Consider the following 144,179-nt stretch of genomic DNA (forward strand, 5'->3'; position numbering starts at 1 on the left):
CACCCTGCCCCCTTCTTTCTTTCTCTCTCCATGCCCCCTTTCTTTCTCTATGTCTGTTTCTCTCTCTTTCTCTCTCCGTGCCCCATTTCTTTTTTCTTTCTTTCACCCTGTCCCCTTCTTTCTTTCTCTCTCCATGCCCCCTTTCTTTCTCTATGTCTGTCTCTCTCTCTCTCCGTTTAGCCATAAGAAGCTACTGATATCTAACAGAAACACCGGCACTGACAAGAAATATAAGATAAGTGCTGGGCTTTCAGTTTAAGTTTATATTATAAGATTAGCACTTTATATTTATACTAATCTTTTGCACAAAGCATTAGCACTTTAAAAGAGTTTTGAATGCCACTCGGAGCTCGATGAAAGATACCATATACCTGCATACACTGTTTCAAAACAACTGTGATTTGAACAGAGCAGGTCTCTGAGAACTTGAGAGTACATTCATTAAGAGATTTGAGAACAATTATTCATACAAGTCCTAGTCACACGTTTTGTCTTTGGAGTACAGAGGACTTAGTCCATTGTGATACATTCAGTCTAGTATTTGAGAAGCCAGCATTTAATTTCCACTGCTGTTGCTTGTAAGCTTAGGCAAGCCACTGAACTCTCAATTTTCTCAGATGTAAACTTAGGCCCCCCCCCTTTTATCAAGCTGCATTAGGGTGTTTTTTTTATTGTGGGTTGCTGTGGTAAAAGCTCCAACGCTCATAGGAATTCTATGAGTGTTGGAGCTTTTACCACAGCTACCTGCGATTAAAATAAAAAAACAAAAAACATCTGTGGCTTGATAAAAGGGGGCCTTTGATTGTTAAGTTCTCTGATGTGTGAACTACAGTAAATCCCAATTCCTAAGCACTGGTAACTTGCCATCTTCCCTCTATAACTTAGGTACAAATTTCCTAAGAATGGGAATAACAATGGTTATTTTGACCTTCCCTCCTTTCCACTAATACTTTATCTGACATGCTGACATGTTAATCTGCTATCCCAACCTCATGGTGTATGGGCAATTTTTGTTTTGGTTCTGCTGTTTCTCCTCTTTCTCTTTGGGGCTTCCAACTTAACTGGAACTGGCCCATATTGAGGCAAGGGCACCATGACCCTCCATTCTCAGCTACCTTAGATATTCATTGCCTCCATTTTTAATCTTACTTCCCCCCACCCTTGTAGAGAAGACTAGTTGGCTGTAGTTTATCTTCTGACCCTGGCAAAGGTAGGTGCTACTTTGGCATTGTGGTTGGGTTCACACATTCTGTCTGACACAGAGCAACATATTGTATAATTGGTAGCCCTATAATTCCAGATTCGTAGTGTGTAGGTTTCATCTAGCTCCAAAGATGAGTATGTATCATTGTACTAGGAAAATAGTCTTTAACATCTTTTCCCAAGAAACAGAAAACATTTGTGAGAACATAGCTGAGAGAGAAATGCGAAGACTGTGAGAGGACTGAGGTCTCCCAGCTATTCTTAGGCTCCTTAGTCATATTGTCCTCTGGCATTCACGTGCTGTCTTCAACCTCCTTAATGTCACTGGTCATGTCAATGAGTTCTCCATTAACCAAGGTCTGCGTGACGATCTTTACAATTTTTCTAGTTTTGACATCAGATACTGTGGAATAATATGAAAACTGAATGAGAACGGAACATAGAAAGAGCTAGACACATACATATATTAGCAGTGTCCTGAGTTGTAATTGCATCCTATATAACACACCCCTTAGCCCCTCTGTTCCGCCCATTGTGCCGTGGCCGCAGGAAAAACAGTGGACAGGAAGCAATATTTAGGCCCCTTTCTTGCTTATACACAGTGCAGATGTACTGCTTGCATAGCCCTTGGTGCGGTCCTGAATATTGGGAGGATAATAATGAAACCCAGAGGGCAGCTTGCAGGTCTCTACTACTTTGTGCTTTTATCCATGTGAATTTTGAAAGGGAAACGAATCTACTAATCACGACCCCAGACTACAAAACTTTCGTGATGATTAACTAACACCGAATGAAACATTTCAATCCTCTGAAGCAATCCGCTCTACTCTGTAACACTTCTGGACATGTCCAGAAATCCTCTTCTGTAATCCACCTTGAACCGCAAAGTAATGGCAAATAAAAATCACTAATATAATGTAATGAAACTCCTATTTTTAAATGGATAAGTCTGCATTTTCAACAGTCTATTTTGCCTTCAATCTTTCTTTTTAGCCGACATATCCTTGCTTTAACACACCAGTCAGATAACTGCAAATCAATCTATATTGGTATTCCACACTAGTCTGTATAAGTTTATTTTATACCGCTTATCAACACAGCCATCTGAGCGGTTCATATTCCATTGAGATACTCTTATGTATTTTGCCTATCTGTCCAAGTGGGCTCACAGTCTAATTATGGTATCTGGGGCAACAGAGGTATAAGTGACCTGCCCAGGGTCACAAGCAGCCTCAGCTGTGATATCTGTTTGCTGGGCCTGTGAAGTAAGGGAGCATTTTAGAGAGACTGTGTTGAGTGGTAGGAATTACATGGTGACTGTTTCCTAGGGTTGTGCCAGATGCGTGAGACCCAGTCTGCATTCTGGGTTTGCACAGAAATTGGATTTCTGCACTTTGCTTCTTTACAGAGAGTGGTGGCTTGGGATATAATCAGAGGAGTTTCTGTCCCTTGCCTCTGGTCAGCTGCCCTCTTCAATTAGAACCAGAGAGAGCAGTTTAATGATAGAAAAGAAGCCCTACCATTGCAATATGACATTATTAGTCTGCCCATGGAAAAAGCATTTAGAACTTATGCCCAAGAGGTATCATCTCATTGACGATGATGACCCAGATTTGGTTCCTTCAGAGGTTCTTCCACTGTGTGTTACCAAGTTATTAATAAAAAAAATTAAAAGAAAGGGATCACTTACCCACAGGCTGGGCAGCAACTAATTTCTTCCTACAAAAAAACGAAAGTATGTCTTATTATAATATATTCTTCATTCAGAGCAAACTCCAGTGAAACAGAACCCAGCAGCGAGAAGCTCTGATATACATGAATGAAGGATGCAGAAAACAAATTTTGATGTTAGCTGCATGACAACTTGTTTTTGCCTGGGAGTTTTGGAAGGCTATAGGTGTAGCTGTATTAGTGGCTCAGTGGGTAGAGTAAGGAGCTTAAAGCCAAGGAATCCAGTGTTCAAATCTTGCTTCCCTCATTGATGTTCCCTGTGACCTTGAGCAAGTCACTTCAACCTCAAGTACAACTCCAATTGTAAATCCTTGTAGGCAGTACCTGAGATTGAATTTGTAAATGATGAGTAATTAAATCTAAAGTGCAAATCAGATGCTTGTACTATAGCATAAAGACAGAACTTCAGGCAGAAGAGCAGAAATTTTCATTCAGAGAAAAAATGGTCTGCTAGTTTTAATATATAGGGCCTTATTCTATATGCGGCACCTACCATATGTCATTCAAAGTTAGGTGCCGTTTTTAGAATTGCGCCTAGCAGTGCCTAAACCAAGTTAAGACACTGGTAGGTGTCTACAAATTAAGTGCTGGTTTATTAGCCTAAAATACAGGTCTCTAACTCAGTCCATGTCCAAACTCTGAGTAGGCACCTACCAGCTAATTAATTTTTAAATTGTTTTTTAAATCAGTTTTTAATGGCGCTTTCAATTATCAGTGCCAATTTACCAATTAAAAAAAATTAAGTTAGGCACTTACTTCATTATGCGCCATTTATTGAATTAAACCCTAGAGCCCGATTCTCAAAACAGCGTCTCAATTGTAGGCCACATGTTAAAAAAAAAATTGATGTGATGAATGAAGCCTACAATGTAGGCACCTATCTCATATCTACAGAAGCACCTAGGCATTCTTACAGACACCCAAGGCCAGCATAGGTGTGGCTTACACCGGAAGAGGCTTTAGGCATCCGTAGGCACGAGTCAGACACCTTAAATGTAGGCCTGTAAAATACTGGCCTATATTTAAGGCATCTGTACAAAAAATAGAAGCTATTCTGGACATTGTGCCTACCAGTGATTGATACATGGTAGGTACCTGTTTTGTAGGCGCTTACCATGGCAGGTGTCATTTCCTGAATCAGGCCCAAAGTATCCACTGTGGTGCCAGAAAAAGCACCTCTAATGGAATTATGAAGCTTTGAAACTGACATCAAAGGATATCAGGAAGATAATTTTTAAAAAGAAGTTATAAAATCAACTGAAGATCCAAATATAATTTTAACTGAATGCATAAAAAAGAGGGCAAGATCACCATATATAGATATGTGACAAGCATACATGAACATTATTCATTTAGGCAGGAATAATGAATTTGTGGATAATTTCTTTAAGTTAGGACTGATATTTGTGTAACATAGTAAATGACAGCAGATAAAAATCTGAATCGTCCAATTTCATGATTAAATTAAAATGCCTTAATTCTGGATCATAGACCTTATAAGTCTACCTGGTACTGTCCTTAGATTCCAACTACTGGAGCTGACGTTGAAGCTCACTCCAACCTATCCAAAACATCTCTTTTACGGGATTCAGACCATGAAAGTTAGCCCATTCATATTCTAATTAGTAACCCTCTGTATTCATCCCATGCTTTTTTGAATTTCATCACAGTTTTCTTCTCCACCACCTCTCTTGGGAGGCCATTCCAGGCATCCACCACCCTCTCCGTGAAAAATAATTTCCTAACATTACTCCTAAGCCTACCACCCCCTAAGCCTCAGTTTATGTCCTCTGGTTATACCAATTTCCCTTCTCTGGAAAAGATTTGGTCCTATATTAATACTTTTCAAATATTTAAATGTCTGTATCATATCTCCCCATCCTTCCTCTCTTCCAGGGTATAGAGGTCTATATAATACTGAGTGGAGTGGAATGAGTAGATGTGAATTGCTTATTTACCCTTTCCAAAAAGAACTAGGGGGCATGTGATGAAGCTACTAAGTAGTAGATTTAAAATAAACCAGAGAAAATATTTATTCACTCAACGTGTTTTTAAACTCTGGAATTTGTTGCGGGAGAATATGGTGAAAGCAGTCAACTTAACAGGGTTTAAAAAAGGATTGGGTAATTTCCTAAAGCAAAGCCATTATTAGAATAGTTTGGGGAAATCCACAGCTTATTCTTAGGATAAGCAGCATAAAATCTGTTTTATTTCTCGGGATCTTACCAGGTACTTGTGACCTGGGTTGGCCACTATTGGAAACAGGTTACTGAGCTTGATGGACCTATGGTATGTCCCAATAAAGCAACTCTTATGTTCTTAAGGTTCACTTAGGGCACCAAATACATTTGCTGCAAATAGTACAAAAATAATTTTACTATGCATAGTTGAAACAGTACTGTCTATTTGTGAACATTCTGAGAACCCCCAACAAAGAAATATTATTCAACATTTGATATACTGTCATTTGGAAGTACTATCATGGTGGTTTACAATATTAAAAGCACAAATATATTGGGCACTTGAATATATCTTTTTAAGGCCAAAAAATCTAAGAAGCATCAAAAACTAAGCCTCAATTAGAGTTAATATATTCGTTTATGACCTCAGCAGTACAAACTGTGAGAAAGACTTCATTCACATATAACTTGCACTAAAGTCTTCATCGGTCAGATTTTTTATCTCAAATCTTATTAGTTTATTTATTTTTATTTAATTTTCAAAATAACTTAAGAGATAATACTCATCTCATTATCAGAGCATAGCAGGGGTTCTTCACCGACATAGGCTATGTTTCGCCATACAAGGCTTTGTCAAGGTAATCCCCTGATAGAGAAGAGAAATATATCATAATTACTAGAAATATTTTTACCAACACCTCATAGGGTAACATTTCTAACCCATATAAAGTAAAGGAAGATAAAAACTAGGTTATATCTTACAGCAATAGCTTATTAAATACCTTTCTTATGCCGATTCCACATTCGCTGCCATCATTGTAGTTTAGTTCAAGCAGAGCAACATGGCCGCGGCGTTTTTTATACAAAGTAAAAGCGTAATGATCTCATAGCTACGCAACCTATCAGCATCCAGAATAAGCCCCGAGGCTAATTAAACTAATGTCATCCATTCTACTTCTGCGTTTAGACCATTAGGTTTGACAGTATTTAGTGTGTAAATCGTTCTTTGTTCCTTAAAGTTCAAACGTTCAATATAATTTCCTCCCTCCCATCCCATATCAATATGGTCAATAATTCTCCATTTTAAATCAGTAATTTTGTGTTTCTGAGTTAACCAATGTTGTACAAGGGGTGCTTCAAGACTACCGGTATTTATTTTGGATTTGTGTTCGGTGAGTCTTATCATAATTTTCCGACTTGTTCTTCCCACATATACCAGATCGCACGGGCATTGGATCACATAGATTACATGAGTACTAATACAAGAAGTATTTTTCTTAGATTTAAACGTTTTATTAGTACCTGGGTGAGTCCATTCAGGGCCCACTATCGCTTGAGCACACCATTGGCATTGTCCACAGATGTCATGAGTGAACTGTTGTTCAGCTTCAATAGCTTTATTTTCAAATTTATATATGGACAAAAATTCTCCAATAGTTTGTCCTCTTTTATAAGAAACAATGAGATGTTCATCAAAACAAGGGTGGAGTTGAATTATTGGCCAATGTATTTTTAGACTTTGAAAAAATCTATTGCTAATATCATTGAAAGGAAGCACACATATCAGAGTTTCATCTATCTCATGCGTTGTTTTTTCTTTAATCAAAAGAGATCTCTGAGCATATTTAGCATGGAGGTATGCTTTTCTAACAGATTTTTTAGGGTAGTGTCTTTCATAAAACCTCTGAGATAATATGTGGGCTTGTTTGTTAAATTCTCCATAATCTGAGCAGATCCGTCTGATCCGCAGGAACTGACTCACAGGTATGTTGAATTTCAAAAAGTATGGATGATAGCTATCAAAATGCAAAAAGTTATTCCGTTCAACATCCTTTCTATATAGAGTAGTTCTAATAAGTTGGTCTTTTATTATCATCAGATCTAAGTATGCAATTCTGTCAGGGTGGGATGTCATAGTGAAAGTAAGGTATGGATCTACAGTATTAATCCAACTAAGGAAATTTTCTAAGTCTTCATACGATCCGCCCCAAAAGAACAGAATGTCATCCAAGTATCGCTTCCATAGTTTAACATTCTGGAAATATATTGATGAGTAAATATGATCTATTTCAAACTTGGAGACATATAAATTAGCTACGGAGGGGGCCATAGTCGCCCCCATCGCAACTCCTTGGGTTTGATAGTAATAATCCCCATGATACCAGAAGTAATTAGATTTAACTACAAGAGTAGCAAGTTTCATAAGCCATTCCTTTTTAAATCTACCTAAATCCTTGTTCTTTAGAATTTCTTCTACTATTCGTAGTGCAGCAGTTTGAGGAATTTGAGTATACAGAGAATTAATATCAAGTGTCACTAGATACGTGACATCAGAAACATTATTAAAAGTATCAAGAATTCTCAATAGGTGAGCTGAGTCTTTTAAATAAGAGGGAGCTTTCTGTACCTCTGACCAAAAAGAAGTAATCTACGAATTTAGAGAGTGGCTCTATGTTGCTCTGCTTGAACTAAACTACAATGATGGCAGCGAATGTGGAATCGGCATAAGAAAGGTATTTAATAAGCTATTGCTGTAAGATATAACCTAGTTTTTATCTTCCTTTACTTTATATGGGTTAGAAATGTTACCCTATGAGGTGTTGGTAAAAATATTTCTAGTAATTATGATATATTTCTCTTCTCTATCAGGGGATTACCTTGACAAAGCCTTGTATGGCGAAACATAGCCTATGTCGGTGAAGAACCCCTGCTATGCTCTGATAATGAGATGAGTATTATCTCTTAAGTTATTTTGAAAATTAAATAAAAATAAATAAACTAATAAGATTTGAGATAAAAAATCTGACCGATGAAGACTTTAGTGCAAGTTATACTGTGAATGAAGTCTTTCTCACAGTTTGTACTGCTGAGGTCATAAACAAATATATTAACTCTAATTGAGGCTTAGTTTTTGATGCTTCTTACAATATTAAAACCACAAAGTAGGAGAGAAATACAATTTACAGTTTGAGAAAGCAACTGCTGTGTACCTCATGCTTTTGTTGAATCTCACTATCCCCTCTACCACTCTGCTTCAATTTGTTGGTCTTTCTGAAAGATTTAAAGGTATCTCTTCATTCCTTCAGTTCTCAAACCCCTACAACTTTCCTGAATGCCAGACAAGCTGACTCAAGTCTTAGAAAACGAGCAGATTATTCCACAGAGATGGAGATGCTATAGGAAAATGCAAGAACTTCTATACATGAGTTGTATCTTTCCATGGCGATACTTACTGAAAGTCACCTTCAAGCAGACGCCGGTAAACCTCAATCTCAGCCTCTAGCGTTTCTTTAATGCGGAATAAGGCTTCATACTCATGTTTCTGACTCTGCATGTTGTATTTCATCTCAGCAAGTTCCTTTTCCAGATTGGCAATCATCTTCTGAAGCTCATGCAACTTTGTGCTGTAGCAGAACTCAGTTTCCTGTAGAGATCCATCCAGGGCATTCACCTGGGAAAGGACAAATGAAAATGCAGCCCTGATTGCTGTGATTTTACACTGTTTCCTATTATCCCATCTAATGAAGAACTGATTTTTCATGAAGCCTGGTGGCTCAGTGGCAGTGCAGTGCATTTACTATATGAAAGATTCCTGGTTTCATTCTCAAGTCAGGTCTTCTGCACCCCTGGTTATTTTTCCTGGGGATGCTAAGGAGACAGAATTTAGGCTGGATGAGGGAATGAGATAGTCATAGTTAACTGTAAGGGTGCCACCTGGTGGTCAGATTTAAAGCCTATGATACAGAGGCATAGGATTATCGGTACAATGACCAGATCAAAGAATAGATCCCATACTGGGCAAGACCAATGATCCATCTAGTTCAGTATCCTGCTTCCACAGTGGCCAATCCAGGTTACAAGTACCTGACAGATACCCAAATAGTAGCCACTTATATGTCCTGCTGTCTCTTTCACAGGTAAGTGAACGTATTTTGTACAGTTACATGCTCAAGCAGCTCAATTGTGGGCATCCTGTTATGCAATTGCCCTTCACACATATACATCATACTTTTGATTCAGACAGATAATTGGAGCTGTCTGAGCCTAATGTCTGATTTATACATGAAGAGATATTTCTATAAAGAAGTTGCTGATATTTACTCATGTGCCAAACGCATGTACAAATGACTACTACTACTATTATTTCTATAGCGCTACCAGACGCACGCAGCGCTGTACAGAGTCAGAAAGAGTAAGAAAACAGTCCATGATTGAAAGAGCTTACAATCTAAACAGGCAAGACAGACAAACAAGATGTCATGGATACAGTTAAGAGGAACGGTTAATTAGCTGGCTGGGTTGGAGGGCAGAGGCGTAGGGTTAAGGATTGAAAGCTATATCAAAAAGCTGGGTTTTCAGTCTGCATAGGCATAGGGGGCAGCTAAATGAAAGGAATGAAATCTGGAATTGGCAGTGGAGGAGAAGGGTAACGTTAAGAGTGACTTATCTGAGGAACGGAATTCTCTGGGAGGTGTATGAGGAGAGAGAAGCGAGGAGAGATATTGAGGGGCAGAAGAATGAATACACTTGTAGGTCAGCAATAAGATCTTGAACTATATATGATGGCAGATAGGGAGCCAATGAAGTGACTTAAGGAGAGAGGTGACATGAACGTAGCGAGGTTGGTAGAAGATGAGTCGCACAGCAGAGTTTTGCACAGATTGCAAGGGGGAGAGGTGACACTGAGGGATACCAGTTAGGAGTAGATTACAGTAATCTAAGCATGAGGTTACGAGAGCTTGGACAAGGGTCCGGGTAGTGTGCTCAGAGAGGAAGGGGCAAATTTTGGTGATATTGAAGAGATAGAAGCGACAGGTCTTAGCAGCATGTTGGATATACGTAGAAAATGAGAGGTCAGAATCGAAGATGACTCCAAGGTTGTGAGCAGGGGAGACTGGAACAATGACAGCATTATTTACAGAGATGGAGAAAGGAGGAGGAGGAGCAGAGGGTTTAGGAGGAAAGAGGAGCAGCTCAGTCAGACATATGACAAAGACTAAAACAAAAATCTGGTTAGACACTATTTTATAAAAAGGCATCTAAATGTAATAGCAGGTGGGTGTACACATGACTGACCTGTGGGTGGAGTGTGTGCAGGGCAGAGTGGAATAGAATGCAGTGTGGGTGGGACTCCCAGTTATGTGTGTACATTATAGAATACTATAATTTATGTGTATATTTTAGTACCTTAGGCAAGATCATTTACTCCAGCTCTGTGACTGGCATAAGTGCTCACACCTAAATTAGAGACCTGTAATTTATCTGTTATGTATTCTATAAAGGAAAGAGGTGTCTAGAACAGGCACTAAATTTGCTAAGTTTCCAAGTTTATTTTGGACTTAATATACCGTTTTGGAGAAGACTATCAAAGCAGTTTACAACGTAGTGAATACAAGTTTCAAGTTTATTATTTCTCTTGATTAATCGCTTAATCAAATTCTAAGCGATGAACAATTTAAAATACATTCAATGAGAGACAAACAATACAAACTTTAAATAATAACATCGGGTAAATATTTTCATAACACAAGGTAAGATAGGGTTTTGAAATACAATTGATTAAAGGAAAGCAAAACAAAGGAAAAGTACAATAGGGAAACAAATAACGATAAAGCATGAAGTATTAATATCACTGGCCTTAAAATTATTGAATTAAATACTAAAAGCATCATTAAAAAGAAATATAATCTGCAAAGGAAAAGGATAGAAAGAGGAAAAACAAACAGCATGCAAAGTTAGTTAGAAAACTGGCATTTTCTGGAGAAGGAGCCACATGCATCTGGACCACAAAACGCCACTATAGAACATATGCGTTATTGAAAGAATATGTTTAAACATAGTCTTGAAGGTTGAGAAAGAATTTTCCAGACATTTGCCTAATGGAAGCAAATTCCACAATACAGGGTCTTTGACACTGAATATTTTCCCCTTGGTAGGGGAAAGGTGAAGGACGTGACAAGAAAGGATCTGTTATAGAACTACCAAGCATTTCCTCTCAGTCCCCCCTCTCCCCCCACTGCCACTGTTGCTGCTGTTGCCGCACTCCCACAATCATATATTTGCTGGTGGAGTTCCCAAGCCCTGCCAGCCTATGAGTTTCCCTGCCGAAACCCACACTGTGTGAGCAGCAGAAGTTGGCAGGCTCTTCTGGCCTCTGACATTAACATTTCTGCACATGCTCAGAGCACCCTGCTGACTGCCTGCTGCTCAGGTAATATGGGTTGGACTTTGGCAAGGAAACTCTTTGGCTGGTGGAGCTTGAGTACCTATGCTAGCCATGTACTGGCTGCCACTGTGTTGGAGAAGGCCTGCGCCCAAAGTGTATGGAAGGGATGGCCCAGGCCTCCGTGGTTGCCCTATGGTCACTGATCCACTGATAGATCTTCATAAATAATCAGCTGTATACCGACATGAAACAGAAAGCAATTGCCACTTCAGAAATGTACCTGCTTCTTCAAGGACTCAAGCATTATCTGAAGGGATTTCAAGTTCCTTTTCTTCTCGCTCAGCTCTGTTTTAGCACCCTGCAAGGCTTCATTCTCTTTCCAGGACTGAACAGGGAGTGTGCTAACCTACGTAAAGATGAAGATCAAATTATTGAGTGCGAGCCCTAATTTGATCGTTCTTCCAGGAAATGGCATCTTGTCCTGAAGCTAACCATTTCTGAGAAAGGACATGGAACCTGGTGCAACAACAGCTGTGCTAAAATTTTTATGTTTAAATATATTTATTGATTTTCAAATCATATAATCAAGAATACCTTGTACAGAAAGCAAATTAGCAATTCTAAATAAAGCAAGAAACATTCCAATAACATTAAATCATATATTAACTAAAATGCTCAAGTCCTCTAAATTGGATCCAAGATTTCTTATAAAATAAAGCCAAAATTAAAGAATTGAACTAAATGTACACTCTTTCATAAAGTTAGCTGGAAGGCTGATTGCTGGGATTAACCTATAGTCATAGAGCTTATGATTTTTCTACCTCCAATCGGGAGAGCGCTAAAAAAGAAGTCAACTGATTAGGCTCAAAGAAAACATATTTAACTGATCGGTGATGGACTATACATTTACAAGGGTGTCGCAAATAAAAAGTAGCACCCAAAGATATAACACCTGGCTTCAACAAAAGAAATTCACGACGACGCCTTTGCGTCTCTCGTGATAAATCAGGAAATACCTGGACTTTACAACCCATAAATTCTTTCTGTCTATTTTTAAAGAACAGTTTTAACAACCATGCTTTATCAATAGAGAGAGCTACTGTTATAATCAAAGTACTCGGTTCTACAACCTCTTTATCTGATTTTTCCAATAACTCTGATACATCCAATAGTCCTTGATCCGACGGCTTTTTTGGTAATTTAGTCTTATTAGGTAAATAATAGACTCGTGATAAAGGAGGTAATGAATCTTCTGAGGCCCCCAAAACTTCAAGAAAATATCTTTTAAACATTTCTCTAGGAGGTGTCAGTGGAAGCTTAGGAAAATTAATGATTCTTAAGTTATTGTATCTAGAGTTATTTTCTAAGTTCTCCATTTTTCTTCTAAGATTGATATTGTCTTTCATTAAAGCTTCCTGTAATTGTTTGGATGATTTAATGTCCTGTTCAAGCTTTTGAACCGAGAAATTAGAGGCAGTCATATCCTTTTTCAAATCTTTAAGTTCAGTAGAATGTTGAGATAATTTCCCCTCAATTAACTGAAGTTTGGGACTTATGGTCTTCACTAGTCCGGCCATAAGATCCCATAGTGAGTCCAGAGTTACTTCTGAGGGTTTTTCCAAAGAAAATACAGGTAAAGAAATGTCATAGTGCTCACCGTCCAGTTGAATAAGTTTACGCTGTCCCTGAAGGTTAACTCGCCTCTCAGATGATTCCCCCTCAGCTTCTTCAAAGGAGCTCATATCCATAGGAGCTCCTGTCAGCAGGCTCTGTGATGGACTACTTGCCTCAGGGGAAGACAAGACCCCGACCTCCGGGGTTTCCTTACCCCTTGGAGAGCTGCTTAGCTGAGGTTGCGGGGGCGGCGCCCTAACGTCGGGGCTCAACGATGTCTCCAATCCCGGAGGAATCTCCACGGCCTCACTGACGCCGCTACTCCTCTGCGGGCCTCCCTCCGACGCCGAAAAAATACCCTGCATCCGCCTGATGAGTTCCCCGATGTCTCCAGCCGCGGGGGTGGCCGTGGGCCGCGAGGCACCAGCGGTGCTACGGCCCCTCCGTTTAGGCATCGGGTAAGTAAAAGAGCCACTTGCAAATAATTGAAAAATTGTTTAAGAAAAATCTTCAGAGCGGCGTCTCAGCGCGTCCAGCCAGACGCCATCTTGGATCTCTCAGTATTTTTTAAAAATTTCACTCTAAAATTTTTAATGCATTGCATGTTTAGCACATCTACTAAAATATTGCTTCTAGAGCATATATGTGCAATCAGCATGCATGCTAACCTATTAAAAAGGCAATTCTATTAGCTGCCACCTAAAATTAGTATGTATGGTACAGAAGTCTACATTACATGTCATTGGTACCAATATTTGAAAGTTGCACATGTAAGGGCTAAGCACTTTTCTGTAAACAGTGTACATAAGCCACTTACTGTCAATAGCATAGAAAGGAGGGGGGAGGGTGTGGACCGCCCTGGGCACCATCTTGGTGAGGGTGCCGGCACCTGTACTCTTCTCTGCCCCTCCCTCAGACCTCTTTGGCTCTTTGCTGGTGTGAGCAGCCTCTCCAACCTGTTGCTCAAGCAGGCTTTGGCTCTCCCTCTGACCCACTTCCTGGTCGTAGGTCCAGGAGTTACGTCGGAGGGAGAGCCAAGGCCAGCATGGGCAGCAGATTGAAGATGCTGCTCGTTCTGGCATAGGGTTAAAGAGGTATGGAGGAAGGGGTGCGTGCATGGTGCCCCCTGGCTCTGGTGCCTCTTATCCTCACTGCGCTATTGCTTACCATTCAACTTCTAGGGGCTGTACATGTAGGCAGATTATGGGCATCAGAGGTATGTTACCAAACAACCTGTGCAACTTATAGCATATGATCAGTTGTGTGTGTTGCATGATGCAATATGTGCGCCAGCTTAAACCAGCCACTGACATGACATAAGTTAGTGTACCACACTTTCAGTTTGTTGCAGTGGCATTGCAATAGTATTCTATAATTCTATTCAGAAGCACTTATAGAATCGGCACTAAGTGTACCCCATTGTGGCACCTACATCTTGGTGCCAATTTATAGAATTGGCCTGAAAGTCTACATTCTACTTCAAGATGAGCACGATGCACACTGAGCATGTGCAGCCCTCTATTCTTTGTGGCTCAGCCTCACTGGTGTTGTCTGCTAGGTCATGCCAAGTCATCACTAATCTGGAACCTTTTTGAACTTGCTTCTAGAGAATGACACGGTGACAAAATTCATCACCGTTCCTGCGGATAACCGCGGGAAATAATCCCATGTCATTTTTTAGTGTCTATTTCAGCCTCAGTCCTTCTACACCAGCATTCTTCAAAGCAAAGCTTGCGGGTCAGTGGTTGTGGCCATTCATACTCTGATTCTTCCCTCTCTCCTTAAAGAATGACTTGAAGATTGTTTACCGCGGTTATCCGCGGGGACGGGAACGGTGATGAATTTTGTCACCGTGTCATTCTCTACTTGCTTCCTTCTACCCATTGCAGTGGGAGTAGAAAGTGGCCCCTAACTTGGTACTGTTTTAAAAGAAAATGACCAATGCTCAATTCCTAGGCTGCAAGCTTCTATTCAGGGTTGGCTGCACAGGTCCCCATGCTCCTAAGGCACTTGCGCTTAACTGAGTCAACTTCGCAATTGGTGACTGATCAAAAGTTAAAGACTGAGGCCCACAAAAATGAAGTTTGATATTGATTTGTTCTTTCATTCCTGCTGCTCATAAGCAGCAAGCTCTGAATGGCTTATAGGGCTGCCATATAAAAGTGTGATGGTTTCAATGACAGGCCTTAAATGGGATGAGTTTTTCCAGTACCATCCTGGCCATTCCAAGGCATATTGAGGTTAAGTGGCTTGCTCAAGTCCACAAGGAGCCACTGTGGGAGGTAACCTGGACTTTTGGCTCTCAGCTCACTGCTCTAAATATTAGGCTATTCCTCTGCTCTAAATTAGTCTCCCAGTGCAGGAAACAATGCTGAACTCCTACTCTGATTCCCCAACCTCTATCCTTTCCCTTTTCAGAAACCTAAATGTAGTTGCTCAGATATGGTTAATTTTAGCTTAAAAAACTCTATGCTTAAACGCTTTGAAAATGACCCTCTTAGACAGTAGTATGCTGGAGCCAGCTTGCACCAGCTCATGAGAGCCGTTTGCTAATTTTTGAAGAATTTGGGGAGCCGGTTGTTAATAAAGCTATGGGGGCCTTAGCAGCCTGAGCCCCCACAATTCCCTTTTACCTTTTCTGGTGGGGATGCTGAGCCCCGCCAGCTAAATAAATTGAATGCCACTTCCTGCTGCTTGTTCCAGCTCTGAGCAGTATGCCAGGACTACTTGCACATGCGCTGAACATGCTCAGCCAGAAACAAGCAACAGGGAGCAGCGGCAGGCCATATATTTGACTGGCAGGACTCAGCATCCCTGCCAGCCATGGATGTTGTTGCAGCCATATGAGCTGAAAGAGCAACTGGTGTCTGTGTTTCAGAACTGCTGGATCTGGCTACCCAAGTTCCTGTCACAGGGCCACCATCAGGGCAGTACTACCGGTCCTGCATTCAGGGGCCCGGAGCTGACAGGGGGCCCGGGCTCCCCCAGGGTCCTAGGCAGTGTTCTAAGGCAGGGGCGCCAGTAGTTCGCCAAGGCAAAGTGAGTCGATCATCCAGGACTCACTTTGCCTTGGCGATCTATCGGGCCAATCAGCCTTCCTCTTCCCGACGTCAATTCTGCATTCGGAGAGGAAGTTCGGGCCAGCCAATCGCTGCCTGGCTGGGCGGAACTTCCTCTCCTACAGCAGAATTAACGTCGGGGAGAGGAAGACTGATCGGCCCGAAGCAGGGAGAGCATGCGTCGGCGTCGGCTTTGGGGCCTGTTATCCATTTGTAGGTCCTGTTTCCCGATGGCAGCGGCAGTGGCTTGGGGAACGGCAGGGAGAAAGAAAGAAAGGGGGCAGGCAGGGAGACAGAAGGAAAGAAGAGAAACAGAAAAAAAGAAAGGGGGCATGAAGAGAGGAAGAAAAAGTTTGGGGAGGGAATGAGGTGTGGAGGAGAGGAAGCATACAGGCTGAAAGAAGGGAAGAAAGATTGGATGCACAGTCAGAAGAAGAAAGTGCAACCAGAGACTCATGAAATCACTAAAGGTAGGAAAAATGATTTTATTTTAAATTTAGCAAAGTGGAGGCAGTATTACCACAGTTTTCAAAGGAATTTGCCCAAATAACTTAATAGTTAACTGGGTAAATTCCCAGAGATGAAAACTTCCCTTCACTTACTATGCACAGTTCTGAATTTATATCTGCTGTCTATATTTTACAATATGGTCCCCTTTTACTAAACCGCAATAGTGGTTTTTAGCGCAGGGAGCCTATGAGCGTCAAGAGCAGCGCTGGGCATTCAGCGCAGCTCCCTGCGCTAAAAACTGCTATTGTGGTTTAATAAAAAGGATGGAGGGTATATTTGTCTATTTTTGTATGGTTGTTACTGAGGTGACAATGCATAGAGTCATCTGCCTTGACCTCTTTGAAAAAAATCCGGAATAGGAATGATAATTAACATTTTCTCAGCGTATAGTGTGCTTTGTGTTTTTTAATTTTATTGTTGGTAGATCATTTTGACTTGGTCATTTTAAAGTAGCTCACAAGCTCAAAAAGTTTGGGCACCTCTGAGCTAGAGCATTGAAACTGTGTATTTCTATTTTATCCCCCCTTTTACAAAACTGTGGAGCGTTTTTTAGCGCCAGCTGTGGTGGTAGCAGCTCTGATGCTCAAAATTCTATGAGTGTCAGAGCTGTTACCACCGTGGCTAAAATCCACACTACAGTTTTGTAAAAGGGTGAGGGGTTAGTTTGTGATGACATATTCCATACTAGGCGAAGGTGTTTTCTGTGTTCTGTTTGTTCAAAAGACATGGTTTTCTGTTAGGATTGACGGTGTAGGATTGATCTGTGCTGGTCTGGCTTGTTTAGTTTTACAATGGGTGTATTGATGTACTGCTCACTGCAATATGTAAGATGCTGCCTTTTCCTAGGTACTCATGTGTGACGTGTGGTTTGTTACTAAAAATCATGTTTTTCTTACAGATGGGGGAGGGGGGGTGGTGCCAAAAATGATGGGCCCCGGGTGTTACATATGCTACATACGCCACTGTATGTAAAGATACCAGAAAGCTGGCGTAGCAAAAACTTTAAGTAAATTGTTATTCTTCTAAGTTTTGAGTATTTAACCCTCCCACAATCTCACGGGCGCTCGTTTCAAGTTTCAAGTTTATTGAGATTTTGATTTAAACGCAATATCAAATATTTTCAATGCGTATAACAAAAATAAATTTGGGGAAATAAATAAAACCATTTGAACAATAAACATACAAACATATCCATAGATGATTAAAATTACATAAGGAGTACAAGGATAAACTACATTTGTTTAAAAATGCGTTCTCCGTGCCTGCTCATAAATTTGTTGACTGGAAGGATCCAGCAATGTGGCCAGATGTCATCCAGGACAAAGACAGAGAAAGAATTGTGCAATTTGGATTAATGATGGAAGATGATTTAAAGCAAATGGCACAGTCTATGAGTAAAGATCTTGACGGACGTTCTTTTTATGAATATCTCCTCTATGCCAAATCACCCAATGGACGTGAGAAGATTTTACGGGACTGGCTTAGGTGGAGCATTAGCAGAAAAGTATGTGTGAATTCGGCCCATGGAAGAAGGGGGGAAGTCGGAAGGGGTGCGTGGGGGGCCCAATAGGATTGCTCAGTAAGGGGCCCAGAAATTTCTGATGGCGGCCCTGTCCTGTCAATCCAGCACCAACCCACAGTGCTTTGAGGTTAATTGAATTACAAATTTTATCCCTTGCTGTTTTGAAGGTGAACTGTACTGCTGTGTATAAATTATCAGGTATGCAAATTATTTCATTTCTCTGTCTAACAGAGATGGGCTGAGAGGAGGCATGCATGCCCTAGATTTTCTGGTTGATAACATGGATAATTTACTGTGCTCTTTTAGAAGGAGTTAACAGCAAACTATGGTAACAAAAACAAATCCTTGCTTGCACTTCTCTGTTAGCAGATTGAGAATCACCCATAACTAACTTTGTTGACCTTTAGGTATAACGTGTCAGCAAAGGTATGCCTAGTGTTCCTGCACCTGGGGGGTGGGGGGTGGTATTGGGCACAGGGGGGAGGGGAAGAGAGAGGAATGCATGACCTTCCAGCCAACCCTGGCTCCCTTCAAATTGCAGGGCTGGCTATGCCTGTGTGCACTTGTATGCTTGGAGAGAGAGAGAGAGAGAGAGAGAGAGAGAGAGAGAGAGAGAGAGAGAGAGAGAGAGAGGGAGAGAGAGCCTGTTGCTAAAAGTTTACCAGTACACCATTGCTCTTAGGGGGAAATTATACAAAAAGGGCACCACCTTTCAGGCACCCAGATGCTGTGCGGTGAGAAGCGAGAGAGATTAGATTCTATAATGGAATCTGGGTTCTGTGAGGGAGTAAGGGGTCCTCTCTCACCATGGCTGCAAGTGTACCATTGGGGAGCAAGGGGCCTCTGCAGCTCAGCGCTGAAGCACATTGGCAGAGTGATGCAATCCTGCTGAGGCAGAAGGGGTGAAGCTCAGCCAAGAAGAAGGATAAATGCTCTATACAGGTGTCAAAATCGGTCCTCGAGGGCTGCAATCCAGTCGGGTTTTCAGGATTTCCTCAAAGAATATGCATGCGATCTATTAGCATACAATGAAAGGAGTGCATGCAAATAGATCTTATGCATATTCATTGGGGAAATCCTGAAATCCCAACTGGATTGCGGCCCTCGAGGACCGACTTTGACACCCTTGCACGGTAGGATTAACAGATTTTACTACAAAAGAAAAAGAAAAAAAAGGGGGAGGGGATGTGTGGCCCCGCTCCATTCCCCACCCCATTTTGCCCACAGCCCCTCTCTGTTCCACCCACAGCCCGACCCCATTCTGCCCCCAACCCCAGCCCCACACAAACCTTGTCTCTTTGGGGCCACGTCTAGAGGGCATCTGCATATGTGCAGGTGCGATGTGATGACATCACATCCACTCATGCGCAGATGCCCTCCAGATGCGGCCCCGAGCTCAACGGTTTTCAAAACCTGGACAAACTGCCAGGTTTTCTTTTCTTTTTTTAAAAAAAAATTCTTTATTCATTTTCAAAATTACATTAAGTGTTAAATATATTCATTCACATTAACAATAAATACATCACTTACAAACAATCATTGGTACATTACATAAATTCTTATCCCTTTCCCATCCCTCCCATCCATATATTCCATTATCATATAAAAAACATGTGATAATAAAATTCCCCCCACCCTACACCTTAAATTGATAAATATAAGGGAAACAATTTCAATTCATCTTTACAATGTTTTGTTAATGGTTTCCACACATCCTGAAACTTCTTAAAGTATCCCCGTTGCAATGCAATAAACCTTTCCATTTTATAAATATGGCATAACGAGTTCCACCAGAAGTTGTAATTTAATCTCCTCCAGTCCTTCCAATTATATGTAATTTGCTGAATGGCAACACCAGTCATTATAAGTAATAATTTATTGTTATTCGCAGAAATCTGACTTTTTGTTCTCATTTCCATACCAAATATCGTAGTATCATAGGAAAATGCCACTGGGTTATCTAATAAATTATTAATTTGGTCCCAAATTGATTTCCAAAAATTCATAATACATGGGCAATGAAACAGTAAATGATCTAAAGTTCCTGCTTCTAAAATGACAATGCCAACATCTATTAGACAAAGAACTATCTAATTTTTGCAACCTAACAGGGGTCCACAACGCTCTGTGCAACAGAAAAAAACCAAGTTTGTCTCATAGATGCTGACACCGTAACCTGCCGGGTTTTCAAAACCCATCAGGAAGCCTGGACAGTCCTCTAAACAGAGGATATATCCGGGTAAATCCAGACATCTGGCAACCCTACCTAGCAGGGAGTTAATCAGAGAGGTCTCAGGGGGAGAGGCCCCGAGGCAAGATGTCTTTCGGAGAGAGCCTGGAAGGAGGAAGTGGCTCTCGAGTTTGAGTTTCCCTTGCTTGTGTGTATGGAAGTCATGAGAAGTCAGCTAAGTTTAGGGTTAGCAGATATCGCGTTGGGAGGGGGCATCCGTGCATGCGTTGATGCAATGCAGTGACTTCACACGCACGTACACATGCCTTCCTGCCCGACGAACAGGCGGGGGGGGGGAGGGCAGGACTGGGGGTGGAGCTAAGGGCGGAACTGGTCGAGCCTGGGGGACGGATTTTACAAACGTAAAATCTGGTAACCCTCGCTAAGGTAGGACAAGCTGTACTTTGGATATAAAAATCCTGTTTAAAAGGTCTGGAGGAAGTCAGACTTGTTATGAAACCTGCAAGAAGCTATATATATTGAGAGTCTGGAAGGCTGAAGGAAGCCAGGCCTGTGTTGGAGAATCCTGCAAGTAGATATGTATTGAAGGTTTGAAGACTGGAAAGTTTGCCCCTCAACTCAAGAGACACTGTTCTTTGTTTCTGTGCCAGAGAAGTGATAAGCCTCACTATTTGGTTAATAAAGGTTTTTGGTGCACCTTGTATCATTTGTCTGACTGTGATTTATGAAGGCCTTGCTCCCACACCGCTCACGCATACTGTCATAGGTTCCCAGATTCAATTATAGAATACTAGCATAACCCGGCCTTGGCACTTCTTAAGTTTATGCACCCTCAGTTACACAGCCATAAAACTGGCATAACTGTGATCATGTAAATGTGGTGAGCAACGAAAATGGTAAAGGGTTTGAACCAAAAAGAAGTACGAGAAGAGACTGGAAGACCTAAATATGTGTACTCTGGAGGAGAGGAGGGACAGGGGAGATATGATACAGACATTTAAATACTTGAAAGGTATTAATATCTTTTCCAGAGAAGAGAAAATGGTAAAACTGGAGGACATAATTTGAGGTTGCAGGGAGGAAGACTCAGGAGTAATGTTAGGAAACCCTTTTTCATGGAGAGAGTGGTAGATGCCTGAAATGCCCTCCCGCGGGAAGTGGTGGAGAGGAAAACAGTGACGGAATTCAAAAAAGAGTGGGATAAACATAAAGGATCTCTAATTAGAAAACAAAGTATGTAAATTAAACAAATCAGTACTATGAGGACCACAATTTTTTCTGTTAATGCTCCTTTTCTTTGGAACAGCATACCCAACTACTTGCGGAAAAATACAACACTGATCAAATTTAAGGTAATGCTAAAGACATTCCTTTTCCGCGATGCCTTTGTAACCTAAACTGTCCTTTTCAGGACGACTTAGTTTTAAGTAATATTTCCATTTTTATTTCCCCAACCTTTTGTTTCTTCTTTTCTTTCTATCAATTGTAGCTCTAATCCCTTCTACCCTTCGTTTCCTATTCGTCTGTGTCCTTAAATTGTTTTTCCCCTTGGTTTGTTTTAGACTAAATTATATTTTAATTGGTATATTGTTAAGGTATTTTTGTACACTGCCTAGAAGGTTTGAGTGGGTGGTATGGTAAATTTGAAATAAACTTGAAACGAACTAAGGCCGATACTGGACAGACTTGCACTGTCTGTGTCCCATATGTGGTGAATTGGGTGTAGAATGGGCTGGGGAGGGCATCAATGGGAACTCCACTAACTTGGAACATGAGGATGTTACTGGCCACACTTATGGTAGATATCCTGCAAATAGGATGGTTGGAAAGGCTGGAGTGAGTTTGGACGGCAACTTCAGCATTTGGAACCTAGGACAATACCAGGTGGACTTTACAGTCTATTTTCCAGAAATATCAAAGAAGAGACAAGTTTATTTAATCATTAATTTTTAATGGGTATAACTAATGGGCAGACTGGATGGACTGTTCAGGTCTTCATCTGCTGTCATTTACTATGCTACTATGTGAGTATCGTCACAAAAGAAATCTACTGTAGAGGTGTTTAATTTTCAAAAGGGCGACAATGATAAAATGAGGAAAATGGTTAAAATGAAGTTAAAAGGATCAGATGCAAAGGTTAGGACTATAAACCAGGCATGGATGTTATTTAAAAATACAGTCGTGGAAGCTCAGACCAGATGTATTCCACGTATTAGCAAAGGTGGAAAGAAGAGGAAATGAAAGCCAGCATGGTGGTTAAAAGGTGACGTGAAAGAGGCTATTAGAGCCAAAAAAACATCCTTTAAAGAATGGAAAAAAAGATCCAAATGAAGAAAATAAGAAGAAACACAAGCACTGGCAAGTTAGATGCAAAGCACTGATAAAGACAGCTAAGAAAGAATATGAAGAGAAACTTGCAAAAGAGGCAAAAATTCATAGCAATTTGTTTAGGTACATCAGAAGTAGAAAACCTGTGAGGGAATCTGTGGAACCGTTGGATGATCAAGGAGCGAAAGGGGTGCTCGGAAGATAAGGCCATAGCGGAAAGACTGAATTCATTCTTTGCTTTGGTCTTTATGGAAGATGTAAGAGATCTACCTTAACCGGAAATGGTTTTCAAGGGTGATGATGTGGAGGAACTGAAAGAAATCTCGGTGAATCTGGAAGATGTACTGAGCCAAATCAACAAGTTAAAAAGTGATAAATCGCCGGTATCGGATGGTATACATCCCAGGGTAACCTGGCACTAAAAATCGTCTGTAGTACCTGAAGACTGGAGGGTGGCCAATGTTACACCAATTTTTTAAAAAGGCTCCTTGGGAGATCCGGGAAATTACAGATTGGTAAGCCTCACTTCAGTTCCGGGCAAAATGGTAGAAATGATTATAAAAAATAAAATTGTGGAACACGTAGACAAGCATGATTTAATGAGACAGATTCAGCATGGGTTCAGCCGAGGGAGATCTTGCCTCACAAAGTTGCTTGACTTCTTTGAAGGTGTGAATAAACATGTGGATAAAGGTGAGCCAGTTGATATAGTATATCTAGATTTTCAGAAAGCTTTTGATAAAGTTCCTCACAAGAGGCTCCTGATAAAATTAAAGTGTCATGGGATAGGTGGCAAAGTTCAGTTGTGGATTAGGAATTGGTTATCAGATAGAAAACAGAGGGTAGGGTTAAATGGTCATTCTTCTCAATGGAGGAGAGTAAACAGTGGAGTGCTGCAGGAATCTGTACTGGGACCGGTGCTATTTAACTTATTTATAAATAATCTGGAAATTGGAAAGGAGTGAGATGATTAAATTTGCAGATGACACTAAACTGTTCAAAGTTGTTAAAACGCCTGCAGATTGTAAAAAATTGCAGGCGTACCCTAGGAAATTGGAAGACTGGGTGTCCAAATGGCAGATGAAATTTAATGTGGACAAATGCAAAGTGATGCACATTGGGAAGAATAACCTGAATCACAGTTACCGGATGCTAGGGTCCACCTTGGGGATTAGCGCCCAAGAAAAGGATCTGGGTGTCATCGTAGACAATACGATGAAATCTTCCGCCCAATGTGCGGTGGTGGACAAAAAAGCAAATAGGATGCTAGGAATGATTAAAAAAGGGATGGTTAACAAGACTATGAATGTTATAATGCCCCTGTATCGCTCCATAGTGCAACCTCATCTGGAGTATTGCGTTCAATTCTGGTCTCCTTATCTCAAGAGAGATATAGTGGTGCTAGAAAAGGTTCAAAGAAGAGCGATCTAGTTGGTAAAGGAGATGGAACTCCTCATGTATGAGGAAAGACTAAAACGGTTAGGGCTCTTCAGCTTGGAAAAGAGATGGCTGAGGGGAAATATGATTGAAGTCTAGAAAATCCTGAGTGGATCAATTTTTTACTCTGTCAAAAATTACAAAGACTAGGGGACACTTGATGAAGTTACAGGGAAATACTTTTAAAACCCATTGGAGGAAATTTTTTTCACTCAGAGAATAGTTAAGCTCTGGAACGCATTGCCAGAGGATGTGGTAAGAGCGGATAACATAGCTGGTTTTAAGAAAGGTTTGTACAAGTTCCTGGAGGAAAAGTCCATAGTCTGTTATTGAGAAAGACATGGGGGAAGCCACTGCTTGCCCTGTATCGGTAGCATGGAATATTGCTACATCTTGGGTTTTGGCCAGGTACTAGTGGCCTGGATTGGCCACTGTGAGAATGGGCTACTGGGCTTGATGACCATTGGTCTGACCGAGTAAGGCTATTCTTATGTTGTTGTGAGAGAGAGCATAACTTAACTGTATTCTATAAGTTATCGTATATACTTGAATATAAACTGACCCAAATATAAACTGAGATAACCTCTTTTCCCCCATAGAAGGAGGGAAAAAGGTTGACCTGAATATAAACCGGGTTGGGGGTGGTGATGGTGGTGGTTAATATTCAAATGCAGTGCCTTACCTTGCTCTGACAAGCTCTGCACCCTGATCCCCTTCTCTCACTGCTCTGCCAGACTCTGCATCCAGCCCCCTCACTCCCTCCCTCCCCATCTATGTACCCAGATCCCCCTCCCTCTCTGCCAGGTTCTGTACCCTGTCCCTCCTTCCTCCCAAAGCCTTGCAGGCCTCTACCAGGCATGCCGTAAGTACTGGTGGTCCAGCGGTGGGCTGAGACAGCAGGGACCTATCCCCTCTCCTGTCCCAGCTGATTCTAACCTGGCTAACTTTTACCTCTCTCCTGCCTCTCCCGCATACCTTTAGAATCGTTGGTGGTCCAGCGGTGAACTGCGGCATGAGAGACCTTCCTTTAATCCTGCTGCGGTTCACTGCTGGGCCACCAGGGATTCTAAAAGGTACGCGGGGGCGGTGGGAGGGAGGTAAAGTTTCTTAGAATTGGCTGGGACAGGAGACAGGAGGGATTCCTGCTGTCCCGGCCCACCACTAGACCACCAGGGATTTAAAAGGTACACCCAGGAGGGGAAGGGAGGTAAAAGTTATTAGAGTCGGCTGGGATAGGAGACGGAAGGGATCCCTCCTTTCCTGACCCACTGCTGGATCACCAGGTCTCATGGCAGGCCCAGCAAAACCCTGCAACAGGTTTGGGAGGGGGCGGGTCATGTTGAACTGAATATAAAACGAGACCTCCATTTTTGGGCCATTTATTTGGCCCAAAAATCTCAGTTTATATTCAAGTATATACGGTATGCATGTAAATGGGAGCTTTGCCCGTGCTCCACCTATGTGAATGCCTTCTTGCAATTATGCATTGTGACCTAAATTTTCTACATGGTGCCGGAAACATCAGCATGGAATAAAAACTGGCTTAGTGCCATTCTATAAACCATGCCTAAATAAATCCCAATATAATAATAATAATAATAGTAGGCCTCCTTTTATGAAGCCGTGTTAGGCTTTTAAATCACCGGCTTTGGAAGTATAAGCTCCAACGCTCCTAGGAATTCTATGAGTATCAGAGCTTTTACCACCGCAGCCAGCAATAAAAAATCCTAACGCGGCTTCATAAAAGGGGAGGGGGTCAGGTGTGGTTTAAAGACTGCACATAGTTGCTGGCCGCATGATTATAATTTAGATGTGACCATTTGTGCCAACTAAAACCTGGTGTAAATTCCTTTGCCTAAATTCTGCGCAGATCGGGCGTATGAGATATTGCGTGTAATTTTTAGGAATGTCCATGACTACACCCTCTTCTGAGATTCACACATTAGAATTTACAAACACTATGTTACGCACTATATGTTATAGAACATGCTTAGAAAGTTGTTTGTGTAAATTTTAATTAATGACAATTAGCACCAAGAATTGTTTATTAGTGGCCAATTAATGTTGATTGGATTGTTAAAAAATTAAGTTGTGTGCATAACTTTAGTTGCCACATCTGACTCACGGTATAGCGGTATATAAGAAATAAAATAAAATAAAATATATAGAATCCAGAGTATGCCACTTATGCACCCTACTAGCATTTACATGTGTAAGTTGTTCTATAGACTTGCCCTTCATATGTTTATTATTCTATTCCACATTAACACTACTCCATAAGGGTGCTAGTATAATCAGAATGACTCTTATGTAGTGGCAACAGATTCATGTGTACACAAAAAGAAGATGAAATCTTCATGATACATGAGTTCAATTCCCTTTTTCCATGGTTATAGGAGCTCTAATTCTTAAATTACTGCATCTCAATGGACACCTATTTGGGCTTGGAGGATGAGATGTACAGTGTCTGCATCTATGAGACAAACTTGGTTTTTTCTGTTACATAGAGCATTTTGGACCCCAGTTCATTTACAGAAGTTAGATAGCTCTAAATCTAATAGATGCTGGCACTGTCATCTTGAAGCTAGAACATTAGATCATATGTTATTCTATTGTCCATTAATACATGCTTATTGGAAATCAATATGGGGGTCAAATAAATAATTTGTTAGATAATCTGGTGGCATTATCCTATGATACCGTATTGTTTGGCATGTCAATGAGGGCAAAAAACCAAATATCCTCTAATAACAATAAGCTTCTACTCATTATGACAGGGATTGCCATACAACAGATTACGAATAATTGGAAAAATTGGGATAGGCTGAATTATAGCTTTTGGTGGAACTCTTTATATCACATATTCAAAATGGAAAGGATAATTGCAATGCAGCAGGGGAAATTTTAAGAAATATCAGGTTGTTTGGGAGCCATTAACAAGATACTGTAAAGATTGAAATTACTGCATAGAAGAAATATTAATTTTTTCCCTTTTGTTCATACACATCCAGGGTGGGGGGAATATTTCATGATTTCTTTTCCTTATGAATAGTTGTTGGGTATAAGGGAGGGGGAATATTTGATAAGAGTTCAAATTTGATGATATATTAAGTGATGTTAAAATATAAAAGGATTGTATTTCATGTTACACTTATTGTGGGTTTTACAAATGAATAAAGATTTATTTAAAAAAAAACCCAAACAAACCAGATGCTTTGTATTGCCTTTTCTCATCTCACAGTAAGACTGTTTCTTATAGATAAGGAGATGCCAACTGTGTCCAAAACCAACATTTATAAAGAGAGCGTGAGAAAAAATAAGGTTGATTACTTAATAATGGTGTTAATTGATGCCAACTGGCACTAATTTTTAGTTATGCACTCAACTGCCCTTAGGCATTATTTTATTATCTTATTGCCTGATATTCAGTGCTATTTAGCTGGCCAGGAACAGCTCCTGGCCAGTTAAATAGTGCTAACCTGGCTAACCACTAATATTCAGTTGGAGGCAGTCAGCTATTTCCAGTTGAATAGCCTGGTCAGTGGCAAGCCTGGTCACCGGCTATGTCGCATGACATAGATGGTTAGTTCAAGTTTTAAGTTTATTTAGAATTTGATTGATCACCTAATCATGTATTCAAGGCGATGCACAATTCTAAAAATAATTTATGACAGTATACAGGGAAACAAAAATTTATATAGCAAATACATGACTTTCAGGACAGACAGGACCAGTAAGGGATAAGGGATGGAAATACAATAATCAAAAGCAGATGAAACATTCAAGGTATTAGTGTCAATATTCCATAGCTGACTAGTTAAGTTTAATGGCCAAACCAAATCAAACACTGAGACAAGTGTATTGAAACCAGGTAACCTGATATCACAGATGAGTTAGATAGTTAACTTCAAACACCCCCGAACCAAATGATGCATACTGGGGTATGAACATCATCACTAGTTCACTTTAAAACCTATGGTGGGCTGTTTTAATAAAATGCTCAAAGCTGGGTTTTTTTTTTCCAGACTGTAATATAACAGAAATACTTATGTCACACCCATCTTCAAGAAGGGATCAAGGGGTGACCCGGGAAACTACAGGCCAGTGAGTTTGACCTCGGTCCCGGGTAAGATGATGGAAGCACTGATTAAGGACACCATCTGCGATCACATAGAAATCAATGGGCAGCTGAAGGCAAGCCAGCACGGCTTCTGCAAGGGAAGGTCATGCCTCACGAACTTGCTATATTTCTTTGAGGGAATAAACAGCCAGATGGATAAAGGGGAATCCATAGACATCATTTACCTGGACTTCCAAAAAGCCTTCGACAAGGTACCCCACGAACGGCTGCTAAAGAAACTTTGAAACCATGGGGTACAAGGGGATATCCACCGATGGATCAAACACTGGCTGGCAGGCAGGAAACAATGAGATGGAGTAAAGGGCCATTACTCAGAATAGCGATGGGTCACGAGTGGAGTCCCACAGGGGTCGGTTCTGGGACCACTCCTGTTCAATATATTTATAAATGACTTGGAGACAGGGACGAACTGTGAGGTTATTAAATTTGCAGACGACACCAAACTCTACAGCAAGGTTAGAACCAAGGAAGACTGTGAAGACCTGCAAAGGGACTTAACGAGATTGGAAGACTGGGCAAGGAAATGGCAAATGAGTTTTAACACTGAGAAATGCAAAGTCATGCATCTAGGGAAAAAGAACCTGATGTTCAACTATAAAATGGGGGGATCATTGCTGGGGGTGAGCAACCTTGAAAGAGACCTGGGGGTGATGGTGGACACAACACTGAAAGCATTAGCATAGTGTGCGACAGCCTCAAGGAAAGCGAACAGAATGTTGGGTATCATCAAAAAGGGTATCACGACCCGGATGAAGGAAGTCATTTTGCCGCTGTATCGGGCAATGGTGCGCCCACATCTGGAGTACTGTGTCCAGTACTGGTCGCCGTACCTCAAAAAGGACATGGCGGTACTCGAGGGAGTCCAGAGAAGAGCAACAAAACTGATAAAGGGTATGGAAAACTTCTCATACGCTGACAGATTGGAAATGCTGGGGCTGTTCTCACTGGAAAAACGGAGACTTAGAGGAGACATGATAGAAACCTTCAAAATCATGAAGGGCATAGAGAAGGTGGACAGGGACAGATTCTTCAGGCTGTGGGGAGCCACAAGTACAAGGGGGCATTCGGAGAAATTGAAAAAGGACAGGTTTAAAACAAATGCTAGTAAGTTCTTTTTCACTCAGAGGGTGGTGGACACATGGAACGCGCTCCCGGAGGCTGTGATAGGCCAGAGCACGCTACAGGGGTTCAAGGAGGGTCTGGATAGGTTCCTGAAAGAAAAGTGGATTGAGGGGTACAGATAAAAGTGGAGGTAGGTTACAGAAATAGTCAGAAACCACTTCACAGGTCGTGGACTTGATGGGCCGCCGCGGGAGCGGACCGCTGGGCACGATGGACCTCTGGTCTGACCCAGTGGAGGCAACTTCTTATGTTCTTAGCTTTCACCCAATGGAAGCTTTGAAAAATATAGCAGTCTGTTGCTAGGTCTGAGTGAATGAGGCTGTCCAAATAGTTACAACAGACTGTTAAAATCTTCAACCCCTGACGAAGTATGAATTAGCAAAATGGCTGAGCTCCCATGGGGTGAAAGCTAAGTATTTCTGTTATATTACATAGAAAATATGTCAAGCTGTGTTAACCCAATGACTGCCCTGTATTAGACTGAAAATGTAATTCTATGGAAATGGCCAGATATTTCTTATTGTAATCCACCTAGAACTGAAGGTTAAGGCAGAATAGAAGTCATAAATGTAATGTAATAATTAGCTTAAATTAAAATTAATTGTTTGGTAGGCACCTAGTCCAAAGTGCCTATCAGAAAGCAGGCGTTGTTAGGGCTGGATTGTGGGTGGTGTTTTGCATGTAAGTGTCCAAAGTGGACTTAGGCGCTGGTATTTAGACCAAGAAAACCCTGGCGTAATTAGGGAGCACCTAAGATTCAGGTGACTACTGGCACCTAAGTCCACTTTAGATACCGCTAGGGGCGATTCTATAAATGGCACCTAACTTAAAATTGACAAGCGCTAAGCGCAGTGTTTCTAAGTGCCTATAATTTAGGGTGCCGTCTATAGAATTGGGCTCTTAGCGCCCACATTTCTTGAATTTACCCCTCTATGTGTAAATATTCAGTGTACTAGCATTTATATATATATGTGTGCACTTATGCATGTAAATGATAGCATGATGCCTATTTGGTATTCTGCAACTATCTACTTAAATTATACAGGGTGTGTTTACAAAGGGGCGGAGCATAGGCGGGGCTTTGACATACTTAAATTATGTGCTTCCCTGCTATACTTAGGTCACACACTTACACCAGCCTTAATCCCCCTCCCACCGACATTTAAAGCTATTTAACTAGCCAGAAACAGCTGCTGACCTGTTAAATAGTATTTTGGTGCCTAACCATGAATATTCAGCACAAGGTAACCAATTAATGTATCTCTGCTGAATATTTGCAGTCAGTGCCAAAAAGTCTATATCATATGATAACTGGCAATATAAGGTGCTGACTGGCCAAATTTGCTGGGCAAATCAGGCTGTGTAAAGAGTAGGCCTGTCTTTGCCTGCTTTTAACTTAACTGACCAGTGCTGAATATTTGTTTAGCCAGGGCCAGAACCAACCGCAGTATTTATCCGGGCCGCCTCCTGCCAGCTGAATATTGGCCCTTAAGTGCATTGATAGTCACTGATAGAATTCTATAATGGAACCTAGGTGCCTATGTTTTGGTTTAAGATAAGCTATAACTGCAAACACCCTAACACCTAATTGATCCCCATGGGCCCAATATTTAAAATAATTTATCTGGGTTGTTCCAACTGCTGCCTAGATAAAAGTCTTGCTCATTGGGACTATGAATGTATTTTCAGCATAATTGGCATAATCCTTCTGAAAATTTGCACAGATTGCCCTGGTACTATTTGGATATTGCCAGAGTGATTTGAGGTGGAGTTGGCATTGTCTAGCAATATTACAGGTCTCCAGATAACTAACTGGATAACTTAGGACAGCAAAATATTTAATCCTATGCTGTTCTATTAGTTATCCAGAGACTGATGCTGAATATTGCCAGCAACTGAATATGATGGTTGTTGGCGTATACTTGATGGATATTATTTGGTGGTTGCTGATATTAAGATATTGGCTGACGCTGGCTATAACTTCAAATGCCATGTATGGCATTTAAATGAAATGCCAGTTGTGTTTGAATATTGACGTACCACCCAAAGATTGGGGCAGCATCCCAAGCAGAACTGGGCAGAAACAGTAAAGTGAAAACCAATGTCTGGAAAGCTCTGTATCTGACCTTGAACTTGAACCAAGTTTCTGCATCCTCCTTATTCTTCTGGACAATAGCTTCATACTTTGTGCGGATTTCAGCTAAGATAAGAGCCAAATCTGGACCATGAACAGCATCAATCTCAACATCCACTTGGGGACTGACCAAAGAAGCTTTTAGTGCAGCCAACTCCTGGAAACAAATAATTATGGATGGAACACTGTTAATTTTCTAGTACACACCTCTGCTCCAGTCCAGTCCTGAGGGATTCTCTGAGGAACTGTGCATGCACTGACAGTGACTATCCAGTGATAAGATACAAAAAACTCAACATGGTACACTTCTCCCTCCATATCCACGGGGGTTAGGGGCAGAGCTGCCCGCAAATATTAAAATACCACGAATAATATTTGGGTCGGTTCTGCCCCTATCCCCCCGCTTCCATCCCGGCTATTTTAAGCCCTATAAGTCCCCCCTTAAGCCTAACCTGGGGTTTTCGGGGCAGGAGCGATCTTCCCACGCTCCTGCCCTGTGCAGATCACTCATAAGAAATGGCTGCCTTGCTCCCGTCGTAGTCTCGAGAGACTACGGGAGCTCATGGCAGCCATTTCCTATGAGCGATCTGCACAGGGCAGAAGCGTGGGAAGATCGCTCCTGCCCCAAAAACCCACTAGACCACCAGGTAAGGCTTAAGGGGGGGTTTACAGGGCTTAAAATAGCCCGAAAAATGAAAATGGGTGTTTTGTTTTAAAATCGTGAATAACCAAATCCGCGGATGCTGAAACCGCGGATTCAGAGGGGGAAGTGTACAATATTTCAGCCAAAAATTGCCTGCTTCAGAAGTCGTCATCTCTGACCAATGCTTGATTGAATTCATAATCACGCTTTGTGGCTGTCATCATGTGACCGGGCAGAGCGGTATTACTATATACTGCATTTTGAATTTATGAGGTACATTGACATGAACTGCTGTGAAATCTTAAGGAGGCATATTTAGTGAATTATGAATCAAGACTGGCAAAATTTTGTCATGAAGCCATCAATGAAATGCTATTACAGCCACAAAATTTCACAGAAAACAACCACTAAGGCAGGACAGATACTGCAATAGATTATAAACCAGCTTTTCCATAGTTTTTGGTTGTGATGGTCCACAGCCAATTTTATGGAACTAGAGACTCTACTGTACACTACAAGCTATGAAGAAAGTTCTATCAGCTTCTGAGCAATATGATTGGTTGGAGCAAAAGGAGTTATTTCTGCAAAAATGCCCTGCGAAACAGACTCAGCATTTGATAATGTTCACACCAGTGATGTATTTTCATTCTTTAATGACCTTTAAAGTGCCCAGGCCCCCAAATAAATTACTTTATAATAGCAATAATGCTGTCCAGACAGTTAACAGTGATTAACTGCCACAAATACCCTTTCAATCGGGAATAGCATTATCACTTAAGTGAAAATGTCAAGGCATTTTTGATGTTACCTCTTGGTGAGTCTTCTTTAGGGACAGCAGCTCATCCTCTAAACTCTCCAGCTGGACTCCTAGAAGATCACACCTGGCCTCATGTTCTTTCTTGTCTTTCTGTAGCATCTGGAGATCTTTTTTGTAGGTCTCACACTCGGCAAATGCAAATTCCCATCTAGATTTAAATGCATACTGCTACTTATTTGCAAATGTGTTCTCATAAATTAAACATTTTTTGCTATGCAATTTTGTTAAAAAGAACCTCTCTTACATTTCCCATCACTGAGGAATTACAATATAACTCCCTTACTGTGTGTCCTTGAAATATAATTTTTTAATTTTCCAATCAGCAATATCATTGATCCATTTTTACTTATGAAAGTGGCAAACACATTGCTCATCTCTCTGCTCCTCAGTTTCCTCTATCCCCACACATTTAGGGTATAATTTTATAACAGGGTTAATAGGACAGCAAGGCAACTATTTTAAGACTATTTTATAATGACATATAAATGCTCATGTGGCTTTATAGAATGCTGACAGAGATGGTAACTAAACCTATGAGATACTCCAGGAGCAAGACAAAAGAAAAGAGTAGGGGTGAGTTGGCAGGTTCTAACAGTGGGGCAACGATTGCTGGGAATCAAATTGTAGGTAAAATTTAGATTTTATTTGATCCAGTGATACAACAGATACAACAGAATCAACATGTTACAGTATTTCAGCCAAAAATTGCCTGCTTCAGGAGTCGTCATCTTTGACCAATGCTTGATTGCATTCACACTTTGTGGCTGTCATCATGTGACCGGGCTGAGCAGTATTACCTGTCACATATCCACACTCTACAGATACTCTCTGGTCTTCCAGTCTGCAGCTTTTCTATTAAGACAAATATAACAGGGTTAAACATACTTTTCCAATACTCCTAAACCTATGTCTAAGGCCTTCCCGACACCTCTTGGTCTTCCCGAGGTCCTCCCTGGACTCCTCATTCTCCTGGATCCTCTCTGGACTCCATCTCTCCAGGTCTCTTGAGTCCTTCCTCCGACCCTGTATTGGCCCTCTTCATCTTCAGCAGCCTCCGATGCCACTACTGGTCACTCTGCCAGTTGCTATCGTCCCAGCTAGTCTCTCAGAAAGATGCTCCTTAGATCTTGGCCAATGCTCCCAGAGTCTCTCAGGCTGCTTCACCTAGGTCAGGGGCGGGCAACGAGGGTTTCAATTCAGTCAGGTGTTCAAGATTTCCCCAATGAATATGCATGAGATATTTTTGCATGCACTGCCTCCATTGTATGCAAATAGATCTCGTGCATATTCATTGGGGAAATCCTGAAAAACCGACTGGATTGCGACCCTCGTTGCCCATGCCTGACCTAGATCCTCTCTGACGGCTCTCGGTACCATCACCACCACTTGCCACCAGCCCCGGTGGTCCTACCACCAATCAGCCGCCTGACCCCCTCAGCTGGGAACTCTGCCAGCTCTTCTAGCTGCCTCTTGTGGGGCCATCACCAATCCTTCACTCCCTGGCATCATGGGTAACCATCTTCTGGATCTTTCTTCACTGGTCCCTCCGCCAGTTGTCAAGCCTGAACCACTTCCTCAACTCCAGGGTCTACTGGGTCCTCTGGATACTTCTTAGCTCTTTTCTGCTGGTGTATAGATACCCATGGACCCTCCCACCACTGGCCTTCACTCCAGGGCCAGATCTCTCCACTGGTGTATAGGTCCCCATGGATCCTCCCACCACCGGGTTCCCAGCAGCACTTGCAGCTCTATGCAGATTAGCTCTTCTCTCAGGCTCAATGAGCTTCACTGCTCGGGCTCCCTCTGACCAGTGACAAGTACTCCACTCTGTCACAGTGGCTCAAAAAGATTAATACTGCTTCACCACAATTGAAGTAACACCTTAGTGTCATCCAGCTATAGCTACATTTTGATTCCTAGCAATTATTGCCTCATGGTTGGAGCCCATCAACTCACCCCTACTCCCCTTCTCTTTTCTTTTCTTTTGCTCCTTTATAAAGAAATCCTGCAAAAATTGTGCCTAGATTGATGGTATGGACATTATGCCCTGGATTCTGCATATGGTGCCCAAAATTAGGGGCAGATTTCCACATGTAACTTAATTGGCTCTTAATTGGTACTAAGGATCAATCAATTGACCAACATGCATCAGGGCTAGTGAAACATGCTGAGCATGGTAAGCACAGCAGGGGGGGGGGGTGCTGTTTGGGGTGCACCAAAAGATGCTGTGATTATCTGTTGCACCAACCTTGTTATACACCAGAATTCTCTGCAGCTGCCTTTTCTCACCTGCCCTGCCCTCTACCCCTTTCAGCCCCCTTCTCTCATTAGTATTGCATTTAAAAAATTAAATTACAGAGTGAAGAGAATGTCTCTTTGCTACTGCTCTACTTACCTTCCATCAGGTCTGGCCACCAGCAGGATGATGATAGTGATTAACTACTTCCAGAAAAGGGAGGGGGGGGGGAGAAAGAGGGAAAAGGCTATTGGGGATGGAGCTAGGGGCTGAAAATGAGGAGCCAGGTGGGAGATGGGGTCTGGGGCTGGAGCTTTGGGCTGAAAACAAGGGTAGGTGGGAGAACAGACCAGGGCTGGGCTGGAGCTGAAGGCTGAAAAGGGGAGTGGGTAGGAGAAAAGGGCTTGGACATGGAAATGGCCTTCATTTAAGGGCTAGGAGAAAGTGGAAGGATAGCAAAAGGGGCTGATCCTGTTAGATGGTAGGGTGACAAAAAAAAAAAGAAATTTTCTTATGCTGGGGCCAGATGCAAGAAGATGATGAGGTTGGTACAGAAGGAATTGGGGGGCTTGACTATAAGACTGGGATCTAATACTAGGTATGAGTAAAGAGGTCTGGGGTCTGACTAGGGGTAGATGGGGTATAAGGGTTTGGGACAGATGCAGGAGCATGAAGAAGAGGACAAATATGTTTGGAGTGGGAAGAAGCAAAGGTATATGCAAAGGACACTAAAGATGGAGGGGCAGAGGGATAGGTACCGGGTTAAGGTAGAGGAAAGATAGGATAAAAACTGGAGAAGGAGATAGGTGAATGGATGGTAGAGAAAGGGAGAAGGAAGTATGGGAGAAGAGGCAGAAGCAAAGGATGATGGGGGGGAAAGGAAAAAGGGAGGGAGGGCTGTGAAGAGAGTGAGGGAGAAAGAAAAGGAAAAGATCTTTAAAGCAGCTGTGAAAGGGAGCATATAGGGAAGATAAAAGGGAAAATGGAAGCCTGGATAAGGAGATAAGATGAAAGACATGGAAGGAGCTAGGCTTGATAAGGGATGAGAGGCAAGACAAATAAGCTGGGAAGGGAATGAATACAGAGGGTAGAAATGAGAGGCTACAAAGTAGGTGAAAGACAGGAAAAAGGAGATGGGAAAGAGTAAAAGACGAAAATGTGAGAACTAGGGAATAACTGCAGGAAATAAAAAACTGGCAAATTGATGAAGACTGAAGATTGCATATGTGATCAAGGCCAGATGTTCTGGTAGGAATGAATGATGCAAAACGTTATTGGTGTCATGGCCCAAAGTAGGAACATATTTGTCGGCTCTCCTTCACCCCTTTTGGGCTCAAAACGGTCCTCACTTTAGGGAAGCGGGGAGGAGAGAGGGGACAGAAGCGGGCTTTTTTATTACCAACCGCAGCGATATTATCTCCGATGCTCATAGGAATTCTATGAGCTTCAAAGCTGTAATACTGTGGCCAGTGCTATAAACCACGCTACAATTTTGTAAAAATAGTGGTGGTGGTGGGGTTTAGTAGTTTGTGATTACATATTCCATACTGGATGAAGGTGTTTTCTGTGTTCTGTGTGTACGAAAGACATGGTTCTCTGTTAGCATTAACTGTGCAGGATCAATCTGTACTAGTCTGGCTTGTTTAGTTTTACAGTGGGTGAGTATATAAGATGCTCACTTTTCCTAGGTACATTCTTGTGTGATATGCGAATTGTTACTATAAATCATGTTTTTCATACAGATGAGGGGGGTGTCAAAAATGATGGGCTCCGGGTGTCACAAATGCTAGGTACGCCACTATAGCATACTATAAGTTATGTGCTTATCTTTGGTATTTAAGCATCTTGAGCACTTACACTAGGTTTATGCTTAAATGATCAGTGCATATTCTACTTGTTACACTAATACATCTACTTTCCATTATGAAACAGGCACTTCATACGCAGCCTCTGGGCACCTATATATAGACACACTTAAAGAACTACTCCTACTGGGGACAGAGCAGAATAAAATATTGCTTGGTAGGTATCTTGCTGTATTATTCATATGATACAATGATCACCAACTTCTGTTTGAAATCGTCCTTAGCTAGTTGGTTGTTGCCAATTTGCAGCTGTAGTTGGAAGTTGTTTTTCACTGCCTCAGCAATCTAAAGTAAGAAAAATAGAGAATTGAAAAGACTAGTCTGTTATCCCACGAACACCCAATAAATGAGTAAAGCACAACATTCACCCCCTGTTTTATGAAGCCGCGTGGCAATGGCCCCGAAGCCCTTTAAATTTCTATGGGCTTCGGGGCCTTTACTGCAGCGCAGCCGCTAGCATGGCTTCGTAAAGCAGGCCCTCAATATCCAATAGGGGGAGAGAGGGGCTGATATGGTGTTTTTATGGCTTTAACTTTATATATGTTTTGTAAATCATCTTGAGACTCGTATTTGGATATTCAATGCTGGTGCCCAGACATGGCCTGACATTTAATAACTGGGCATATTGCTGGCAGCAGCCAAAAATATGCTGACCTCCACTGGCTGAATATTTACCCCCAAGCTTACACCTGAGATAATGGAAGGTTCAGTAACTTGTTCAAGGTCAAAAGGGATTTCAGCTCTGGCTTCCCTGATTTACAGCCTACTGCTTTAACCACTAGGCTGCTCCTCCACTAGGTACAAATATTATCTTAACCATTCAGAACTATGGAGTCACTATATGAACAGGTAGTTGGGTTAATGTTATTAAAATATTTGAGTTTAGTCTAGAACTTCCTGGCTCTCACCTTGATGTGTTACTGTTACTGTTCCTTCTGCTTTAGAACAAAATACATTGAAACTAGTGTTAGAAAACCAAAACCGGTTTGCTATTTCCTTAGCAAAGAAGAGTTAATTGTGGAAGAGCACTGATATTTCTTACCTCATTCCTCAGAGCTATAATCTGAGCAAATAGAGGGCCATGGTCCTTCCTGACTGGGGACACCTTTGCAAGTTTTTCTTTAATTTGGCTTTCTAACTTTTCATTAGCTTTTTCCAGAGTGCGAACCTTGTCCATATAGCTGGCTAAACGATTATTCAGATTCTGCATAGTCTCTTTTTGGTTAGGTTTAAAGATTCCGAGGGTGAAAACAGACAAATCAAAATCTGTTTTATCAGGGGAGACCCCATGAAATTTCAGAGCAGGCGCTGAAGAAAATTTGAGCCAGGAAGTTCTAGTGGTAGAATATGGAGTTTGGTGGCTGCAGGAAAGACTTCGGAGAGCCTGAAGTGATGCCATGTATCTGCTGGAGTAAAAAGAGATTCATTTGTCAGACTTGGGTCCTTGGATTTACACAGAGCTGGCTTAACCATTAACCATGACCAGGTGGTTTCTTAGGGTGGCATGTTTTAGGAGTCGACAAACAGCAGCTGCAGCCCAAGCAAAGAAATAGGTCCTGATGCCGTAGGAACTCAAAGAATCATTAATTTTTTAATTAGCCATTTACACAAAGTTATGGAAACTGCTCTCATGTATATATTTATTCATTCAATTTTTTATACTGTTCTCCCAGGGGAGCCCAGAATGGTTTACATGAATTTATTCAGATACTCGAGCGTGTTTCCCTTTCTGTCCCAGAGGTCGCACAATCTATCTAATGTACCTGGGGCAATTTGGGGGATAAGTGACTTGCCCAGGGTCATGAGGAGCAGTGTCGGTTTGAACCCACAACCTCAGTGCTGAGGCTGTAGCTTTAATCACTGCACCACACTCTCCCCACTGTATATATACAGTATCTACAGCACAAAGTGTAATATTTAAAAGTATGATGTCCAGTTATGCATATTTACGGGATCATTCTGGAAGAAGTAGTGTCAGAGTGATCATAAAGATTGAATTTAATAATAAAAAATATCAGGAGGGGACCATAAAGGCCTGGAAGATAATTGAAGGGGATGCGAGACTTAGTTTGTCTAGGGTAGCTAGTACCGTACTCGCATCAGCTCTGGATTTACAATAGCGCTGATCACAGTTATGCTAGAGTCCTGGGTTTAGGTCTTCTGTTAGACAATGCTGGAAGGGTTAAGACAGCACAAGGATATTAGCTAGAACAGTGTTTTTCAACCGCTGTTCCGCGGCACACTAGTGTGCCGCGAGATGTTGCCTGGTGTGCCGTACGGTGCAGATACTGATTAGGCCTCAGGCCGGGTCCCGCACGCGCTCCCATGAGACTCCCCCGGTCCCCGCTGCTGTTCAGTTTCGATCTTCTGCTCTGACGCAACCGGAAACAGGAAGTTGCAGCAGAGCAGAAGATTGAACACTGAGCAGCCGCGCATAAATTTTTAATGCATAAATTTTTTACGCATAAATTTTTATTCATAAATTTTACCCTACCTTTCGTTCTTTCCTGGTTTTTTTGTTTTTTTCTTCTCCCACATTGTAACTTTACCCTCCTTCCCTATCTTTCATGTGAGTCTTAATTGATTTTGTAATTTGGTTAAAGTTTCTATATTATATTATTATGTACATCGCCTAGAATTTCGAAATAGGCGATCCATCAAATGTGAAATAAAACTTGAAACTTGAAACTTGAAACTTTGGGAAAGCGTGCATGTCGCCGAAAAACAAAACCTACAAACTAAGGTGAGGCGAAGGGAGAGAGCTGGCTAAACAGTAGGATCCATTGGGCAGGCGGGTGGTGGCTGCGGGGACCGTGCGATCGCTTGTGTTCCTGGCTCAAATTGGAAGGAGGGAGTGAAAGGGAAAAGGATTCTGGGCCAAGGGGATGAAGACGGAAAGAAAAACCCACAGCAGGAAAGAAAGGGAAGGACAGGCAGGTGAGCCAGATGCTAGAAGCAGGGGGGGGGGAAGAAAGAGGGAAAAAAGCTAGATGGGGTTGAAAAGAAGAGACACACTGGTATGGAAGAGGAAGATAGGGGAAATCTGGACACAGGAAGGTAACAGAAAGAGGGGAAATTATGTGCATGGGGCATAGGGACAGAGACATAAAGGGGACATGCCATGGGGATGGTATATGGACACAGGGGGGGGGGCAATGACAGATACATAGGGGAGATATTAGAAATGGAGAAAATAGGAGCACAGAAGCGAGATGGTTTGTGGGGATGGGACAGGGACCGAGCTCGCAGGCTCCAGTGGCTTGCACAAATTACATTGTAACGTGCCATGAAAATAAGAGGGAGGAAGGTAGATAGATAAGCCACGTGAGAGGAGCTGAAGGGTAGTAGAAAGGAACAGATGGTAAAGGAGGGAGGGAAGGGTGGTGGTGGAAAGGAATAGGACAGACATTGAAGGAGGGTAGAGAGGAACAGACCCCGAAGGGAAATGTGGAAGACAGAGTGGGAAGAAGACAGATGACAGACTATGGGGGAGCGGAGGGAAGAAGATGGGTGCTAGACCAATTGGGGGGGGGGGGGGTGAAGGGAGAGGCACAGTAACAGCAAATGGAAGACGTAGAGAGAAGACACACAGTGGATGGAAGGAATTGAATGAGAAGATGTGGAAAGCAGAAACCAGACAACAAAGGTAGAAAAAAAAATTATATTTATTTATTTATTTTTTGCGTTAGGATAAAGTAGTATATTAGTTGTGTTGATAAAAATTTATAAACAAAGCCCTGCCAGCTGAACATCTCTTTCTCTAGTTCAGCAGCAGGAACTTTGATTTATAAGAAAGGAATAAGCTAAATATTACAGTCCTAAGGCTTATATGGATGCAGCGGGGACGGTGACGGGGCGGTGAATGGGATGGCAGTGGCGGTGATGGGACGGTGAAAGGGATGGCGGTGACGGTGACGGGGCGGTGAAGGGAACGGCTGTTGACGAAGAGCTACGTGTGTGTCTTTCTTCGATTCCAGCCAGAATATCAGCTTTGTGTTCAGCCAAACAGGCCCAGGTTTCGCACTGCATAAAGTATTTTATAATTTTTCACTATTCTGTTTACTTAATATTTCATAATAAAGTAATTATAAAATACTTTCTTTGTGTTTATTTGATTCCTATTCAAGAGAATTACTATATATATAGTCAATATAGGCACAGAGTTAAATTTTTTTAACATTTTCTAATGGTGGTGTGCCTCGTGATTTTTTTCATGAAACAAGTGTGCCTTTGTCCAAAAAAGGTTGAAAAACACTGAGCTAGAAGGGTGATGTGGATAATGAGACCTGTACTGAGGGAGGGGGGGGGGGGGTATACACAAAGATCCCTTCTAATATTAACCTAGCAATGGATTATTACTTTCCCAGATGAAAGGGAGTGCATAAAAGAGCAAAATAAAATGATTTATTTTATATCACACAGGGAAAACAAATTAATGAGTGACATCCTAATACCACCAAGATTCAAACCAATCACTAATGACACCAGGTCAGTCCTTCTAGCACAAGCACTGAGTGTTGTGTTTTGTATGTGTGTATGGTGGGGGGGGGGGGGGGAATACCTGATTATACCCAAATTTTCTCTGACAACTACTCTGTTTACTTTTTATCAAGGACATTTTTATTAGGAAAAACAGCAGAAATACAGCATAGGCAAACAATAAAGCTGAGCTTGAGGCTCCCACATGGGCCATAAATAAAATGAACAAATAAAGAATATAAATGTGATACTTTTCCACTGAACTAACTTAACATATTGTTTGACCTGCTTCTGGAGGATGAAACTTCCTTTCTCAAGTCATAACAGTACGAGGGGCCGCTGAAAAGTTCTCCCAACCATGAAGGGAATGACATGGAACCATGAAACTTACATGCTATTCCACACTTTTTTTTTGGACTCTTTTCATTTCAATGATATGAAATGAAAAGTGTGGAATAACTTGTAAGTTTCATGGTTCCACATCATTCTCTTCTCGGTTGAGTTGAGAACTTTCCAGCGGCCCCCTCGTACATAAGTGCATTTCAATGATAATTTATAGGGGAAAATTTATTGAATCAGCCTAATAAACAGGTATCAACTTATTTATTTATTGGGTTGTTTTTTTTTGGGGGGGTGTCTTTAGTAACTTTTAAGTAGATTAACATGGTAAGCACACTACATACTTTATTCACTGATGTCAGCATCATCTCCTCAGCATACCCATTGACAGTGTACACACTCTTGCCACTCTGTGACTAAATCCTGTAAATCTGTGCTTGCGTTTAAGAATTTACGATCTTTTACCGATTTCTCCCTGGTGTTCTTTAACTTCACGATCATAATGTATAGCAAGCTGAATCCGTTCCCCTTGTGCCTTAACTGAAACTAGTTTCAAACCAAATTGAATGCATTCCCCAATGAATGGGGGCTATTCCAACTGAACTTTAAAAATGGTTTGAAGTCATCTTGAACGCTTAGGTGGTAGGAGAGTTACAGAAAGCTTGTTTTAGGATTTGTTCTAAATGCAGCTTAAGGATGAGGCACCAGAACAACTTGGGGACAGAAAGAAATTTGACACTGCATGTGTAAGCACAGTTTTTGTGTTCTTACTATCTAAAAAGTATGTATTGTGAATTCACTGACATACACTGGGAACAGTGCTAGGATCAAAAATAAAGGTACCTATAAGAAAGCTTTACATACCATACCAATTCTTGTATCCCGCAAATGTCAGCTAGGAATCATTGCGGCTTACACAATATTATAATTGCTAAAGAGACATAGATATTACAGAGAAATTGCATGGAAGATATCACGCAGGTTACTGCATGGGAATGGGTCAATGCACTGAGGAAAAAAGGTGAGTTTTCAGTGCTTTCCTGAACTGGAAGTATGTGGGTGTTTGTCAAAGGCTGCATGGGAGGTTGTTCCAGATTCTGGGCCCCTGAAACTCAAAGGTGGTCTCATAGAGAGCCTTCCTTCAAACATAGCGAGCGGAAGGGGTGGGGGGTGGTAGTTTCCATTGTTGGATTGTCCTTGAATTGTGGAAGGATTGCGTGATTTGGATGTGAGGAGATGTGTGGCGCAGTGGTTAAAGCTACAGCCTCAGCACCCTGGGGTTGTGGGTTCAAACCCATGCTGCTCCTTGTGACCCTGGGCAAGTCACTTAATCCCCCCCGTTGTCCCAGATACATTAGGTAGATTGTAAGCCCGCCAGAACAGACAGGGAAAAATGCTTTGAGTACCTGAATAAATTAATGTAAACTTTTCTAAGCTCCCTTGGGAGAACGATATAGAAAACTAAATTTTAAAAAAAAGTGAGTCCAGCTGAGTTTTCACTGAATATGGCCTTATGTACCATGCATGTTAACTTGAAATGGACCTTGCTTCTGATTGGCAACCAATGTAATTCCTTAAGGATGTTAATGATTCAGATAAAACATGCTCTTCGCAAAGACATTATGCCTGTATAATAAACAGATTAGACATTTTGCCAGGTGAAATGCTTGAAAACAGGCTGTAAAACTAAATCCTACCAATATATAAAACCAGAAACACTTACAGTCTGAGCAGGAAAAGAGGGGGAGACGTGGGCAGGTGTTATTGCTCTTGCAGTGTTCCTGGAATGCAGGGACCAGCTGCAACCTGAGTCTTCTAGCGTTCAGACATCCTCTGGTAGGGCGTGCAGGGAGGGGCTTAACAATCACTCCAGTCAGACTGGTTTCAGTAACTCACCACGGCCTTTTGAAACTTTATTGGGTCACAAGATGTGGTTTCAATTCTACTGGAGACAAACAATAGTTGTCTGTAACTGAATAAAAAAAGAATGGATGATAAATGGTAATTAGATTGGTAAATCCTGATTTCAATAGCCTAAAGGCTTTCTCAGGGCAGGATGCACAGAGCTCCAGTAAACCCGTGGAAAACACCTGGTTGGGAGTGATTTCCATTTGCTGGGCGAAGCTCAGTACAAATAGAATGCAAATGATATGTACACTATATGTGTTAAGTACCATGGTGAAAGGGGAAGGAATTCTGCCTGGCGCCAGTGCACAAGAGCAAAATGGAAGGCACAGCTCTTGTGCACAGACCCAGAGAGTCTGTTGGGCTAACTCAGAAAATGCAGTGGTGGGCATTTTTGTAATTGATGGGTATTTTTTAAAAATGATCTGTTGACTACAAGGACAATTTTATATGGATTACTTTTAAGATCATGTTCTTTCTTTCCACTGGAGGACATAGGGTTTCATTCCCCAATCCAAGCATATCTGTTGCTCATCACAAGTCCCTGGTTTTTTAAAAAAGGGATGGGCATGCCCAGTTAATGGTATTTTATAGACATTAACTACAAACTAAACATGAGCTACCCCTTCCCATGCTTTTTTGAGATGATATCATAAGAACTGTTTGTTTGTTTTTTTTAATCATCGATGCATCAAATGTGTGATGACCACTAAGTGCCAGATTCTAGAAATGGCGCCTAACTCAGTAGGCGCCTATGAAAACAGCACCTACCACACATCAGTCAAAGTTAGGCACCATTTGTAGCATTGTGCCTAGTGGTGCCTAAATCAACTTAAGTGCTGGTAGGCATGAATCACTTAGATGCCGGTATATTAAGCCAAGGTCTTCTTGGCCTAATATACTGGCACCTAAGGCGTCTACCTCAATCCACGTCTAAACTCTGCCCCCTAACCATGCCTACTTGCAGGTAGGCACTGTTAGATGCCTAATTCATAATAATGTAGATGCCTAATTCATTTTTTAAATCATTTTTTTCATGACACTTTCAATTGTCAGCTTCAATTAAGCCAATTAGAAACAAATTAAGCTAAGGGCTTAGATTGGTAGACATTCCAATCTAGGCGTCTTAACTACTACTACTACAACTGATACTAATCATTTCTATAGCTGAACGTGTCTTTTATAGAATCAGGGTCTAAGGGCCAGATTCTATAAATGGTGCTTAACTCAGTAGGCAGTAGTACCTATGGCATGGCAATCGAAATTAGGTGCTGTTTGTAGAATTGTGGCTACTGGCGCCTAAATCAACTTAGGCGCCAGTAAGCGTACGCAGCTTAGGCACCAGTATATTAAACCAGGGTTTTCTTGGCCTACCAGTGCTTAACTCAATCTATACCCAAACTCCAACTCAAATCTGCCCCAAACCATGCCTTCTTGCTGGTAGGCAACTTGGTAGAAATGCCTACATCAAAGTGGCATCTCAGGCTAATTAATTGTTTTTGTTGTTTTTTTTTTAATAGTTTTTTAAAATAGTTTTTATTAGCGCTTTCAATTACAAGCATTAATTAAACCAATTACAAAAAAATTAAGTTAGGCACCTAGATCCGATAGGCGCCCAATCTAGGCGCTTACCTCTAGGCACCTTTTATAGAATCAGGACCTAAGGTTCTTGTTTATGTTCACAGGAATGTACCTGAGATAAAATTGGATCATTTGGCCTCCTGAAGCAGCTATCGTGAAACACGGTCCACATTGGGGCCTCATACTTTATAAAAATGTTCTATATAGATGGTATTTGGTGATTAGTTTCACAAAACTGCAATACTTTATAAGTGTGCAGTTATTAAAGTACTAATATTGAGATCGATAGTTTTTAAACTTGTAGTCATTCTTATGTTTTATGAGCACACTATACAAATATTTTTTGCCACTTACACAAATTTATGGGTTGCTAACACAACTTTATCTACTAATGTCTGTGGGATACTGAGGGGTCAGATTGTGTTACATTTTTCTTCAGAGTTAATTATTTTTCGGGTTCTCCCTTTTTTTGTCCAGAGATAATCTGTAAGGCCATATCTGTAGGTCCTGAAGATGAGAGTTAATAGTCTGTATTTTATCTGTCGTTCCATGTGAAACCAATGGTGCATTTGGAACACAGGAGACACGGTCAAATCTTTGTGAGAGAAAAGCATGATGGCTGTGTTTTGTAGCACTTGCAATTTTTTTTAGAATAGAAGGTGTTCATACAATCTAAGTGAATCTCATTACAATAATCCAATCTGGAGATAAGTAGAGCTAAGAAAATGTCATGGTCAAAATATCTCCTGAGAGTAAATGCCAAAGAATGACATAGTGAGGGGAAAAAGTGCCAAAGAATGCCATTGTGAGGGGAAAAAGTATATCGGGAATCAAAGGTGACTCCTGATTAGCAAAAGGAATCAACTGGGATAATAAAGTTTCTGAGAAGGTCGAGAGGAATAGAAGGAGGGGGTAAACTACAGTGAATAAGCAGGCTACTTTTTCTGCCTGTTTAAAACTAGTCTATGTTCAGTGAGCCAGTTGAAGACAAGCTTCAAGCAATCTTGAAGGGGGCTGTTGGACAGAGAGTAGGGGCTAGTAGAAAAAAGCAAAAGGACATCATCTGCATAAAAATGGAATGAAACATTAAAGCTTTGAATAATTGTAGCAAGAGGACTAATGAATATGTAAATTAAAAAGAGAGGTGCTAGAACTGAATCCTGAGGAACCCCACATGTCAAAGTGCATGGGGAAGCTTTAGAGCAGTGGTTCTTAACCTGGGTTCGACCGAACCCCAGGGGTTCGGTGAGTCAGTCTCGCGGGTTCGGCGGAGGTCAAAATACACCTCCGACTCATATAGCGCTTCGGTCATGTTCAATCATCTATCAGTTATTCAGTGATTTTGATCAAGACTGATCGTGTACTCGGTTTCTTGATCTATCAATCAACAGCAGAAGTCACACTGATTTGCAGTAAATTTCATTATTATGTTATTATTATTCGAAATATAGGAGAACTTTTTTGTTTTCAAAATTGATATTATTTTTTCCCTCACTGTATACCTATGTTTTGAATTTGTAAAAATCATATTTTATTTTTCCAATAAAGAAGGGTTCGGTGAACACGCATATGAAACTGGTGGGGTTCAGTACCTCCAAGGTTAAGAACCACTGCTTTAGAGGATGTAGTGACTACTTTGTAACAATGGTGTGAGAGAAATGAAGAAAACCATGTACACAAAGTACTGGATAGTCCAAGTGACCTAAGATAGGATAGGAGAAGACTGTGATCAATGAGGTCAAAGGCCACAGAGAGGTAAAGTGAGACCGCAAGAAGAACATTGTATTTGCCAAGATGAGAATAAGTCTCGCTAAGAACAGCAGCAAGCACCGTTTATGTACTATGGTGTGCTCTAAAACCAGACTGGGGTGAAGGGACAAAAAATGACATCTGGGTAAAAGCTACTTTTTCAAGTAGTTTAGAGAGAAAGTATAGGCTAGATACTGGGTGACAGCGCACTGGGATTAGAGAATCTAGCAAAGGTTTTTAAAGAATGAGATGTACAGGATGATGGAACCTGACCCAAAAGAAAGGTTATTATTTATTATTGGTAAGATTTTTGGGAGCAATTGTAATTTGGGGATTTTCAACAAGGGAGTGAGAAAGGGATCTAAGGGACAAAATGTAGGCCTAATTTCTAAGAGCGTTTTGGAGAGCAAGTGGAGGGTCCGTGGTTGTAAAAAAGACCATGTAGTGCAGCTGGCAGAAGGTGGTGATGTAAATGGCTTAGATTAGGAGGGGCTGAAGTAGGAAGTATTGGTAAAGACATGGAATGAGTTACTAGGAGAGGAAGCTAGATTACAAAAAACAAAACAAAACAGAAAAAAAAAGCTATTTGGAGCCTTTTGATACAGTTCATAAAATAGCTTATCTTTGCTTTCCCAAGATAAAAACTATAATCTCTAAGGGCTAGATTCACTAACATGCCCGATTCGGAACAATCCGTTTCTGATTCAGGCAGGTCTGAAGAATTCACTAACCTAAAATATGCAGATGGGGGCAATCGGAGGAACGCCCCCATCTGCCTGTACGGATCGCGCATGTACAGACCCATCTGAGCCGTGACATTTTTTAAAAAAAACTTTAAACTCTTGCGAGCCCATGGGTTTAACCCGCTTCGGGTAAAAACCACGGGCTTGCACAAGCCGTTGCGGCAGGCATGTTTGGGGCCCGTCTTTCCTGTTCCTATGCGGCAGCAGCGGCAGCCTCGTCCTTCCTTCCCTTCAGTGCGAGCCCGCGGGTTTAAAGCTGGCGCTGCACTGTGGCGTGCAGCCCCGCTTTAAAACCACGGGCTTGCACTGCGGGGAAGGGCGGCAGAGAGCAGGAGAGGAGGCAGGAGTGATCAGGTCAGGCAGGCAGGGGGTTTGGGTTCGGGGCAGGCAGGTGTGTTCAGGGTTGCAGGAGATGGGGCTGACAGGTTAGAAAGCAGGGCAGTCGCAAAGGGCTTCAGTGATTGCTCCTCAGCAGTTGCTTTTTGCGAGCCCAGTCAGATCGAAAAAAAGTTTAGTGAATCGCATCCATTCCTACTTTGCATGCAGTTCTCCTCATTTGCATGCGCGCACCGGAATTGGATCGCTACACAGGTTAGCGAATACTGCAGTAGGGAAATCTGGTCGCAATGGGCTCACAAACTGATCGGTACACGATCGGTTTGCTTAGTGAACCTAGCCCTAAGTCTGGATTTAAACAATATAGGTTAATCTCTGACTTTGATTTCTTCCATTTAAGTTCAGTTCTGCAGAGCTGTCTTTTTAGCAGCTGATAACTACTATGGCTTGTCCAGGCAGTGTATGTTACAAAATAAAAATCAGAGGAAAGCATGCAAATAGATTAATAAGATGAGCAGCAAGATAGATAATAAATCTCCTTAACCAAGGTGGGAATAGGAAGGTTAGTTCAAAAACCAGGGGTTCCCTAGAAAACTTTATGGCAACCATGTGGAGATGGAGACAGAAGAGTTCTATTATCTGGGAAAGCTTTGAGAACAGGTGATGTGCACCTTTCAAGAGAGGTGATTTGCACACATCTGGACATAAACAGTTGGATGTATACAGTATATGGAATCTTTATGAATCTCAAACTTTTCAGAACAGATCAATGTTTGTCATAAATGTGTTTCTTTTAGATATAAACCTCTTATTGTTCCTGTGTTTGTTATTTATCAGCTGTGTGCACTTGGTATTTATCAGCTAATAACTCAGAAGTATATGTGGTTTAAGAACTGAATGCATTCCAAATGCTCAAGGCTATTAATCTTGGTATTGTGCTGTAGCACAATATATGCCAAAATCATACTTAAAAATATGATAATAATAACAATATAAATAATGTGAATAATGACAATCCATCTTATAATTACTATATATGCAGCCACCATTGAGGTAAGAAATCTCTCTGCTGATTTTGGTGTATGATCTCATGACAGCTTTTAAAGGGGAATGGAAATGTATATAAATGTAATAGTAATATTTTGTATAAATATATGTAGCCTCAGTGCAATAGTCAAAGCTATGGTGCACTGGTGAACTAGTGCTCCAGGCTTAACAGATTGTAGGCAGGGGAGCTTGTTTCTGACCTGGAGGGATATCGGAGGAGAGTTATTGGCTGCCCCCAAGTCTCCTGCAGCAGCGGTTCATTTTTCTCCTTGACCTAGCTGGCAGGCATTGTCAGAGACGGACCCCTGACGTCATCGGGTCCGTCTCCAACTGATTAAAGAGCAGCCGCTGCCGCGGCTATCTTGGGAGCTTGTTTCTGACCTGGAGGGATATCGGAGGAGAGTTATTGGCTGCCCCCAAGTCTCCTGCAGCAGCGGTTTGTTTTTCTCCTCGACCTAGCTGGCAGGCATTGTCAGAGACGGACCCCTGACGTCATCGGGTCCGTCTCCAACTGATTAAAGAGCAGCCGCTACCGCGGCTATCTTGGGAGCTTGTTTCTGACCTGGAGGGATATCAGAGGAGAGTTATTGGCTGCCCCCAAGTCTCTTGCAGCAGCGGTTCATTTTTCTCCTCGACCCAGCTGGCAGGCATTGTCAGAGATTGATCCCTGACGTCATCGGGTCCGTCTCCAACTGATTAAAGAGCAGCCGCTGCTGCGGTTGCGGCTGCAGGGGGTGGCCGAAGGGGCGTGCCCTAAGGGGCACGCAAGGCCCCTTGGGAGCCCCTTGGAGCCATGAGGAGCCAGGGAGTTTGAATCCAAGTTGATATTATTTATTTACTTTTATAAGTCTCTTACTTTAGATTTAAATATGGGGAAAAGGAAAATCAAACCAAAAAGTTCAACACCAGCTGTATCTGGTCCCATGGACAGGCATTTAACATTATTAACTGAAATTCCATCAGTAGTACTACCGAATATTGATTCCTCCTTCTCAGGAGCTTCAATGAGTCCCCTCGAATGGACTCCTCCCCTTCACCCAGTATCTAGTGATAGTAGGAATATAAATCCTACTATATCCAAAGGACAAGTGGTATCCTCCGCTCATATTAATAAGTTAGTCTATACTGAAATACCTAAACCACTGATTTTTTCAGGTGGAGTGGAGGAAAATCCACTAACAGAGGAAACACAGGATATTACCCTTAAAGATGTATGGTTAGGTATTTCTAGAGTTGAAGGGTTTCTCAAGACAACGATGAAACAAATGGGGGACTTTTCTCAGTTAGTCTCTCATAAATTAGAAAATGTGGACTCCAATTTAAATTCTTTGGATAAACGATTAAATGTTATGGAAACTCAATGTAATACACTTCAAGCTGTCTCGGTATCTGCTGTTAAAGATTCCACAGTGATACATTCTAAAATAGAATCTATGGAAAATATGAATAGAGCGAAAAATCTCTGCTTAGTCAATTTCCCAGTAACTCATTTATTGTCACCTGAAATTTTATTAAGGAAGTTTTTTAAAGAAATACTGGGATTGGCAAATGCGGAAAATTTTCCAATAAATAACTATAGAGCGATCCAGGCAGGCAGATGGGGGCGTTCCTACGATCGCCTCCATCTGCATATTGGCTTTTTGAGAATTCATCAGACCTGCCCGGATCGGTACACAATCGGTTTGCTTAGTGAATTTGGGCCTTAGTGCGGATCATTTCGATGCCTATGTGGGTGCAATTTACAGAATCTAGCCGTAAATGAATTAACCAGTGTTAACTTTGAGGCTGGTTCACTGGTCTCAGTGCAGAAAACAGGTAGAATGATCTCTATAGACTCTCCTCTCCTGCTGATATCATTTTAAGATTATAAAGATAAAAACTTCTCCAGTTTCTTTAAATTTAGATTTGGCAGTATTAGAAATTATTTTCCCAAGTATAAAGACTGACCAGCAGATGGCATCAACGAACAGGACATATGAAAACTAGACAGAGCTGCTAGAGTTTGCCCAACTCTTCCATTTCAACCTAGAACAGCAGTTTTCAAAGCCATTTATGCAGGTGACTAGTGACATTAACATGCAAATTGACTGTCCAAAAACTGTTTTCTCAATCCAGTGTACATACTTTCTGCTGCATTCATATTAAACATTCCTGGGGGCATGTTCGGTTTGTGGGAAGGACAATAACATAGATAGATTGCATTTATTTTCCATAAGGAGAGGTAATTCTATAAATAAGACACCAGGAGCATGTGTAAATGATTAGAATACCGGTATATATGGATGTATGTATACTCAAGCCAACTGAATGTCACTTAGATCCTTAGATGCACCACTCTGCGTTCAAACAATTTCATCATGCTAAGCTTTATGTGTAAAATCTTCCCCCAATTTTTTTCATCTTAGTTCGAAAGAGGGTCTAGCTTTCCTTGAGACCCAGGCTTGAAAAAGCGTATGTCACGAAACATGTCGGCTTAAAGCAGTCCCTAACAGTGACCACAAAAATAAACTAAGTATTCATAATATAGAAGAAGTTAATTAAGAAATAAATATTCAAATATAAAGATTTGATAAGTTCTTAATAAGTTAATTGATCCGGGGAAGATTTTGCACATAAAGCTTAGCGTGATGAAATTGTTTGAACACAGAGTGGTGCATCTAAGTGACATTCAGTTGGCTTGATTCTAAAAGGGGTCTGGCCCATACTATGGTTCTATAGAGTGAATGTTCATTAAGTGATATTTGAAGAAAATGTGGTGTGATTGATTGTATGTATACTCATACATACATATATGCAATATATGTCAATATTCCAGTTACATGCTCTTCTATAAAATGGCACCTAGGTTGAAGGTGGGTGTATCTGTGGAGGACCATTTTTGGAAAATGATATCTAAGTCTGATTTGGACATTTCCCACTAAACATCCAAAGTTGGAAGTACATAAATGTCCATTTTTGAAAGCTACACCACTAGACGACCACAAATATTTTTTTTGAAAATCGCCTACTTGAATGTCTTGGCCACCAAAACGTCTAGATTGCCAGGACTAACTTTATTCACCATTTTCAACCACAAAAACATCCAGGTTAGAAACGTTCACATCAGCACCATTTAGATGCAGGAGAAGCCACCATTCAGAACAGGCACTTTTGTCATCAAGTACATCTGTTCTGTCATCAAGTACATCTGTTCTGCAGTTTTATTTTTTGGTTAAAATGGCTTATGGGCCTGGGTCCTCTTCTCTATGATTCACTAGCCCATCCACCAGGTTACTTATGACACCTGTATGATGCTCTACTAGTTTTCCCCATACCAAGTGCTGCTGTTCTAGAGCAGTGTTTTTCAACCTTTTTTGGGCAAAGGCACACTTGTTTCATGAAAAAAATCACGAGGCACACCACCATTAGAAAATGTTAAAAAATTTAACTCTGTGCCTATATTGACTATATATAAAGTAATTCTCTTGAATAGGAATCAAATAAACACAAAGAAAGTATTTTATAATTACTTTATTATGAAATATTAAGTAAACAGAATAGTGAAAAATTATAAAATACTTTATTCAGTGCGAAACCTGGGCCTGTTTGGCTGAACACAAAGCTGATATTCTGGCTGGAATCTAAGAAAGACACACACGTAGCTCTTCGTCAACAGCTCTCAGTCTCTCTCTGTATTTGGTTTTTATAGCATACAAAAATAGACAAATATACCCTCCATCCTTTTTATTAAACCACAATAGCAGTTTTTAGCGCAGGGAGCTGCGCTGAATGCCCAGCGCTGCTCTTGACGCTCATAGGCTCCCTGCGCTAAAAACCACTATTGCGGTTTAGTAAAAGGTGACCATATTGTAAAATATAGACAGCAGATATAAATTCAGAACTGTGCATAGTAAGTGAAGGGAAGTTTTCATCTCTGGGAATTTACCCAGTTAACTATTAAGTTATTTGGGCAAATTCCTTTGAAAACTGTGGTAATACTGCCTCCACTTTGCTAAATTTAAAATAAAATCATTTTTCCTACCTTGTCTGGTGATTTCTGGTTGCACTTTCTTCTTCTGACTGTGCATCCAATCTTTCTTCCCTTCTATCAGCCTGTATGCTTTCTCTCCTCCACACCTCATTCCCTCCCCCAACTTTTTCTTCCTCTCTCCCTGACCTTTCTTTCTTTTTTTCAGTTTCTCTTCTTTCCTTCTGTTTCCCTGCCTGCCCCCTTTCTTTCTTTCTCCCTGCCGTTCCCCAAGCCACTGCCACTGCCATCGGGGAACAGGACCCACCAATGGATAACAGGCCCCAAAGCCGACGCCGACGCATGCTCTCCCTGACGTCAATTCTGCAATCGGAGAGGAAGTTCCACTCAGCCAGGCAGCGATTGGCTGGCCCGAACTTCCTCTCCGACTGCAGAATTGACGTCGGGGAGAAGAAGACTTATCGGCTCGATAGATTAGATCGCCAAGACAAAGTGAGTCCTGGGTGATCAACTCACTTTGTCTTGGCGAGCTACTGGCGCCCCTGCCTCGGGCCCCCTGTCAGCTCCGGGCCCCTGAATGCAGGACTGGTAGTACTGCCCTGATGGCGGCCCTGCGGCACACCAGGCAACATCTCGCGGCACACTAGTGTGCCGCGGAACAGCGGTTGAAAAACACTGTTCTAGAGACAGGTATGTATTCCTTTATTCAGATTTTTAGGGGTGGGAGGGGGCTAGTGAGAAGTAGAGAAGTGTGGAGGGGTCATACCTTAATGTATCCAGTGATCACCTGGTCAGTTTGGGTACCTTTTGGGCACTTAGATGCTTCTAAAACAGGTCTAGCTCTGAACGTCTAAGTTCCGTCCAGGACTTCTTGGAAAATGTTTGATCATCGCCACACGATGTCCAAGTTAAGCCCACCCAAAACACATTCATAACACACCTTCCACACCTTCCAACTCTGGATGCACAGAGGGTGAAATGTCTTGCTAGACAACCAGGAAAACGGTTTTGATTATCAGCACTTGGGACACCCTGGTGATTAGAACATCTAAGTGCCAACTTAGGCAGGTTTTTTTTTGACATTTTAGCTTTTTGATTATGCCCCTAATAGGCACAGTCTGGATGGAGTGGGGACAGTGCACAGATAAATGATAGAATTCTATAATTTTATATACTTTTTTTTTTACATTGTGTGAAACCAAATACTGTATAAAGTTAGTGCTTCTCAATCTTTTTTGTGGCTGTGAGCCCATGATTGTGGCCAAATAAAATTGTGAGACCCCCAGAAATTCCACATTACTCACCTTCATACTGGAGACTTTTTGGCCAGTCCTGGTTTTGAACTCACATCACAAAGCAGTATACCTAACCTTGCCACTGAAATCACTGTTGCCAGTCCATAATGAACCAGGATGGGGGTGATCATAAAATCTCAAGCTGTCTCATAAAATCTCAAGGACTGTCTCAAAATCTCAAGCTGGAAATGAGTAACTTGGCATCTCTGGACCCCCTGGATGTTCCGAGTAATGATGTTCCTATGGAGAACCCACCTAGGTTGTGACTCCAAAGGCAGGTTTTTTTTTGAATGCCCAACCCATAGTGTTGGAAGCTCTGGTATAAGTGTTTCCAATAAAGGGACCTTAGTTGTTCCCAAAGCTTTTAAAGTTAAATATTTCAATACTCAGTCATGAGCCAATTAAAGATATCATCTTTGAGTACCTGATTACCTCCACTGCTTGCAAATCCCTCTCATGAATATTTATTGTGGATATTCTGAAAACCTGACTGGCTGGGGTGCCTCCAAGATCAGGTTTGGGAACTACTGCCATAGTACATATTACTGTAGAAGCAGAAAAACAACTAAAGTGCCCACTGAAAACAGTACTAGAAAATTATGAATCACTTGCTTTATCTTTTACAGTTCCCCTAAACACAAACAATAGAAAAAAAAAAAAAAGAGAAAAATGATTTGCTGTCATGATTTTATGAGTCTCGAAGTGACCAATTTGTGGTTAGTTATTGGAAAGTATTTGCTGCTAGAATGCATTTGCTGGTGCGCTGTTCTACATGCCCTTGGCTGAACACTGAATTCAGTGTATTTAGCTGATTGATTCTTTTTTTTTTTTTTTTTTTTTTTAAACACTATAACACTGTCCTCCCATATCAAGTAGCCAAGAACTTGATTATTTTAGCCATGGGTCATGTTAACACTATGTTTGGAGTTTTTAATGCATTTATTTTTTCATCTAATGATGATAAAAAAACAGACACCAGACTACCATAAAAACAGGTTATGCCAACCTCCTGCGAGTGTCTATTGATTAATTGTTGAGCAGTAGTACAAAAAACATTCTTTTCCTCAGCTACAAAGCCTCCTGCGCTTTGAGTCACTGAGATCGGGAAAGTTGGATGCCAGGCAAGTTTCAGGGCAGAGTGGACTGGCGCCATGCAACAGTAACCAACTGGGCTACAAAACTTTGGATAATAAAGGGAATTACACATTGTACATTAAACTCATCCTTCATTGCACATAATTAATGCAAATAATTCAGAACCAGTCAGAGCCAGTATCTGTCTGTGGAGACAAATACATTGTAGAAGACATTCCTTGTACTCCAACTTAATTTCCTGCAATATTGTTTGATTTTCTTTTTTTCATCACAAATGGTCATATATTCCTCAAATGCCGTAAAGTTCTATTTGGATTCCACAATAAGAAGACAAGTAATCTCTGGGAGAAACATCACATGAATAAAAAATCAATGTCAATGCCTTACATCTAAATATTTCTTTAAAAAGAAAGATTTTCAATGCCTTTCAAAATAGTAGATACTATTTTAACATTCTAATGTGAAGGGGTAGTGAATTTCAGATAACGGGACAGACATGCAAAAATGCTTTGAGTACCTGAATAAATTCATGTAAACCGTTCTGAGCTCACCTGGGAGAACGGTATAGAAAATTGAATAAATAAACAAACAGATTTCTAATTGGGAAAGTCAGATTAAAAAGGAATAGCCTAATGGTTAATGTAGCAGCTTGATAACTTGGGGGTTTGATTCCCAATGCAGCTCATTGTGACTCTGGGCAATTAACCCTCCATTGTCCCACGTACAAAATAAATACCTGCATACATAGTAACATAGTAACATAGTAGATGACGGCAGATAAAGACCCGAATGGTCCATCCAGTCTGCCTAACCTGATTCAATTTAAATTATAATTTATTTATTATTTTTTTTTAATTTTTATTTTTTTTTCTTCTTAGCTATTTCTGGGCGAGAATCCAAAGCTTTACCCGGTACTGTGCTTGGGTTCCAACTGCCGAAATACAATATGTACACTGCTTTGACTGTAATCACAAAGAGGCAGTATCTCAAATCTCATCGCTTTCCCTCATAGAACATAATAGCGAAGGTCTTATTGTTGTCTGAAAGCACAAGTCTCGCCTGTACAATTTGCTAAATAGGAGATAGATAGATATTTCAGTACAGTACTCCCCCCCCAAATTCACGGGGGGGTTCCGTTCCAGGAACCCCCGCGAATTTTGAAAAAAAATACAAATGCAGTTTTTCACCTGTCAAAAGGCAAGGGAGGCAGGAGAGGCCAGCGGGTGAAGAAAATCACTCGCGGTCTGCTCCAACCGCCTCTTCCTGTAGTAAAGTCGGGCTTGCAGCTCCTGATTGGTGTAGCCTGACTTTACTACAGGAAGAGTCAGTCGGAGCAGACCGTGAATGAGCGAGTCCGCGATTCGCGAACCGTGAATTCAAGAGAACACTGTACACTGTTTGGATGCCAAACTCTTGTTTTGATACTTTACTACAGTCCTGTTAAAAAAAACCCCAACATTTGATATATTATTGGTAATTTATAAAAAGCTCATTAAACTTCAATTCTCGTATTCTTTGTTTTGTATCAGGCACTCATGCAGCACTTTTTTCTCCTAATTCCATAATCTTACATGCCCATTTTTGTGCTTAGCACACAAGTGTGCTTACAGGTTAAAGAATACTGTCAGTTACATATGTAACTTAGGGCTCCTTATACTAAACAATGGTAGAGCTTTTTATCATGGGCCAGTGATGTAAATGCTCTGACGCTCATTTAATTCCTATGAGTGCTGGAGCATTTACCTCGCCAGCCCATGGTAAAAAGCTCTACCGTGGTTTTGTAAAAGCCAGCATTAATTGTTAACTTCCCCTTTTACAAAACCATAGCGTGGCTTTTAGTTCTGGCTTTGGCGGTAACAACTTTGAAGCTCATAGAGTGGACTGGCGCCATGCAACATTAACCTACCGTGCTAAAAAAAGCCGTGCTTGGAGTTAATTGGTGCTAATTGGCACTACACTAATGGGTCGATGCTCAGAACTTTGGCACTGTAAAGAACAGTGTTAGAAAATATTGCAGAACTAGGGGACACTCGACAAAGTTAAAGGGAGAAACTTTTAAAACCAATAGGAGGAAATATTTTTTCACTCCGAGAATAGTTAAGCGCTGGAATGCATTTCCAAAGGACGCAGTAAGAGCGGTTAACGTAGCTGGTCTTAAAAAGGGTTTGGACAAGTTCCTGGAGGAAAAGTCCACAGTCTGCTATTGAGGTAGACATGGGGGAAGCTACTGTTTGCCCTGGATTGGTAGTATGTAATGTTGCTACTTTTTGGGTTTTTACCAGGTACTAGTGACCTGGATTGGCTACTGTGAGGATGGGCTACTGGGATAAAGGGACCATTGGTCTGACTCAGTAAAACTATTCTTATGTTCTTTGGAATGGATTGGATTTATTGAATTTGATATACTGCTTGAACATAGGTATTAAGCGATTTACAATACAGTGGTACCTCAGTTTACGAGTGCACCGGTTTGTGAGTGTTTTGCAAGCTGAGCAAAACATTCGCAAACTTGGTGCCTCGTAAACCGAGCTTGCCTCGCTGTATGAGCGCCCCCCCCCCCACGATCCGGCACCCCCCCAGCGATCCGGCATCCCCCCCCGCGATCCTACATCCCCCCCCCCGAGCACGGCAATGACATCCCTTACCCCGACTGGGCACCAGTGCCCGAAGATCCTCCCTCTTCTGGCGCGGCCTGGGCTGGGCGGTGCGTCGGAGATCCTCCCTCTTCTGGGCTGGGCTGGGCTGGACTGGCTTTGAGCATTTGCGCATGCTGAAAGCCTTCTGGTCTCGCTCTCTCCGAGATTCTCAGATTCTGTACTAAATATAGGCATTGAGCTATTTGAATATGAAGACAAACTTGCCAAAGAGGCAAAAATTCATAGTAACAATCTTTTTAGGTACATCAGAAGCAGAAAACCTGTGAAGTTCTTAATACCTCTTAATTATTAATTATGTTCTTAATACCTGGGAAAGGAATGCTCTCTAATTTTTCCTGGCCCCATGTGTGCATGAAAAACATTTTGGCTGAGATTCTATAAATGATGCCTAAAGTTAGGCACTTAGGGCAGGATTCACTAAAGTCCCGAAATCTATCCTATTTGTGTCCTATCTGTTTAATCTAGCTGGGGGAGGGATAGCTGGCCCTTAAAATTTATATTTGATTTAGGATTTTTTTTTTTTTTGTTATTTGGCATTGCTATTTGAAATGTACAATACGCAAGGAGAGCACGGGGTTAATCCGCAATTTTCTCGCCATGCGCATTAAAAAGCCGAGATTCACACCCGCGCTCGCCAGGCGCATTCCAAAAAAATAAAAAAAAATTTCTAACGCTTATGTACATGAAAGTTTACATATATTTAAAAATTTAGAGATATTTTGGATTTTTGTAGGGGAAGATATATATTTTTAATGGCGTTCTTAGCATGTTGCTAGGCAGAAATAGCTGGCGAGGATGTAAACAACTGGTCCTCAGCAGTTGTAACTTTTTGGACAGGAAAGGCCAGTCAGTTTGGACAAAATGGTTTCATGAATCGACGCATTAAGAAATTTACATGCCTATTTACTCATTTGCATGAGCAGATCGGGTGGGGTGCGGATGGGGTCTGGAGGAAGGTTAGTGAATTGAGCCGGAGTTGGAAAGTGAGCGCAAACCGAGCGGTACACGATCGGTTTGCTTAGTGAATCTAGCCCCTAGTTCAGTGTGCCTAGCCAATCTAGGTACCTAACTTAATTATTAAAAAAACTGAATTTGCACCAATAATTGGCAATTAACAACTCATAATTGACATTAATTGGATGGTAGGTGCCTAACTTAGTAAGCACCTAGTCCAAGGTACCTACCCGAAAGTAGGTGTTGACGCCTCCATCAAGATGGCGCCCGGGGCAGTCCGCTCCCCTCTTACTACGCTACTGGGTGCACCTAAGCTTAGAACACCAATTGATACTTAAACCCACTTTAGGCTCCACTAGGTGTGATACTAGGAGATCAAAAAATATAAAAAATTTTGAATTCCAAAAAAACAGAATAATCAATATCAAAATCCAAAGAAAATACTCCAATTGTAAAATGAAATTAAAAACTATAATATATCAAGCATCATAACACTAATGAAGTAAATGCTTAGTTTAGAACACCAAACCAGAAAGCAGCGTCATGCTGGGTTATGCTACCTGTGTGGTAATCTGAAGATCCCTGTACCTAACTTACATGATCTGTGTTGCTACAAGTGAGTGAAACTTTTATAGAATCATACTTAACGCCACACTACTTTTCACCTAACTTTTTGGTACTTTTTATAGAATCGGATTCTATAAACAGCGCCTATGAATGCCTACATTGTAGGTGCCACTCTGCATGGTTGTCAATCAATCGCTAGGCACCGCTTATAGAATCATGCCTAGCAGCACCTAAGTGGACTTAGGCATCACTAGGCATCCTTGAGGTAGACTATGCCTATGCTCTGCCCTTAACCACTCCTACTTTTCAGCTAAGCTCATCTTTGGACAACAAAAGTATGATCATGTTTCCCCTCTGTTGAGAAAGCTTCACTGGCTCCCAGTTCGCTATAGGATCCAGTTTAAATGCGCATGCATAATCTTCAAGCTTCTCTATGAAAGTTTTGATCCTTTAATCCCCTTATGTTGGAATACCCTTAGACTTTGCCATTTGAGAAATACACAAAGATATAAGCTATCCTTACCTTCCTTTAAGGGAATTAAATCTGCTGGGAAGTTTAGGCGATCTTTTGTTTTCAAGTTTGTAGAGATCTGGAATGAAATCCCTGACTCTATTAGGCTTATAGGCCAGCTGCAATTATTTCGTAAATCCCTGAAAACTTTGTTGTTCTCGCAAGTTTTAAACGGTTTAACTACAGTCTCAACGAAAAGATAATACTATAGTTCTTACTCCTCTCATGCTTCTTTTTCTATGTACTCTAGACTTAATCATATGTGAACCAAGTCGAGTTCCATTGGGAGATGACCCGGTATAGAAACCGAAGATTAGATTAATTGGTAATTAAAATTTTTTTTTTTTGGATTGGCTAAAAATTGGTACGGTCAATTACCACGCCAATGAAGCCAATTAAAAACAAAACAAAACAAAACATTGCATGTGGATTCTGAAGTTAGTTGTCGCCTAGCAGCACCTAATGTAGGCAGCCTATACAGAATCTGGCCCTTTGTGTGCAAGTTTATAGCCTTTGAATCAATATGTGCAGAATAGCCTATGTTCACAATAAAGAAAGCCAGGAAAAAAATTTGTGTGTTCGGGAAGGGGTAGCGCAATGGTTGGAGCTAGATCCTCAGTACCCTGAGGTTGAGGCTCAAACCCTGTGCTGCTCCTTGTGACCCTGGTCACAAGTCACTCAGTCCTCCATTGCCCCAGGTATGTTAGATAGATTGTGAGCCCACTGGGACAGATAGGGACAATGCTTGAGTACCTGATTGTAAACCGCTTAAATAACCTAAATAGGCGGTATATAAATACCTAAATAAATAAAATAAATAAATAAATTGCTAGCCATGCGAGCTCCCTTTCTGACCTATGTGCATGCCCTCATATGCCGAACTCTGCTGGGAAGCACTCTTAGATCAGAACTCTCAATTTAAATGCACTTATAGTAATTTCACATTCATCATTATGACCTTATACTGAAAATAAGAACATAAGAATTGCCATCTCCAGATCAGACCCTGGGTCCATCAAGTCCGGTGATCCGCACACGCGGAGGCCCCGCCAGGTGTACCCTGGCATAGTTTTAGTCCCCATATCACTGTATGCTTCTCAAGGGAGATGTGCTTCTAGTTTACCCTTAAATCCTAGAACGGTGGATTCTGCAATTACTTCCTCTGGGAGAGATTCCAGGTGTCCACCATTCGCTGCGTGAAACAGAACTTCCTGATATTCGGCCTGGACCTGTCCGCCCCCCCTCAGCTTCAGTCTATGTCCTCTTGTTCATGTCACATTGGACATTGTAAATAACTGCTTTCCCTGCTCCATTTTGTATTGCACATTTAGCCAAGGAGGCACTATTCTGATCATGCAGGGCTTCAAACAGAACTGGTTTGCAGGTTATTATTTCTCAATGTATCTTCAATGGGTCTAAGTGCCAGAATAATTTGCAGATTTTAGTAGGCTAAGAAGCCACACCTATTTGCAAGTCTAAGGGCTGGAGAAATGCAGTCCAGATGCAGGGTAAGGATGCATATAGGCAGTGGCGTACCTAGGGGGGGGGGGGGGGGGGCGGGCCGCCCCGGGTACCAGCCCTAAGGGGGTGTTCCCGGCCTTGCCGTTCAGTCCCCCGCCACCCCCGAAGGACCGCTCGCCCCCCTGGCCTCCCCGCACCACCTATGAACAGCCGCAGCAGGATCGCGAAGTCAGCGTCAGCATCCCTGCGCTGCTTCCTACGACGCGATCCCGCCCCTCCTCTGACGTCAGAGGAGGGGCGGGACCGTGGCGCAGGAAGCAGCAGGGATCGCTGACGCTGACTTCGCGATCCTGCTGCGGCTGTTCATAGGTGGTGCGGGGAGGCCAGGGGGGCGAGCGGTCCTTCGGGGGTGGCGGGGGACTGAACGGCAAGGCCGGGAACACCCCCTTAGGGCTGGTACCCGACGCTGACTTCGCGATCCTGCTGCGGCTGTTAATAGGTGGTGCGGGGAGGCCAGGGGGGCGAGCGGTCCTTCGGGGTGGGTCGGGGCATCAGGCCTTCAGGGTGGGGCGGGCGGGCAGGCAAGCAGGCTTTCAAGGGGGAGGGGGGTGACAGGCAGGCAGGCAGGCCTTCAAGGGGGGACAGGCCTTCGGGGGGGGGGGTGCAGACATTCAAGGGGTGCAGGCCTTCAAGGGGGGCAGGCAGGCCTTCAGGGGGGTGCAGACCTTCGGGGGGGGGGGTGTAGGCCTTTGGGGGGGTGCAGACCTTCAAGGGGGTGCAGGCCTTCAAGGGGGGAAAGGCAGGCAGGCCTTCAAGGGGGGGACAGGCCTACAAGGGGGGGGGGACAGGCCTACAAGGGGGGGACAGGCCTACAAGGGGGGGGACAGGCCTTCAAGGGGGGGGTGCAGGCCTTCAAGGGGGGGTGCAGGCCTTCAAGGGGGGTGCAGGCCTTCAAGGGGGGTGCAGGCCTTCAAGGGGGGAAAGGCAGGCAGGCCTTCAAGGGGGGGACAGGCCTACAAGGGGGGGGACAGGCCTGCAAGGGGGGGGACAGGCCTACAAGGGGGGGGACAGGCCTTCAAGGGGGGGGGCAGGCCTTCAAGGGGGGTGCAGGCCTTCAAGGGGGAGACAGGCCTTCAAGGGGGGGAAAGGCAGGCAGGCAGGCCTTAAAGGGGGGACAGGCCTACAAGGGGGTGGGACAGGCCTTCAAGGGGGGGACAGGCCTTCGGGGGGGTGCAGACCTTCAAGGGAGTGCAGGCCTTCGGGGGGGGGGTGCAGTCCTTCAGGGGTGGGGTTTAGGCCTTCAGAGGGGGACAGACCTTCGGGTGGGAGGTAAAGTCCTTCGGGGGGTGCAGGTCTTCAGGGGTGGGGTGTAGCCCTTCGGAGGGGGGACAGACCTTCGGGGGAGGGGGGGTCCTGGTGTAAAAGTACACAGAGGGAGAGAGGGAAGGGGGGGTTCAAAGATACATGCATATGCCAGACTTTGGGGGTTAGAAATAATGGGTCTAAAAACAGAGGAGTGGGAGAGAGATGGTGCATAATGGGATTTAGGGAGGGAAGGAACAGAAAGGGAGAGAACTTGGAAACAGGGGATGGTGTGGAGGGGGGATAGAGATACTGGATAGGAGGATAGTTGGGAACAGAAAGGGAGAGATGGTGGATCCTGGGGTGGTGGGGAGTTGAGAAAAGGTGAATCTGTGGATGGAGACAAAAAAAAGGAAAGATGCCAGATCTCCGGGAGAGGGAAGGGAAACGGAAGGGGAGAACAGAGATGGCAGACGGATGGTTAGCACGGAGAAAGGAGACCCTGGCAAGCAAGACAACAAGAGCCTGGGACCAACAAGATTTGAATATTGATCAGAGAACAAAAGGTAGAAAAAATAATTTTATTTTCTGTTTTGTGATTACAATATGTTAGATTTGAAAAGTGTACATGAGACAGCTTGAAATGGGAACTTTTCTATTTTTGTGAATGGCAAGGCTGAGTTCAGTTAAAATATATGCTTTATAAGAAAATATAATAATGTGTTTTATAAAGTTTATAAGCATTGCTGGCATACTCGGTGAGGTGTTCCTAGTGTTGGTGGTGGTGGTAGCATGTCAGTGTGTTGAGAGGAAGAGGTAGTCTGGGAAATTCTGCTGAGCAAACTCTGGGCCCATTTCCACCCCCAGTTAGTCCACTCCACTCAACTGGTTCACACACTGAGTGGGTCTTTGGGTGTTATTTCTGGGTAGTTGTTTTAGAATCTCTTCCAGTGGTTTGTCAGTATCTCCTTCTGGTCCAAGGAAGGAAACTTTGTCAACCTTAGCATTGACCTTCAGAATATGTTTGTAACAGCGCTGCTTGTGTGGCATTAGGCTATGTAGTGATCGAAAGAAAAAAACAGACCTTTGCACATTTTTGCACTATATGGTGGGTGTATGAGGAGATTCATTTCCTGCACAGTTAAGTCCATTTTTTCTACTGAATAATAGTATAGGTACAATGAAAGTAAATAGCAAAAATGTTTGAGTAGATAATTAAGGAAATCTTTTTCATATTGCTTGCTTATGGACTGGGAAAAAAGACTGTTCAAGCAAATGTCTCCAGAACTGCTTTAATGGAAAAATGTGATTTTTTTTTTTTAAGTACTTTGTGAAATTTATTGTTGTTGTGAAATTTATTGTTATACTTTGTTTAAACTTAAAAAGCGGTGTCATTAACAGTGAATCTAATCGAAAAATCGATTCAACAGGGTGAATCGAATCGAATGAAATATTTTTCTCTGAATCGGGCAGCACTATTGGCTACCATGAGAATGGGCTACTGGGCATGATGGACCATTGGTGTGACCCAGTTAGGCTATTCTTATGTTATGTTCTCATCTGTAGGGGCCTTTGTTTTCACTTCTTATTTTAATGTATTTTTTTCCTGGGAACTTATCAGTGTTTTTTTATAATGGGAACAAAAATGGAAGAGAATTAATGTGTGTGGAATGGGGGGGGGTAACTAATTTCTTCAGCTAAATAATTCAATCCACTTCAAACAGACATAGGAGAACTCACGCACCATTCACACACCCTCCAACCAAAAACGTCAAAAGAAAAAAACTGTTCGACAACCTCCTAGCCATTCGAGCTGCAACACTTGACCCCCAACTCTACAACCTATTGACCTCGACCACAAACTACAAAACCTTAAAAAAAGAAATAAAAACCCTTCTATTAAAAAAACACATAAAACCAAACTAACATAATCAGAACTGTCCCAAGCATCACCTGCAACTACTCCATATGTACTTCTGATGTCATGACAATTCAGACATAATTTATGTTATGTTATGTTTGGAATAATGGTTACATAAATGAGGTTCAATAAAAGAAAATTTTCTGTGGGAGCATTTGTTGGAACTTCTGTTATCCTGATTTCTTCTATCTGTGGGCTTTCTTTAGCTAACCTACTTATCTGGGGCTTTCCACTTCTGCAGCTGCCCTTTTCACGGTCCACTTTGCGCTTGCACTCTCTGGGGAGGGGGGGTTGGGTCTGGGCTTGGTGGGGTAGGTGTGTCTGGTAGTTTTGTCTGGGTGGTGGCTGGGTGTTTCTTGGGTGCTTGTTGTGCGGATTGGTGTGTCTGGTGAGCGGTCTGGGTGTTGTTGCTTGTGGGGGTTTTTTTCATTATAAAATATGGCTGAGGGTCTAGTCCGGCTTATTATTCTTGTGGGTTCTGGGGTGGGATTTGTTTGCTTGCCCCAAGTTTTGGCCTTTTGTTGTGTATTGCTATGCCTCTCATTGGCAATTTTCTCTTGGGAGAGGCTTGTTCATGCTTGTTGTTGCTGTTACTCTCATTCTGTGTTCTTTTTGATAATGTATAAGTTTCTGTACAGACCATGGTTGCTTGTCTGGACCTTTTGCCATTCTCAATAAAAATACTTTGGAAAAAAAAAAAAAAAAAAAAAAAAGAAAATTTTCACTGCCTGTTTCTATTCTGACCATTTATTCCATTTCATGGTTATTGCAAAAAAAAAAAAAAAAAAAATTTTACATGAGGGGGGGGGGGGGGGGTGTCAAAAAATGATGGGCCCCGGGTGCCACATACCCTAGGTACGCCACTGCATATAGGATAATCATATTATTTTACCTCATCATAAGAATAGGGTTTTGATGTACAGTATTGTGAAACCTGAAGGCCACAAACTGTATCCATTGGAAACAGGATGTTGGGCTTGATGGACCTTTGCTCTGACCCAGTAAGGCAATTTTCATGTACTTATATTTATCCTGTAAGGGTAACCCTTCAGCTGTGACTATAGAAACCAAGACCCTTAATTTTAAAAAGTAGCATAGCGAGGGTGGGAGATCCTGGGGCAGTAGTGACCCTGCCTTCATCTCTGTCCCCCCCCCCCCTCGCGCATGCACCTCTTCCCTTCCCCGTATCTTTTTAACTTCCCCTGCAGAACCTCATGAGCAGCGTCTCCAGGACCAGGAAGTGATGTCGGAGGGAAAGGTGAGGCTAGTGCGAGTAGAGAATGACACGGACAGATTTTTTTTCCCCCGTCCCTGCAGGAGCTAATTTTTCTGTCCCATCTCCGCAAGTTTTTTCCCTGCCCCTGCCCCATTCCTGCACGCTCCGTCCTCATCTGCACAAGCCTCAAACACTTTAAAATCCTAAGTGATTGTGGCTTGTGCGGTTAAGGCAGAGCTTACAGGAACTTGGCAGGGGCAGGTACAGCGACAAAACTCACGGGGACGGGATGGGGAAATTGAGTTCCTGCGGGGATAGGGCCAAATTTGTCCCCGTATCATTCTCTAAGCACAAGTAGCAGGTTTCAGCAGCTACACGCACTGGCAAAGAGCTAGAGGTAAGGGGGGGGGGAGTGAATACACGCGTGCAGAGGGGCAGGCAGAGGGGAGAGGGGCAGAGGGGAGGAGAGGTGCCGGCGCCCTACCAAGATAGCACCTGGGGCGGTCTTTCCCCCCCCACTCCCCTTTACTATGCCACTGATTTTAAGGATACAAGTTTCAAGTTTATTAGGATTTTATATACCGCCTATCAAGGTTATCTAAGCGGTTTTTACAATCAGGTACTCAAGCATTTTCCCTCTCTGTCCCAGAGGGCTCACAATCTATCTAACGTACCTGGGGCAATGGAGGATTAAGTGACTTGCCCAGGGTCACAAGGAGCAGCACGGGGTTTGAACCCACAACCCCAGGGTGCTGAGGCTGTAGATCCAACCACTGCGCCACACACTCCTCCACAGCAGCAGGGAGGCAGGATGCGTGATGCAAAATGATATTTTTATGAACACGAGATGCCCACTGCTCTTTCCGTGAATATATATCACATGTGTTGAGGCTAATATTCAGACTGTGGAAGGCAGCCTGGCTATCTCTCTCGGTCAATGGCAAAAGCCAGAAATTCAATGCTGGGCTGTATTCATTGAATTTCCATTTTTTTGGGCCACTATAAACATAGCCAGTTAAGGCGATAGTTCTTAGCTGGCCAACTACGTTATAGCAGCCATATTGGCGCTAACCAGCTATATCACGCGACATAGCTGGTGACTGGGCTAGCCGCTAAGTACTAATATTCAGCAGCCATCTTGCCTGAATATTAGCACTCAGCCAGCTATTTAACTGGCCAGGATTAACATTAAAACATAACAAGGCTGAACATTGCAGTATTTTCAAGGTTGTCAGGATGGATGGCATTAAAGTTTGCATTGTTTCCTTCATGCTTAAGTCTCAGCTAAGATGTGATTATGATAGATTGAGTGTTGCACTGGAGGCGAATAGGCATCCTACATCATTCCAATTGTAGATGTGGGAATATTGGATACACACAGTGCTAATGACTATTGAACCAGTAGACAAGCATTTTGTTTGCTACAGAGTGATGTCTACTGCTTCCCAATGCATCAAATTGTATCATCTTCTAGTGGTCATAGAACTAGTCAGTAGTTCTGAATTCAAAATGATTGGGAGCATCTGTCCAGCCTGATATGGGGAGTTCTTTATAACATGACTGGAACTGAGAAACAGATTACAGTATATTGAAAGCGCTGAGACAGATGTTCAGGTCCAAATTCTTTTGCAACTGACATTGCTTAATCTGCTCTTCACTTGAGTCTTGGTGCGAATTAACAAAATATATTTTTTTTACCTTACCCTTGTTGCCACTGGATGCTTGTTGTAAGATTTCAAGTTAGGAAACTTTGCTAGGGCGTCTAACTGTTCTTTTAATCTTTAAAAAATTCTTATAATTATAATGAAGAAATCAAGTGATAATCACATTCAGATGGTCTTCTGTTTGTTCAGGTTACTTGACTTAACTGTACTATACACAAGGTTGTAGGCCAAGTATCCATCAAACCAAGTTTTTTTAAAATTATCTTTTAACCCTCTAAAGTCATCAATTGGTAATTTGGCTGATGAGAAGGAAAGAGAAACTAGATCATGCAAGGAATCCCAGCACTAATTCCTACTCTGCCATGAATAAGTACAGATGATAAATATAAGGCAACTAGTGCTGCCCGATTCAGGAAAAAAAAATTTTGATTCGATTCGATTCAGCCTATTGAATTGGTTTTTCGATTTGATTTGATTTTCCTGCCCAATTGGGTGTTTTTTTTCAAACATCCTGGTGGGTTTATTTTATAACTTCTTCACCCTTTTATAGTCTCTTCACCCCCTTTGCCTTCTCCTAACCACACTGGCGCTGTGGTGTAAACAAACAAAAAAGACTTTTCCTCTCTCTGTTAAATCCTAGCTCACGTTTGCAGTCTAACACCAGCTCTGGCAGGATACATGTTTCAAATCTGACATATTGTAATCACAAAACAGAAAATAAAATTATTTTTTCTACCTTTTGTTGTCTGGTCAATATTCAAATCTTGTTGGTCCCAGGCTCTGGTTGTCTTCTGATAACTTGCTTGCCAGGGTCTCCTACTTTCTTCTTTCTCTGTGCTAACCATCCATCTGCATCTCTGTCCTTCCCTTCAATCCCCCGGAGGTCTGGCATCTTTCTTTTTTTTCATCTCCATCCACAGATTCACCTTTTCTCAACTACCCTTTCATCCAGCATCTCTCCCTCCTTCCCCACCACCCCAGGGTCCAACATCTCTCCCTTTCTCTTCCCAACTACCCTCCTATCCAGTATCTCTATCCCCCCTCCACACCATCCCTTGTGTCATCTCTCTCTCTCTCTCCTCTATTTTTAGACCCATTATTTCTTACCCCCCTAAAGTCCGGCATATGCATGTCTCTTTGAACCCCCTTCCCTCCCTCCCTCCGTGTAATTCTACACCAGGGTCCCCCTCCCCTGAAGGTCTGTCCCTCCTGAAGGCCTGTGCCACCATCCCTGAAGGCCTGTCCCCCTCCCTTGAAGGCTTGTCCCTTCTCTTGAAGGCCTGCATCCCACCCCTGAAGGCCTGTCTCCCCCCCCTTAAAGGCCTGTCTCCCCCCCCTTAAAGGCCTGTCTCCCCCCCTTAAAGGCCTGTCTCCCCCCCTTAAAGGCCTGTCTCCCCCCCTTAAAGGCCTGTCTCCCCCCCCTTAAAGACCTGCATCCCACCTTGGAAGGCCTGCCTGCCTGTTCCCCCTGAAGGCCTGTCCCACCCCGCACCCTGAAGGACTGCTCACCCCCCCGGAAGGCCTGCATGTTCCCTCTGGCCTCTCACTGGTGGCTGGCTTCCCCCTTGGCCTCCCTGCACCGTTTACCGTTGAGGAACAGTCTGCTGACAAGATCGCAATGCTAGCGATCTTTGCACTGCTTCGGAGCTGTTTTCTCTGCCACGGTCCCGCCCCTCCTCTGATGTCAGAGGCAGGATCATGGAGGAAACAGCTCCAAAGCAGTGGAAAGATCGCTAGCATCGCGATCTTATCTGCAGGTTGTTCCTCAATGGTAAATGGTGCGGGGAGGCCTGGGGGGAAGTGGGAGGCCAGGAGTGGGAAGCCGAATGCCAGGGGAGGGAAACGGACACCAGGGGAGGGAAACAGATGCCAGGGGGGGAACCTGGATAGCAGCACTTCCTGACTGACCTTCCCCCCTCGCCCTCTAAAGCGGGTGAGGCAGTGGCCGTCCAGCAAAAACAGTGCTGCCACTCCTGCTTTAGGGGGCGAGGGGGGAGGGTCAGCCGAATCGGGAAGCTGATTTTTTGTTGTGTTAAATTGATTCGAATCGATTCACCCGAAGTGAATCGGTGAACCGATTCGAATCATGAATCGAGCAGCACTAATGCCAACTGGAAGGGTCTCTCAAAAAATGTTGGGTGGCTATGCTCATCTCTATTATGCTATGCCATAGTGTCTCCAAGACCATCCACCACCAAACTGATCTCACTCTTGCCATGGAATGCCACTGTCTGCTGGGGTCCATCATGACAAAGCTAAACATCCTCATGCTCCATAGGGAGATCAGTGGTGAAATTACTTCTACCCCCATGGCTGCTTGAAACCTATAGAACTCACATCTGTAGAATTGGCTTGTGCCCATCTCCATTTACTGGCACATGCCAACCTACCCTTCCCCTAATGCTGTCTACTGCATTATTCCCAAATATTCAATTCCAGGACATTTCCTGTGACTGGAATTGAATAACTGGGTTTTAAAAAAACTGCTAAAAAGTGAAACTGCGGGAATTTTCACAGCTGCAACAATCATTTGGCATTTTAAAATCTCAACAGTATCAGTGGTTGCAGTTGAAGCAGGCCATTCGGAGTGGGTTCCCTGAATGGAAAAATTAAAAAAATTATTTTAGTCTGCAAATCCTTTCCTTCCAGACAGATTTAGTAGGACATCAGGCTGCCCAGTGGTATAAATTAATTTCCGAATTTATGAATAAAAAACCAAAAAATAGTCTTAGAGACATTTGGAGCATTGAGATTAAACAGTATATTTCTGTATCTCGATGGCCACGAATTTGGAATTGAGATTAAAATGTACAGCTTCAGCATCTATGAGACAAACTTGGTTATTTTTATTGCATAGAATTTTTTGGACCCCAGTTCGGTTGCAAAAACTTGATAGTTCTAAGTCAAATAGATGCTGGCACTGTCATACTGACATAGGGACTTTGGATCATCTGTTATTTTTTTGTCCGCTGATATTTGGTTTTTGGAAGTCAATTTGGGGACAAATAAATCTAGTCTTAGATTCGGATATTCCATTAACTTATGAAGCAATAATTTGTGGTACCATTTTACATATCAAACCTCCCTTTGATAAGTATAAAAGCCGTCTTTTCTTGATTTTAACTGGTATTGCGGTCCAAATAATCACAAAAAATTGGAAAAATCATGATAGGTTAAATTACACATTTTGGTGGACAACTGTATGTACTACATATAGATTTGAAAGGGTAAACACAGAGTGCTCAGGAAGTAATGTTTTATTTAATAAAATTTGGAATCCATTGACGTTATTTGCAAATTTAAAGTATAAATAACATATTGCCTTCTGAGTTTTTTCATTGCACATCTGGGATGGGATGGGATGGGAGGGAGGGTTGGGTAGGGATAGATTTTGATTAGCGTAGATGTTGAATCTTAATATTAAGACATTTAATATTGTTAATATTAATAATTGATGGAAGGGAGGGGTTATAGTTATGGTTCTATACTTTCTGCTTGTAATAGTGGGGTTTATTTTGTCATATTTCATGTTATTATTCTAATGTATTACACTATTGTATTTTAATAAAATAATAAAAAAATAAAATAAAATAAACTGCTAAAAAGTTAACCAGTTATGCTGATATTCAGTGCTACATGGTTAATATTTTAGCAGTTAAAAATAGGACAGCTATTTATGTGGTTTTATTTGAACGCTACACTTATCTGGTTAGTTGCTGAATATTGGTACACTTCTCCATCCGTATTCGCGGTTTCAGCATTTGCGGTTTCGATTATTCATGTTTTTTAGCTTGCTGGCTCTTCCCTCCCAATTATATTAGCTTGCATAGAGAAATCGTTGATTCCAAGCTTTCACAGAGAAAATCGCTGATTCCCAGCACTTTCTTCACCATGTTTTGCCTCTCCTTCAGGAACAGGCCAGATCTCCTACCATGTTATTTGCGGTTTGACCATATTCACGATGGTTTATAATAGAAAACAGCGAATAACATTGAAAAAGTTATTCACGGTTTTTCTGTATTTGCGGTTCTGTTAATCCCCTATCACAGTGAATATGGAGAGAGAAGTGTATATAACCAGATAAGTCATGCAATGTAGCCGATTATGTGCTAGGTGTTAACCAGCAATATTCAGTGGAGATAACTAGTTGAATAGCTTTGAATATCAGGAAGGATAATGTCTATCACCAGTTTTTCTGATCTAATTGTCTCTAATTACAAGCTTGAGAACAAGTAACAGAAATGAAATGGTTAAGGATGAAATTCTAAGTAGAATTTGTATTATACTTTTTCCAGGGGTTAATTTTGCGTATTCCATAACAGTAATGAACCTCAGCCCTAAGACAGGTACTTTTCCCTGGCAATTTTTCAAAATGAAACTATGTGCATACTTAAATTTTTGTAGGACAGAGATAAATATCTCCCAAATTGGTCTGAACATCTTTTTTTGCAGCAAGAATTACAAAATGCAGTGGCTTGAATACTTCTACACAGCTGATCATATATACATGTTGAGCCCTTTGGAATACAAATACCTTCAACATCTCAAGATTTTCCTGTAAACTAGTCCTTCAACCTAACAGAAATAAAAACAAACAAACAAACAAAAAAACAAACAGGACAAAAATAAAAGCGAAGAAACCTAACTTTAATGTGAGCAAGTGCAAAGCAGTGGCGTACCTAGAATATGTGACACCCGGGGCCCATCATTTTTTGGCACCCCCCTCCCCATCTGTATGAAAAACATGATTTTTAGTAACAAGCCACACATCACACATGAGTACCTAGGAAAAGGCAGCATCTTACATATGCAGTGAGCAGTACAACATCAATACACCCATTGTAAAACTAATCAATCCTAACAGAAAACCATGTCTTTCAAACACACAGAACACAGAAAATACCTTCGCCTAGTATGGAATGTCATCACAAACTAACCCCTCCCTCTTTTAGAAAACTGTAGTGTGGATTTTAGCCACGGTGGTAACAGCTCTGACGCTCATGGAATTCTGAGCATCAGAGCTGCTACCACCACGGCTGGCGCTAAAAAACGCTCCACAGTTTTGTAAAAGGGGGGATAAAATAGAAATACATAGACAAAGGTTAAATTGAACCTGCAAGAAGCTGGGCACTGCATACAATGCAACACCACAGAAACAGTGACACATGTCTCCTAAAGCAACAAATAAATAGAAAATTTTTGTTCTACCTTTGTCTTCTCTGGTTTCTGCTTTCCTCATCTTCTTGTTACTCTCTTCCTTCCATCCACTGTCTGCCATCTCTCTGCCCCTATATGGCATCTTCTCTCCTTCTATGCCCCCTTTCAGAAACTGTATGCCTCCCCCTTCCATCTCTCCTTTCTCCTCCATTGGTCTGGCATCTCTCTCCTCTCCTTCCCTCTCCCATACCTCTCTTCTGCAATCCCTTTCTTCCCTCATTTTCCTTTTCAATTTATTTTCTGCATCCATCTAGATTATGTTCTTACTACCCTCTCATCAATTTCCTTTTTTACTATCTACCTACAGCTCGCCACCTCTTTCCCTCACCCCCTCCAATATTTCCCTAACTCAATCCTTTTCCCCCCCATCATGTGCCCTCCTTTTATTTATCCCCTCCTTCCATTCTCTGTCCTCTTCTCTCTCTCCCTTCTCTCCACTTCCATCATCTGCCCCTTCTCTCTTTCCCCCACTTCCATCATCTGCCCTCTTCTCTCTCCCCACTTCCATCATCTGCCCCTTCTCTCTCTTTCCCCCCACTTCCATCATCTGCCCCCTTCTCTCTCCCCCTTCTCTCCACTTCCATCATCTGCCCCTTCTCTCTCTTTCCCCCCACTTCCATCATCTGCCCTCTTCTCTCTCCCCTTTATCATCTGCCCCTTCTCTCGCTTTCCCTCCTCTTTCCATCATCTGTCCTCTTCTCTCTTCCCACTTCCATCATCTGCCCCTTCTCTCTCTTCCCCCCACTTCCATCATCTGCCCTCTTCTCTCTCTTTCCCCTCACTTCATCATCTGCCCTCTTCTCTCTCCCCCTTCATCATCTGCCCCTTCTCTCGCTTTCCTTCCTCATTCCATCATCTGCCCTCTTCTCTCTCCCCACTTCCATCATCTGCCCCCTCACCCCACTTCCATCATCTGCCCCTTCTCTCTCTTTCCCCCACTTCCATCATCTGCCCTCTTCTCTCTCCCCCTTCTCTCCACTTCCATCATCTGTCCCCCTTCTCTCAATCTCTCCATCCACCACAGGCCCATCTTTCTCCCTCACCTTTCTGATTTTGGTAACAAGATCGGCAAGGACCCCCCTCCCCTGCGACGGCACTGAGTGGCATCGGCGCCCCGCCCTGCCCCATGACAGCACTCAAGTTCGGCCTCCTTCTCCCGGCATCAGCAGAACCTCAGATCGGCAACAGGTGCTCAGTCAAAAGCTTCCCCTGACTGAACTACCTGGGCGGAAACAGGAAGCTGAGTCAGGGGAAGCTTTTGACTGAGCACCTGTTGCCGATCTGAAGTTCTGCTGATGCCGGGAGAAGGAGGCCGAACTTGAGTGCTGTCGTGGGGCAGGGGGGGCGCCGATACTGCTGAGTGCCATTGCGGGGGGGGGGGAGCGCCGATGCCTCTGAGTGCTGTCGCAGCCCAGGATTTTTCCGGACCTGTCTGGCTGTGCACCCCCCTAATGCTGCACCCGGGGCGGATCTCCCCCCGCCCCCCTTTGGTACGCCACTGGTGCAAAGTAATCCATGTAGGAAAGAGAAGCCTAAACCATAGCTACATGATGCAAGATTTCACATTAGGAGTCACCGCCCAGGAAAAGGGTTGAAGGATGGTGTCATAGTTGATGATACAATGAAATTCTCTGCTCAGTGTGCAGCAGCTATAAAAGTAAATATAATGTTAGGAATTATTAGGAATGGAATGGAAAACAAAAATGAGAATGTTATGATGTCTTTGTATCTCTCCATGGTGTGACCACACCTCAAATGTGAATTTGTGCCTGCAGAGATAACATGCTTCTTCATAGCAAAAAAAGTTATAAAATATACAGAGCTGAGAAAAAAGACCTTAGCCCCATTGTTCCTTTGCAAATCGATGTACACAGAATTAACCCCTTACCACTTAAGTGCTAACCCCCTCTTTTACAAAGGTGTGCTAAGCTTTTTAGCGCACGCCAAATGCTAACGCTTGCATGTTATCCTATGGACGCGTTAGTGGTTAGTGCATGCGTTGATTTAGTGCCACTATATTTGTGCTAAAACGCGTGGAGGTGCATAATAATAAAAAAAAACGTCTAAGTCCCCTTTTGGCCTAAAGGTCTTAAACTTTGAAAGTAGAAGCAGGGAAAATGTCCATTATCAAAAAAAACGTCCAAAAGGAGATTTTTTTTGATAATGGCCTGCCTCTACGTTCAGCTGTTTAAACGTCCAGACCACCACTACGTCTACACTAACAACCTAAAAAAAGCCTAACTCCCAAACGCCCAAAACAAGAGCTTTTAGGCGAAGGAGGAGCCAGTCCTTTGCCTAAAAGCTGGATTCTGTAACCAGTGTCTGTCAAAAACAACACCGGTTACAAAATCCCCCCCCCCACAACGATCCGGGTAGGAGGGAGCCCAAGCCATCCTGGCCCGCGGCACCCCGACTACATTCGGGGCAAGAGGGAGCCCAAGCCCTCTTGCCCCTGCGGCACCCCGACTCCCCGATTATGTTCGGGGCAAGAGGGAGCCCAAGCCCTCTTGCCTCACGATCCCCAGACCTCCCCCCGCCGACTCCGATGGAGCCAGGAGGGAACCCATGCCCTCCTGGCCCTGCAATCTCCAACCCCCTTCCCCCCCCACGATCTGGCCAGGAGGGAGCTCAAGCCCTCCTGGCCCAGCGTCATCCCCTAACCCAACCGGCCCATGTGCCTAAGGCCCCACCCACAGGAGGGGCCTAAGACAACTGGGCCGATTCCGGTTGGCCCAGGCGCCTCAAGCCCTACCTGTGGGCGGGGTTTGAGCCACCTGGGCTAATCAGGCCCTAAGGCCAGCCATTCCGGAGATGGCTGGCCTGTCGGACGGGCTTGGCACCTGTCCGTCTGACCAATTTTAAGGTACGGGGAGGGGGGGTGGGGGGTCGTGGGGTCGGCGGGGGGGGGGCGGTCATGGGGAGGTTGCGTCGAGGGCAGGAGGGCTTGGGATCCCTCCTGCCTGTATTTTAGTGGGGGGTGAGGGGTTGGAGATCGCAGGGCCAGGAGGGCTTGGGCTCCCTCCTGGCCCCATTGGTGTGGAGAGGGGGGGGGGGGATTGGGGATTGCGGGGAAAGAGGGCTTGGGCTCCCTCTTGCCCCGAACGTAATCGGGAAGTTGGGGTGCCGCAGGGGCAAGAGGGAGAAAATGATTGTTTAATGTAATAATTGTATAGTTAATAGTGTGTTTTTATGCAGTTTGTATGATTTACCATTTGTATTGCACTATCAAAGTTTAAAAATCAATAAGATTTACAAAAAAAAAAAAAAGAGACTCTAACCAATGTGGGTTGAATATTGACCAATTTGTCTTTAAGTAGTATGGATTCAATATTCAGCTGGTGGCGGTCATTGATAAAGCACAATGCCTGATTCAATCTGAGCACCAGCATTAAATATGCACGTCTTGCCTACTTCTCACCAACATGCAGCACTGGTCTCTGGCTATCTATCCAGGCAAGTTAGGACAGCTATTTCTGTGCCCTGACTCTTTCTCTGGACTACTCTGGCATTAACTGGAGAGTGCAGTGGCTGTCAGCATAGATATTCCAGGACACTCTCCAGTTTGGTAAAGTGCCACTGAATATCTACTCTAGGACTGGTTAACATGATTTAACCAGGCAGGAAAACCCCCCAAAAAACTCTGTGGAGCCATGGTTTACTCATTCATATAGGTCAGGTACTGTAACAACTGAACAGTTATAACATTCAGATTTCCTTATAAGTGCCCTCTATAATGGACCAGTATTTAATGTCACAAAAGCGGCACTTGATCAAGCTAGCTTTGCCTTTTGACCAAGGGCTCTGAGTGCTACTTAAGTTCTTAAGGCATGATGACCTATATAGGAAATTAAATCAAAGTTGCTGGATCCCCAGGATGTGCCCTTTTCTACAGTACAACAAAAAAATATTGCATTTAGTTAATGATTTCAGTGACAACAGTGATTCACATAATAAAAGTCCACAAATTCCATCACTTGTGACAAGGTCTGCAGCTTTGGCTTTCCTGTTTCTGAAAGGACAGTCTGCTGGAGTCACCCAACAAGACATTCCGGGATTAGCTGTTCTCAGCAAGCTGTTCCACATCCACATCTAAGATATGTGGATGATGCATCACTGCCCTCTGGAGGGCAGCATTGAACTTAGAACAGCAGGGGCTTCTCTATAGGACCATAACATTCTGCAAGTATCATTGCACTTTTAAGGTCTGTTTAGTGTGCACCAACCAGGCAAAAATTCCGAGACCCTGTCCCTGCCCGTTGTAGCCTTAGCAAAAGGTTCTGGCAGAATAGTTTTAAAGAGTTAGAAGGATCAGTGTAAACTGCCTAAGCATTACACTGAAAGGTTATTGAATTAGCACTCAACCATGTACTGCCCATCAGGGCAGGATTAATTCGTCGAGGGCCCCTAGGCACACAAGTACACTGGGCCCCCTGCCCCGCCCCACCCCACCCCACCATGCACCCAGGCTGAAACAGGAAGCTGCGTCAGAGGGAAGCTTTGGGCAAGTAGCACCGCTTGCACAATTACAGTTCCTGTTGCCTTTCTTACCCACGTTGCTTGCTTGTTTTACTTTCCATCGATGGGGGGGGGGGGAGGGGGGGAAGGTTGCTGATTGGTGTGGGGCCTGCGTTGCCAATCGATGCTGAAGGAGCCCATCGCCATTTGGAAAAAAACAATGTTGATGCCTTCCTTCATCGGGCACCCCTGACTATTTCAGGCCCTAGGCACGTGCCTACTTGGCCTATTGGTTAATCCTGCCCTGCTGCCCATTTGTACTTGGCTAACAAGCACTTGGTCTCACAGGCAGCTGACAGGATAGATCCAGTCAGGCCATACCCCCTGGATTCTATATGTAGTGCCCAGATTTGTGCGCCGAAATCTGGGCACAGAGCCTAGATGAGCATACAAATTACTTGAATAACGAGCTCTGAACCTTCAATAATTGGGTACCGACAACTAATGATTTAAGTTACTTGACACTTCTTAGAAGGTGCATGCATGGCTGGCTATACGCTATTCTATAAGGCTGGGCACCTAATTCCCATAGTACGCTCTCAGAAAAGAGGCTATGGCCGTGGGAGGGGTATGGGTGTGTCAGCGCATTCCAAAACATTGCATGCCAGGTTTCAGCAAGCATAATACTGGCACCAAAAGTTTGGGCGCAGGAATCAGCACTAAGCACAATTCGATAAAGGGTGTGTGCCTTTTATAGAATCATGCTTAGCGCTGACCTTTTTGGTGCCCATCTTTGAGCGCCATTTATAGAGTCTAGCCCATAGTGGCTAGTGCAGTTATTTACAGTGACTTAGAAAACATCAGTGCTGGGTTTTTTGTTTTTTTTTTTACTTTGTTTGGATTGCTAGTGGTACACTGTGAGCATTTTCGAACCCAGTGGGCTGGAGCTTCCTGATCTACAGATTTTGTGGCTCAAGAAATCACAATCAGAATGTCACATGCCACAATCAGAATGTCACAAGGGTTCATAGTCCTGGTATGGTTGCATACGAATATTTTGGAAGGCATAGGAGAGGTATTATTGTCTCAGATATTCCAGGTGCCGGTGCTTAATTGGCTTCCCCTCTTCCCCTCCCCCTCCCATTGCTAATATAGCCTGGAGGAGTAGCCCTCACTGCTGCTCTTTGTGATGTTGGGAAAGTCATTTAACCCCCTAGTACCTTCGGTATAAACTTAGATTGACAGGCCTACAGGGACAGGAAAATACTTAATGTAGCTCATCTTGAACTACTACTGAAAAAGGGTAAGCAAAGCCAGTGAACGAAAAGCTGCTATGGATGGAGAAACGGGATAGAGACAGGAGACTACTGAAATACTAGTGGGTCAATAGCTGTAGGATGGGCCCCTGATGCTGGGGACAAATACTGGTGAGGGAGTGAAGGGGGCAAGTAGTGGGGGAGGGGTACCATGGTCTTCTAAGCAGAGAGAGGCACTGCACCTCATCTCTCTTGCCCCATCCTACCTATCCTTCAGAAAATCTCTCAAAGCTTACCTCTTTGATAAATTTCTCTAACCCCATCCTTCCTTCCTTTCCTCTCCTTCCTCACCTATATACCTCTTCTTCCCCGGATCTTACTATCCTCATCCTGCACTCTCTTGTAACTGTATATATTCCTTTCTCTCCTCTCTTCATCCTTCCAAAGTATTTTAGATCAATGTAGTCTTGTTAGAATGTTTATTTCTTATTTTTCCTCTATCTCTATTTTTCACTTCTTTGTTATTCTCCAGGTACTTTAGTTAGATTGTGAGCCTTCGGGACAGTAAGGGAATTTCTAAGTACCTATCTTACTTTTTAATTTTAATTGTTATTGTTACTGGTTACTTTACTCTGGTTAATCTGACTCTGCATCTTCGCTGTAAATGTACAGTCTCTTCTCCTGTGAACCGCTCTGAACTGTGGTATACAAAAATAAAGTTATTATTATTATTATTATTACTAAATGAAAAAAAAAAGTAAAACAGAAATTGAAAGCAAAATGAAAGGGAGACCAAAAGAAGATGATTTTCTCTGCACACTGTGGCGATAGCATGGCATCATTTGCTTGGGTGAAAGACAGGAACAGCAGTCCATTACTCACAGCCTACTTCTGATTAGCTTGTTCTCAGCAAGCGTTTGTCTGTGATGATCTGGAATAATTTCAGTTAATTATATTCCACAGGAAAAACAAATTACTTCTTAGCCCCCAGATATATGATAAGTCACAATGCTACCTGGTCTGGACTAGTTATTTTAACACTCAACAGTCTGTGCAGTCCTGTAGCTTAAATAAATGTGTGAATGGAACAGAGTGGGAGATACAGTATACTATTGAATATAAAGGGTCCATTATGCATTCATCAATTATACAAATAAACCACAGTGGATTGGAGTAGCCTAGTGGTTAAAGCACTGTGCTGACAAGCAGGGAACCTGGCTAAATCTCACTGTTGCTCTTTTTGATCAGTCAATCCTCCATTGCCTCAGATATAGATGAACCCTCTAGGGCAGGGGTGTCAAAGTCCCTCCTCGAGGGCCGCAATCCAGTCAGGTTTTCAGGATTTCCCCAATGAATATGCATGAGATCTATTAGTATACAATGAAAGCAGTGCATGCAAATAGATCTCATGCATATTCATTGGGGAAATCCTGAAAACCCGACTGGATTGCGGCACTTGAGGAGGGACTTTGACACCCCTGCTCTAGGGACTAGGAAATGCCTAATGTACCTGAATATAACTGAATATCACTTTGAGCTACATCTAAATTAAATAAACTAGAATGTGAACTAGTGATATTAAAAGTTATGCTCAGAGAGTTACTGGAGGTTCATCCATTCTTATAAAAATGCATGAGATATACAACTACCACAGGGCTCAAGTTCAAATCTCACAGTGGCTCTTTGTGGCCTTGGGCAAGCCACTTAACTCTTCATTGCCATTGAAACCGTCATGCTTGTGGCATCTTCATAAGCCGTTCATGGCTTGTTTCTTGTGGGCAGTAAGGACTCAAGAGAGAAAATGCACTACAATATTGGCAGCTAGGACTCAATCTTCATTTGAAGTCCACTTCATCTGATCACTCATTCCACTCTTCTGGGTAGCTGTTGTTTATTGACCCCCCCTAAGTCCCTCTTTTACTTTCTCACGGAATATGACTCCTGGTTTTCCATCTTTCTCGGACTATCCTCCCCTTCCCTCATTCTTGGGTACTTTAAAATTTATGCTAATGACCCCTCAGACTCTTATGCCTCTTACGTTTCTTGCTTTAACAACTTCATTCAATCTCCAGATATGCTCTATTACCTCTATTCACAAACTAAGCATGAGCACCTACCAAAATATTTCCTTCACCTGTTCACTCTATAATTCTTCCACTTCAGTTCTTCCCCTCTCTGATCATCATCTGAAAACTTTCATGCTTAATCATCCTCCCCTTCAGTCTCATCCAATCTTCACCAACACATTTAGGAATCTTCAGGCTATTAACCCTTGTACTCTCTCCGCTGCTTCTCCTCTCCTCTCATCCACTATGTTATTCAAGTTGGTCAATGATGCCGTCTCTTCCTAGGGTTACCAAAATTTACAATCGTAAAATCTGGACTCACTCCTAGGCCCTCCCAGTTCTGCCCCAGCCCCACCCCCAACCTCTTCTTGAAGCAGTGTTGGGAGGGCATCTGCGCATGTACGGATGTGACGCGATGATGTCATATGCATGTGCGCACGCGTGTGATGTCAGCGCATTGCATCCACTCATGAGCAGAATCCCTCCCGACGCAGTTGCGAACTGGAAGCTTTTCAAAACTCGGACAAAGTGCTGGGTTTTGAAAAGCCATCCAGATGCTCGGACAGTCCTCTAAAAAGAGGACATGTCCGGGTGCGCGGGCGCAGTGTTCCCTCTAAGCTGAGCAGGAGTCCTCCACCCACAGTCTCACCAATAGAGGGTGCTGTTTTACTGTCACATTTTTCAATTGTGAGGGACAGGCAAGTTCTGCAGGACTCCAGGGAACATACCTGTCCTTAGCGACTGAAAATATTCCACCCCCTAGTGGTAGCAATGCAGCTGGAGGACACCTGCTCAGCTTAGAGGGAACAGTGCTAACCCTATCTCTTCCTATAATACCACTCTTTTTTGTGCTCTGGACATTGTTGCCCCTCATTCTCCAAGGTGTACCAAACCCTAGCCTTGACTACCTCCATTCCTGTGAGCACTCTGCTGAGCGCCTATGGCTAAAATCTCAAGCCCATGCTGACTTCATACATTTCCAATTCTTGTTGATCTTCTTCCAATCTGCTCTTGCACTTGCCAAACAAGACTACTACATACTTAAATGTTTCAATCATGTCTCCCCTCTTTCTATGTTCTTCGAGCGAGTATAGCTGCAATCTGTTCAGCCTTTCCTCATACAGGAGATTTTTGAGCCCCGAATGGCCACCAGAATGGTCTCGGGGCTCAAAGATCTCCCGTATGAGGAAAGGCTGAACAGATTGCAGCTATACTCACTCGAGGAATGTAGAGAGAGGGGAGTCACGATTGAAACATTTAAGTATATCAAGGGCCGCATCAAGGTGGAAGATGATATCTTCTTTCTTAAAGGTCCCTCGGCCACAAGAAGGCACCCGCTGAAAATCAGGGGTGGGAAATTTCATGGTGACACCAGGAAGTTCTTCTTCACCGAAAGGGTGGTTGATCATTTGAATGAACTTCCACCTCAGGTGATTGAGGCCAGCAGCGTGCCAGACTTCAAAAGGAAATGGGATACACATGTGGGATCTCTAGGGGGGTAAAATCAAGGGGGATGGGTCATTAGAGTGGGCAGACTTGATGGGCTATGGCCCTTTTCTGCCGTCATCTTCTATGTTTCTATCCATTTGACAAAATCTCTTGTCTTCAACCATCACTGTCTCTTTATACAATGAACTTTCTCCTCAAAGCACCTCCACTTCCAGCCTCCAGTTCACTTTCTCCCTGGACTAAGACTAAGTACTTCCATGCGAGGTTCATAACCTTAACTTCTCTACCAGGTCATCTCCATCTCCCCTTCCTCCACTTGGAGGAGAGTGTGGCATAGTGGTTAGAGCTAAAGCCTCAACACTCTGAGGCTGTGGGATCAAACCCTATGCTGCTTCTTGTGACCCTGGGCAACTCACTTAATCCACCACTGCCCCAGGCACATTAGATAGACTGTGACCCACCAGGACAGATAGGAAAAATGTTTGAAGTACCTGTATGTAAACCACTTTGAATGTGGTTGTAGGTGACTGTAAATCTACAAAAAATGGCAGAATACAAGTCCCAATCCCTTTCCCTTTCATTCTCACAAACCTTTTTCCATGCCTGCCACCCTTTCTTCCTTTTCTAAAATCACTACAGAGGAAACTGCATCTTTCCTCCACATTTTATAGAAAACTAGGCATAGAAAAGGAACAGAAAAAAAAGATGAAGAAAAGCAGAAAAAGAAAAAAAAAAAAAAGAGGAAAAAATAAAAAAAATAAAAATGTATGAATAAAACTTTTCACCTTTCCAACACTTGTATTACGCTGCTATGAAAGAAACAATCAGACACATAGAACATGTGTGAAGAACATATAATGCAAAATGAGAGCAGCATTAAAAACTATTTTATCAAAACTCGTTTGTAAAAAATGATGTCATTTAAAACTAATAAAAAGTTGTGTGAAAATTAATGTGAATATGAACCATACACAGATGGAAATAATGATTTCATAAGGAAGAATGCATAAATGTAATGAATCATACCCCAAGATAAACAAGGGGCCTAACTTTCTTGGGGCTATAAATATCATATCCATTAGACAAAATAAATTGATGAGTCACCAAATGTTTTTAGTAGATGTTCATCGATGTCAAACATTTAGCTATAAATATAAATGAATTACCATAAACATTACAATTATGATGGCTCGAAAAGCATTACAGGACGTACTTGCAAATAAATGACATCCTTGTGAATTAACAAGAAAAGAAGAGGCACATCAAAACGAAACCACTCTCTAAAAAGACAAAACTCTATCTAACAACCAAAGTATATAAGACAACCTACATGAGCATGTAATTACCAACTTATTTCTTGCTGGCTAATATGTGCGAAAATAATAAGTAAATAAATAAATAATTCATTTAGCAGAGTCATGTCTACAAAATAAATAAATAAATAAATGGAATCAGGCCTGGATTCTCTAATTGGCGCTATTGTCGACAACTGCCTTAAAAGTGGCCGCAGATCGAATGTTAATCATGTGATGGCACCAGTTAGAGAACTGCGCTAGATGTTTTACATTGCCTAATGCCACTTCTGGCATTAGCCACTCCTACAGTGGTGTTAGGCACCGTAAAGCGCCTATGGAGGTGCGATTCCAGTGCTGATTTTTTAGGCTCTGGTAGGCACCTTGAAAATCAGTGAAAACGTTATTTAAACATTTTTCACTGAGCTTGGGTGCTTACCGGCACCTAAAAAAAATGGTGCCATTTAGAGAATCCGGGCTTCATTGCCTACCGATGCAATTTTATAAATGGTGCCTACTGGATGATTGACAATTCTTCTCAATGGTGCCTAACATTTAGGCATCATTTATAGAAACAGGTCCTGAGTGAAAAAAAACAGTTTCTCTTTTTGGGGTTTCGTTCTTTAATTGGTGCCACCTCTGTGCATATTTTTATGAAATGGGGTCGCCATATAACAGGTACCATGATCATCAGAATAGGTGGTATATATTATGATTTAAAAAAAAAAAAAATTAAACCGCTTAGATTCTAAGCAGGGATTAAAAAAAAAAATAAACAAACCAAGCTAAACTTACATATGGAGATGTCAAAAATCCACACATGTAATGACATCCACATGTGGAAGATGCCAAGTGATGGGAGAATGTGGTGTAATGGTTAAAGCTACAACCTCAGCACCCTGAGGTTGTGGGTTCAAACCCACGCTGCTCCTTGTGACCCTGGGCAAGTCACTTAATCCCACAATACGAAGAAACCTTCACTCATAGGGTTGAATCTTGAATCTGTATAATTCTTGATCAGTCTGTTGGGAAATTCTTCAAAAGATACAAAAAAAGACCAACACTGGTGCAAATTAATAACTTATCCTTTATTGTAGTCAAGTTGCTTGCCCCAATACTTGTGTGCCCGACGGGACCCATTTCGCCTAAACAGGCTTTCTCAAGGGTTCCAACAGGGAGCACTTATTTTGGCATCCTCATGATTCCGGGGCAGGAGCTATTCCTGAGGATGCCAAAATAAGTGCTCCCTGTTGGAACCCTTGAGAAAGCCTGTTTAGGCGAAACGGGTCCCGTCGGGCACACAAGTATTGGGGCAAGCAACTTGACTACAATAAAGGATAAGTTATTAATTTGCACCAGTGTTGGTCTTTTTTTGTATCCTTTGAAGAATTTCCCAACAGACTGATCAAGAATTATACAGATTCAAGATTCAACCCTATGAGTGAAGGTTTCTTCGTATTGTGGAGTTATCCTATTACCTCACTCTCTGTCTTCTACTTTCGTCGGTTTTAGTATTAACAAGTCACTTAATCCCCCCATTGCCCCAGGTACATTAGATGGACTGTGAGCCTGCCGGGACAGACAGGGGAAAATGCTTGAGTTCCTGAATAAATTTCATATAAACCGTTCTGAACTCTCCTGGGAGAATGGTATAGAAAATTGAATAAATAAATAAGTTTGTAAAATGGCTGACTCTATTGTAGATTACAGCAAATACAGTATATGCTTATTTACCAGCATCATTCTATATATATTACAAAACACTGGACGATATTCAAAGTGAGTTATCCGACTGGGGGCAATATTCAAAGTGAGTTAACTCACTGGGATTGTCCACGGACCAGTTAACTCGCTTATCAGTGGCTATCTGGTCATTTTCAATTAAGTGCTGCTGAAAATGACTGGTTAACATTGCAGTGCAAGCCGGCTATGTCACGGGCATTCCAGGGTCGTTTGGGGGCAGATTCCAGTTAGCTCCCGATATTCAGAGCTAGTCTGTCAGTTTTAGCACATAAATAAGACCGTATAAATAGCCGTCCTATTTTTATGTGTTAAAACATGGCTGGTTAGCTCTGAATATTCAGTGCCGACAACTGGATATGACCAGGGTTCAATGCTAGAGGTGGAAATCAACAGTGCGGCTCTCTGCCAGCTGAATACCAGGGGGTATATGTTTGGCAGAGCTTTTTGTAAAATCTAGGGAAAAATTGTCAAAGTCCTGCTCTGGATGTTTCAATTCCTACCTCGATGTGCTATGAAAAACAGGGCTTAGTGTGTCAGAATTAAAGAATTTACTAATTGTCACAAAGTACATATGTATAGGAGCTAATTTTATAGTACTGTCATAACTGTGTGAAATCTTTCTTTGTGTCTCTATTTCTGTTATTTTTTGAAATCTGAATGTAATAAAAGAACCATTTTGTTCCATGGGTGCTATAAAGTCTCTCTTTGACTCCCTGTCTGACATTACAAGTGGTTATTTTTAACTCCTGCTGGGAAGCGAGGAATGTTTTCATTTCTTCTTAATTTAAAAGTTTTCATCCCCAGAGATAGATGAAGTTGTAAGAACAGTCATCGTCGTCTATTTCTTTCCAACATGCTCTGTATCCCTGTCATATTATATTTTCCCTGAAGCAGTGGCATGGGATTGGCTGGGGGAAGAATTGAGGGATAGTATGCCTCATGAGAAACTGTCTGAGAAACAAAAAGACAATTGACTTATCTCTCCCTATAAATTCCCAATTACGTTTCAAGGTTGCTATGTTATTTTTCAATTTTTAAAATTATTTATATACCACTTATATCCGTGGTTTACATTCAGGTACTTTATCATATTCCGTATCTGTCCCGGCGGGCTCAAACTCTATCTAGTGTACCTGGGGCAATGGTGGGATTAAGTGACTTGCCCAGGGTCACAAGGAGCAGCGAGGGATTTGAACCCACAACCTCAGGGTGCTGAGGCTGTAGCTCTAACCCCTGCACTCATGTTAAAGTTGGCATGGTCTCATGTTAATTTATAGTGCATGTAATACTTCCCGATTCCTCTAATGAAAGTTTTCATGCAAGTAGACTCTTGCCTTTAGCCATGACTCTTACTGTACCCAAGGAAGTCATCTTGCAAAAGGTGAAAGTTCATAGAATTCACCAGTATACATAATGTGCTCTACCAGTAACGGTCACATGCCATTCCCTGAGAAGGGGAACGAATGAGTTACAAAGTGGTAAAGTCCCAGTCATACGAGGGGCCACTGAAAAGTTCTTAGCTCAACCAAGAAGAGAATGATGTGGAGCCATGAAACCTACGAGTTATCCCATGCTTTTCTTGACACTTTTTGTTTCAATAATATGAAATGAAATGAAAAGTATCAAGAAAAGTATGGAATAACTTGTAAGTTTCATAGTTCCACATCATTCTCTTGGTTGGGTTGAGAATTTTTCAGTGGCCCTTCGTATGTTTTCACCAATTCATCTAGAATCATGCTCATCTTACTAGGCCCGATATTGACTAAGATTCCATATGCCAGAGGACTGAAGGCAACATTTCACAAGGAGTAAAAATCCAATTAATCACCTTTTAACCTTACCTATTATATTTTATGCTAAAACAAAGCCTGACCATCTCAGTAAGGCAGGGGTGTCAAAGTCCCTCCTCGAGGGCTGCAATCCAGTCGGATTTTCAGGATTTCCCCAATGAATATGCATGAGATCTATTAGCATACAATGAAAGCAGTGCATGCAAATAGATCTCATCCATATTCATTGGGGAAATCCTGAAAACCCGACTAGATTATGGCCCTCGAGGACCGACTTTGACACCCTTTTGAGTAGAGCATAGTTGGGTGGAGGAGGTGCTTGGAAATATAGAAGAAAAATACATTGTAGAGTGGAATACTTTAAGGACTTTAGATGTAAACTCATGTCTTACTTTCTCTCTTGATGTCTGCCTAACAGCCTAAGAAATAGGATAACATTTGTTCTCTCAGGGTTTCTGCAGCTGGCATTATGCTTGTTGCAGGTTTTCAGGTCTTGCTGCGTCTTGTCAGGTAGAAACTGACATCTCAGTCACCATGGTGAGATTTTCTTCATGGTATGCTGTGAGGTCTGCAGCTTGTCTTTGTAAATAGTGGGTCTAGTGACCTGATCTCTCCTCGCTTCTCTCTCCTAATACACCTTCCAGAGAACTCTGTTCCTCAGATAAGCACTCTTAACGTCACCCTTCTCCTCCACTGCCAATTCCAGACTTCGTTCCTTTCATCTAGCTGCCCCCTATGCTTGGAATAAATTACCCGCATTTGTCCATCAAGCCCCTTCCCTTGTTTAAAAGCAGACTGAAAACCCATCTTTTTGATATAGCTTTCAATCCTTAACCCTACGCCTCTGCCCTCCAACCCAGCCAGCCGATTAACCGTTCCTATTAACTGTATCTATGACATCTTATTTGTCTGTCTTGCCTGTTTAGATTGTAAGCTCTTTTGAGCAGGGACTGGTTTTTTTTACTCTTTGTGACTCTGTACAGCACTGCGTGCGTCTGGTAGCGCTATAGAAATAATTAATAGAAAAAATTGGTCACCAATTTGAATTTTGGTGGGAAAATCAATTGGATTTTTTTGGTCTGAAGAAAGCCACAGCATGGTGGCTAAAACGTTGGTTTCTACCTGAAAAGATGCAACAAGCACAATGACAGCTGCGGAAACCCTGAGAGAACATATAACCCAATCTCACAGGGAGAACATCTTAAACTCACCAAAGACTTTTCCATTCTATGGGAAAGAAAAAAAAATATAAAAAAGAGAGCAACTGATTTTCCCACCAAAATTCAAATTGGTGACCAACGGACTGCTGGGCTCCCAAACAGGTCAGTGGACCCACTATTTACAAAGACAAACTGCAGACCTCAGAGCATACCTTGAACAAATCTACGGCATGGTGGCTGAAACAATCGGTTTCTACCTGACAAGATGCAGCAAGACCTGGAAAACTGCAACAAGCAGGATAATATTTGTTAGACCTTTTTCTATGAATGTTTTGGAGATTATAGTGTACCTAGGTAAAAGTGTTAAGCAATGCTAAAGTAATATAAATAAAGCTTTAAGAAAATCCAATTAGTCAAATCCATTTACAGTGTTTGTAAGCTTTGATGTTAAGCCTAACCATATTCTCAAACTGAGAAAACCAAAATGACATTTCAGCCTCACAACTAATAAATTACAGCCACATCCTTTACCCTGAGCTTCCATTTTATTTTTTAAAGAAAAATTTCCAAAGATATATTCTTTATTTTTGGTTAAGTCTTTAATTATCCTTATCTTCATCCCCCCTTGGATTTTCATCTTGGATTCAAGCAATTTGGTAAAACAAGTGTAAGAATCCCTTGAGGCCTTGAAGGCAAGGAAATGAGACTGCTTTGCATTTAGCTAAGTATATTGATTAGATTCTTTTAAGAACATAAGAATAGCCTTACTGGGTCAGACCAATGGTCCATCAAGCCTAGTAGCCCGTTCCCACGGTGGCCAATCCAGGTCACTAGTACTTGGCCAAAACCCAAGGTGTAGCATTATTCTACGCTACCGATACAGGGTAAGCAGTGAGATATTTAAATTGCAAGCAGTGAGATATTTAATTAAATTGCACTACGTCTACTTTCATTAGTGCAAAATCGGCTGTTCCTTGCTTGCCATATACAAAGTGCCACCGCCACCAAAGCAATCCTTTCTGAGATGTTCTATCTTCTTGTTTTTTGTCTCTCTATCTCTTTTCTGTTCTTTTGCAAATTCTTCTTTCAGTTTTGTCCAAAACATAAAGGGGTTTCTTCCATTCTTTATCTAGGGGAAAAAGCGCCTTGATAAATCAGACCTTCAAAAAGCAATTGTATAAATGTATAGCGACTGCATATTGAGATTGGAACCAGCATAATGAAGAGCAACTAGAGATTGCTCCTGCTTATACCAGTTCCAATTTCAATATGGCTGCCAGGACATCCTGCAGCAATCTCATGAGACTAATGCTGGAAATCCCAGAACTCATTTTGAAGGAGGAGCGGCATGAGGCAAGAGCTAGCGGGCTTCATTCCTGCCCCTGAAGAGGTCACTTGACCACCAGGGAAGGTAGGCCTAGGGAAGGGCCTATGAGTGGTCAGGTGGCTCAGAGGAAGCAGAAAGTGATTACAGGGCAGGGGAGGTGCACTGGAGAGTGATTTTGGAAGGGAGAGGATTTTCAGTTTTAGCCACAAATGCACTGGCATTTTTGGCAGAAACCCAAGCCCAGATTTCAGGCTAATTTCTCTGCCAAATCTGAAACTGAAATTTGGTAAGCCTTTATGTTTAATTGCATATGCATTGCCTGTTGACCCTTTAGAATGTAGTGGCAAGCTTTCTTCAGGCCCTCCAAAAATATTTGGTAGCATCCCTAAAAGTTACTGAGTGTTTGTACCTAATGCATGATAGATGTAAAACCTTATTTCACTTTAGCAAATACAGCCAGCATTTTCTAAACTGGGGGTCATGACCCCAACCAGGGTCATGCATATAAATATTTTGGGTTGCAATCTACGTGCACTATACAGGCACGTCAGGCACTATACAGGCTGTGGGCATTACTGCAGCTGTGCTAATGGGGTCTCCGCCATTACCTTGCGCCTTGAACCGCAAGGTAATGGCGGAATAGAAATCACTAATGTAATGTAATGTAAAAACGTAGAACAGTACCGTCTCACAGAACAATTTTATAACAGGGTACCTAATATAAGAGGGTATAAAGGGGTCTTCTTAGGTGCCATTTCACAAAGAAAAGCAAGTACCTTCTTACCTTTATAAAATTATTAGTGTAAGTGGCATCAGCTGTGGGTAGGTATAAATCTCTGCACCAATATTTTTAAAAAATACTATCGTTACATATATACATGACAATCTATGGTGTATATTTGTGCAATCTGCCCACATTTTGCTCTACCTCTATGCATGTCTACCAGCAAAGTACATGCCATCATGTTATGTTACGTTAATCAGGTTTTCTATTCCGCCTTTACCTCTTCAGTTCAAGGTCGGATTATATTACGAGAGGTTGGGTCAGTTACCCCAGGAAGTTAAAATTGACAGTTTGACATGGACATTCAATAGAGTTGCTAGTACTGGTAGATCAGTACAATTATTAATACACTTAGGCCATAGTTACAAATACATAGTTACAAAGTTCAGGTAGGTCATCGTTGGCTCATTGTTATGTCCCAGGAGTTGCATTAGACAGTTTAGAAATGGGCTTTTACAATTGCCATTTCAGTTACTTCAGGGTTGGCTCCCTGTCTTGGTATAGAAATACTTTTTAAAATTCTGAACCTGAGTTAGTGGTCACAAGATCGTAGTATAAGTGGTAGTTGGTTCCAGCATTTTGTTAATTGATATTGGATGGATAAGGTAATTTGCCTGGTAGACTTTATATTGTTGCATGCTGGGAATTTTAAGTGGAAAAGATTTCTGGTGGAATATCTGTTGGAGGCATCATGTTGACATTCAGATTTTTATGCTGGTTAATATTTTAGTGTCTGATTGCATAGGGCTAATTTCTATATATGGCACTCAAAAATGGCTTTGAAAAATGGCTATTCAATACGAGCTTAAAGTTGGCACTGTTTATAGCATAGCACTTATGCCAGGAAAATGCAACTAAATTTCTGCATGGATACCCTTAATATTTATACACGTACTTAAAGTAATGTCCCGACCCACCCATTTCGGCATCATTTTTTGAGATTTGCAACTCAATTTACGCATGTGCTAACAAGCTTGTTATTTAAATAAATTGCATGCACAATTTTTAGTACATTGTATTGAATTTGGGGGATAATGTCCATTAATAACTAAACCCCCATTGTGCGAAGCCCCTTTAGGTTTTTTTAAAAAAAATCGTTGGCTATGGCAGTATTATCTCCGGTGCTCATAGGAATTCTATGAGCATCAGAGGTAATACAGCTGTGGCTGGTGATAAACAAAGCCTAACACGGCTTTGTAAAAGGGGAGGGGATAAATTACTGCCAAACGAGTGCATGCTTTATCACTTAAAAAATGGCTTAGATTATTGGTCATTATTACCCGATTGTTGTATACATTAAATTGTTAAACTGTCAATAAAGATAATTGAACTAAAAAAAGTATAGTTTGCCTTATGAAACTTCCTCCCAAGGGTCCTCGTCACCCTCTACCAGAACACAATAAAACATTCCCCTTGTATTAAATTAGAACCACCAAATAATCCTTCCCCGTTTACTAAACTGCGATAGCAGTTATTAGTGCAGGGAACCGCGCTGATTGCTCTGCACTGCTCCCGACGCTCATAGGAAAAACATCCTAGTACAGCGTTTCCCTGAAAATAAGCCCTAATGCGTTTTTTGGACCCAAAATTATTATTATAAGAAACTGTCTTTTGGGGATGTCTTATTTTTTTATGTACAGCAATCATCTCTCCCTTCCTCTCCTCCACCCCATTTCTTCCTCTTTCTTTCTCCCCCCCATGTGCAACATCTTTCCTCCCCTCTCACCTATTCCCTTGTGCATCATCTTTCTATCCCATCCCCCTGCGCAGCAGAACCCCACCGACCCTCCCACCGTGAGACTGACATACCCCTGCTCCGAGGCCTCCTAAAGCAGCAGGGGTGGAGGTTGCTGAATCGATGAATCCAATTTTTTTCAGCAAATCAGGCAGCACTAGTGTCAGGGATAGAGTCAGGGAGTATTGGGGACATTCGGGGGGAGGGGGGCCCTTCAGGGGTTAATATTAACTAGGGCTTATTTTGGGGGTAGGGCTTATATTAGCATCTTTAAAAATCATGCTAGGGCTTATTTTCGGGGAAACAGGGTAGGTCAATTTCTAAAGAACTACTGCTAATCTGGGAGGGGATTCCAAGCCCTCCCTTCCCATTTTCACCGGGGACATGTTGAAAGGATGGGAAAGGAGAAGCAAGATAGGTCTTAGGCACTAATTTAGATTTACGCACATATCTGCCTATTAGCACCCAATTGACTAGTTTGTGTGTGCATCTGGGCTGCATGCCTCAACTTTTGGCACCCAATGTTTGGTGACCTATATGCAGTCGGGGGTAAATATTCATTTTATTTGTTATTCTTTGATTTACGTGGAAACTGTGCTTCCTTCAGAACTGTAGATGATACAAGTCAGAAATTCTTTAAGATAGATGAAATAAAGTGAGGTGAGCCATTGCTTGATTAGATCAAAGAGAGTGACATATTTGGGTTAGATATGAGTGGTGGTATGAGCAGGGTTGAGAGGTTGGATGAGAGATATTAGTAGGGAGAACTTGAGTTAGTTTAGCTCAGAGGTGAAGAACCTTTTTGGGAGCATAATACAATGTTCAATATCATGAGCTCGAGGGAGGGGGGACACATTGGTAGTTTATATGTCAGGATCCTCTCAAAGATTTCATGAGCAAGAAAACCCCCTTCAAAGATTTTATGAGCCATCCCCTCTCTCTGCCCCCTCCCAGCCCTATTATCCCATTGTTCCCTCACTTGGCCTCCGCCCTGCATGTCTATCTCTCTTACTTTCTGCTCCTACCCCATCATTCTTCTTCTCTTAACTATACAGCTTCCTCCTAAGATTTGTCCTGTAATAAAAGCTACATGCAGCCATATCAATAGAGGCTTTCAGGCCTGGGTGTTCAGCAGATAGAAAACTGATGCAGAAAAATTCCCTTATATAGCAGATTGGCCCCCACCTGGTACATTCCAGGATGCACTGCGAGAGGCAGGATACCACCATTTTTCAAGATGGTGATACTGGATGCAGGAAGGAGTGGACATCACTCCTACCTCTTAAGGTATGAAAAGGAAGGTCAGGGATACCTGGGGAATCGGTTGGGTTGGTAGAAGGGATAATGTTTTTGAGTTTGGAGAGGGAAAATGGTGTCACTATACACCAGCCCAGGTGTTCAGTTCAGGGAGGAAGGGAGGGGGCTGATGCCGATGTTTTAAAATGTCATACTTCCTGTCTGCGCCTGAGCCAATCACCACTTAGGCACTGACAGGAAGGGAAAATTTTACAATGAGCTGTTGATTACTGCCATGCATGATTTTAATACGGTAGTAATTTGCATGCTTGTGCTTATAGTATACTGTAGCATTTTTGTAGCACTACTTTCACTGCAGAGCTGTGGCTCAATTGCAAGGCTTTCTGCATTGGCCTCAGGCTAGCCAAATTGATCTTTTTCTCCTTGTTCTGGCCATGCTGTGTGCATGAATAACTTTCATATTCCCAAAAGAGTTTCTAATGCAGCTACAACATTGGAAATGATGGCAAGGTGATTGTTTAAAAGGTGTAAAGCCAGATCTGGAGAAATCTGACCTGTGCTGCGGTGCAGAAGATACAACCCAGAGGGATTAGAGTTACCATATGAGGACATCCAAGCTGGAACAGAATCACGTCCTGTCACTGATGGAGAAAATACAGTGCTACGCTGCAACTTCGTATCCTCCAATTTTTCATTGAAGCACAATCTCTATGGAAGACTACATAGTTCAAGAACGGGCCTGTGTTGACATAGAAAAGAAGCATTACTCAGGAGGATATGTCGATTGATAGCTCAGCCCATGGAAGTATTTTCGTCTATGAAAGTAACAACCAGAACAGTTTTTACAAATGCTGGTTTGCCAACCTGGAAAAAGATTTGATGAATGCATTCTAGTTCAATTTAGCTACTGTTGACTTCTTAATTACAATTAATAAATATATTACAAATAAATGCACAGTACACATTTTGTTTTGCCACAGGCTTCGAAAACTAAAATCAGACAAAGCAAAGTCTTCTGAAAGATCTCTGCAAAATCATGTGAACTATTTCTCTTGGGAGCACACACACAAAGTGCTAAGTGAGGCTTTGATTGTGAAAGAAAATATCATAAATCTCACATTTCACTAGGTAGTTTTATACCTGGTGTGAGGGAGTTAGTAAAACAAACATGCCTCCACTTAAGAGCACTTTTTTTTTTTTTTTTTACCAGTCACCTTAAAAGAATGCAAGCTAGATTCCCGAACCAGGATGGTAGGTTCAGTTATTTATTTATTAGGTTCGTTTTATAGCCTGTCCTCCCCAATGAGTTTAGAATGGTGACGGGACAAAAGCTTACTCTATAATGGAGGGTTCCCAACCCCACCCCCCCAATGGCAGCGCGAAGAGTATGAATTAAACCTCACATCCCGCATTGGAGCTCTTTAAAAGTAACTTTTAAGGCGGCACGCTGGGGTCTTGCGCCGAATTGTCTGCGTTGCAATGTCGGCGCGCCGAAGTCCCACGCACGAATGACTATGAACTGTTTAGAACGGGTTACAAAGTTGACATACATAATACATAGACAAATGGGTTATAAATTTACATGTGCACAGCATAGTTTGACTGTCATAGGTTAACATGTACAGAGTCAAGTTTAGTATACAATTTGGTCATCTTAAGTTCAGTTAGAGGGAGTGCAAACACCAGATCCAGCACAGAATGGGGGTAACACAATACACCAGACTGGGTGTTCAGTTTAGGGAGGGAGAGGCCCAGAACAAGGAGAAAAAGTCTGAGAGTTTCCCAGTCTAAAGATGGCACAAGGGATAGAAGAAGGGGTTTTTCAGGAGAATTCCTAGTCTGTGGCTGCAGTGTTTGAAGATGGGCCAAGGTGGGAAGGCTATAGTGAACAAGTGTACGCACTGTAGTTGGACCTGCTAAGAGAGGTCACTGTGACCTGGACTCTATAAACGGTGCTGTTGTTATTATCTGCCTAAAAAACGGCTGCCAAGGCGCCATTTATAGAATCATGGCTTCGTGAAAGGAAGGCAACAGAAATGTAGGCCAGGGTTTTCAAGGCCTACTTTTACCAGAAATGTAGGCTAGGGTTTTCAAGGCCTACTTTTACGGCGCTTACCTATCATGCGAATTGTGGCTACAGAGGCATTTTACAACACCTAAAGTCACTTTAGGCATTAGCCATGCCTGCAGTAGCTTTAGGTATCATAAAGTGCACTTGTAGCCACAATGCAGGCATCTTTTATTTAGGCACCGATAGGCGCCTACATTTTTTTGGTTTTAATGCTTTTTTTTTTTTTTTTTTTAAACGGCGTTTTCCACTTAAGTAAGGCACCGATAGAATATGGACCTGTGCATGTGAGTTTAGTGAAGCTGGATTTTAGGGAATCCAAGAATGTAAAGTTCCATTTTGCGTAAGACATGAGTTTCATTTCATTTCTACGTTTAACTCACCATAGTTGTGACAACAACAGAGCTTTTATATCTTTTGGCTCATAATAAAAGCTTTTGATTTCATTGACTGTATCTGTGAAGACACCTTGCCTGACCACCACCCATGCTACCTGAAAATTATCCAGCTTGTACACTGGTAAAATGTATGCACAGGGATCAACAATGTATGCACAGAAAAAGTAGACCGGATCAGAGGGAGGCCACAATGTATATGGTTTTGCATTTTTGAAGGTGTGTGCTTTCAGGAAAAAAGGTCACAGCAAAAGCAGGCAGAGATTTCTGTTGGTACTTTTCTCTAGGCAACAGGGGTGTATATAGGGAAAACATTTATTTTTGGATCAATTTCACATTTTTTCAACAAATTTTCAACAAACTTTGGTTCAGTGTGGAAATGTATGCATACAAAAGGTCAACTTCACTAAAGTGCAGTACGGTTTTACATTTGATGTGCATTAGGACAAGATAATTGGGGATATCTAGCATTCCTCAGGCAGCTACTAGACAGACAAGTTCTCTACTATGTGTTTAATAGGGTTACCGTATAGCTCCAGAAAAAGGAGGACGGATTGAGACATCCGGGTTCTACTTTCACTGAAAGCAATGGAAGTAAGGAGGACAAATAGAGACAGCTGGGTTTTATTTCCAGCAATGGAAGTAAAACCCTGATCTCTCAATCTGTCCTCCTTTTTCTGGACACACCACCAAAAAGTATTCCAATAAATGCTCACTACTATGGAGAAGTACAGTCTAGAGATAAGAAAATGTAGTTATTTGGAGAAAAGACCTCAGTTTCCTCATCAAGAGGTCTCTATGTCTGCCGTACACAACTTAAAGCAGCATAGGAGAAAACATCCCGGGTCAGAAAAACTCCACTACATACTACTAGTAAAACGACTATTAGTTAGAATCAAAAGGACTAGTAGTAAGAAAAAAAACTTATCTCTTAAAGTCACGATTCTCCAGATGAGACAAGAATCCAGTTAGATAACATAGGATTATCATATTAATTTTCATCCATTAAGACTCCCGACAGGCCCTGTTTCGCTATCGCTGCATCAGGGGAAGTCTCTAGAAATGTAACATAAGCTACCGCTCTACAGATTCTGTACAGAATCTACAGAATTCTCTACAGATTCTACAGAGCGGTAGCTTATGTTACATTTCTAGAGACTTCCCCTGATGCAGCGATAGCGAAACAGGGCCTGTCGGGAGTCTTAATGGATGAAAATTAATATGATAATCCTATGTTATCTAACTGGATTCTTGTCTCACCTGGAGAATTGTGACGTTAAGAGATAAGTTTTTTTTCTTACTACTAGTCCTTTTGATTCTAACTAATAGTCGTTTTACTAGTAGTATGTAGTGGAGTTTTTCTGACCCGGGATGTTTTCTCCTATGCTGCTTTAAGTTGTGTACGGCAGACATAGAGACCTCTTGATGAGGAAACTGAGGTCTTTTCTCCAAATAACTACATTTTCTTATCTCTAGACTGTACTTCTCCATAGTAGTGAGCATTTATTGGAATACTTTTTGGTGGTGTGTCTTATTAATATTCCACTTGCTATTATATACTCCTTTTTCTGGAGCCATATGGTAACCCTACACTAAATATCAAGCGCAAATAAAACATGCATGTCAGTGCATGTTAATTACCAGGCACGAACTGCAATATACAGTCTACACTCAGCTCCTCTCATGCCCCACCCAGTTGCCATCCTATCCTGCATTGGCTTTTAACTGTACCGATTGTTTCCATGTGCAGTACTGGTTAGCGCAGGCTTGCGGTAACTGCTTAGTGCCTGCAGTAAAAAGAACCCCCTTTAAAAAAAAAAAAAAATATATATGCTTAGTTCAACTTTATTATCCGCCCTTGCAAATCGACTGAATATCACCTTAGTGCTTGTATTCATACGATTTATAGAGAAAACGCCTCAGCCCCACCACTCCACCGCAAAAACTTACGTTTAAATCGCGGGAAGCAACGTGTGGTGCTTCATCATTGGCCGTCTTCACTATTTTGCTGTACGTGGGTAATTTTTGGACTGGATAAAGATTGAACTTTATAAGTGGCCATTATTATTGGCTTTAATAGTTCAACTTTATTGACATCTGCATGTAAGCTGTATATTTTGAAATTTTATGTATATTATGTCACGTTAATCTGCATACATGATACGAGAGATCTTCAAAAAGTTTTCACACTTTTATTTTTTTTTAAACACTATTTATTAAAGATCTCAAAAGCAAATTATAAAGCTACCTGCGAGGTGAGCCGGCTTGCCTGACTGACTGGTCACATGACATCTTATGACGACACTCCCTCCCCAATCATTTCCTGGTAAAATATGAAAGTGCAGAAACTTTTTGAAGAACCCTGGTACATATACTGGTCTATATTCAGCTGGTGGTGGTCAGCAATTTTTTTTTAAATGCTGACTGCAGCTGGCCAAGTTAGCCCTGAATATTCAATGCTGGGCCATGTCCAGCCATTGGCACTGAATATTCATGTCTCATCAGGCTTCTCTTGGCTTCTGGGATTTATGTGGGTTTCCAGCTGATATTCAGTCGAGAACCGCATAAGATACTTATGCAGATCTTGGCTGGGACCTGTATAAGGGGATATCAGATCTTCTCATCTCAATCACTGATTTTAATCCCCTGTCCAGGCCTACCTCCTACTGCACTAATAGAAGGCCCCCCTGTAATGACCAGCTCTTGCACATTTGCAACATGGCCAGTCAGTGTCAATACTTAGCAGCTCTGCCCACTTACATGCCACTGAACATCAGCCAATAGCTAGCTACAAGTGATTTAACTGGACAGGAACCTTTCCTGCCTGGTTACATTGCTTTGAATATTGACTGGATAAAATATTTCGGAACCAAATGCAAACTGAATGCTCACTCTTCCTAAGCAATCTCCAAAGAGAAATTGCAATAATATTTCCTTTTTAGAACTGGTGTAAAGTCCATGAGCTAATGCACTCATAAGGCTTTAAAAATTGTTCCCTTAAGAGCAACTATAGGGATTCTTTCATAGATAAGGAAGGCAAAAAGACCTTAAAAAGAGGATTCATGTTGGAAGCAAAAACATATAATGAAAACTTTTTTAGGTATTTTAAAAGCAAGAAGCCAGCAAAAGAATCATTTGGACCGCTAGATGACTGAGAGGTAAAAAGGGGCACTCAGGGAAAACAAGGCCATTGTAGAGAGATTAGGGGCTCCTTTTACAAAGCTGCAGTAGTGGATGCTGCTGTGGTAATCGCTCCGACATCCATAGGGATTTAATGGGCATCGGAGTGTTTGTTGCATGGCAGCTGCTACCGCAGATTTGAAAAAAAAAAAAAAAAAAAAAAAAAAAAAAGGGGGGGGGGGGGAATAACAGAATTCTTTGCTTCAGTTTTCAGCAAGTAAGATGTGGGGGAGAAACTGGTACCAGAAATGGTATTCAATGCTGATGAGTAGGAGAAACTGAAACAAATCTCTAACACTGGAAGATGTAATGGGGCAATTTGACAAATTGAAGAATAGCAAATCCCCTGGACTGGATAGTACACATCCCAGAGTACTTATAGAATTAAAAATGAACTTGCAGTGCTATTGTTAGTAATTTATCTTTAAAAGGAGCCCATTGTTTTTTTAAATATGATTTTGATTATGAAATATAGTATTTGATTCATATGCTCAGCTTGATAGCCTCTTTTTAAATGTGTTTTGACATACATATGTTTATGTTTCTTTCTTTCTTTGTTTTTTTAAGTTCTTGTATCCCGCACTTTCTTCAAATCTAGATGGCTAATAAAGAACATACATAAGACAGAAAAAAACATACTACTTTCAAAATACAAAACAAATAATGAATGTAAACATAATAAACGGAAGATCATGCGCTACTCAGTTACTAGTAGCAGTGCAATGTCTTTTATTAGCGCTCTGCTTTGAAATAAATTGCCTGATCATTTGCACCAGGGGTGTCCAACCTGCGGCCCCATGAAGTATTTTGTGCGGCCCTGGTCGAGGGCGATGTAGTGTTTTCCTCTGCTGCCCCTGGGTGTTTACCGTCTTGCTGGCTCCCTCCTCTGTCTTTCTGCAGCATTTGTGCGGCCCCAGAAACATTTTTTTTGGCCAGTGCGGCCCAGGGAAGCCAAAAGGTTGGACACCCCTGCTTTACACCTTTTGTCATCTTCTGTTGATTTTAATAAAAGGTTGAAAACTCACTTGTTTGTTAAGGCGTGTACCCAATGAATGAGCTATTTGATGAGAGATGGATAGAAAGGTTTTCTGGTTTGTGGTATTGTTTCATGTTGATTATGCATTTTTTATGTTACCCACTTAGTTGTAATCAGACTATAAACAAATAAAATAAATTGTGTAAAATAGATAGATAGATATAAAAACGTTTTTCAGAACACTTGTTGAAAAAGATACTCACATGCTCGTAACTGTTTTCTTAACGAGAAAATTTTAGATATGGAACGAACATGATCAGATAAAGTATTTCAGAGAACTGGTCCTGTAATCATAAACAACGAGTCATGACACATAGGCCTTATATATCTAAAACAAAGTACCTTCAAGTAAACCCCTATCAGCTGTGGAAATGCAAGCTGCGGAGATATCATGGAGTGTTTGAAAAACGAAAGTAAGAATTTTAAAATTGATTCTCTACCCCATAACCACACCTACTTTTCAAGTAGGTGTCAGGCATTGGAGGGTGTCTCAACTTAGGCATTGCTAGGCACCGTGCGGATAGCCACATGTAACTCTAATTATCAACTAAAATAATTTTTAAATTGGATTTTAAAAGCATGATCAATTACCACGCAAATTAGAAAAAATTAAGGCCTCCTTTTATCAAGCCGCGCTAGCGGGGTTAACGCGCGCAACTTTTCATCACGCATTAACTCCCGCACTGGCCAAAAACTACCGCCTGCTCAAGAGGAGGCGGTAGCAGCTAGCGCTGTTACGCACGTTAAACCGCTAGCGCGGCTTGATAAAAGGAGCCCTAATTTATGCATGGATTTAGGTTAGGTGTTGCTAGGCATCGGGATTAGGGCGCCATTTATGGGATCTGGCCCAATATATTTAAAATGAGAAACTATATAGTAAGTCTGCGGTAATATTTTGTGCAACTCGTAAGCACAAAGATAATTTCATAAAATACCAAGTAAAAGTACATTGCAATAAACAGAGAAGCAAAAGTCTGGATAACTGTTTAAAGTTACCAGGATTACTTGTTTGCTGATTTTATTATGAATTATTTGTTTGTACATCTTCTTTGTCAGTTTGCTGGAAAAGTGACTAAGAAATGCATTTTAGATCTATTCAGTTTATCTCACATACATTCATAGACATGTCCATGTTATTTGTGATAATCGGAGGTAAATAAGATTTTATGTATGTGTTTTGGAAACCGCATAGTTCTATGCGGTATATACATTTTTAAATAAATAATCTTGAAAATCTGGGGTTACCTACACATGAATGGAATTTATATTTATGTTTATTAAAATTTAATATTCCGTTCAAGCTTAGAACAGATCCAAGCGGTTACAAAAACTAAAAAGATAAAAGGAAAGGAACTTCACAAAATAATAGGACAGCTCTAACAACATACATACTGCTCAGTCATACAAGACACATAGGGCTCCTTTTATGAAAGTGCGCTAGCAGTTTTAGTGCACGCGCTAGATGCCAACGCCTTCATAGAGCTGGCGTTAGCATTTTCCGTGTAGCGCAGCATTTGTGCGCGCGGCATTGTAGCACGCGCTAAAAACGCTAGCGCACCTTCGTAAAAGGAGTCCATAGAGGGGCAAAATCAAAACATACATCCAAGTCCGATTTGGGCATATGGTGCTAGGCGCCTAAAGTTGTCAGTGGAAAAATGCCTATTTCAAAAAAAATACATGTAGAATATTTTTTTTTGAAAATCATCTGTTTAAATGTCCAGGCTGTTGTTTGTCCAGACCGCCAGGACGTCTATCTTTATACCACATTTTCGACCAAATTTCATCCAAGTCCCAAATGCCTAGAACAAGAACATTTGGATGTAGGAGGGGCCAATCTTGTAATGGATTGGCCACCCAGATATGGCAACAGAGTAGTGGGGCACCTTACAGGGCACTGCTGTGAACTTCACAAAAAGGGTGCCAGATAAACATCTCACCAGAACTCCCTCTGGTGAGCCTCCCAAAGCACCCCAAAACCCACTTTACTTATCTGTCTACAACCCCAGTAGCCCTTATGACTGCAGGTGGCACCAATATGGCAGTAGAGTAAGGTTTTGGGGTTTTTGGTGGATGCACATGTTCCACCATAAATGTAGTAGTTAAAGTGGCTTATGGGCTTGGGTACTTCTCTCTATGGTTCACTAGCCCACCCTCCATACTATTTAAGACACTTGTGTGCAGCTTTACTAGGCTTTCCTATACCAGATGCTTATGTTCCGGAGACAGGTATGTACTTTTTATTCTGATCTTTGTAGGGATGTGAGGAGGTAAGTGAACACTGGGGGGAGTGTGTGTATATCTTTTCTTTGTCTCTGCAGTGGTTATCTGGTCACTTTGGATACCTTTTTGGCACTTATATCTGTTTTACATTGTCCAGTTTATAACATTTAAGTTTCATCCAGGATTTCTAGTAAAACATTCAATTATCCCTGCAGGATGTCTAAGTCTAGGTTGGCCCCCATTCTACCCACATACTGCCCTAACCACTTCTCCAGATACACTCCTTTTAGCTCTGGGTGGACAGTGGCATAAAAAGTCCCGCGGTATATCCAGAAATTGGTTTGATTATCGGTACTTAGACGACCTGTCTTATAGGTCATCCAGGATTTTAAACGTGTTTAAGTTTTTATTATGAGCCCCATAATACCAGTTGTATTAGGCTCCTAGGGACAGCCTGTACTATCAACCAGTTGTGACCTGGTAAGACCTGGATTGAATTAACCCGATTCCTGACCTGGGTCATCCAAGCCTTGGCCGAGTGGTTGAGCGAGGCATAGAGGGTAGAGGGGTGTCTGCATAAAATAAAAAATGTCCAATAAAAAGTGTTTCAGTGTGAATTATTATTTCTTTATTTTCTGGTTTATACTTTGGTGAAATGAAAAACAAAACACAAACTTGCTCTGGTGACTAAACAGCCTGTTAGCCAAACTAGGTTTCAACAGTTGTACAGTTCCACAATCTGGCAATTTTCCACAAGAACATGTGCTTCCAGTCAGCTTTGCTCTGCCAGTCTTTATATCATAAAGCAAAAACCAAACTTTCAATATCAAAGTCCTGGAACTGGCTGGGACTGGTCAGCCTGGTTCTTTCACAGTACTCTTGTGCTTGGTACAATATCAGAAGTAGTACTTCCCACTCTTCAGTCTCTCTAATGTAATTAGAAACAATGATTCTTCACCCTTCTATTATCAGGGTTTGTGAGGCAATTCAACCATATCAAAACAGCATATGGCTTTTCCCTAACTTTTACTCATTAAGCATGTCTTCAGGCAAACAGGAATTCTTAGGTTCCATTTCACAATCAATTGTACACATTTCTTCTGGCATTTCTACATCACAAGTATTGTTACCTTCAGAAGAGTGCTTACAAGTTTCAGTCCTGTGATTTTCTCCCTGGTTCCTGTGGGAAATGCTGCTTTCTAGTTTCTGTACCCTGGTCTGCAATGATCTGCCTCTTGCCAAGAGTTCAAGCAGATTAAAGGATTGCAGCTGCCTCCATTGCCTAGAGACCACACCCTTTTCTCTAACCCAGTGCTGATTGTCCCTAGGTTCACCTGTGGTTTTCTGGTTCTTTGCTAATGAGCCTGGATAGCTTCCCTGCTGATTAGCCCTGCCCCCAGCAGAGCTGATTGCAGGAGCTAATCCCTTTGTGGGTTTTGTTATCCCTGGCTTAGTGCCTGCTGGTACTTGTAGTTCTTTGCTTTTAGCATTACATACACTAGAACTAGGCAAGTATAGAGTCAATTTAGGGCTGCCTTTCACTTGGGATAAATTCTGCAGGGCAGTTTCTCTAACCTGCCTGCTTCTAGGAGAAGGTTTAGGGGTAGTTTTACAGCACTGCAGGGTTTCTTCTAGAATTACAGGGCTCTCCTTGTCACACAGTTCAATATACATGTCTACCCTGAGGGATGTCATCACCAAAAGCCTGCTGTTTTCAGAAGACTCTTGAAAGTTCTGAAATTTTCTTCTAAGCATGTTTGAAGTTGACTCTCTTTATTTCTTTGCAGAGAAGAATTTTTTTTAATATATATATTTTTTATTGTAGAAGCATATTAAAAAAAGAATTCTTAGTGCTTATAAAAGACTTTTTCATGCTCTTCAAGGATGAAATGATATACGAACTTGTCTCACAGATTAATCAGAACAATAGATGATTGCCAATTAGTTTAATCGGATGGAATTTCGTATTTATTGGTTGCATTTATAACATTGATATAGATGGGGCTGGATTGTAGAAATGGCTTTATCTCTCCTTGAGTACAGTGACTGGACTCAAGTTATGATGGGCCCTATGATGGGCCCTATGCTGTGCTTTTCTGCCTGATGGTCAAACAGCTCTTTTGAAGGGGATCTGAAGGAATGTATTAAAAACATATACATAAGCGCGGATTAAAGAGAGAAAGCCAACATGGATTTAGTCAAGAGAAATCTTGCCTCATCAATCTACTGCATTTCTTTGAAGGGGTGAATGAACATGTGGATAAAGGTAATCCGGATGATTTTGTGCATTTGGATTTTCAAAAGTCATTTGACAAAGTACCTCATGAAATACTTCTGAGGAAATTAGAAAGTCATGGGATAGTAGGTAATATCTCATTATGGATTAAGAACTGGTTGAAAGACAGATAACAGAGAGTAGGTTTAAATGGTCAATATTCTCAATGAAGAGGATAGCCCAGGAGTCTGTGCTGGGACCGCTGCTTTTTAACATATTTATCAATGATCTAGAGATGGGAATAACTAATGAGATAATTAAGGGGGTCTTTTACTAAGGTGCGCTAGCTGATTTAGCGCGCACTATATGCCAATGCAGCCATTGTACTCTAAGGACGCATTAGCATTTAGCGTGCTCTAAATCGGCTAACGCGCCTCAGTAAAAGGACCCTTAAATTTTCTGTTTACACAAAGTTGTTAAATTGCAAGCGGATTGTGAAAAATTGCAAGAGGATCTTGCGAGACTAGGAGACTGAGCATCAAATGGCAGATAATGTTTAATGTGAACAAGTGCAAAGTGATGCATGTGGGAAAAAGCAATCCGAACTATAGCTATGTGATACAGGGTTCCACGTTAGGAGTCATGGCCCAGGAAAAGGATCTGGGTGTCATCATCAAGGATACATTGAAACCCTCAGCTCAATATGTGGCTGCGGCTAAGAAAGCAAAGAGAATGTTAGGAATTTATCAGGAAAGGAATGGAAAACAAAGATGAAAATGTTATAATGCTCTTGTATTGCTCTATGGTATGGCTGCACCTCAAATACTGTGTATAATTCTGGTCACCTATCTCATAAAAGTTGTAGCGGAATTAGAAAAGGTACAGAGAAGGGCGACAAAAATGATAAAAGGTCTATAAAATACTGAGAGAAGTGGAGAGGATAGATAAATACTAAGACTAGGGGGGCATGCGATGAAGCTACTAAGTAGTAGATTTAAAACAGACGGGGGAAAATATTTCTTCACAAACATGTAAACTTTGGAATTTGTGGCTGGAGAATGTGGTAAAATCAGTTATCGTAGTGGGGTTTAAAAAAAGTTGGGATAATTTCCTAAAAGAGAAGTCCATAGGTTATTATTGAGATGGCCTGGGGAAATCCATTGCATATTCCTAGGATAAGCAGCATAAAATCTGTTGTACTATTTGAGATCTAGCTAGGTACTTGGGACCTGGATTGGCCACTGTTGGAAACAGGATGCTGGACTTGATGGACCTTTGGTCTTTCCTAGAATGGCAATTCTTATGTTCTTAAAAATGGCAGTCTGGATTTTACACAGTTATTGGACATGGTCCATTCGGTGTCCATTTATTGGAGCTCCAGAAAATGAAGCATTTCCACCAGGATATTGGTATCACACAGTTTAGTTCTGGCAAATTGTTTAGGCTGCTTCTTTTGTACAAGGACGTGATAGGACAGAGTACAGTATTGGGGTTCAAGAAGGGATTGGACAATTTTCTGAAGGAAAAGGGGATAGAGGGGTATAGATATAGGATTACTACACAGGTCCTGGACCTGTTGGGCCACCGCGTGAGCGGACTGCTGGGCATGATGGACCTCTGGTCTGACCCAGCAGAGGCACTGCTTATGTTCTTATGTTTACTCCAGGCTATTGTGCAGTGATGTAATGTATATATACTGTATACAGTATGTTAATCCACTTGTTGCTGGACAGTAGTTTGGGTTTATAAAATTTGGACAAATTTCTAGAAGACATGTATTCTATGCAGCTATTTATAATCTGCCTAGTTTCATGAAAAGATTCAAGGTGGAGTACAGATTAAGAAATCTTCTATACTGTATACCAAAAAGATGTAACAAAAGTCAACATTTCTAATTATTAACCCAGTCAGATAAAAGTAGGTTTTTAATGCCTTTTGAAAACTTAAATAAAATTGAATTTGTCTAATTTGAATAGGAATACTATTTACAGTGAACACTTTCCCCTCCATATTCGTGGGTGTAGGATTCGCAAATTTGGTTATACGCAAGTCTCTGCCACCCTGTCTCCCGGACCCTACCACAGCTTACCTTTAAAGCTGTGGTGGTCTAGTGGTGAAGCGGGGCAGGGACGATCTTCCTACACTCCTGCCCCGTGCAGATCTACTATAAAAAATGGCTGTTTCAAGTTCCTGTGTCAGTCTCTTGAGTCTTGCAAGACTGATGCGGGAACTTGAGGCAGCCATTTTGGATAGCAGATCTGCATGGGCAGGAGCATAGAAAGATTGCTCCTGCCCCGCTTCACCACTAGACCGTTAGGGCTTTAAAAGTAAGCTGTGGAGGGGTCCAGGTAGTAGTAGGGAGTTGGGGAGGGGCCCCTAAAGTTATTTGCAAATTTTTAATATTCGCGAGGAAGCTGTGCTATGAATATGAAAGGAGACCTATAGTTATTAGCCAAGTAGATGGAGTTGCCAACTGTTACTTCTGGGAATGGCTATCAGGGAATTAGCTTTCCTATTAGGATCTGCTAAGTATTTATAAGTGATCTGAACAGACCACTGTTGGAGACAGGTTGCTTAGCTTGATGGATCATAGGACTGATCCAACATGACGTCTTTTTCAACAATACCTTTGTAGATTTTTACATTGCCCTCTAACTGTGCAGGGTTTTGAGGGGGGGGGGTTCATTTGTATGGATCTGTCAAACTGGATAGAAGCAATAAGGCTTTGCAATACTGAATGTTTTGTATGCATTGTGATATTTTACTTTATCAGTGACTTTCGTGAAAATGAATTGCAGAACACAGAAATTTTTTGTGCAAAAAGATTCCGTTTCAGTGTTGGCACATATAAAGACCATATAAACTAGCCAAAACTAGCCTTCCATTTTATAGATGTATGTAACGCACACTGCATTTAAATAACCAGCTCTGCTTTCTGTGTCATGGTTTTCAATCTAAATTGGAAAATATATTATCATACATTTCCAACATACTTTTTTTTTTTTTATAGGAAGAAACTTTTTCCACCTCCTTCATCCCCCCCTTTCATATGCTTCTAGCAATCATGAGGCAAGCAGGTGGTACAGATTCATAGCCATCGAACAATGCCATTTAGTTTTTAACCTGTGACTAAATTTGGTGTTAGCTTTAATTTCAGAGAGTCTGCTTTGGGTCTCGCTTGTTAATTTCTATGCAAAGTAGATGAAATGAATATGCAGGCATTTTTTGATGTAATTGTATGGCTTCGGTGCAGCACTGTAATTTCACAAACAGGGATCTTGCAATCAAGCTTCTATTCATTAGCGCGCGAACAGTCTTGTTTCTGGGCTCTTCAGTCTGCCAATCATTTCATTATCTTGAGCATCTGTGACAAAAAAAAAAGGAGGAAAAGTTTGCTTTGTGTTGGATGGGCAGGAGTTACAGGGGAACTTCCTGATACTTTTTAAAGATACATATGGACTGTTTTGAAACCAAGCCATTGGCTGTCAAGAATTGATCTACAAAACTAAAGTATGGCTACTTAAAACCACAGAAGACCATGTCTAAAAATGCTTAGATAAATGCTAACCCTAGGAGTTAGCTCTTTGGGGGGCAGTGGATGCTGAGCATGCCCAGTACTAAGCACATTCCTTCACGGTGTCTAGGAAGGGGTAGCATGTATTATGTTTGTCACCCCAATCATTTTGAAATGGTGCCTATGATGTCGACAGAACCCATTTATGTGTTTTCATTTCAACTGGATATACTCTACTATGTACTATAGCATGCCAGATGGTCACTGTTAATACATTTTATATATAACCCCTGAATAGATTTGTTGAAAAAGTTTGCTGTTAATTTCAAGTCAAATCCTTGTGCTTTCATGACACACAGGATTTGAAGTCAGGCAACATGTGGTGGTATGCCCTATCACCCAGGGCTGGTGCAAGGGTATTGGGCACCTAGGCCAACTTTCAGTTTTACACCCCCCTCACCCATTAACTTCTTCCCTAAGACATTATTGTGTGCGTTTATATCGTACATATGAATAATGAGAGTAATTTCCAAAAGTCATTTTCCCAGGTTAATGGGCTATTTTACCATTTCCCACCCTTCCTGTAGGTGAAAGTATGTATTGATGATTCTCGGCATCTGTTATTTTGCTTTGACTGTAGTTGGCCTTTGCTGCCTCCCAGAATCTGATGTCCTAGGCCACCACCTAGTCATGCCTAATGGTTGGGCTGACCCTGCTATCCACCATCTCTGTGCACACTGGGAAGCTGAGAAGCAGCGATTTTGAGGGTGAAAGATTGGAAGCAGCGATTTTGTGGGTGAAAGAATGGAAGCAATGATTTTCTGAGTGAAAGCTGGTAACCGCCAAACTTTTTTATTGTTACAGAACAGGTACTTTACTCATGACGTAATTTGGGGGGGAGGAGTCAGCATGCGAAAAATCACGAATGCGAAACCCACATGCCTATCCCAGGCTTTCTTGAATTCAGACAAATCTCTATCTCCACCACCTCTTCCAGGAGATTGTTCCATGCATCTAGCACCTTTTCTGTAAAAAAAAGTATTTACTTAGAGTACTCCTGAGCCTATCAACTCTTAACTCCATCCTATGCCCTCTAATTCCAGAGCTTCCTTTCAAATGAAAGAGACTCGACTCATGGCACCCTTTTTGTGAAGTTCACAGCAGTGCCCTCCAAGGCTCTTTTGCCATTTCTGGGTGGCCAGTTCATTACAGGACTGGCCCCTCCCACGTCCAAATAGTCTTGTTCTGGGCGCTTGGAACTTTGACAACATTTTGTTAGAAAATGTGGTATAAAGATAGACATCCTGACAGTGTGGGCATCCCAATGGCCTGGACATCCAGTTAGAGGATTAAAAAAAAAAATAAAATTATTTCTAGACGTATGGTGGTTTGCCTTTCGAAAATAGGCATTTTTTTTACTGCTGACTTTGGACATCTAGCACCATATGTCCAAATTGGACTTAGACGTTTGTTTTGAAAATGCCCCTCTATGTATTTTGGTAAAACAGCCTCCAAATGAGTCCTTATTTGACTTACCTACTTGGTGACCTGTTATAAATTCACCCTTCACATAATTTACCATAACTATTATTTTCCACAGTCCCATATTCTAAATGAGCTCAAAGTGAGTTATTATATATTTAGGTACTTGTTATTTCCCTTCCTTTACTGGTTTATAATCTAGTTGTTATTATCTCCATATTACCTGAGATTTCCTCTTCATTCTCTAGATCACTTCCCCTACACATGTTCTCCATTCCCCTCCATAGAGCTGTAACTGGTCATTTTACTGCCTGGGGCAAGTACGGTAAGTGTATTTGCCTCCCCTGTCCCATCCTGACTGCTGTCCTTTCTCCCTCTGTTTTGATCCTCAGATGTCTTTTCCATTTTCCTTGCAGCCCTCTCTCAATAACCCAGAATGCAGGAGACCTCTTTCTGCCTTTTTATCCTCTGCTACATGAATTTACATGCAAATATTTGCAAATTTGACATTCAATTACTAGAAAATTTTGAAAATTCTGCCATTGAATTAGCATATTCTTGCTGCAAAATCTAGTAAAATCTGCCACAGGAACCTAGAGGCCATGGGTGAAAGGCTAACATGTCTGATATGAATACATTCAATGCTGTAGGGCAGGGAGATGAAATAAACAATATTTACATTTACATCAGCCTCCTCATACTTTGTGGTGATTTTTGGCAAATTTCCCTCATTTCATGTAATATGTCTGGAGGAAAACAGAACTCTGTCTTTTATGATGCAGGTCCAAGTTAGATTGTAAGCTCTTCTGAGCAGGAACTGTCTATTAAATGTCAAATGTACAGCGCTGTGTTTGCCTTTCAGCGCTATAGAAGTGATAAATAGTAGTACACTTCCCCCTCCCCATTCGCGGTTTCAGTAATCGCGATTTCACATATTCGCGATTTTTTGGGGAGGGGGAAAAAAGAAAAAAAAACCCATCTTAAGTCTTTCCCCCGGCATCCCGGCCTTACCTGGTGGTCTAGCGGGCTTTAGGGGCAGGAGTGATTTCCTATGCTCCTGCCCCGTGCAGATCGCCATTAGGAAATAGCTGTAGGGAGTTCCCGTCGTAGTTTCGAGAGACTACGGGAACTCACAGCAGCCATTTCCTAATGGCGATCTGCAGGGGGCAGGAGCGTAGGAAGATCGCTCCTGCCCCAAAAGCCCGCTAGACCACCAGGTAAGGCCGGGAAGGCGGGAGGGAGGCGGGGGTGGGTCAGAGCCAGATATTCGTGGTTTTTCGCCATTCACGGTCCGGCTCTGCCCCTATCCCCCGCGAATCCGGAGGGAGAAGTGTAGTCTGTAGCCACCACTAGAACCTCTAAGCAGGTTTCAACAGTGCCCCTAGTGGCTAGAGCAAAAATCAATATGAGTGTGTGACTCAAAAAGGAGTCAATCCGGGGGAGAAATAAGAGAAGGCTTTTTGTGTTCCCTGGTCTCCTGCATCAGCGGTTTGGCGTTTCTTTGCACCCACCCGCAGGCATCGACAGAGACGGACCCCTGACGTCACCTGTCTCCAACACTTTAAAGTTCAGCCGCTGCTGCGGTTGCGGCCACAGCCGCGTGGCCACAGGGCGTGGCCGAAGGGGCGTGCCCAAAGGGGCACGCCAGGCCCCTTGGGAGCCCCTTGGAGCCATGAGGAGCCAGGGAGCTGGAATCCAAGTTGGTTATTTACTTTTATAATTATTGTACTTTTGATTTTCTGATCTGGATATGGGGAAAAGAAAAATTAAACCAAAAAGTTCAACACCTGCTTTATCTGGCACCATGGACAGGCATTTGCTATTGCTATCTGAAAATCCTTCAGTAACACCATTAAATATTGATTCCTCTTTGTCAGGAGCTTCAATGAGTCCCCTCGAACGGACTCCTCCCCTTTACCCAGTATCTAGTGATAGTAGGAATATAAATCCTACTAATTCCAACGGACATGTGGTATCCTCCACCCACATTAATAAATTAGTTTATATTGAAATACCTAAACCACTGATTTTTTTAGTTGGAGTGGAGGAAAATCCACTAACGGAGGAAACACAAGATATTACCCTTAAAGACTTATGGTTAGGAATTTCTAAAGTTGAAGGGTTTCTCAGGACAATGATGAGACAAATGGGGGACTTTTCTCAGTCAGTTTCTCATAAATTAAAAAATGATTCCAATTTAATTTGTTTGGATAAATGATTAAATGTTATGGAGACTCAATGTAATACACTTCAAGCTGTTTCGGTATCTGCTGTTAAAGATTCTACGGTGATACATGCTAAAATAGAATCTATGGAAAATATGAATAGAGGGAAAAATCTACGCTTAGTCAATTTCCCAATAACTCATTTATTGTCACCTGAAATTCTATTAAGGAAGTTTTTTAAAGAAGTATTAGGATCGGCTAATGCTGAAAATTTTCCAATAAATAATTACTATTATATTCCTCCAAAAAGAATAGAATCTGCCCAGGAGGTTGACCATCTAGTCACTACTGAAGTAAATTTGACTGAGTTTTTGGAGGATACTCAGGATGTGATTCAGAGCCGGTCCACCCTGGTGATAACATGCATGAGTGAATAGATAAGATGTTATTAATGAAACTTTACTTTAAAAATAGGTTAATGAAATTTTGTTGCAATTTGGTTAAGGTTTTTCCGGATGTCTCTAGAACAACTCAAATGAGAAGAAAATAATTTTTGAAGTTAAAAGCTAGAGTTTTGGCTCTAGAGGCATCTTTTTACCTGAAATTTCCTTGTAAATGTTTGGTTAAGTTGCAAGATATTGGGTATGTTTTTTGGGACCCCATACAATTACAGCAAGTTTTAGTAGCGAGAGAACAGAAATGATTTTGTTTCATCTATAGAGAATAAGAGGAGAAATTAGAATCCCTATTAGTAAGGAATGATTCAAGGTTCGCTAGGACGAACTGAGAATTTTTGTCCTTAATCTTTTCCTTTAAACTTGTTTGTTTAGAAATTGTAACATGTTTCCCCATAATGTGGGTTTAAAAAGAATTTTGTATGAATGAATGATTATGAATTGTTTTGAGAGATTTTTCTTTTTTTCCTTGAATTATTGGATATTGTAAATGTATTCAAAAGCATAAATTAAAAAAAAAGGAGTCAACCCTGCAGGGACTGAAATACTATATATAACCCCCCCCCCAAACCTCCAACAGCAATAGTTCTAAAAATAATAATAATAGTTTTAATAGTCAGAATGTGCCCAGTCAAAATGAAATGTGATTTCCAAAAACAAAACAAAAAAAAACTTTAGGGGAAAATCCTGTGTAGTGCTCAGGATTTCTCCTCACAGTTCACTCAACTCCAAAACTGTATTTTCCCACTCAAACAGTTTATTTTCCAAAGTTGTTTCCCCAGCCTGCTCAATGCAGGTCCCAGGTAAGTCCAGCTCCTTAGCTGTAGCAGTCCCAGCATTCAAACAGCCCAAGCACGAGAGCCTCCAGCCAACACAGCACTGCTGGGGCCAGGAGAATTGCCTCAAGTTTGCATTATGTAAAGCACAAAAAACAGCTTTCAAAATTCCCTCCCAGATAATGGCAAACCTCTCCCACAAGACAATCTCAGCTTCCTACAAGCATGGGCTGAGAACCAAATACAGCAATTTAAAACCCCACAGTTCTGTCAGTCCATGGGAAAGGCAAAAAAACAATATCCTCAGCAAAAACAAAAGTTTCATTCCAATGTCCAAACACAGAAACCCCCCCCCCAAAAAAAAACAACAAAAAACCTCACAGCTCTGCATTCAGTTCTATTAAAGGTTCCCTTATGCCACTTGCTTCCTCCAACAGCACTCCCTGGCCTGGGGCTGCAAACGGTGGTGTGGACCCATCTTCTTCCACACCCAGGTCTAAGGCATTACCCTGGCTTGAGCCTGAAACTTTCTCTTTGGGAAGAGGCCCATGTCTTCCCCCTCACCTAGTGCAAACAACTGGCTTTTCATGAGGGGAGCCACGCCCTGCTCTGACTGAGCCTGCTCTCACCTGGGCCCTCTTGGGCTCCCCCCAGTGGACACTAGAGAAACAACAGGGACCAAGGCAGGCACTGAGCCTGACTGGTCACAAGTCGTAGGTCCTAAACTGAATTGCCAGTTTTTTAAGAAGGCTAAAGGAGTTTTAAAACAATTTTATTTCAGCAGGTGAGAGTTTGATGAGAGTTTAAATGAATCTGCTTAGATCTATTGATGTACGAAGGGTCTTCACACTTTTATATTTTTGCAGGAAATGATTGGGGTGGGAGAATTGATTAGAGGGCAAGTCATAGAATGTCATGTGACTATGTGATTATGTGAAAAAGGTGACTATGTGAAAAGGGCAAAAAAGTGACTTGTAATTTGCTTTTGAGATTTTTAATAAATTGTGTTAAAAAATATTTGACGATCCCTCATATAAATTATCTCCTGATGTAATGCTTGAAGATTGGATAAGTAGGTGTATGATATTGTCTGGATTGTAATAGTTTAAATAGCTTTTTTCTGCATACTTTCAAAAAAGTCGCCTCAGCCCCACCACTCCACCGCCTATAGTATTTTACACAGCGGGAAGCATATTGTGGCGCTTCATCATTGGCTGTCGATTTTTTGAATGTTATTTTCTCCTTTTAGTTTTTAGTTTATGATTTTATCTTTAATAAATATTCTTAAGAGATAAATATTTCAAAAACACCTTGCTTCTCAGTGTCATGATATAAGTTTTAAAAGTAGATAGTACTTATCTCAGCCAAAACCAAGGGAGTCAGACCCGACATGTTTCACACAACCGAGTGTTTTATCAAGGGTCTCCCTGTAAAATATAGAGCAGAAGCTGTCACATACAATTGTGTCCTGCCCCTCTCCTATCTCATTTCTGCTTCAAAATTAAAGATAATGTTGAATGGTATGCTCACCAAGGCTGCCGCTGTCATCCGATAAGATTGGATAAAGCAGGGTTAGTGTAATTATTTCTATTTGCATTGTTTTATTGTTTGTTTCATCATTGTTATGTATGTTAGTCTGCAATCTGACATGATTTTTATGAATGTGAGTAATCTTCTTAAAATCTGTAGATAGTATGGAATATAAATTTTAAAATTAAATAAATAAATTGGTATTGTTCAAAACTACCTAAGCAAGGTAGTGATACTTTTCTTTATACCTCCAAGATATGCAGTAACTGAAGGGCTAGATAATATGATTTTGATTCATCTTACTGTGTAGTATGGACAGAACCATACTGAGTTATAATTCCTTTCTGTATGACTCACCTACTGATACCCCCATGCCCTGTCTCTTTGCCAACACCAATGAGAGAAATGGCAGGCAGGGAACAATTTTGTGTCCCTCCATATTTGCACCTTGTGCAGCTGCACTCAGTGGCATAGAGAGGGTAGGAGGCATCCCCCATCATCTTTTCCACCCTTCTGGTGCGCGTTTGCCTCTTTCCTTCCCCCCCTACTTCTTGAACTTCACTGGCTCGAGCAGCATCTCCAACCTGCTGCCCGCGCTGGTCTCGGCTCTTCCTCTGATGTCACTAGTTGATCTACTGCTTTTCCTTGCAAAACAGATCAAAGTGGTTAACATAAAAGTTAATCTCAAAAGTTAGAAAGGAATGCCAGAAAAGTGATAGTAAAGATATAGCAATCACACATCTAATAGTCAAAGAACAAAGGAACACACAGATAGCAAAGTGAGAGATTGCTCAAATATAATCAAGACTCAAAGACTACCACAGTCACATAGTTGTCAATCCATAGGCTAAATTAAAAGACTATGTTTTCAGCTTCAACTTGAATTTCTTAAAGAATGATTCTAATTTACCCTCTCCTTTACAAAGCCACGCTAGCGTTTTTAGCGCCGGCCGCAGTGGTAACAGTGCCAACACTCATAGAATTCATATGAATATCGGAGCTGTTACCACCGTGGCTAGCGCTAAAAGCCACGCTACACTTTATAAAAGGGGAGGGGTTAAAAAAATATATGGTGATAATTTATTCCAGAATTTAGGAGCCAGGAAGAAGAAAGCTGGTATCTGTTGGCCAGAATGAGGCAAATAACCTATAAAGTTTAATCTGTTATACATGTTGCAGAGATTCCTTTGCGACTCATAACACTGGACAATCCTGCACTAACACAGCCTCTTTCTGCTGTCAGTCAAACCTGGGTCATGCCTATAGACAACAATAGGGAAAATACAACAACTAGACGTGTTAAGTTGATGAGGGCCACATACTACTTCAAACAGGAAGTCTTCCTCTCTTGACAGATGTTTGGATGTCCCCTCTTTATCTTGCCACAGTGCAAATAATTGGGATCCCAAGATAATGCATGGTCATGTAGACTTCTACTGTTGAAATAAGTGCAGTCATAGTGGGGAGACGCACTCAAGAATTTCCCACTGGCTTTACTGGAAACTATATATCACAAATGTTCTTCATTGCTGTCTGCTTACTTCAAACTGGACAAGAGAATGGAAAGTACAGTATTTTGAATTCAGAGATGATTAACAAATTACTTTTGAGCCATGATTGGACAGCTAGCTGTGAAACTTGGAAAACCAGCAAAAGCTAGCCAGAGAGTGGGTCACTCTGGATATCCTCTTAAATATCCAAAACAAAATTGAAACAACTTAAGGAATCATCTCACATACACTGATAAAACAAATGTATTCAGCATACATGGTGGATATGGTCATTGTTTTATAATTAATACTGATGCTGTAATTACAGGTTCCAGCTAACAGGACTAAGTTCTTCATTGAAATAATTTTTATTAACTTTCCAAGTCTGTGCTATTCATGGAACTCGGCAAGACATTCCCCAGACGGCAGACAGAGGCAGGCAGGCAAATAACCCCCAGCAATGCTAATTGCTTCCTGATTGTGTGGACCACCCACTGGGCCTGATAGTACATACTGAACGTGGTGCATACCTAAGTAGGCATTCTGAAGAAATCTGGAATTAAATAAATAATCACATTCTGCCCTAATCAGAATCAGAATAATTAATAGGATTATTCATATAATACATATTCATTAAGCTTTGCACAGGGCAGAAGAGCACACATGAACAGGCATCTACGGAACGAAGCACAGATTCTCTTGCTATCCAGTTGTCTTGGACTGTGTAAATTACTCCCAGGTCATACACTGCATGTTCTTTCCTAAAATAAAGATGCTGAGCAGAATTGCAGAAACCCAAAGGGCAGGTTCTTTAGTCCATGCATCACTAAAAAACTAATTTAGTCCATTGCTAGCTGCAAATTAAATGTCACGGAGCCCTGATAATACAGTTTAATGTGAAACAATACAAGGTTTGACTATTTCTAGAGTAAGTCTGATCTTTGTCTTATAGTATAGACATATCAAAACAAGCACTTTCCTACCTCCACATACGTACCTTAAAAAGTCATGAAGGCGTTGCTTTCTCTTTGAACAGTTAGATCTAAGAGTCCTTTTACTAAAGCATGGTAACATTTTGCACTTAGAGGTCAGTTCTGTAAAAGGGGCTCCTATATTTAGGTGCCTAGAGTGCACCTATTTGGAGGTACCAGGGCAAAATAGCTCCAACAACAAAGCCCCTGACAATATAGCTTCCAATATAGCTCCCAGGACTAAAGATTTGGTCCTTAGTGGAATGCAAGACATAGTACAGGAGTTAACTGTGTTGGGTCCGCTGGGAAACTGATCATTATGTGATCATATTTGAGCTGATACTTGGAGTAATGTCGCAATATAAATCTACTGTAGGGGCGTTTAATTTTCGAAAGGGCGACTATGATAAAATGAGGAAAATGGTTAAAAAGAAGCTAAAAGGATCAGTTGCAAAGGTGGAAGCCAGTTACCATCATGGAAGCCCAGACCAGATGTATTCCATGTATCAGCAAAGCTGGAAAGAAGAGGAAATGAGAGCCGGCGTGGTTAAAAGGTGAAGTGAAAGAGGCTATTAGAGCCAAAAAAACATCTTTAAAGAATGGAAAAAGAATCCAAATGGAGAAAATAGAAAGAAACACAAGCACTGGCAAGTTAGATGCAAAGCATTGATAAAGACAGCTAAGAAAGAATATGAAGAGAAACTTATAAAAGAGGCAAAAACTCATAGCAATTTTTTTAGATACATCAGAAGCAGAAAACCTGTGAGGGAATCTGTGAGACCGTTGGATGATCAAGGAGCAAAAGGGGCACTCAGGGAGGATGAGGCCATAGCAGAAAGACTGAATGAATTCTTTGCTTTGGCCTTTACGGAAGAAGATGTAAGAGATCTACCTGAACCTGAAATGGTTTTCAAGGGTGATGATGCGGAGGAACTGAAAGAAATCTTTGTGAATCTGGAAGATGTACTAAGCCAATTCGACAAGTTAAAAAGTGATCACCAGGACTGGATGGTATACATCCCAGGGTACTAAAAGAACTCAAACATGATATTACTGGCCTGCTGTTAGTGATCTGTAACTTGCCACTAAAATTGTCTGTAGTACCTGAAGATTGGAGGGTGGCCAATGTAACGCCAATTTTTAAAAAAGGGCTCCAGGGGAGATCCGAGAAATTACAGACCGGGAAGCCTCACTTCAGTGCCAGGCAAAATGGTAGAAACAATTATAAAAAATAAAATTGTGGAACACGTAGACAAACATAATTTAATGAGACGGAGTCAGCATGGGTTCAACTGAGGGAGATTTTGCCTCACAAATTTGCTTGACTTCTTTGAAGGTGTGAATAAACATGTGGATAAAGGTGAGATGATTGATATAATGTATCTAGATTTTCAGAAAGCTTTTGATAAAGTTCCTCATGAGAGGCTCCTGAGAAAATTAAAGTGTCATTGCATAGGTGGCAAAGTTCAGTTGTGGATTAGGAATTGGTTATCGGATAGAAAACAGAGGGTCATTTTTCTCAATGGAGGAGAGTAAACAGCAGAGTGTCGCAGGGGTCTGTACTGGGACCAGTGCTATTTAACTTATTTATAGATGATCTGGAAATTGGAATGACAAGTGAGTTGGTTAAATTTGCAGATGACACTAAACTGTTCAAAGTTGTTAAAACGCATGTGGATTGTGAAAAATTGCAGGCGGACCGTAGGAAATTTGAAGACTGGGCATCTAAATGGCAGATGAAATTTAATGTGGACAAATGCAAAGTGATGCACATTGGGAAGAATAACCTGAATCACAGTTACCGGATTCTAGGGTTCACCTTGGGGATTAGTGCCCAAGAAAAGGATCTGGGTATCATTGTAGAAAATATGATGAAACCTTCCGCCCAATGTGCGGTGGCGGCCAAAAAAGCAAACAGGATGCCAGGAATGATTTAAAAAAAGGGATTGTTAACAAGACTAAGAATATTATAATGCCCCTGTATCGCTCCATGGTGTGACCTCCTCTGGAATATTGCATTCAATTCTGGTCTCCTTATCTCAAGAAAGATATAGTGGCACTAGAAAAGGTTCAAAGAAGAGCGACCAAGATGGTAAAGGAGATGGAACTCTTCTCGTACGAGGAAAGACTAAAATGGTTAGGGCTGTTCAGCTTGGAAAAGAGACGGCTTAGGGGAGATATGATTGAAGTCTATAAAATCTTGAGTGGAGTAGAACAGATACAAATGGATTGATTTTTCACTCGAGTACACATTACTTATACATCTATTACAAACACTTAACTAATTCTTATACAAGAAGCTGAGCAAATGCTTACATAACATGAGGGTAGAATACTTGGTGCTGCAAACAGTAAATTTACCATATTTTGTGAAGTAAAATCCCGGATGTATGGCCTGCCCTGTTCAGCCCCCAGCCCCGCCTTGCTCCATTTCCAGCCCCACCCTGTTCCAGCCCTAGCCTTGCCCCCCATAAAGCCTTGTCTCTTCACTCCTGACCTCCAGGCTACATCCGGAAGGCCTCTGATGTCAAACATCATCCATGCATGCTCAGAGACCCTCCAGACGTGGCTGGAGCGTGGTACTTTCCATAACCCAGACAAATTGCTGGGTTTGGAAAGTTCGTCCAGGCACCTGGTCTGTCCTCTTAAAAGAGGATCTGTCTGGGTTTTCCAGGACATTTGGTAACCCTAGCAAACAGCAGTGATGATTTTAAATCCCTGTATCTTTATGTTAATACATTTGAAAGGTCACTTTGGGAAGCCACAAAACTTAGAGACTTGAAGAAAACACAGATGTTTATTAGCATACATATGCGACTCCTGAGCTCTAAGCTGGCTTCAGAAGTCCCGAAAACAGGAAGTTACAGAGATATTTATACATTCTTCTGGCTATACAACTGAATTCTAGAAAAAACTTTTCACGTGTTACTTTTCTTAACGATCATTGGTGCTAAGCTCACACTAGCAGGTCACTTATCTAAGCCCTGCAGTCTTTCTGTTACATGCTGAGATAGCCATAAGAAGTTAAAATGTCCAAGCTAACACCCAGTACAGGCAGGCTAGAACATCAGATAAGTTAGGTCTGCAGCTAAACATAATTCAGCATTTTATTAAAGAGAAAACTTAGTTGAACACTTAGGAAAACCAGTCCCAGACTCCTTCAGTTGACTAGCAGAATAGGAAATACATTCACCATATCCTTTACTCCCATGGTGCATGATATTTCTATCCTGCTACACATGGCATCTCCAGTTTCATCTAGTCCAGGAAGCAGAAGTCTGGTCTGACAGTGCACTGACACTGGACTGAAGCCATGAGATTTTTTTTAAGACTGTGTGAAATGATAATAAGCCAGAAGTATCCTGCCTCTAGGGCAGGGGTGTCCAATGTCAGTCCTCGAGGGCCGCAATCCAGTCTGCTTTTCAGGATTTCCCCAATGAATATGCATGAGATCTATTAGCATACAATGAAAGCAGTGCATGCAAATAGACCTCATGTATATTCGTTGGGGAAATCCTGAAAATCCGACTGGACTGCGGCCCTTGAGGACCGACATTGGACACCCCTGCTCTAGGGACTGATCCCCACCTTGCTTGACCACAACTCAATTGTGGTAAGATCTCATTGGTAAAACAAAATATATCACTGTTCTCAAGCTACTCTTAATCTGATACTCCTATAAATCAAACTGAAAAATAAAATTCACTCTGCAAGAATTGATGCAGTTGGAAGGCAGAGATGTATGTAGTGTAATGTTGTATGGTCTCTGGAGAAATAAACGTCTTTTCTCTCTCTTTTTTTGCCTCAACACTTCACTTACAGTGATGTGAAAATTTCTTTGCCCTACTCTGATTTCCCCTATTATTATACATATGTTACACTGAATAGGTTTCTGATCTTTCAACAAAATTAGGGTTACTAATTGTCTGCGAAAATCTGGACACGTCCTCTTTTTTAGAGGACCATTTGGGTGCCCAGATGGATTTCCAAAACCTAACAGTATGTTCTGGCTTGGAAGGCCCTAAACTTGGGGTCATGTCTGGAGAGCCACCCAAGCATGCGCGGATGTGGCACAATGATATCACACGCAAGCGCGCGTGCATGTGACATCATCACATTACATGTGCACATGCTTGGAGGCCCTGGACTCGGGGGAAAAAGAGATGAAGTTTGTGTGGTGGCAGGGCTGGGGAGGAACAGTGTGGGGGCCACGTGTCCTCTTTTTTGGCAGGAAATCAATCTGGCAACCCTAAACAAAATGTAATATTAGACAAAGGAAACCTGAGCAAACATATATCAGAGTTTTAAAATAATTTATATAAGCGTCCTTTTATTAAGCTCTGGTAAGTGCTAATGTAAGTTTATCGTACCTTACAAGAGCTTATCATGGGACACGTTGAAGCATCCTGCTGTAAAATCCTAATTCGCAAATCACAGGCCATAAAATATTTCTGAATTTGGATTGGTATGTGACTCCTTATCACCTACAAAATGTGAACTGGAAAGTGCTCATGTGCTAATTTTAGTTAATGGGTGGCAGTAAAGGCTCACACACTAATCTTTGCTAATGACCGCACACTAATGGCAGCATTAGCGCATTTACCATTTAATGCATTACATGTCTAGTTGAAACTTTGTAGCTTCAGGACTGTCAGAGGTGAAATTCTCAAAGCAGTGTTGATGTGAATATTAATTTGAATGTTAATTAACATTATCATATGCAATGGCGTAGTTAGAGGGGTGAGGGGGGAAGCAGACTGCCCCGGGCGCTGTCTTGGTGGGGGCATTGGCACCTCTCCTTCTCCCTACCCCCCTGCTCCTTACCACTCCTCCACCGCCGTGCATGCGCCTTCACTCCCCCCCCCCCCGTACCTCTAGCTCTTTGTCAGCACAAGCACGCACCAGCTTTGGTGCTCTCTTATAACATTAATTCCAGGTCCCGAGGCTAGGACGTGACATCAGGAGAGCCGACGCCGGTGCGGGCAGCAAGTTGGAGATGCTTCTGATGCCGGGGAAACTAAACAGGTAGGGAAGGGATGCATGTGAGGTAGGGAAGAGATGCATGTACGGCAAGGGGAGGTGGGGAAGAGCAGAGGGGAGCAGAGAAGAGGGCAAGGGGATGCCACCCTCACTACACCAGTGAGCACATGGCCATTAATTGAAAAGTGGAATATTGGCAATGTTTTGGCTGTGGTAAAAATGGCCTTAGCATGTGTGAAAGTCCTATATAGGGGCATACTATGGCTACGTTTCACTGCAGTTTAATAAAAGGACCCCAAAGTTATTGAACACCCATATCACCCATGTGAAAAAGTAACTGCTCTCTAAACTTAACTGGTTGCACCACCCTTGGCAGCAATAATTGCAGCTAAACACTTCCTATAATTTCATTCAGTCTTTCACACTGGCTAAGAGGAATCTTAGCCCGCTCTTCTTCACAGAACTGCTTTAATTCAGATAACTTGGAGGGTTTTGTGCATGAACTGCTCATTTCAGGTCCTGCCATGACACATCTACTGGCTTCACATCAGAATTTTGAATAGGCCAGTCGACAATGTTTATTTTGTTTCTCTTCAGCCATTCAGATATATACTCGATCTTGGATCAATGGATCATTGGGTTATACCACAGGACAATTATGCTTAAGCTTCAGTTCATGGACAGATGACTGGACATTCTTCTTAAGAATTTTCTGATAAAATACAGAATTCATAGTTCTTCAATAATGGTAAATTTTCCAAGTACTGAGGCAGCAAAACATTCCCATACCACTAGGAATGGCCTAGTGGTTAGAACTGCTGCCTTAGTACCCTGAGGTTGCAGATTTGATCCCATGCTGCTATTTGTGACCCTGGACAAGTCACCTAACTCCTTCATTGCTCTTTACTGTATTGTAAACCGTCTAGATACCTGGATAGACAGTATATCAAGAAACTATTAAACTTGGAAACTTAGATACCATAGTTAGATTGTAAGCCCAGAGAGACAGATAGGAAAGCAATTAGAGTACCTTTTTAGATTGTGAGCTGCTCAGATGGCTGTGTCAATGGGCGGTGTATCAAATAGAAAATAAACTTGGACGGCCATGTTTGATTGTCGGTATGATCTTGGTGTGGAATGTTGTATTTGTTGTACACCATATAGGACCTGGGTTATATAGAGTTCCATGTCTGATTTATCTGTTCTATGGACATATGAGTAAAAAGTCAAGGGGATCATGCAGATGTGCCTTTAGAAATGTGAAGATGAGTATTGATAGCAGTGGTTTCTACTTTGCTACTTCGCCTGGATTTCATTTTTACCGGTCTCTTTCTTATTGAGGAGTCATGAACGCTGACTTCAGCTGAGGTCAGAAGGGCCTGTAGTTCTTTGGATGCTCTTGGATGTTTTGTGACTTCTTGATGAGTTGTCACTACAAGCTTGGAATAATTCTGGCAGGCTGGCCACTCTGGGAAGAACATAAGAACATAACAATTGCCATACTGGGACCTAGCTAGAACCTAAGTAGTAAAACAGATTTCATGCTGCTTATCCTAGGAATAAGCAGTGAATGTCCCCAAGCCATCTCAATAATAGCCTCTTTTAGGAAATTAGCTAAACCTTTTTTAAACCCTGATAAGCTAACTGATTTCACCAGATTATCCAGCAACGAATTCCAGAGTTTAACTATGCATTGTGTGACGAAATATTGTTTCCAGTTTGTTTTAAATCCACTGCTTAGAAGCTTCATCACATGCCTCCTAGTCCTAGTATTTTTGGAAAGAGTAAACAAGCGATTCACATTTACCTTTTCCACTCTACTCGGTATTTTATAGACCTCTATCATACAATAATATGCAAACCCTTTAAAGGGTTTGCATATTATTGTTTTGTCACAATAAATTTTGCCTACGTCTTGTACAGATCTGCAGTTTTGTTTTGTTTGCTCCCGGTTGTTTTTTACTGCAGTTTAGGTTGGAACCTTCCTTTTTTTGTTTGTTGCATAGACCTCTATCATATCACCCCTGAGCCATCTGTTCTCCAAGTCGAAGAGCCTTAGCTGCTTTAGCCTTTCTTCAAAGGGAAGTCATCCAATCCCTTTTATCATTTTTGTAGCCCTTCTCTGTACCTTTTCTAATTCAGCTATATCTGTTTTGAGATAAGGCGACAAGAATTGCGCATAGTATTCAAGGTGCAGCCATACCAAAGAGCGATACCAGGGCATTATAACATTTTCATCTTTGTTTTCCATGCCTTTCCTGATAATTCCTATTTGCTTTCTTAGCTGCCGATGCACATTGAGCTGAGGGTTTCAACATATTCTCAACGATGACACCTAATGTGGAACCTTGCATCATGTAGCTATAGGTGGGGTTCCTCTTTCCCACATGCATCACTTTGCACTTGCTCACATTTAACATCATCTGCCATTTTGATGCCAAGTCTCCCAAGGTCCTCTTGCAATTTTTCACAATCCTTCTGCAATTTAACAACTCGTGACCTTAGAATTACAGGGTTCTAAGTGACAATTTTCAATATTTTTAACTCCGATGACTTCCGGGTTCTATCTGACATGTAAATAATAATAATAATAACTTTATTCTTCTATACCACCACAATCTTGCGACTTCTAGGCGGTTTACAATCAAGAGTGCTGGACATTCAGCGAAATACAATAAGTAGACATTCAGAGGAAATACAGAGATCAGAGACCTCAGGAGGCAATAGTATAGAAATACAATTTGCTGAGCGAAAATGTAATATGTACATTTTAGTAGGTAATGTCCGACAGGACCTGTTGGGGATAAATAGCAACGTAAAGTTACGATAAGATGAAGATAACAGATTATATTTATAACAGTGCTGTAAGTTCAGGTGGAATAGGGAGGGGGGAGGGAGAGGGAGAGCGGGTCAATTGTTTAGGTATTTCTGGAACAGGTATGTTTTTAGGCGTTTCCTGAATTCCCTGTATGTAGTGGGCGAAAGCAGTTGGTCTAGGTCTTTGCCCCATAGGACTGCTTGGTGAGAGAGAAGGTGTTCATGGTGTTTTTTCATTTTGCAGCCTCTAAGTGGAGGGGAAATGAGTTTTGGGTGTGTGTTTCTCTTGAGTTTGTTATTAGAAAATGCGAAAAGGTCCGTTATGTACTGGGGGGGTCAGGCCGTATAGTACTTTGAAGCAGAGGCAGGCAAATTTAAACCTTACTCGGGCTTCCGTTGGTAGCCAGTGCAGCTGCTGATAGTAGTGTGTCACGTGGTCGAATTTCTTCAGCCCGAAGATAAGTCTGACCGCAGCATTTTGCATTATTTGGAGACGTCTCATATTCTTTTGTGAGATTGCTAGATAGGCGATGTTGCAGTAGTCAAGCTGACTCAGTATGAGGGATTGCACTAGGATTCTGTGCACTAAGATTCTGTGCACTAGGATTCTGTGCACTAGGAACATGCACGACCTGTTGGGTTTCTATACTTATTACCTGGTTAGCTTTCTATACCTGTGTTACATCCCAGCACCTCTCTCAGTATCCCACGATCCCTTTATCCCTCAGGAATCCGTCCAATCCCTGTTTGAATCCCTGTACCGTACTCTGCCTGATCACTTCCTCCGGTAGCGCATTCCAAGTGTCCACGACCCTTTGGGTGAAAAAAACTTCCTTGCATTTGTTTTGAACCTATCTCCCTTCAGTTTCTCCGAATGCCCCCTCGTACTTGTTGTCCCCTTCAGTCTGAAGAATCTGTCCCTATCCACCCTCTCTATGCCCCTCATGATCTTGAAGGTCTCTATCATATCTCCCCTGAGCCTCCTTTTTTCCAGAGAGAAGAGCCCCAGCCTATCCAACCTCTCGGCGTAAGGGCTGGAACACTGCCCATACGCCGAGAGGTTGGATAGGTTCAAAACAAATGCAAGGAAGTTTTTTTTCACCCAAAGGGTCGTGGACACTTGGAATGCGCTACCGGAGGAAGTGATCAGGCAGAGTACGGTACAGGGATTCAAACAGGGATTGGACGGATTCCTGAGGGATAAAGGGATCGTGGGATACTGAGAGAGGTGCTGGGAAGTAACACAGGTATAGAAAGCTAACCAGGTAATAAGTATAGAAACCCAACAGGTCGTGCATGTGCAAGACCGGAGGGTTAGGACTACGATGGGAAGATAGGACTTCAATGAGAAACCAAGGTGGCAAGGGAGCCCCTTCTGGTGATTCAGACAGGTCGTGACCTGTTTGGGCCGCCGCGGGAGCGGACTGCCGGGCAGGATGGACCTATGGTCTGACCCGGCGGAGGCACTGCTTATGTTCTTATGTTCTTATTCTGAATGTTGACGTATCGAAGTATGATTTAATGGTTCTGAGTTTCCAGGGAGTAAGGAAACCTTTTCTGAATACTCACGAGGATTTGGAGAAACTATGTTCTGGTGTTAAATTAATAAATAAATCCGCACATGTCATTGAACACCAAATTGCCCCACAAACCTCCACTTCAAATTCCTGAGAATGACTTTCGGTACAGTTAGAACCATGTAATTCTAAGGTCGCGAACTCTGTCATCAGCAAATTTAATTATCTCACTAGTTATTTCCATCTCTAGATTATTGATAAATATGTTAAAAAGCAGCTATCTCAGCACAGACCCCTGGGGAACTCCACTATTTATAACCAATACCCCTCTTTTATAAATTCAGATCTGTAAATCAGCTTTGAAGTGTGATAAATCTTCTTTTACCATTTATTGTCTCAAAATCAATTTAATCCTAGTTAAAAAGGAAAAGAGCCTCAGATCCTTGTATGCTGCGAGTGCAAAGCTAAGCAGACATACTAGAAAGGGTAACCACCTCACTGGCTCAAAAACCTCCTGTCCTGACCTAATGATTGAATTGTATAGCTGCAATTTTTACTATAAATATTAATAAACTCTTTATATTTGTTGTGCGTGATAGACATGTCAGTGTAAAGCTTGCTAAGGGATGATAAGCCTTGAAAAAACCTGTGGGTGAAACATATTGGCTCCTATTTCCCTCAAAAGAAGACCACAATTAAAAGCTAAGTACCCTTGAAATATGCTAGAAGGGTTGTTAAATAAAAATTTAAAAATAAAGTTTGTGAGTAAAAATTGATAACGGCTCCAGTGAGGAGGTAGTACATAAAGCCTAGGCTGTGAAAGCTTTTGAGCCCAGGTGATACTTCTGAGGAGCTAGTTGAAGAACACTGGGCTAAGTTGTGGGTCAGACTCCGCCCATCTCCACCCAATCTCCGCCTCAGATCCCACCCCCATAATAGTACTAATTGTAACACCATTTTTTCCATTCATTTTTCATATATACACACACACAATATAATCGCATTAACAACACATAATGGTTGACCACAAAATTAAACTACATAAAGCACACTGTATGCTTCTCAGTATTCATTCTTATCAAAACACAGATAACCCCATGCAAATATGGGACCAAAAACTAAAAGTACTAATATATACAAACAAACCCTAAGATGCAAGACTCTGCATGCAGTACAACCCCAGAGAAAAAGAAACAAATGCATTTCTTCCTGAACAGACAGCAGATGTAAATCAATCATTAAATTCAAAAATAAAATCATTCCCTCTACCGTTGTTGTCTCCCTCCCTCCATGCTGTGCCTTGCCTTCTGGCCTGCTCCCGCCTGGCCGTTTTATGCCGCCCCCCGGTGTTATCTTCAGGCCGGCTCCCTCTTCCTCAGTACTGCAGCGTACAAAGCCGTGGGTAGCGTCCCGGGCCTCATCTGGAAGCTTTCCCACTGACTTTGCAATGTCAGAGAGAAGGCTTCTGGTTCAGGTGCAGGACACACGTAGGAGCCTCTGCCCATGGCTTTATGCACTGCAGCACTGAGGAGGAGGGAGCCTGCCCGAAGACAATGCCTCATCGATCGCACTGTGGACCGGCAGTTGAAGAACACTATCTCGGGCCTGATGCACTTGCCAGCCCTGTGGACCGGAAGGAAATTTCTGTGGACCGCCACCGGTCCACGGACCGGCGGTTGAAGAACACTGCTTTAGATGATGTGATCTCCAATGGGAAAATGCTAAATTTATTACAACTGCAACAATCATTTGGCATTTCAAAGTCTCAAGCTTATAAATGGTTGCAGTTGAAACAGTATCACAAAAATTGGGAGTTATTGTTTATATAGCTGGATGTTATAATCATGTAATACCTAAAATCACAGCTTTATTAATATATCTTCATTAAAAATAATCCAAAAAATATATTTTCTTTTATAAATTAGTAAAGTGCTCAGTCCGTGTAATCATTCATACATTGATAACATGCTGCAGTGGTTAAACTAGGGCTGTCATAATCTTCAATGCCCTTTTACCAACCTCCTATCTAATAATAGAAAACTCATCTGTAGGTTGGTTTTCAATCATGACCACTGAATAATTTGTGAAAGTGAACTTGTGCAAAAGTGCTGTAGTGCTGTAAACTTGACTCCTTTAGATTTCTTCTAAAGCATGGAGGGGGGTAGAAGAAATCTAAAGGAGTCAAGTTTACAGCACTACAGCACTTTTGCACAAGTTCACTTTCACAAATTATTCAGTGGTCATGATTGAAAACCAACCTACAGATGAGTTTTCTATTATTAGATAGGAGGTTGGTAAAAGGGCAATGAAGATTATGACAGCCCTAGTTTAACCACTGCAGCATGTTATCAATGTATGAATGATTACACGGACTGAGCACTTTACTAATTTATAAAAGAAAATATATTTTTTGGATTATTTTTAATGAAAATATATTAATAAAGCTGTGATTTTAGGTATTGCAGTTGAAACAGGCCATTCAGAAAGGGTTCCTTGAATGGCGAAATTTAAAAACTCAGTATATGCTTCCAGACAGATTTGCTAGGGCACCAGGCTGCCAAGTGGTATAAATTAATATCTGAATATTTGAAGAAGTCTAAAACTAGTCTAAAAGACATTTGGGCCACTGAGATAAAGCAGAAGATTTCTACTACTCAATGGCCACGGATTTGGACTTGGAAGATGAGATGTACAGTAGAGAATGACACGGTGACAAAATTCATCACCGTTCCCATCCCCGCGGATAACCGCGGGAAACCATTTTCATGCCATTCTTTAAGGAGAGAGGGAAGAATCAGAGTATGAATGGCCACAACCACTGACCCTCAAGCTTTGCTCTGAAGAATGCTGGTGTAGAAGGACTGAGGTTGAGATAGACACTACAGAATGACAGTCTCTGGTATCCAGAGCAGATATTGTGATGTCATAATGCCTCATTCCACCAGTGCCTAAGAGCCAATCACATCAGTGATGTCACAATGGCTTCATTATCCTTGCTTCACATAAGAATGAGAGTATGAATGGCCACAACCACTGACCCACAAGCTTTGCTATGAAGAATGCTGGTGTAGAAGGACCGAGGTTGAAACAGACACTACAGAATGACAGTCTCTGGTATCCAGAGCAGATATTGTGATGTCATAATGCCTCATTTCACCAGTGCCTAAGAGCCAATCACATCAGTGATATCACAATGGCTTCATTATCCTTGGCTCACATAAAAATCAGAGTATGAATGTCCACAATCACTGACCCTCAAGCTTTGCTTTGAAGAATGCTGGTGTAGAAGGATTGAGGCTGAAATAGACACTAGAAAATGACATGGGATTATTTCTCGCGGTTATCCGCGGGGACGGGAATGGTGATGAATTTTGTCACCGTGTCATTCTCTAATGTACAGCATCAGCATCTATGAGACAAACTTGTTTTTTTCTGTTATATAGAGGTTTTTGGACCCCAGTTCGTTTGCAGAAGTTAGATAGTTCAAAATCTAATAGATGCCGGCACTGTCATCTTGAAATAGGGACACTGGATTATTTGTTGTTCTATTCTCCTTTGATACTCAACTTTTAGAAATCAATATGGGGACAAATCAATTTGATACTGGAGTCTTCGATTCCGTTGTCTTATGAGGTGGTTATCTATGGTACCTTGTTGTCACCTAAACCTCCATTAGATAGATATAAAAGCAGACTATTTGTCATAATGACTGGGATAGCCATGCAAATGGTTACCAAAAACTGGAAAAATTAGGATAGACTTAATTTCTCCTTTTAGTGGGAATCTTTATGTTTATGTTACAAATATGAAAAAATGAATTCAGAAATATCCTGTAATAATAAGCTATTTAAATTAACGTGGGGTCCACTGACAAATTTTGTTAACTCTGATTAGCTGGATTATCCTCTTATTTCCTATTTCATTTGCACATCCAGGGAGGGGGGGGTATTATATTTAGATGTATTCATTGATCATATGTAAGTGCTGTTAATGATTTTAATTGTATGCATGTTTTTATTCTTGAATTAGGGTGGGAGGGATGGGGGGAAAATGTTTTGTAGTATTTCTTTGATCGATTGTAAGTGATAATAATAATAATAATAATAATAATAACTTTATTTTTCTATACCGCCTAGTCAAACTGACTTCTAGGCTGTTCACATAAAAAGAAGGCTGGACAATCTTGAAGTTAATTGTATTTACAGTGGTACTTCGGTTTGCGAGTAACCTGGTTTGCGAGTGTTTTGCAAGACGAGCAAAACACTCAGCAAACTTTTGACTCGCAAACCGAGCACTGCCCCGATCAACGAGCACTTACAGTCCAGAAAGCTTCGAGGGATTTCTCTTCCGTCTTCCGGCCAGCCTTCTATATCGGGTGCCTTCCGCAGGTTGGAGGACCTCTGTCTGAGCCTGTGCGGCCGGGTGCTGTCCCGCCTGCACGTTGCATGTGACGCGCACAGCGTCAATCATCGGCATTGTGCGTGTCGTGTGGGTAGAGCTGTGCTCGGCTGCGTGGGCTCGGGTGGGGGCTCTCCAGTATGTGAGGGGCATCCGATGTGGAGGGCTGGCCGGCGGATGGAGGAGGCATCCCTCTGAAGGCACTGCAAGGTTTTCCGGCGGCTGGCAACCTCCCCCCCGAAGCGGTGCTGTGAGGTTCTCCAGCAGCTGGCATCCCCTCCCCGAAGCGGCACTGTTGGGTTCTTCTTCAGATGATCGATAGAGGAAATGGCGCTGCAGCACCCAGCACCCGATAAGTATAGACCCCGGGTTCTAGAATGAATCATCTGCGTTTCCATTATCCCCAATGGGGAACTTTGTTTTGATAAACGAGCATTTTGGATTACGAGCATGCTCCTGGAACAGATTATGCTCGTAATCCAAGGTACCACTGTATATTTTAATGCGCTGTTTTCAAATGGAAAATTAATAAACATATAAAAAAAATACATTTTTTTTTTCAGATTGCATAGATTTTATGCCTGTGATGTTCTTTGATTAATGCCACCTGAAGACAACACTGGGGCCTGTTTAGGAAGCTGCTTTCTGAACTGGGGAGTACAATCTCTTGAACTTGCAATTTCACTAAAGGAGGGTGCATGGGCTGTGTTTAAGAAGGCTGCAATTTTCCAAACATTTCAAAGGTTTATTTTAACTGAATGCGCCTCAGATCATAAATCTCGCACTGCTTAGTCTTAATTACCTGACCATCATTCCACATTATAGAACTGGAGTTTTCAGTATAAGTCTAAGGGCTCCTTTTACTAAGCTGCGATAGCATTTTTTTGCGCACACAGGATTTTAGCGCGCGCTAAACTCGCACTACGCGGCTAGAACTAACGACAGCTCAATGCTGGCAATTCAGCGCTCGCTAAAACTGCTATTGTAGCTTAGTAAAAGGAGCCCTAAGTATTGTATTAGCAAAACAATCATTTATGCATTTAGGGGGTCTTTTACTAAAGATTAGCGCATGTTGTCAAAGACCTTGCTGCAGATTACATGCGCTAATCTTTATTTTAGAAAAAACAACCCTTTGTTTTATATTCAGGGCCATAAAATGTGAATTAACATGGGATTTTCTAGGTGATTAAATTTTCAAAGAAGCCTATTTAAAATGGAAAGGATAATTGCCATGCAGCAGGGAAATTTTAAGAAATTTCAGGATATTTGGGAGCCATTAACAAGATACTGTAAAGACTGAAATTACTGCGTAGAATAAATAATAATTTTTTTTTCCTTTTGTTCATACATGTCCAGGGTGGGGTGAGGGGGGGTGGGAATATTTTATGATTTCTTCGCTTATGAATAATTGTTGGGTATAAGGGAGGGGGGATAATTGACGCGAGTTAGAATTTGAAAATATATTAAGTGATATTAAAGTATAAAATGTATGTATTTTATGTTACCCTTAGAGCTCCTTTTATCAAGCCGCGCTAGTGGTTTAACGCACGTAATAGAGCGCGTCCAACCGCTGGCCGCGCTAGCCACTACCGCCTCCTCTTGAGCAGGCAGTAGTTTTTACCCAGCGCGGGGGTTAGCGTGTGATGAAAAGTCAAGCGCGTTAACCCCGCTAGCGCGGCTTGATAAAAGGAGTCCTTATTGTGAGTTTAAAAATTAATAACGATTAAAAAAAGAAATAGGCCCAACACTGTTGATGTGCTAAATCAAAAAAAAAAGAAAGAAATGTTTTTATATGCAACACAGAAATTAAATAAAGTAAATCTTTGAAAAAGCAAATGAAAATGTCAAGGAATGAATACATGGGCATTCTTTTTTTTTACCTAGAAGAACTTAAGGGCAAATTCTATAAGAAGCGCCCCAAAATTAGGTGTCTAATTAGGCACTGTTCAGCGCGATTCAAGTACAATTGGGTGCTGTTTAATGAATCATGCTACCGATCCAGGGCAGGCAGTGGCTTCCCCCATATCTTTCTCAATAACAGACTATGGACTTTTCCTCCAGAAAATTGTCCAAACCTTTCTTAAAACCAACTATGCAATCCGTTCCAGAGCTTAACTATTCTCTGAGTGAAATTTTTTTTGCCTCCTATTGGTTTTAAAAGTATTTCCCTGTAACTTCATCAAGTGTCCCCTAGTCTTTGTCATTTTTGACGGAGTGAAAAATCGATCCACTTGTACCCATTCTACTCCACTCAGGATTTTGTAGACTTCAGTCATATCTCCCCTCAGCCGTCTCTTTCCCAAGTTAAAGAGCCCTAACCTTTTTAGTCTTTCCTCATATGAGAGGAGTTCCATCCCCTTTACCATCTTGGTTGCTCTTCTTTGAACCTTGTTTAGCACTGCTATATCTTTCTTGAGATAAGGAGACCAGAATTGAACGCAATATTCCAGATGAGGTTGCACCATGGAGCGATACAGAGGCTTTATACCATTCTTAGTCTTGTTAACCATTCCTTTTTTAATAATTCCTAGCATCCTATTTGCTTTTTTGGCCGCCGTCGAACATTGGGTGGAAGGTTTCATCATATTGTCTACAATGACACTCAAATCTCCACCTTGGACGCTAACTCCCAAGGTTTACCCTAGAATCTGGTAACTGTGATTCGGGCTATTCTTCCCAATGTGCATCACTTTGCATTTGTCCACATTAAGGCCCTCTTTTACCAAGGTGCGCTAACTGATTAGTGCGTACTAATTGAATTAGCGCGTACTAAACTCTAACACGTGCTGATCCTCTGCGTCCCATGACACACTGAACTCAATTCCCTGATGAAGCTTGTTTACGAAACAGGGAGCCCTGCTGGAAATTGTGGTAATAGCTTGAAAGCGGTGGAGATTGAATAGCCGCTTTGCATTTTGCTCATGCTCCACTGTACGGGTTTTTCCTGCTTCTACAGCCCAGTACTACGAAGACTTCTTTTTCAGATAAGTGTGATGCTATTTTGATATATTTATATAATAGTCGTAATAAGAAATATTTTTTCAACATATCTTGGAGTTTTTTGACCGAGGATGTGTCTGCCTGTCCCAAAGTCATAATATTGGTATATGTGTGTCTAAATAGGTAGTTGTTTTTGGCACCCCTATTAGACACTGAGGCCTTTTCACCAATCTTGAATACTATTTATATGTATGATTGTTTGTATGATGGGTGGATTGTTGGATGTTTTTTGTTGAAGATATTTACCAGAACATACATGTTTATGCTCTGAAATATCAAAATGCACAGGTAGTGGAGGAGTAACTTAGTGGTTAGTGCAGTGGCCTGAGAACCTGGAGATCTGGGCTTAATTCTCACTGCAGCTCCTTATGACTTAACCCTCTATTGCCCCAGGTACAGAATAAGTACCTGTATATAATATGTAAACTGCTTTGATTGTAACCACAGAAAAGCAGCATATCAAGTCCTATTCCTCTTCCTTTTCTATGGCTATTTCCACATTGACTCCCATTGATATTTTAGATATTAACAATTGCAAAATGATTGTTGCTATATGTCATGGGCACATATATGTCCATTCCTGCATATACAGGGTGTCCCAAAAGTCACCACACACTTTTAATAAATTATTAAAACTTACACAAGAAACTGAGTTAATTCATATTCTTAGCATCAACAAAAGAGTCATTGCAATTTTACTTGCTAGGTTTGCCATCACGTTCCAATGCCTCGAAGACTAGTTGTATACCTCCACATGAGCACCTCCATTTTTGATAACTTTCAGCCATCTTCGGACGCAAGCCTCTCCGATGTTTTGCAGCATCTCTTTCCCGACCTCGCTGCAGGCCCTGTGTATTCTTTCCTCAAGCTGTGACAGGTTACAGGGCTTAGTGGTATACACCATGCTTTTGATATAGCGCCACAAAAAAAGTCACAAGGTGTAAAGTCAGGGGAGTGCGGAGCCCATTTGAGGGGACTCCTTTGACTGAGCCATCGATCAGGAAACTTGATATTCAGGAAATCTCTGACTAACCTTGCAAAGTGGGCTCTGTTTTGTTGAAAAAAGATATTAGCAAGGTCACTCCTTGCTTGAAGTTGTGGCACACAAATTCTTGCAGCATCTCCAGGTAATTTTCCCCTGTAACGGTAGTCATGTTACCAGATGCATCGCAGAAGAAAAAGTCTTTTCATTGGTGGTGGTAGTAGCAAGCCTTCCGCTGAGTGGTTTGTCAAGAACAGATCCTGTTTCGAGAAATTTGCCATGGATAACGTAAATTGTGTTATGCGTTGGAGCAGTGTGATGGCCATAAAGCTTCTCAAACTCTCACTGAACTAAAAGTTGAAGACTGAAAAACTTCTTGCTATGTGGCAGTTTTGCAACGCTGCTCTAATGTCAATTGGTGAGCCATGATTAAGGGATGATACGCTTACAAAATCTGCAAAGCCTAACTATTGGTCTGATGGTCTCAAGTCTCTCTGAATGATACCTGGAATGAAATAGAAAAAAAAAAGTGTGTAGTGACTTTTGGGACACGCTGTATTTTGGAAAAAGTTTTTTAATGGCAGATCTTTTTGTAAAATACTAGTGGAAACTGACACTTTCTAACCTGGAACTCTCAATTCTAACTTGTATGTTCTTTCTAAAATCTGCCTTTTAATTACCTAATCTTTGCGCCTACTGAAATTATTTTGCTAATACTAATCAAAAGATACAGTGGAACTCTTCTAAATGTGTGCGCCTAATGCATGACTTCCCTTTTCTGGAGTCCCATAAGAGTTGACAAGAAAGGCAAAGAATAAGTGGATATCACATGAGCTGAGGGAATACTGGCACTATTCCAGCACAGTGATTCCCTGCTGCCACTGCTTCAACCATTAATACCTCATAAATCTACAGTGGCAACACCCTTTTCACAACTTCATCCCCAGTCAGGATATTCTTATTCCTGCTGATTACACATCAGCACACTTGGAGGGAAATCATATCTCCTCTTTCCAGGAAGGGAGTTACTGCAAAGAAAAGCACCGATAATAACCCCCCAACCCTTCTCATCGCTATTAGACAGCTCACGCTGTGCATTCTTTAATAATCATAGTGAAATGGTCACTAGAGAAAGTGTTTCCTTAACTATAAATCCACATGTACTCCATTTCTTTGCTTTGGCATCCCAGGTTCCTTCACTAGTTTTGAAAGGAAACAGCTTTTTAATGTCAGCAATACTGTACAGATGTTCCTTAAAATCTGAAATTTATTTAATATTAGTCAATGTTGCCCCTTGTGTTGTATGGGTTAAGAGATGTTGACCAAACCATACTCAACTTGCAGCAATGTCGGGAATTGCTAGCTGTTACAGTTCAACTTCCTGCACTAAATAATTGAAGCCGATAAACTGACAAATGATGTTTTATTATCTTGTAATTATTAAAAATTAATTTGGTGGGGAAGAAAATAGCACGGAAGAGCTAATGAGGGCAACTGTGCATAGGGAGTCTAGGTTGGAAAATGGACACTAGGGGGCTCATAATCAAAACACGTCTAAAAACCCGCCCAAGTCAACAATTGGACGACCTAAAAGACAGGTTGTCCAAGTGCTGATAAACTGATATTCTGGATGTGTCGCATGACTTTTTAGGCCTCCAAATCCTGCTATGCACCCAGAGCTAAAAGGGGCATTTCTGGAGGAGTTGTTAGAGCAGTATGGGGACTGACCTAGACTTAGTCGTCCTGCAGGGATAATTGAATGTTTTACTAGACATTATGGATGAAACTTAAATGTTGTGAGTTAGACGATATAAAAACAGGTATAAGTGCCAAAAAGGTATCCAAAGTGACCAGATAACCACTGCAGAGACAAAGTAAAGACCCACATACACTCCCCCAGTGTTCACTGATCCCCCCTCACACACCCACAAAGATCAAAATAAAAAAGTACATACCTGTCTCCAGAACATCAGAACCTGGTATAGGAAAACCTGCACACAAGTGTCTTAAATAGCCTAGGGCGTGGGCTAGTAAACCATAGAGAAGAGGACCCAGGCCCATAAGCCACTCTAACCACTACATTTATACTAGAACATATTCACCCACCAAAACCAACAAACCCTACTCTACTGCCCTTGGGTGCCACCTGCAGCCATAAGGGCTATTGGGGTTGTAGACAGGTGGGCATAGTAGGTTTTGGGGGGCTCACCTTAACTTATAAGGGAGTTCTGGTGAGATATTTATTTGGCACCCTTTTTGTGAAGTTCACAGCAGTGCCTTCTAACGTGCCCCACTGCTATGTTGCCTGTTTGAGTGGCCAGTCCATTACAAGATTGGCCCTTCCCACATCCAAATCGTCTTGTTCTGGACGTTTGAATGATTTTTTGGTCAAAATCGTTCTGGACGAACAATAGCCTGGATGTCTAGATAGATGATTTTTGAAAAAAAAATTCTAGATGTGTTTTTCAAAAATGAGTATTTTCCTGCTGCCGACTTTGGGCGTTTAGCGCCATACATCTGAATCGGACTCAGACATTTGTTTCGATTATGCCCCTCCATGTCTGTGTGTTCAAAAAAACCCTAGTATTTTAGATCTGGCACACTGATCATGGGGCCTTTTGTAAAATACGTGTAGTTCGACCAAAGAAACATGTATAGGTGCTAACACAGTGGCTATTACGGCAGTGGTGGCGGCAGGGGGTGGGGGTGGGAATGGATTGAGAAAAAAAGACCACATTAGCCCCTACTATAAAAAACTGCACTGGCTACCAATAGAAGCGCAAATACTATTCAAATTTGCATGTATCTGTTTCAAACAAGTCTGGGGACTAGCACCTTCCTACCTGCAAACTCACTTCATTCTGCACAACCCCACACGAACAACCAGAAACAAAAATATTTTTGCATATCCAAAGATCTCAGGCTGCAGATACAAATTCTTCCTGGATAGAACCTTCATGTTCCAAGCAAATAGACAGCAAGTCTGGCTGAGAAACTGCATAAATGAACCCAAACTGACTTACAATGCATTCCGAAAATCAATTAAAACTGTCCTATTCGACAAATCCACTGACTAAAACAGACCACCCTCTCTCTCTATGATATTCTCCTCTGTAAACGCTGTTACAATCTCTCAGGAAGCTCCAATTTTCATGTATTCTTTACCCATGGAACTTAAATTAGTATGTAACTTTTCTATTTTAGGCTTCTTGTTATTCGCTGACTGTCCAGCCTTCTTTCAATGTGAACCGCCTAGAAGTTGCTTGACTATGGCGGTATAGGAAAATAAAGTTATTATTATTATTATATCGGGTGGCAGGGTCGGCTTTGGCGGTGGGGCAGGGAGGGAGAGGTCCTAGTTGGCGGCAGCCCGCTTACCCCCTGGGGTACACATACTGCAGGTTGAGAAACACTGACCTAGATTGATAACTATCAAAAACAGGATGCAGGGCATGACAGATCTTTGGTCTGACCAAGCATATGCCACAGCTAGAACATGTTTCTTTGAAATCTCTATGCATTATGGCATACACATGTAAACAGTGAGTGTTGTAAAATTGCTACTTATACGTACAGTACATGTTGATTAACCTATAAACATGCTTTTCACACATGCAAATGGCATATAACTCCACAGGGATCTGTACTTGGACCGGTGCTATTAAACTTATTTATAAATGATATGGAAATTGGAATGACGAGTATGGTAATTAAATTTGCAGATGTCACTAAACTGTTCAAAGATGTTAAAATGCATGCAGATTGTGAAAAATGTCAGGCAGACCTTAGGAAATTGGAAGACTGGTCGTCGAAATGGCAGATAAAATTTAATGTGGAGAAATGCAAAGTGCTGTACATTGGGAAGATTAATCCAAATCATAGTTATTAGATGATAGAGTCCACCTTGGGAGTTAGCGCCCAAGAAAAAGATCTGGGTGTCATTGTAGACAATATGATGAAACCTTCCATCCAATGTGTGGCAGTGGCCAAAAGAGCAAACAAGATATTAGGAATTATTTTAAAAAGGGATGGTTACAAGACTAAGAATGTTATAATGACTTGGTATCGCTCTATGGTGCAACCTGACCTGGAATATTGTGTTTAGTTCTGGTCACTATATCTCAAGAAAGATATAGCGGAACTAGAAAAGGTTCAAAGAAGAGCGACCAAGATGATAAAGTGGATGGAACTCCTTTCATATGAGGAAAGACTAAAAAGATTAGGGATCTTCAGCTTGGAAAAGAGATGGCTGAGGGGAGATATGATTGAAGTCTACAAGATCCTGAGTAGTATAGAATGGATACAAGTGGATTGATTTTTTTTACTCCATCAAAAATGACAAAGACTAGGGGACACTTGATGAAGTTACAGAGAAATACCTTTAAAACCAATAGAAGAAAATATTTTTTAACTCAGAGAATAGTTAAGCTCTGGAACGCATTGCCAGAAGTTGTGGTAAGGGCGGTTAATGTAGCTGGTTTTAAGAAAGGTTTGGACAATTTCCTGGAGGAAAAGCCCATAGTCTGTCATTGAGACAGACATGGGGGAAGCCACTGCTTACCCTGGTTCAATAGCATGGAATATTACTACTATTTGGGTTTTTGCCAGGTACTAGTGACCTGAATTGGCCACCGTGAGGCTACTGGGCTAGATGGACCATTGGTCTGACCCAGTAAGATTATTCTTATGTTTTTGTTCTGGTTACATCAGTTCTTTGTCTGAATGTCTCTTTGAATTGGTCAACACAATGGTATTAAGTAAAATTCTCTTGTCTTGATCTTATAGATTGGTGGAAATATTTTGTAAAAGAGTTAAATCTAAAGCCAAATGATGCATCAGTGAACCAAAACTCAAGACGCAACAAAAGGAATTTGTTTCAAAATATACATAGAAGGATATTTTTGACTTTTGCTTTCCCACTTCATCCTGTTTCTTTTCCTTGGTTTTTAAACTGTAGTCTTTCACCTGCCAATGTCTTCATTTTGCTGACTTCTCTTACTTCTGTTACTTTTCCTTCTAAAATTCTTTGTAAAAGAATTTGCTTTTGTCTCACATCCCTGAATCATGATCATTTGTAGTTATGGTCAAATTGTTGTTTGTCCTCTTCTGCAGGACACTTTTTTGCCATCTTTCGCATTTATACTTTAATGTATTAGGCAGACAAGCTTATAAAATCTCTTACTTCATACTCAGAACCCTCTCTTTCCATGTCTAACCACAAAGACTTGCAATAATCTGAATAGCTAACAATATTTCTGTGGCAGGTTCCCAAACAAATGCCTTCATATGTCTCCTTATTTCTCTCCTTCCTCCCTCTTCTCTTCCTATCTTATGTGCCCTATGGAATGTGTACTCTGCCTACATTCATGACCTCTTTATCTTTCATATTTTCCGTCATCTTGCTCTGAGACATGGCTTTGTCCTGAAAACCCTGCTGCCCTCTGTCATGGAGGTTACCATTTCTCCCATACATCTTACCTGGTTGACCACATGGTTGTGTCAGCTGTTACTCTTCCTTTCTTGTAGGTTTCAGCCTCTTCATCCACCTCAGTTTCATTGCTCTTCCACTATTTTTCTGGGTAGTTGATTTTTATCAATCCCCTGATAAATACCTGTCTTTCTTTCTCACTGACATTGACTCCTGGTTTTCTTTGTTTTTCAAATAATCCTCCCCTTCTCTCATTTTTGGGCACTTTAACTTTTATGCTAATTACCCAACAATTATGCTGCTCAATTCTTTGCTTTAATCTCCTCATTCAATCTCCAGCTATATTCCACTATCCCTATTCACTAGCATGACCACCGCCTTGACCTTGTCTTTTCCAACTGTTCACACTGATTTCTCCACTTTATTTCTTCTCCTCTCTGATTACCCTCCCCCTTAGTCTTATCCAATCAACACCAACACATTTAGAAATCTTCAGGTTATTGACCTGAAGGCCTTGCACTCTCTCTACCACTGTTTCACTTCTCCTATTATCCACTTTGTTATCTAAGTCTATCAATGAATACTATTCTCTTGTCTGGACTCTGTTCTGTAAGGCATACAAACCCCAGTCTTTTCTAACATCCAGAATCCTCTACCTATGAGGGGTGTTCAATAAGTTATCTACCTCAGTAGGAAAGAAAATAATTTTTTATTTTATTTTTCAATATAGTCCCCTGATAGCTCCATATACTTTATCCACTTTTCCTGCAATGACTTTAAACCCTTTGACAAGAATTCTTCTGTTTGACCTTCACACCAAAACGTCACAGCTTCCTTGACATTTCATCACAGTGTACTTGTGTGTCTAGGGGCCCTTGAAGAATTAATCCTGCCCTGCTTGACATGTGTACCGATGCATTGTTGTGAAGAAGCAGCATGCCTGCTGTGAGTTTTCCTCATCTTTTCTCCTTGATTGACTCCTGCAAAGCGATCATGGTGCTGGCGTAACTTCCCGGTTATGGTTGTTTTGTGTGGCATGAACTCCAGAAGTGAAAGTCCTTCATCATCCAAGAAGACAGCTTCTATGACTAGCCTGCAGATTTTTCTGTCTAGAACTTTTTTGGGGGTAGGGGATCACTTTTGCTTCCACTGCATTGACTCCATTTTGGACTCAGGATCTCTGTGATAGACCCAAGTCTCATCTCATGTCACCAAACGATGAAAAAAATTTATTTGATCTTCATGAAGCATCTCCAAGCTCTCCTGATAGCACTGGAGCCTCGTGGCCTTTTGACAGGGTGTCAGCATTCTTGGAACCTATTTTGCACTAACTTTGTACATGCCCAAATTTTCATGAATTATTTTCCAAACTATACTTGCTGAGATGCCCAGGAAACCTTAATTCATATGTCTGATGAAATTAAATCCTCGACTTTCTTGCACATTTCTGTGGAAGTTGCTTCCACAGGCTGTCCTGTGTGAAGGTCATCTTCAATGAACTCTCTACCCCACTTAAAGTGCTTGCACCATAAACTGCGATCATACATTCATGGATCTCCTTTGGCTTTTCCCCTTCTTTTGTGATAAATTTTTATCACTGAAAGGTGCTCCAAATCTAGCAGTTTCTTACTTGATTCACACAAGGACTCTCCTGACATCTTGTCTCTTGGAATGTTTGACTCACAATGGGCCACAACTGTGCATGAGTAACCTTGAGACATGTCACAACATGCACAGACTTATTTCAACACGCTTGCTGCTTTCTTTCAAACTGAGGTAGATAAATTATTGAATGCCTCTTGAATGTTCCAGCTCTGCTGAGCACTTTTGGCTGAAATCCCCACTCTTGCTGACTTGGTAGGTTTCAAATTCTTGTCTACCTCATTCCTGTTAACTCTTGTACTTGCCAAACAAAAATACTGTATCCATTTGACAAGCCCTGTTGCCTCCAACCCTCACTATCAATTTGCCACACTAAACTACCTTCTACAAAATGCCTCCACCTCCATCCTCCCCTTTACTTTCTGCCTAAACTATGGCTGAATATTTCTATCACAAGATTCACCTTAATTCCCCTTTTACAAAACCGTAGTGTGGTTTTTAGTGCAGGACACGCTGGTTACAGCTCCGATGCTCAAAGGAATTCTCGACGCCATGGAGGATTAAGTGACTTTTTTTAAGATCAGAAGAAGCAACGTTGAGATTTGAACGCTGGCTTCCCTGGTCACCAGTCTACTCCTCTACTTTCTTTAATTTTGTAGGAGGTCAATGTAAGATCATAGGTTTAAAACGTTAACTTCCACCTCATTATTTTCATTAAGGTGCATGAATTCCTTCATGAACTTTAACATGGGTCAAGCCATTTAGAACAGGTCAAGAATAAATCTAGTCTCAGAGTAGAAAAGTTGTACTTCCTCTGCACCAAACTGTATCCTCTGATCTGGGTATGTCAAATGAATTATTAAGAATGTGCATTCGTTTGAAATGACATGACAAATGTCAATGACATTTCCCGTGTTTCATATCTTTTTAACCCAAACTGACAAGAAAAAACCTGAAATGTTTTCTTGTGTCATAAATAGTGCACACTCATCAGAAAGCATGCAAATTCTTTCTGTGAAATGCACACTATTTTTCAGTGTTGCACACATGAGCACCCCACTTGTACATGCACAAATAGTGTGCATATGCATACACTACTGAAAGAGAGTATGGACTGTTCTTGGAGTGTACATTCTTCTACAGAGTATGTACTATATATTACAGTGTCCCCCAAAAGAAAAAAAAAAATAATAAAAAAACAAAACAAAAATAAAAAAAACCTGTAAATGACAAGGGAAACTACACAAAAGTAAAACCTTTTGGGATGCACACCTCTATAAATTATCATTCTGTGGTAATTGGACTGTTGGTAGTATTTTTATAAGCCAATTCCTTTGTCACTTATTTTTGTACTTGAAAATAGGAACTTGAGAGGGGTGGGGGACTAATGTAATTGAAACAGCACCATTACGAGTAATATACCTAAAGTGAGGAGCTGCCGTACAGCGAAAGATTAGAGAAACTAGGCCTCTTCTTCCTCGAACCGAGGAGATTGAGAGGGGACATGATCGAAACATTCAAGGTACTGAAGGGAATAGACTTAGTAGATAAGGACAGGTTGTTCACCTTCTCCAAGGTAGGGAGAACGAGAGGGCACTCTCTAAAGTTGAAAGGGGATAGATTCTGTACAAACGTAAGGAAGTTCTTCTTCACCCAGAGAGTGGTGGAAAACTGGAACACTCTACCGGAGTCTGTCATAAGTGAACACACCCTCCAGGGATTCAAGACAAAGTTAGACAAGTTCCTGCTGATCCAGAACGTACGCAGGTAGGGCTAGTCTCAGTTAGGGCGCTGGTCTTTGACCAGAGGGCCGCCGTGTGAGCGGACTGCTGGGCAAGATAGACCACTGGTCTGACCCAGCAGCGGCAATTCTTATGTTCTTATGAACACATTTACCAACCTGTGAAAGTAGAAAAAAAAAAAAAAATGCACACGACATCATGATTTTACATAAGAACATAAGAATTGCCATCTCCGGATCAGACCCATGGTCCATCGAGTCCGGCGATCCGCACACGCGGAGGCCCAGTCAGGTATACACCTGATTGTTCTAATCACCCATATCCCTCTATGCCTCTCATAAGGAGATGTGCATCTAATTTGCCTTTGAATCCTAGCACAGTGGATTCCTTAATAACCTCCTGTGGAAGAGCATTCCATGCGTCCACCACTCGCTGCGTATAGCAGAACTTCCTGACATTTGTCCTGGACCTGTCACCCCTTAGCTTCAAACCATGTCCTCTTGTCCGTGTCACATTGGACAATGTAAATAATTTGTTTTTCTGCTCTATTTTATCGATGTCTTTCAGTATTTTGAACGTCTCTATCATGTCCCCTCGCAGCCTCCTCTTCTCAATTTTGACAGCAGAGAATGAAGTGCAGTTATCCAAGGAAATTAACCACTAGCAAGGACACTGTGTAGACTTAGTACTGCATATTTGTGATGCTTCGGATTAAGCATTTATTGGGAGATAAGTTTAGCTGTCACTCAACTTGTGAGAAGCAATTACAGCTGTTAAAAGCTCTATGGACTAGCCAAAGGAATTGGGTTTTGCAGTAAATTGTATGTACTGCATAAGGTAATGACTAGAGAGTTTAGTGCACAAAATAATTAAGGAAGAAAATGAAAACATGTTATTTACAATATTTTTATTTAGATTTAGATGAGATGTTATTTGCTTCTGCCAAATCAGTGCCTATTGTGTCAATACCAGTAGGAGCTCATGGTTGTAACCTCAC

At 41.7% G+C, this 144,179-nt stretch overlaps 1 protein-coding gene across 4 annotated transcripts; it reads right to left on the bottom strand.

Annotated features, from left to right (window-relative positions):
* Positions 1-705: 705 nt before the first annotated feature.
* LOC117367411 (keratin, type I cytoskeletal 18-like) lies at positions 706-103,394 on the bottom strand. 4 transcript variants are annotated; one of them, XM_033959912.1, is made up of 11 exons: positions 103,249-103,394; positions 100,102-100,182; positions 43,441-43,659; positions 37,942-38,305; positions 37,102-37,184; positions 32,790-32,946; positions 31,331-31,495; positions 11,561-11,686; positions 8,348-8,565; positions 2,894-2,922; positions 706-1,606 (listed from the first exon to the last, which is right to left on the bottom strand). In XM_033959912.1, exons 4-11 carry the CDS (start codon positions 38,296-38,298, stop codon positions 1,497-1,499), a joined length of 1,245 nt encoding a protein of 414 aa, XP_033815803.1. In that variant the 5' UTR covers positions 38,299-38,305; positions 43,441-43,659; positions 100,102-100,182; positions 103,249-103,394; the 3' UTR covers positions 706-1,496. The 4 variants fall into 4 exon arrangements, with proteins under 4 accessions (XP_033815803.1, XP_033815805.1, XP_033815804.1 ...); XM_033959914.1 differs by having other exon boundaries at positions 103,267-103,387; XM_033959913.1 differs by lacking the exon at positions 100,102-100,182 and having other exon boundaries at positions 43,441-43,689; positions 103,267-103,382.
* Between the last annotated feature and the right edge of the window lie 40,785 nt (positions 103,395-144,179).

Source organism: Geotrypetes seraphini, chromosome 10, assembly GCF_902459505.1.
Source record: "Geotrypetes seraphini chromosome 10, aGeoSer1.1, whole genome shotgun sequence".
Classification (NCBI taxonomy): domain Eukaryota; kingdom Metazoa; phylum Chordata; class Amphibia; order Gymnophiona; family Dermophiidae; genus Geotrypetes; species Geotrypetes seraphini.

What these genes read in the sequence shown, in the direction of transcription:
- LOC117367411 (XM_033959912.1), bottom strand. Translation starts at nt 38,298, where the DNA reads ATGGCATCACTTCAGGCTCTCCGAAGTCTTTCCTGCAGCCACCAAACT. An exon ending in AAACTTGGTTCAAGTTCAAG is followed by an intron (nt 11,687 to 31,330) that starts GTCAGATACAGA and finishes ATCTTTACGTAG; the next exon opens with GTTAGCACACTCCCTGTTCA. An exon ending in AGTTGCTGCCCAGCCTGTGG is followed by an intron (nt 1,607 to 2,893) that starts GTAAGTGATCCC and finishes ATTATTCCACAG; the next exon opens with TATCTGATGTCAAAACTAGA.